We start from the raw sequence: 144,179 nt of genomic DNA on the forward strand, positions 1-144,179 counted from the left end.
ACATGATTGAACTTTTAAAATGTAGGTCCACCTTTATGCATATCCAAATATGCCTGTAATAATAGAAGTCTATGCAAACATTTACTATTTCCCCTCTAAATGCATTAACATCTTGTGACCCAATAACCATCATCACCTCTCCAAATGCCTTCACAGCAGCAAAGATACTTCACATTTTTATAGGACTTAAAATGAACTCGGGTATGCTAACTCAAGTCATCTGTCCTTCATAACTGCCCTTGGATGCAGGTATCATTCTCATTTCACAGATGAGGAAACATTTTTAAAAGGATGGCCTGCCAAGGCCACGGAGTGTGTAAATAGAAAAGTTGGGGCAGAAACATAGGCCTTCTCATTCTTTCCCACCACATGAGTCTGACAAAGCAGGAACTAAATACATGGTTGAATCTTCCTTTGACTCACATCTTCTCTTCCTGGTGCATTAACGTCACAGCCTCTGCAAACGTTGCCCAGAGCCTCACTGGGCTTTGGGAAGCACCCCTTTTCAGTGGACACCAATGTAGGAGGCGGTTGTTTGCTCTTCATCCTAATGTAGTTGTATCCCTTTTATTTCAACGGGGGAATCAGGCAGCTGAAACCCAGTATTTTCTAGAAAGGAAAACTGAGTCATTTGTTTTTCTGCTGATTTCCATTCTTACCGCCTACCGTGCTGATAGATGGCAAACAGGATCATCTTTTGGTGACTCAGCCACATATTGGCAGCTTGTCTGGGATTCCAATTCAACTTCAGGATACTAACTTCCTATTTCCTCCCCATTTCAGAAATCATCACAATAGACTTTAATTGCCACTGTGAGCATCCAGAGGGAGGAAAGGCGGGCTGGTTTTACACAGTTAGCTCTTTCAGTCTCGAAGAGGAGACCTTTGGCGGAGAGCCTGCAGGAACAGGCATCGCCCAGCCCTCTTTCTAAAAGGTCCAAGTGCCCCTTGGGAGGGCTCTGGGCCTCAGACTTCGCTTACACTTCAGAGAAAAATTAAGGAAAAACAAAAATGAGCAGCACTGGAGAGAGGAGGCAAAGGCTAGAAAAGTGAAGAGAGGTTCTCCCCTCAGGTCCATCTCACGTCAGGTTAGCCCACAGGCAGGAAGACCCAGTGGCACTGATGCAGTTGGAAAGAGTAGCTGGTATTCCTCTTCCTCTCGCCTCTCCTCCCCTGAAGGCCTCGCAGCCTCAGTCACCATTCCAACACCTTTGCAACATTAAGTATTTGCTAACTGCTCCCCACTATGGAGAACTGTTATTGCGTCAGATCACGTAGTAGTATTCTCTCTTAATTAGATTATGAATTATACTTGAAGTTGTTTTAGTGGAGTCCGTATTCTATTTTTATTCAGATTAAAGGGCAGGGTTTGTACAACACTCCCAACAGCTTTGGTAAAACACTTTAATTCACTGGGTTTGAATACATTGGCTCCAAGACTGAATTCAACCAGGAATAAATGTCTCCAAGGGCAATATAAGGTTCTTTGCTATACAAATACATTTGTGAAAAAACAGGTTTAATAAAAACTGTATAATACATGCCTAGCATGGGAGAATTCGCACGCGGCCTAGGTTGTTAATCCTTGCATAGTTTTCTTTTGGCTGCTGGTCATGCAAAAAACAAAGTACAGTCCATAGCATCTTTCTGTAGGTGTCATGCACACTGCACAGAATCAGCCTGGGATGGGCTTGGTGGCCAAGCTACTCAATCAGGATCTCTGGGGTTGAGGCCCAGGAATCCAGTGTTTTATTTTTTTATTGATTTCAGAGAAGAAGGGAGAGGGAGAGGGAGAGAGAGATAGAAACATCAATGATGAGAGATAATCATTGATCGACTGCCTCCTGCAACCCCCTACTGGGGACTGAGCCCGAAACCCAGGCATGTACCCTGACTGGGAATCGAACGGTGACCTCCTGGTTCATAGATCAACACTCAACCACTGAGCCATGCTGGCTGGGCAGGAATCAGTATTTTTAACAAGCTTCCCAGGTGACTATGATGGACCTTGCATTTGAGAAGCACCCCAGCGATTAGAAAGACAGGCCAGTATATTCCATGAGTGTGTGAGGGTTTGCCATTCAAGTTTAGTTAATTCTCACAGCTTTCAGATTACTACAAACCAGTTGCTGTTGTAGAAACCACCAGGAGTGGAATTGGTTTATATTAAGAAAATATAACCTTGACTTCCATTATGTCATCCACAAATCTTTGAGAATTTTAACTTACGGAGTCATAGAACTCAGGTCTGGGATCTTTTATGTGAAACTCTTATTTGAACGCACGGGTATTTATTCATTTTTAATTCAAGAAAAAGGACTCCATAAATAAATAAAAAGAATGGTTTATGACAACAAAGGCATATTCTTTGTGCAGACTTACATCATTAGCAACCAGAATCTCCTTACCAAGTGTGTGTGTGTGTGTGTGTGTGTGTGTGTGTGTGTGTGTGTGTGTTTTCTTTCTTTCTTTTTTATTACAAAAGAGGTTGGGCCTGTCCGGGTTAAATCAATAATTCGGTGGGCTCAAATGACACATCTGGAACAAGTGCAGCTATGGCTTTGTCAGCATTTTATTTACTTGGAATCATTGGACTTGATGTAATGACTGCCAATGACGCCTCCAGTGAAGCTCGATCTCAAGTCAGTTCACCACTTATGCGAACAGTTTTTGAGGGTTGTCTATTGCCAGGCAATTATGCTGGGTACTATTTTATAAAGAGTTCCTCTCAACACTCAGCTGTGCATCAGAATTCCCTGTAAAGCTTTTATAAAATATTGAGGTACGGGTCCATCCCACATCTACTGAATTGAAACCTTTAGGGGCAACATCCACATAACTGAATGCACAAACCTCCCCAGTTGGTCTTAGTTCAGAACCAAGGTTCAAAACCATGGTGTTAAAAATCCTACCTTCTGAGAATTTCTAGTGTATAATAGATAATATTGTTATAAATACATTTGTCATAGGACATGTAGTAAGAACATATTTTAGATAAAACACAATAGTAATAAATAACAACAAATCCAACACAGAAACAAATATATAGACAGAAGGGTAAATCCAAAATTGGCAGAGATTAGAAAAAGCACAGAGATATTTCTGGGCAGACTCTATGACATCTGGTTGATGGGAAGAAGAATAGACTGCATTTGTTTTTTGGGGAATTCAAATTAAAGGCTTATAGTCAGAAAAACTGGATCTAGTTTAAAAGGCAATGCTTCAACTTTTTCATAATTCTTATATATTTGAAGTTGTATAAAAATTATACAAAGAAAGTATCTACAGTGTATATAATTTGTAATAAAATTATGACCTCTAATTTTTATTTTAGGGCAAAGCTATAAACAACTAAATTCTACATAAGACTGTATATGTTATCAGGAAAAATAAAAGAACAAACCAATATGCTGTGACCATGTATGAACACATATTACATGTGTGTCCAAGTGAATTTCAGGCAGCTGTATATTAAGTGAAAAGAAACCAAGGGTGTGCAGTCCAGCTAATGAGAGGTTCTCTGAAGGGCATTCTGTGGAATGTATTTCTCTTGGCAGTTGCTCTAGTGGACTCGATTAAATTCTAAGCAGATTTCTTTAATCCTTAGCTCTAACTGGGTCAGCATCATCTGATTCTGAGTATTATTACTGGAGACATATGCACAGTGATTATTGAAATAGCTGTAATAAGCTTACCTAGAAAGTTGCTTTTTCTTTGAAAATTTTGCTTTTTCTTTCAGCTCGAAAGATCCAATTCACATAAACTGAAAAGTATCAAGTAGGACCACCATAATGTAGGAAGGGAACAAACTGAAGTGCCCTCAGAAGAGAAAAATTCCTTTGAGGATTTTTGTTTGTTTGTTTGTTTTTAGGCTGCTTAGTAAAAATGCTTAATTCGCCTACCATCTTCTCTATTTGGTTCAGAAAGATCCTGTTGGGTAATTTGAGGACATGAGCTTGAAGAGTCTTCAGAGTTGGGAAGAGAAACATATTGTTTTAAAATCAGGAAATCTAAACAAAAGAGTCAGCTCTGTGGCTACCCCTTACCAGAGACCATCACTAACAGGAGGAACAGTGATACCATTTCAAATTGGGTACCACTGATCAAGTTAGGGACCTTGTCCTGTACCCCGTCATCTCACCAAGTTTTCTTATTGTTCATAGTTTGTTAGGACCCTCTTTGAGGTTTATGTTTATAATTATATTCCATGTAATCATTTTATCTCATCCAGTTTTTTTTGTTTTTGTTTTTTTTTATCTCTACATTCTTTCTCTTGCTTTATTGTATTGGCCAGTATTCCTAGTACAGTGTTAACTAGTATTCAGATAGCAATAGTAATAGGTATTCTTGCTATGCTTCTCTGTATCAGAATGTCTCCGGTGTTATTCGTTCATTAAGTATGATGCAGACATTTTAGGTTGCCACCTCACGGCATCCCCAGATAAAATTACGTTAATAGATTTTTATGTTACAGAACCATCCATGCATACCTGGGAGAAACTCCAGAGTTTGAAAATGTAAAAGGCACTATAGTGGCTGGGCCTAAGGAAGATATAGTACCATCTGTCAATGATCTGTACTTGTACTACAGAAAGGGGATCTTAATTCTGTTTGCTTTTGAGATGTCTAGATTGAAAATTCATCACAGGAAACATACTTCATCCATCTCTGTATTCATAAATACTCATTGCCCCACTATGCACTATAGGAAACATTTAAAATGCCCTCCCATCTTTGTAACTGAGTCTTTGGGTCATAATGCCAGATCACCTAGATGAGTTCTCAACTCCTCATACGCTGTCTCTCACCTGCCCATGCAGTGCCCCAGCCACGGGGACTTCTGGTAGTCAGTGGGCTCATCCACTCCACACTATTGCCCGTTTGCACCAGTCAGATCTCTGCCCATCTGTGATTCCCACAATGGAAATAGCAGCATCTTTTCTTGTTTAATGATCTTCAGAAGCTGCCCTGTGTCTACAGGCTGAGGATCAGCAGTAGGATTAGAAGCCAGAGACCCTGAAGGCAGGATTTCCCAACTCACCTCTGAGCATGCAGGCTGGGGCCGGGGTGTTGGGGAATGGGAAAGGGAGACTAGGCAGGAAGGAAGAAATGACAGCAAGAACGACACTCCCATTGATGTTTACTAGTGACAGAAACAGATGTCAACTGACCAGGCAGTTCCATTATGTTCTCCAGTTTGGTTGTCTAAAACGACCTGTGAAGCTATTTTAAAGTGCATAAACACTAACACTTATCCTATATAATAAAAGCGTAGTATGCAAATTGTCCCCTTGACCGGGAGTTTGTCTGGGAGTTTGACCAGGGGGCGGGGCCGGCCGGGGGAAGGGAGGGAGGCCCCGGCTGGCAGCCGCCAGCTGCTAGGGACCCTATCAGTGCATGAGTTTCATGCACTGGGCCTCTAGTTATTTCATAGTAAGATGAAGAGTCCTGACTTTATAATCTGCCAGTTTTTTGTTTGTTTTTTAATATGTTTTATTGATTTTTCACAGAGAGGAAGGGAGAGAGTCAGAAACATTGATGAGAGAGAAACATCGATCAGCGGCATCCTGCACATCTCCCACTGGGGATATGCCTGCAACCCAGGCACATGCCCTCGACCCAAATTGAACCTGCGACCTTTCAGTCCGCAGGCCGACGCTCTATCCACTGAGCCAAACCGGTTTCGGCCATATAATCTGCCAGTTCTATGTGTGAGTCCTGCTTCTGTCAATTACTGGTTGTGTGAACTTGGACAAGTGTATTGATGAAGACTTAGTTTCCTGGTTTGTGAAACAGAGATGATACACTAACCTATTTCTTCAGCTTGTGTGGAAGAAATGAGAGAATGTATGCAAAGTATCTAGTAGTGGCTTGCACATAACAGAGGCTCATAAATGTTAGCTACCATGATTTTCTTTCTGGGTTCCCCAAAGTGATATGATTCTTTTACGTCTTACAGCATGAGGACTGAAACCAACGCTACAGGATAAACAGAGCTGGCTATTGATTTAACCTCGAATTCTTATGCCATTTAGAACTTCCCATGAAAAAATGTACTCATCTTACAGCCAAAGAAGTGATTAAAAATATTGAAACCTGACAGTATGGCCCACAGATCTGAATAAAGTCTAAGAGACCATGATTTTAGAGGAGCTATGAATCCTGAAAATAGGTTACAAAATTGAGTTTATATATACATTCAGCAGCTATAACAGAGTCATAGAAAACAGGTTCCACAGATAAATTTAAATGCAATGTGGACATTTAGATTATTTTGGCCTGTCTTATATTCTATTTTAGATGTATCAGTCAAAACCCAGAAGAGAGAATTCCTGTATGTAAAACAAACACTTATTGGAACAGCAAGGAAATATTTAGTTCACAGTCTGACCCATTCATCAGACCCAGGGCTCGGTAAACTTTTTTTTCTGTAAAGGGACAGATAGTAAATATTTTAGGCTTTGCAGGCTGTAGGGTCTCCGTCCCACCTATTCTACTCGGATGTTGTAGCAGGAAAGCAGGCACAGACGCTACATAAATGACGGGGCATGACTGTGCTCCAACACAACTTATTTACAAAAGCAGGTGGTGGGTCAATGTGATATGTGGGCCATAGCTTGCGGCCCCTGCTCTGAACCATATATCATACTCTCAATAATGTGACTCATTAGATTCAGAAACAGATTTAGTCCATTCTCTGTACTAGCTAGTTAATAATTTGTGCACTGTTCACATATGAAGATATAGAATTATATATTTAGATATATATTTGATATAAGTATATACAAATTTTAAATGTTTTACCTAATTATGAGAAAGCTTAAAACTGTATCATATTTATTTTATATGCATGTTTCAGTTGTTGACAGTTTTTGTAGTTGTTGTTTTGTTAATCCTCACCCGAGGATATTTCTCCATTGATTTTTAGAGAAAGTGGAACGGGGGGGGGGGGGGGGGGAGAGAGAGAGAGAGAAACGATGTGAGAGAGACACATCAATTGGTTGTCTCCCACACGCACCCCAATCAGCACTGGGGGTTGAGCCCACAACCCAGGCATGTGCCCTTGACTGAAATCAAACCCCAGGACCTATCAGTTGGCGGGTTAATGCTCTATCCACTGAGCAAAACTGGCTAGGACAGTTGTTGCAAATTTTATAATTTCATTATAATGAAAAAATACACTTAAGTTGGTCATTGAATTGTGAGTTTCAAAGAAGTCATATTTTTATAATATGGTTTGATGGCTTTAAAGCCTTAATAGTTCATCCCTCTTCCAATATTTCTGCTTTGCTGTATATACACTTTAATTTTTTAAAATTTAGTTTAAATTATAGTTGACTTACAATATTCTATTAGTTTTGGGTACATAACAGTGATTCAATATTTATATTCCTTACAAAGTGATCATCACAATAAGTCTAGTAACATCTGTCATAACACACAGTTATTATGATATTATTGACTCTATTCCTATGCTGTATTTTATTTTATTTTATTTACTTATTTTTTAAATATATTTTATTGATTTTTTACAGAGAGGAAGGGAGAGAGATAGTTAGAAATATCGATGAGAGAGAAACATCGATTAGCTGCCTCCTGCACATCTCCTACTGGGGATGTGCCCGCAACCCAGGTACATGCCCTTGACCGGAATCGAACCCGGGACCTTTCAGTCCGCAGGCCGACGCTCTATCCACTGAGCCAAACCGGTTTCGGCTCCTATGCTGTATTTTAATTCCTGTGACTTATAACTGGCAGCTTGAAGCTTTTATTCCTCTTCCCCTGTCCCCGGGCCCCTTCCCTACAGCAACCATCAGTTTGTTCTCTGTATCTATGAGTTTGTTTCTGTTTCATTTTGTTTGTTCATTTGTTTTGTTTTTTAGGGTCCACATATAAGTGAATACACTTTGAGTTTTTAATCTGTAATTTAGTTTTGAGCTTTTTTTCCCCACCATTATATAAAATATTTGAGTTTTCAGCACTGAATTTGATTGGAAATTTAAAATTTAAATATTTCTAAGACCAAGTGATGAAAGACAAACTATCAACATATTCTAAAATCCAAGTAATAAGATTTAACTAAACCACATGATTCAGAAACAGGATTAAGGGCATCTCTGTGAAGTCCAGATGATTGCCACTGGTAAAAACTAAAATGCTTTGGATGCTACAGAAAAATGCTAGAAAATGAAGCTCTACACTATCATTTGGAACATAAAAGCTTATGTTTAACAGGGGACAACTGTTAAAAAAAAATTCTGTCCTCTCTTTTACAACTACTTTATACTGGAGAGGTTTTTTTTAACCATTGCAGTCAGAAAATTATTTCTATAAGTAAGCACTTAGTTCCACCCTAAAAAGGAAAACTACTTCTTACTGAATTTATCAGTTTTACAACTGCATTTTATTGAAGATGGATTAAAAGAGCCCATTTTACAAGAGCAAAAAAATCAGTGGAACTTTACAATCAGCATGTCGTGTTTATAAGTTTCAAAACTCGAACGTATGATATGTATGTGCTCGGAAGTCAGCAGGAGGCTAATCGAACGCCACCGCATGTGTAGGCTGCAATGAACTGAGAGCAGTTCAAGAATTTGAAGCTGAGCAAGATCTAGATATTTGCTGATTATTTTAAAAGAAAATCTGGGTCCAAGGCGAAAACCCTGATGTGTGTTTTTTAAAAAAAAGGAATGAATGTTAATTTTTTACAAACTAAACTTGAAGGGCATTTAATTAATAGCCAAGTTTGACTGAGTTCATAGATGTATAACCTTATAAATCAATAGAGAGCTCACTAAAGTTTGTTGACTGAGAGATCCATGCAAAGTGCTTAGAAGAGTACCTGATGATGACCAGCATTTCTTGTCATATACACACATCATGGGATAGCAGAACCACCACAAGCTTAGGAGTCAGTCTGGCCTAGGTTCACATCCCAAAAAGGAAATTACTTAACCTCCCTTGCACAGTTTCACCAGGGGCAAGACGGTGATATTCCAGATTCTGTAGAACACGTCCAAACTTGTCTTCACTTACATTTCCCGTTTCTGCCACGTGAGGTAGGCTATCTCCAGGCGGAGTTGCAAGGCGAGCCAGGTTTCAGAGGGAGTGTAGTAGGAGGCTCCCGGACATGTTTCATTTTGAGAGAGGAATGATGTTTTGAGCTCTTGGTCTATAAGCAGGTATATAATGTCATAGGAAAACCAAACGTGATATAAATCAAACTTGTGTGGCACTTGATAAAAAAAGCCTGAGTTGACAGATTCACCCTCAGAAAAATAGGGAAATTACATGATTTCATTAAACAAGTTATTCTCACTCTAAAAGATACATAGGCATTAGTGAATACTTCTTCCTGCTTAGCAGACAAGAACTCTTACCTACTCAATAGAAATGGTTATCCCTAAATTATATTAAAGGATTAAAGGTACACTTTGAATAAAATCATATACTATATGTGTGTATTAAAATTAATATAATAAACAACTACAAACCACACTGTTAATGTAAACACTTGCTTCTGTAAATTTCCTTTTATGAGAATTTCAGCAAGTATTTCCGTAAGACAAATTCATAGAAGTGAAATTGCTGGGTCAAATTACATTGTCACATCGTAAATGTCACATTACCTTGGTAAATTAGCTTCTGAAAAGTTACACAATTTACAGGCCAACCAAATGTAGCTGTGCCCTGAATCCCAAAGCTTTTCCAACTCAATCTGCTTTTCAGTTACATTCAACGCACAGCGAGAGCATAGAATATGAACTGTCTTAGATGTCTCTCATATCTGATCAACTAATAAATGGACTATAGCATTCATCCTGTCCAACTAAATCTAACAGTTGGTAAATTCATTTGCATTTTTATGTACATAACTGTATCATTTGCAAACATATGACTTTTATTTCCTTTTCAAAAAATCCTCATGTCTTTTTTTTTTTTCTTGCCTTATTGTACGGCTAGAATCTCTAGCACAATGTTGAATAGAAGCAGTGATTTGTATGTATCCTTGTGTTGTTCCTGATCTCAGGGGCAAAACTTCAATATTTTACCAAAATCTGTCTGTACTACACTGCAACTCTATCAGTTTAGAGAAGCCCTACAAATAGTTTACTAAGCATTGGGTTTGCGTGTTTTTTTTTTGTTTTGTTTTTTTAATCAAAAATGGCTATTGAATTTCATCAAATCCTTCTTTTTTAACTTGCATCTTATTGAGATAACTATATTTTTCTCCTTTAAAAATGTGGCAAATGTGTTGCTTTTTCAAATATTAAATAAACCACGTTTGCATACATGGAGAACTAACTTCATGTGGTAGTGATACATTATCCTTTTTGATTATTACAAGTATCTTTTCAATATGTTGTGATGTCCTGGCCATGTTTTGATATCAAGGTTAGGATGAACGCAGATTGTTTGGAACTATTGCCTTTTCTGTATCCTGGAAGAATTTATATAAAGTTGGAGTAATTTCTCCATTAAATGTTTGAAAGAATTCACTGGTGAGGTCTTACTTTTCTTTGTGGGAAGGCTTTTAATAACTAATTTCATTTCCACTAATAGAAGAAGACTTTCCAGATTTCCTATTTATTTTGTCAATTTAATTTTTGAGGAGTTTGTCCTTATTCAAATTTTAAAATTGATATTCACTTATTATATCACTTTTTAAAAAATGTTTGTAGAGTCTGTAATATTCTTTTTCATTCAGATATTATTTTTCTTTTTTATTGACTTCTTACTGGAGGTTTATCAATTTTTATAATCTTTTCAAAGAACCAGCATTTAGCTTTATTGTTTTTCTTTAGCTTTGTTTTCTATATCACTGCTATCCACTGTTTTGTTTTCTTCTTCCTACATTTTTTGGTTTTGATTTACTATTTTTTTTTCTTGAAATGAAGCTTAATTGATTTTAACCTTTTGACTTTCATAGTAAATGTAGTTAAGGTTATAAATTTCTCTCTAAACATTGCTTTAGTGGCAACACAAAACTTTTGATATGGCATGTCTTCATTATCATTCAGTTTAAAATATTTTCTAATGCCTGTTATTTCATCTTTGATCCATGGATTATTTAGAAGTGTGTTCTGCTTAATTTCTAGGTACTTGAGGATTTTCTAGTTATCTTTTGTTACTGATTTCTAGCATTATTTCCCTGAAGCCAGAGAGCATATTTTGAATTATTTCAATCCTCTGAAATGTTTTGAGGCTTTCTTTATGGCCTGGTTATTGTCAGTTTTGGTCAACTTTAAATATGGGCTTAAATGAAATATGAATTCTGTCATCACTGACAAGTGTTCTCTGTATGTAAATTAGGTCATTTGTTAACTGTGTTCTTCAGATTTATATTTTTACTACAGTTTTGTCTATTCAGAGGTATGTTAAAGTAATGCTTCTAATTGTGATTTGCCCATTTTTCCTTTTAGTTGTATATTTTGCCTTGTACATTTGAAACATATTAGAATATCCCTCTCTCTACTAATGCTTCTTGACTTAAAATCTGTTTTCTCTGATATTGGTATAGCTACATAAGGTTTTTCATTAGTAGTTGCAGGGTTTATCTTTTTCCATCCTTGTAGTTTTTGTGACTTTAAGATGTGTCTCCTGAACACAGGATGTAAATACATTTTGTTTTCTTCCCCAGTCTGATAATTAGTTTATTGCTTGGAGTATTTAGTCCATTTTCACTTTATGTAATTATTGATTTAGGTAGTTTTATACCTACTATCCAACTATTTATTTTCTATTTGACCCATTGTTTCATTTTTTCCTTCTGCTTGTCTTTCAGTTTACTCAAATATTTCATTTCCCTTTCTTTTAACTTATCATTCTTTTTGATATTACAACACATATCTTAAATATAATACATTTACCTTGATAATGCTGTAACTTTATAATACTTCCATTCTTTTTGCGTTTTCCATTATTGTTGTCATGTATTTTAACTCTACATAAATTTCAGACTCCATATTACTAGTATTGCTTTATAATAGTCAATATTTATCTACACTCACCTTTCTGGAGGTCTTCATTCTTTTCTGCATTCCTATATTTCCATCAAGGGACATTTCCCTGTGCCTAATGACCCATCTATAGGCCTGCTAGTGACTAATTCACTTTTTTGTTTGTCAAAAGCATCTAGAGTTCACCATTTCTGAAGGATATTTTTACTCTTTATAGAACTTTGAGCTGATAATCCCCACCCCCCAGCACTTCAACAATGTTTTCTAGATGTGCTGACATTAATAACTGTGTCAAAATGAAAACACTGAAATTGCTTAATGAAATGCTTTTAGTATTTCTAGCACCTAGACACATTTCGGTCACTTTAAATTCAAGGTCACAGAATCAGGATCAAGAGCTTGAAAGACTTTACAGATTACCTAGCCCAATTTCCTTCCCAATAGTAATCCTTGTAGATAGGTATTTAGCTTTTGTCTTAAACACTTCTTTAGTTTTGGAAACTCACTAAATCACAAGACAATGCATGATATTGAAGAAAGTTCTAATCATAAATTGCTTCCTTAGAGAACCCTGACATGAAAACTGCCTCCATGCAACTCAGTCATGGCACTTCATTCTGCCTGAAGGAGCAGCAGGATGCTTATCCTTGGTTTTCACTTTGACATTAGAAGAAAGCTATTAAGTCCATGGCTTCCAGGCTAAGCATACCTTTCTCTACCCTTCCCAATTCCACCCTCAACCTTCACCACAGCCACACGGGTCACTAATCCCTGTCAATTATGTTTCTAAAAATAAACTGGAATGTAGGTCATCATCCCCACAGACAGTGGCTTCATTGAGGGCCCATTTATCACCTGGTTTGCTACCTCTTTTCCTGGTTAGGAGCAGAAGCCAAGAGAGCTCATGCAAACCCTATTCTCTCTCTACTTAAATCTTCAACCACTCTCCTGGACAGCATTGTTCTGAGACAGAGTGCGGAGGGGTAAACTTTATTCTGTTACCTTCTCTGTTGTTCTCTCATTATTAGCAAAGTTTATCCTACAAAACCAGCTGTAACCCAGAAAAACTTTGGCAATTTTAGATGCAACAGTTATAACTAAGTGAATAAGCTTTAATACACACACACTAAAAATGACCATTGAGTTGGGATTTGAGAACCCTAAACTTCAGTATCCTAGAAACTAGAAATAAAAAATTTCTAGCCTGAAAGTCTAGGATTTATGACAGCTCCTGTCTTAAAAAAAAATGAAGATGCAACAATTTAAAAAGACAGAATTTATAAACAGAATTTAAAGACAAAATTTATAATAAAGGCATGTGGGTTCAAGTCCCATCACCCTTTCTTATTAGCTACATAACTTACAGTAAATATTTAACTTTTTTGAAGTCTATTTGCTCATCTGAAAAGGACAGTTAAGAATACCCGATTTTGTGAAGATTAAACTCGATGGCAACCACAAAGCAAGTTTGTTTAAATAAAAAATGAAGGAAAGAAAAAGTAAAAACTAAGTTTTCAAAGCAGCATTATTCACAGTGAAAAAAACAACAACACAAAAACTGGAAGCAACCTAAATGTCTTATCAATAGTGGGATGAGTATATTTACCACAGGAATACTCTACTGTAGTTTTTTTTTTTTTTTTTTAAAGGCAAAAGGAAAAAGATGGTTTAATCTCGAAAATGTTGAATGTAAGAAGACATAAAAGAATCAAACAATTATTTCACTTGTAAAAGGTAAAAAACAACAACAACAGGCAAATAATACCTAGGTAGCAAATTAAAAAAAAAAAAAAGCCAGGGGATCCTATCTAATAAAAGACAAAAAGGGTAATTAACCGTACCTTCGCTACGCTTCCTATTGGCTAATCAGGGTGATATGCAAATTAATCGCCAACCAAGATGGCCGCCAGCAGCCACGCAGCTGAAGCGAGCAGGAGGCTTGCTTGCTCTAGTGATGGAGGAAGCCAAGGTTCCCTGCCTGCCGCGGCCCGGCTCTGAGCTCCAAAAGCAACAGCTCCGAAAGCAACAAAGTTTCAATTATAGAAGCTAAACAAACCCCAGATACCTGCTTTCAGCAGGCCGTGGCCTCAGAGCTGGAGTGAGCAGGATGGCAACAAAGTTTCAATTATAGAATAAAAAAGAAAAGAAAAAAAGGAGAGGCTGAGAGCTTCAGTCCAGGCCAGCCTGAAAAGGGCCCTCAGCCCCTCACCCAGACTGGCCAGGCACCCCAGTGGGGACCCCCACCCTGAAGGGGGTGTGGCCAGCCTGAAAACGGCCCTCAGCCCCTCACCCAGGCTGGCCAGGCACCCAAGCGGGACCCCCACCCTGATCCGGGACACCCTTTAGGGCAAACCAGCCGGCCCCCACCCATGCACCAGGCCTCTATCCTATATAGTAAAAGGGTAATATGCAAACTGACCCTAACAGTAGAAAGTATTTAGGGGTTAACGGAGTAGCATGTCTGCAGCTTACTTCCAAATGGCTCAAAAATTATATTGGATGGGACTACACTGAAATCTATAAATAAATGTAAGATAAATGAACATCTTTAGTGTTGAGTCTTCCAATCCATGTAAATCATGAAGCATTTCATTTAAGATCTCCTTAAATGCCTCTTGATATAGTCTAAAACTTTTTCCATGAAGATATTGTATATATTTTGTTAGACTTATTTTTAGGTATTTCAAATTTTTATGATTTTAAGAGATCTAAACACTTTCATTTTCTGTTAGCTGGTGATATAGACATATAACTGACTTTTGCATAGTTACTGTAAATGTAGCAACTTTGCTAAACTGTAGATTACACTAACCACAGATACTGAATTATCTACATTTATAATCATACCAACACACCAAAACAATTTTCTGCTTCTGAGAAAAAACCAGAGAATTATGTTGACTATAATTTGTCATAAAATATACTATGCAAAAAAATATATATATACACAATGCTTGCCATTTAAAGAGAGTTTTATACTTGTACAAATAAGTGTGTAAGTAACACAATGTTAGCTTGGGAAGTGTGCCCACAGTGCCATCTTCAAATTAAATCACCCAAGAAGTGAGGTATGATTCTATTTGATTCTGACATCTCCAGGCAACAAGTCTCTCATCTGTATCAAAAGAAATACATTGCCTAAGGTGCCCTCAAAGTAATTATAAGTACTCATAAATTCGAATTAAGTTCTCAGCATGTAAAACAAGCCTATCTGGGGAAATTATCATCAACCCTTCACAAACGACTTCTTGGAAATTTGAACAATATGCTTTCCACAAAGCTTTCTGGTGGTCTGGCAGCTCTAAAGGGACTCCCCACTAATGCCCTTTCCTCTGGCTCATTCTTTCCATGTGTCATAAAACAGCTTCCTGGTGAATGATTGCCACATAACTGGGTATCAGGGCACAGTGCACATTGTGGGTCTCTAGAAACAGCAACATCCTCTCAGGAGATACTTGTTTTAATACCCCATGAAAATAAAGAGCGTCTACAGATTAACAGCATAAACGGGACAAGATGCCAGAGCCCTAAAGGCAAGAAAAACCCAAAGTGAAACTCTCACTTGTGAGGTTTAACAGTAAGGAGAAACAAGAGGCAACTTGATTATATACCCTTCCACTGGACTGTCTCAATATAGTAAAAGAAAAATGAAGTAGTTTAAAAGTATTTTCTAAGTTTCAGTATGGGATGATGAGAAAGTTCCGGAGATGGATAGTGATCATGGTTACAGAACAATGTGAATGTACTCAACGCCACCAAAAGGTGAATTTTCTATTGTTAAACTCTGCCTGATATTATTACTTAGTAATTACACAGCCATTAAGAGCACTGACCCAATCAGAATCTGACAGCTCTGTATTTGAGACTTGATCCCAACTGTTACACCTGTGGCCCCTGGAGCACACCACTAAGCCTCAGTTTCCTTGTCTATATCTATACCAGAGGAATGATAAAATACTTTGCTACCCATTATAGGCTGCTGTGAACTTGAAATAATTTATGTAGGAACTTAGCAGAGTTCATGGCACATAGAGATGGCTCAGTAACCCTTGACTCTTATTTTCTTTTTAGATTTTCGTAGCAATAAAGTTCTTTTGCATTTTATACAATGAGGACTAAAAACAAGGCCCCAGCACAAAGGGATTGTTATATAAAACTATGTAACAACTTCCCATAAAATGCATTCCATGTTGTAATAAGTCAAGGGATGTATGAACCCAAGTGTTGATCACTAAGCCAATGGTTAAAAAACCTTAAAAGTTTCACTGCCTAAGAGGCAACAATTTCAGAGAAGTCACAAGAACTTGAAATAATTTAACAGGTTAATATATATGTATTTTTATCAAGTACAATATGGTCATACAAAAGCATTTACTACAAATTGAATTCACACATACAAAAAGAGGCTATTTTATTTTTTTTGTCCCTTTTATATCCTATTTTAGGCAAAATGATGAAACCAGAAAATAACACAACTGCACTAGTTCTAAAAACTCGGAATTTTATATATGAAATATATCCAATCATCTATACCTCCTCTCAAATTCCAAACAATGAGGCTTACTGAATTATACTTAGAATCAACTTAAATAAATCTGTGCACGGTTCAGATGAAACATACATTGTCAATGTTAAAAGTCCAGGTCAGGTAGAAAAAGTATATAAAATTATTCATAAGTAAAAACATTTCATACAAAAGAAATGTTTGTGTTTTTAAACCCAGACAATATCAAGAGGAAATGCATTAAATTTTAAAACATGTTTTGGACCATTATATAAAATACCAAAAGGTTCAGAGTGTTGAACAACAAAATTTTATGCCGAACAAAGCCAAAAGTAAAAATTATTAAGTGTATTATAAAGCCAAATAAGACATAACTGCACTATATAATTTAGAAACTGGTTTAAGTGCATTTTCTCTGGACAATTCAACTACCACTTGTAAATATGGCAATTAATTGAAATGCAATTATATGCAGATTTGCAAGCCTTTTGGCCATTACATAAATATTAAAAAGTAAATTGCCAATTGAAAAATAAAAGGTTGCATACATAACGTAAAAGCACAATGGTCAAAGATGCACTATAAAATTGTGTTTAAAAAAACAATCATACTAAACAAAGAGCTTTCAGGCACTTGCATTCAGAAACGTTTCTTTTATAAATAAGCACATAGTTTCATTTCAAAAAAATAAAGCTGATTCTTCCCAATTGCAGCTATTAGTTGGGAACTGTATCATATATTAGGGATGCATTTAAATGGACCATTTTATAGGGAAAATCAACTAAACTTCAAAAATACAGATAATTCCAGTGAGACACAGAGGTGGCCCTATCAAAACATTCTACCATTCCGTACAACCAACACAGGATAACACAATACAATGACAACAAGCGAAATCCACGATTTGGCAATCCTATACACAAGGGGCCCTGTCAAAAATTTTCACAAAACAAACACAATACCACAAAACAAAACAACTAAAAAAGATAACACTACACAAACTGTGGGGTTTCATCTTCAAGGTCTTCAAATTGTTGCATTCGTTTAAGCCTTGGCCTCTGACATGTTGGGTGCACGTCGGGCACGTCATGCTCCTGAGAGTTCTCTTTAGGCTTACTTGTCGTCGGCTGCATGGGACAAGCTGGTGTGTTTTCTGAGTCTGGAACTGATTTCAGCATATGCCCCTGAGGAGCGTGAGCTATGCCAGGAGACACTGCTGGGGAGGATGCTGCAGGCTTCTCCTCAACCCCTCTCACGCTAGCAGTGGGAGCACGTGGCTTATAAAAGGTTGTCCAGTGCTGGGGCTGCAGTGTTCTGGGGGCTCTGACAGGAGCGGGAGGGCAGGAGTCAGAGGACTGTCTCTCCAACACCTGTCTTGCTGTTTCAGTGGATGGCTTACTAGGCTGGGTGGCACTGCCTGGATGGTCCCCACCAATCCTGACGCTCGTCATCACTCCTTCTTGGAGTGCATTGGGCACAATCATTGCAGTCTTTGCATTTAGGTCTTTTTGTTCATATTGTTTCTCCCCTGTTTTTTGTAGAGTTTGCTGGTGAAAGCCATCAAATCTGAAACAAATGGGAGGGGTGTCTTTTCTATTAACTCCTTCAAAGGCAGGATTCTTGCAAGACTTGTCTGAATTTACATTTCCCATATTTCTGCCATTTCTCTCATGAGGAGGGCTTGCAAGAAGCAGAAGTCTCTCAACAGGCAAACTTACAGGTCTAATTTTGGTCCTTGGAGTATACCTCTCAACAACACTGTTTGCTTCCCTATTGGGCTTTAGAGAAAATGGCTTGGAGGTTTTACAAACATCTTCCATCTTTTGTGATGCTGATTCAAGCTCTTGGTCAACATGCAAACACACTTTGTTGTCTGAAAAAGGAACAGATTTATTTAAAAATCAAACTTCCAGGCTCTTGGTTAACAAGAGGAACATGCTCTCAAAACAACAAAAGTCTTACATATTTTTCCATTATTCTTAGTTATCTATGAAGAGGAGTTTAAAGGTGGACTCTGAATAAAAATGTTAGAATTTTATATTTACTTAAATCAATATAATAAACAGCTACAAAAATCCATTGTTGGTTAGTAAAAAACAAATAAAAAAAATACTTGAAGTACTTTTTATGCACCATGCATTGACAAACAAGCAATTGCTGGGTCAAAGGGTTGTCATGATTTCAACAGGCAGACATTGGTAAATTCACCTCAGAAAAGTTACACCAATTTACAGGCCAGCCAAATACAGGTGTGCCCTTGAATCCCAACACTTTTGCCAACTCCCTAAATCTGCTTTTCAGTTACAGTCAACCCACAGCGAGAGCATAGTATATGAAATGCCTTAGATGTCTTTTAATCTGATCAATTAATAAATGGATTATAATATTAACCCTGTCCAATTAAGGTTCAATAGGTTTAAGGAAAAAATGTCATTCACTCCATTTACTGTTTACTCCTAGACTTACTTTCTTTTCTTTCCTATCAAGTCTGAACTCATGGCCCATGTTTTCTCAACGAGAACCCCGACTTCTTTTAAGCACTTTTCCTTTATGCTGGGTCTTCCCTACAAAAATTTCCTTTCTGGACAATTTCAGTCCTCTGTTCATGCTCCTCTTTTGGGCAGCGATCTATTCTGACAGGTGCCCACCAGAATCACTGTCAGCTGACACCTCATCTGACCTTCCTCCTCAGCTGAGATTGACGACCTCTCTTCCCTGGGCTTCCAAGCAGCACTCCGTTGTTTCCCAGCCCCACATTTACTAGTACAGACCACTTTAAGGGACCTGACTCATTGCGGTGGGGCTGTAGACACCCATCAAAGTATATTCTTAAGTTCTGAAGGGAAAGCTCATAGCCTAATGCAGTGGTTCTCAACCTTCCTAATGCCGCGACCCTTTAATACAGTTCCTCATGTTGTGGTGACCCCCAATTGCATTGTTACAAATTGAACATAATCAAAGCATAGTGATTAATCACAAAAACAACATGTAATTATGTATGTGTTTTCCAATGGTCTTAGGCGACCCCTGTGAAAGGGTCGTTTGACCCCCAAAGGGGTCGCGACCCACAGGTTGAGAACCGCTGGCCTAATGGATAAAAGCGCACACTCCAAACCCCAGCTGCTGGGGTTAGCTCAGCTCTACCACTTCTGCACTGGGCAAGGCAATCTCACTGTCCCTCAGTGTCTTCATTTGTCAAGATACACATAACTGCATTTATGCTGCTGGGTGACCTGAATTATCTAATCATGAAAAGTGCTTAGAATTTTCTGGTATACAATACGCACTCACAAATTGCATTTATTATTGTAACTATTCTAATTGGGAGTCCTAGGTCGTGGGATAGTAAAATAAGTACAAACATAGATTCAAATACGGACTGAATGATTTATTAGGGACATGACCTTTGGTATAATTTCACTCTCTCGCACTTTTAAACTATGGTTGAATGGAGCTAATGTACCTACTTTATAGCACTGTCATGAAGATTAAGTCAGATAAATGAAACCAAACAAAAAGCATAGTGCCTAGCAGAGAGAGGAAGGTACCCAGTCAGGCTATGTCAATGCTATTTGATTATACATCCCAATTTAACACATATGGCTGAATTTTTAAGAGCTGGAATTTAGCTCTAGTGATGTACAGAATTACAGTAATAAATGAAAGCCTTTCCACAAGCTTGATAGTTACCAATCACTGCAAATAAAATTATCCCACACACAGTGAATAAAATGACTGTAGTCTAGGAAATAAAAAGACATAAACATTTATGTGCTTACTGTGCTAAAGGCAGGTGACAGGTAATACATTTGAAAAAAATTTAGGAGTTTTGGGAGTCTAAATTTTTTAAATTTTAGGAGTCTAGTTGACTCCTTATGAGCAGTTAGATCAATACAATGATCTTTAGTAATAGAGATGCTAATGAACTATCATACTATCAATACATTTCTGCTATGACTATAAATGATGGCAAAAAAAAATTGAGAAAGAGCAAAAAAACCCCCACAAACAAAAAACACCTATGAACTCCAAGATATCCTATCAAATAAAAGAGAAACATGGTAATTAGCATATGACCGCTACCCTTCCCATTGGCTAATCAGGGCGATATGCAAATTAACTGCCAGCCAAGATGGCAGCTGGCAGCCAGGCAGCTTGAAACTAACATGAGGCTTGCTTGCTTCAGTGACAGAGGAAACCAATGTTCCCCACCTGCCTTGCTGGCCTCTGAGCCTGCAGTTTGAAACATTGTAACAAATATAGAAGCTTAACAAAACCCCAGAAACCTGCTTTCAGCGAGCCGGGATCTCAGAGATGGAGTTATACATGTTTTGATTATAGAACTTCAGCAGCAGAAGCCTCAGAGCTGGAGCCAGAGCTAAAGCTGGCCCAGAAAAAAGAAAAAAAGGAGCAGTTGGGAGCTTCAGCCCTCAGCCCCTCACCCAGACTGGCCAGGCACCCCAGTGGGGACCCCCACCCTGAGCCAGGACACCCTTTGGGGCAAACCAGCCAGCCCCACCCATGCACCAGGCCTCTATCCTATATAGTAAAAGGGTAATATGCCTCCCAGAACCAGGATCAGTGGAGCCGAGAGGCCTCCCGGCACCGGGATCAGCGTGACAGGGGGCAGCGCCCAAACCCCCTGATCGCCCTGCAGCTCTGTGTGTGACAGGGGGCGGGGCCACAACCTCCCTATCTGCCCTGCTCTGTTCGTGACAGGGGAAGGCGCCCCAACCTCCTGATCAGCCCTGCTCTGTGCCTGATACGGGGGAGCTCCCCAACCCCCTGATCGCGCTGCAGCTCTGTGTGTGACAGGGTGCGGCGCCCCAACCCGCTCCCCCTCCCCCCCCACGGGCCCTGCTCTGTGTGTGATGGGGTAGAGCCATAACCTCCCCATTGGCTCTGCCCTGAGTGTGACAGTGGAGGCACCCCAACCCCCTGATCGGCCCTGCTCTGTGGGTGATAGAGGGTGGCGCCCTAACCCCCTGATCCGCCCTGCTCTATGTGTGACACGGGGCAGTGCCCCAACTCCCCTATTGGCCCTACTCTGTGAGTGACAGGGGGAGCTCCCCAACCCCCTGATCGACCCTACTCTGTGCGTGACAGGGTAAGGAGCCCCAACCCCCCTGATGGGCCCTGCTCTGTGCGTGACAGGGGGTGGCGCTGCTACCTCCCCATCGACCCTGCCTTGAGTATGACAGGGGGCAGTGCCACAACCCCCCAATCAGCCCTACCCTGAGTGTGACTGAGGGTGGCATCGCAACCTCCTGATCCGCCTTGCTCTGTGCATGAGAGCGGGCGGCGCCCCAACTCCCCAATCGGCCCTGCTCTGAGCCCAACCAGGGGCTGCACCTAGGGATTGGGCCTGCCCTCTGCCACCCGGGAGCAGTCCTAAGCCAGCAGGTCGTTATCTCCCGAGGGGTCCCAGACTGTGAGAGGGCACAGGCTGGGCTGAGGGACCCTCCCTTCCTCCCAAGTGCACAAATTTTTGTGCACTGGGCTTCTAGTCTTTTTATAAGAAAGACTATTATGAAGAATGGTATTCACTTAAAAGTGAGTCAAGATACCCATAACTGCATTTATGCTGCTGGCTAGCAAGATCCACTAACTGAAGAAGCTTCATTCTCTGACTTCTCTCACCTCCACTCACCTTGGCTTTTCTTTTAATTCATGGCTTATTGACATAGTTTTAAATCAGTAAACATGTATTTTACATGGCCACTCACCAATGAGACACACATCACATTTTTCTAATGCATTCTGCTTTTGTTCTGATTCCTCAATAGATGCAGATGTTTCAAGAATTTTGTTTTCACTATCTGCAGTACGGATGTCCTGTTAATGGGAGAGAATTTTTAAACGTGATAAAGCAAAACACACCTCACAATAAACAAACCGTTCAAAGATTTATAACAATATAAATACTATAAAGTTCTAACACAATTCCACAAAGGTCAAAACTCACTTCCTTTGAAGAGAAAAACAGTGACTTCATGAAATGTTCTGGGTCTCTTTCTTCTGGTGATAAGAGAGGCTTCAGAAGACAGCCTTGGTTTACTTGAGGTGCAACACCACCTGTACTACACACAACTACATCTTGTGGCTGTAGGGATCCATCAAAGATCTTCTGGGAATAAGCAATGAGGAACTCTACCAACCGTGCTTGATTTGAGTATTCAGCAAGAGAAGAGATGGTGATAGGAGCAGTTGTGGGCCTTGGCCTAATAAGACTTGGTCCAAAGATCACCCCCAAGTTTTTGGAATTCATCTTGTTTTCTTCTGCATGATCTACGACCCTGTGGAGTAGAACACATAAAGCTGTGTGAGATTTGCATACTAGACTTCCTCGATAGTAATTAACATCATGGAAGGTTTGGAAAAAACAGACTGTAGAAGTCTAAGAAAAAAAATTTATTTGATTAAATGTTGACCACACACTAAGTTGGGTTTCATAGAATCAGGATAAAATTTAAGTAAGTAGAAGGAACTACTAGAGTTTTACTAGAAGAAATGAAAGAAAAAAAAAATACCCCTAAAAGGTAGGTCCTCAGGCTGGAAACGTAAACATCATGGTCAAATTTGCTCGAACTGTCCACAGCTAGTCTTCAAGCCTAGCTCATTCTACTTCCTAAAGATCTCTCTGCTCTACTGTCATTCCCACTGCTCTGGCCTTACTTCAAGCTCTTATCACCTTCTTTCTCTGATGATTCAAGGAAATCTGAATTATAGTAAAAGGCCACCCCTCCAAACCATTCTCCATATTGCTTCCCGGAAGATCTAATAGGCAAATCTGAGCATGTCAAATTCCTGGCTCAAAATTCTTTAGTGAATACAGAAGGAAGATAGTCAACTCATCTGCCAGGTATGTAAGATTTTCTTTACCAGGCCTCTACCTAGCTCACTCCTGCTACTGCTTATTATATCCTAACCTGATCAAATTGTTTATACTTCCCAAATGCAGAATGATTTCGTATGTCTCTGTGTCTGTTACCCTCTGCCAGGAATGCTCTTCTACACATTCTCTGCCATCAAGCCACTATTTAGTTCCTCAAGTCTGGCTCAGGGCTTCCTTCTCTAATTCATGACCTACCCTCCGCCATCTTCCTCTGCATGCTGTGCATAGCTCCATAACATAAATGCTGCTGCACTGCACTTGTATGCCTCCCAAATTGAAAAGCACAACAGGTGGCAAAAACATTATGTTTTCATTCTTATTTCCCCAACCAGAGCCTGGCACGTAGGAGGCATCTGAGGAAAAGATGTTGGCTGTATGGATACATTCATTATCTCCTTTTCTCTAACACATATTAGAAATGAAATGTTCATTTAAAAAACAATAGCACAGCCCTGGCAGGGTAGCTCAGTTGGTTAGAAAAGCATCACAATACGACGCCAAGGTTGTGGGTTCAATCCCTGGTTAGGACATACTAGTATACAAGAATCAACCAAAGAATGCGTAAATAAGGAGTCACCAATTAATGTTTTTCTCTCTGTCTCTCTCTCTTGCTTTCTCTCTAAAATCAATAAATAAAAAGAAGAATAAATACAATAGCACAACAATGTGAATGTACTTAATAGTACTGAACTGTACAGTTAAATGATTAAGATGGTAAATTTACATTGTCGACTTTACCACATTTTTTTAAGGAACAAAAACAAAAACTCATCAATTATCTATCCACTACTGAATGCTCTTCTTATGCAAAGTTCTTACCGTTTAAGATGTACTATGAGGTAATGAAGACTGTTAAAATTTGATACTGGCAACTGTCTTAGAAGGTCCTTGCTTTTTAGAAGAATTCGGTTGATTTCTATACATGTAGTTGGCCATTTTTTGTCCTCAAGGCTATCCTTTTTTGTCTCTTGTTCTTCATTTACATGTTGGATCTCTTTTGCAAGGTCTATAAATTCCTTGTACAATCGGAATAAAACAAACGGTTCTGGGAGCTAAAGAAGTAAAATTACATTAGAAATACCATTGTCTCCCCCCGCCCCATTAATAATTTACTGACTAGCTACTAAATGGGTTAACATGAATAAGACTTAAGTTCTAAATGCTACAGATGTGATCTATAAAGTGAATATGACAATCACCATAAATCATATCTTTATTTAAAATGAGTTTACTGATAATCAATAAAAGTCTAAACTTTACATTCATTACTGCTCCAAAGTTAGCATGCATGTTCTTCAGCTGTTTTACTGAAACAAACCCAGGATGATATACAACACAAGTCAAGCTATTTAGGAAAAGCTTATACTCTTGAGTTTTACTGGTATGGGGACTCTTGAGTTTTACTGGTAGTCAGTGGGGTGTCATAGCAACTGGTCATTCCACCATAACGGTCACTAGGCTTTTATGCATAGATAGAAATTTAATGACTGTATGCATGCTGAATGCAGAGATCCTAGAGCCTTCTTATCCTAATTGGCTCCCAAAGCCTGGCACCATACCTCCAGGCAGTAAAAGACCCTTCTCTGGGGTATCACACCAGCACCAGAATAAAGACCTAGAGATACAGACATCAAGTGTCTCTCAGGAAAGCTCAAAATCTTCAAAGACTTCCTATATTCAAGAGCTTCCAAAGACATTTCAATTCCTACCTCTTTCATTTTAAGCAAACAACCATGGAAGACAAATCAAAATAGGTAAAAAAAATCAAACCCTAAAACTTGAAGGTCTAAAACTATACTTTTCTAAATGGTAGTAGCCACTAACAACATAAGAGTAGAGCACTGGAAATGTAGCTGGTCCAAACTGACATGTGCTTTTAATGAAAAATATACATCAGATTTTAAAGACTCTAACAACAACAACAACAAAGTAAAATATTTCATTAACAATTTAAAAATATTGATTAGATACAAATATATTCAATGTTAAAATAAAATATTAAAATTAAGTCTACCTGTTTTTTCTTTTTATATGGCTACTAGAAAATTTAACATTATATATGGATCTACATTATATTTATATTGGATAGGGCTAGAGACTATGCAGAGAACTCTTTATTTATTTATTTACTTTTTATTTTTTATTTTTTTTGAGAGATAGAGAGAGAGAGAAAGAGAGAGACATGAACCATCAACTTGCTGTTCCACCCATCCACATATTCATTGATTGATGCCTGCATATGCTCTCACCAGAGATTGAACCTTCAATCCTGGCACATTAGGACAATGCTCCAACTAACTGAGCTACCCAGCCAAGGCAAGAATGTTTTTTTAAAAAAGTTATGAATATCCTGAAGTGGGTAAGATACTGCATTCACTTAAAAAGAAAGAATCTAATAATAATAATAAAAAACAGAGAACCAGAGTTCTTAGAAATTAAAACATGACTTTAGAAATGAAATAGTTTACAGCAGGGCTGAATGAAAAGCTTCGGAAATATCGTAGAAAGTATTAAAAAAAAAAAAGAATAATAGAAAAAAGGAACTACAGAAGCAGTACATGTCCAAATATAAGTTCCAGAAAGAAAACAGAGGGGAGAAGTGGGCAATAATATAAAACTCCTAAGAATTAAAGGACAAATAACCAGAATAACATATTTCACAGAGTGCCTGAAACAGATGAAATACACTCTCATCCAGGCATACCATTGTGATATTTTAGAATAGGGAGAAAAAGAAAGCTCTACAACAGTGGTTCTCAACCTTCTGGCCCTTTAAATACAGTTCCTCATGTTGTGACCCAACCATAAAATTATTTTTGTTGCTACTTCATAACTGTCATGTTGCTACTGTTATGAATCGTAATGTAAATATCTGATATGCAGGATGGTCTTAGGCGACCCTGTGAAAGGGTTGTTTGACTACCAAAGGGGTCTGGACCCACAGGTTGAGAACCGCTGCTCTACAAGCTTTCAGAGAGAACAGGCCACACACACAAATATTCAGGAATGAGAAGGATCCGAGTCTCCAAACAGAACAAGAAAAATGCCTTCAAAATTCTGAAGAAAATAACTTCCAGCTTAGAATAAATATTATATCCTTCCACATCATCCACACTCTCCAATTCCCATCAAGAAAATAGAATAAAGACAGACAAATAAAGTTTCAAATATTTAATCTTATTGCTCAAGGGATGGGCATGACTAAAACAGAATAGATCAACACAAAGCACAGAAGACAGGTGCAACCTCACAAAAGAGAAGAGGGTGGAGACGAAAGGGTCCAGGATGACAGACAGACAGCAGAACTCTGAAGAGGGACATGTTCAGGACTGTGGTTACTATGCTCTCTGTAACTCTCTTCATTTTGACCAGAGGGCAGAGGGCTGCTGGGCTTGGCCCAGGTCATTTTTAATACTTGGCTTCTCATGACAATGTGCAGATTGTTCCAGCAACCCCTCCATGAGCTGCTCCTTGAAGCCACAAAGGCCACTTATTTCACCCCACATAAGTGCTTTCTTTGGATCTAATCCTGTAAACTGCAATAAGCACAGAAAGAGGAAATACAAAGTAGGCCACTTCTCAACCATCTTCCTGCTGAATTTCCAGAGAACCCAGCTTATAGGATAGCCCTGGCTGACACCCCAAGTGTGGTGAACTTCTAGGATACACTCATGATGGTGCCCACTGACCTCCCACACAGCTACATTGAAACACTGTGTCAATGAAGGTAAAGCTGGACTATGACCCAGACACTGTTGTTACTGAATCGACCCTTCTTATAACAATGTAATAGTCTTTCCTTACACAGCTAGATTTATGCTTTCTGCTTAGTTTTCTATAACTTAATGATATACTGTTTAGGAATTCACAACAGGTATTAAAACTTAAGAAAGGAGTTATTAACACGGCTAGGAAAAACCACTGGAGTGGGGTTACAGACTGCAATGGGGAGGGGCACAAAGAACCCTTTTAAAAGGTATAGTAGGTGTTCTATTTCCTTAAGCTAGGTAATGGGAAATGACTGTTTGTTTTTATTACTATTGGTCTGTAAACTGTACATACATTTTATATATACTTTAATGTATATATTAAGAAAGATATTAATATGGTCTATGTCAATGAACGTATGTGTAGCAAATGTAGTCATCAAAATACAAATCATATTTTTGCTCTTTTCCAGTTAATGTTAGGTTTTAAGGGTAGACTTTACCTGTCGAAGGTATAATTTCAAGACGTCACAGATGTCATGTGCACTAAATTCTGAAATGTCTACCAACTGCATTCCATTTTCCAAAGCCTGACACAGTTTTTCAGTTTTTATTTTGTTTCCACATACACGATAAATTCCCTTAAGAAGAAAGAGGGAAAATATTGCAAAATTCTGTTTAGAATAAAAGCTAAATGTGGACATTTAAATATCTTTGATGTGCCCACTTCAATTTTTATTAGTACTTCAGAAAAAAAAAACTTGTGTTAAATAAGGTAATATTTTCCAAATAAATCTGAATAAAATCAGTTCTTATTAAAAATTAAGAGCACTGTTTTCCTTTAAAGTGTTATCATTAGAATAAATCACACGGGCATTTGTTTAAAAATTTTCATTTCAAGAGTTACAACATACCTGTAGACACAAGGCTCTACTTTCAATCTCTGTGGCACATACTTTAAGTATAAAAGGAATGCCATCTGGTTCTTTTTTTGCAACTTGTGTGAATTCTGCTCCAAATAAATGTATTTTCCCCAAAAGTTTTTGATGACCACAAATGATGACTAAATTTTCCAAACACTTTCGGTGACAAACAAGGAGACACTAAGAAAATAATTTAAAACTGGTTAATTTATCTTAAAACTATTCACAACTGGACAAGCTAAAGGTAGAGTGGTAACACAAAAAAATGAGTCTAAAAGGTATTACTTACGTGTTTGGAATACATTTAATAGCAAAATGAAATATAAAATTGTAGAAGGTACATGTGGTTCAATTTAATTGCAATCCTAATCAGTAAAATTAATTTTTAAAAGTATAAAACAAAAAGCATTAAGGGGCTAATGTAATTCCAGAAAGATCTTACCTCTTCACATTCAACACCTTGGAATACTACAATGCTTTCACAATCCCTACATTTCGTGGGGGATCTCAACTTGCGAAACTTGTGAGTGAGAGCTGCCTTTGACATCAATGTTTTCTTATATGTTCCAAGTGAATTGGGTCCTTGCAATAGAAACAGATTATTATATAAAAATCGTAAGGTGACTTTTTTTCATAAGACAAAATATTTTGAAAAATTTGCAATCATTCAAAGGTTACAAAAAGCTATTAGTTTGAGTCTATAAAATAAAGGGTCTAATTTAGAAATCTCTTACGAGGCACACATTTATCAAACATTTTAACGATGAGTAAAAATCACCACCAAACCAGTAAGGTACTTCTAAAATAGTACAGCATAATGTTTGCAGAATCAGAAAGTTAACACTGTTATTAATATGCTCTTTATTAAGCTGGGAAGGGTTTTATATAGGTGGCATTTACATAGAGTTTTTATAAAATACCCCTTTTTTAAAAACTTCAAAGAAAACTAGCTGTATGAGGTAACTGTGTCATATTCCCATTACAGATAAAGCTATTCTTAAATCATCATAAAATTATTGCTAATACTAGCTAGTAATATATGAATATCCTGCTAGAGGTCAAATGTTCTGTACTGTTTTAGGAAATGATGCCAAAACAGGTATCTGGAGGTTTCAAATATATAAAATTAATTTATATGAGTCTAATTCAAGTCATTAAGGTAAGACTTATTTTTTTTTGGAAAAAAAAAAAGACTTTTCTTTTATATCCTTCAACATCCACAACTTTCCGTGTCCTCAAAAAGTATACTTATTTACCTTTCCTGCTTAACTCCTTGCTCTATTTCTACTGAAGTGGCTTTTTCAGAATTTCTCATGCATGGCAATACTTTTAACAGTTAAAGCACTATATTAGGTTTATGAAAGGTCAAAATATCTAGCCTATTTTAGCACCATGCTAATACATTCCAGATTGAGTAGTTTTGCTTTTTGTATTTGTAACATTGATTAATATATTATCAACCCATACTTGCACATAATTTGTTGGGATATATTTGATATATTTAAGTCTTTATAATGCCTTTTGTTTAATACACAGCAAAGTACAGTAGGTCCTCAGGTTACGTCAAAGATCCGTTCCTATGGCGCAATGTAACGCGATTTTCGCCGTAAGTCGGAACCCACCTACATAAGCACCTATGTCACTCACATGGAGCACATACACAGCGAAATAAAGTGAAACAGTAAAAAAAATAATTTAAAAGAAAGATAACAATTTCTGACCTTTACTTGTGGTAAATAAATAAAAAACATAAAGCATATATGTACATACGTTGAAATGATGGAACTTTTTTTTTAATAAATAAATGGGAGATGGCGACGTAACCACGAAACGACGTACGTCGAGTCCGACATGACCCGAGGACCATCTGTAATTCTTTACATTATAGTACTGTCCTAATATCATGCAGTGCTACTGATTTAATTGGTTTAGTGAGAGCTTGATTCAGTGATATTCAGAGTGTCAATACCAGCTTCTGAAGGGGAAGGTGGCTCTCTTTCATCTAGGTCATCTGCAGAAGACATGGTTCCACTGGATGGAGTTCGTGGAAGTTTTCGGTGAAAATCTCCTAAAAGGAATTATGAATACAATTACCTGGCCATGCACTGTAGAATTTTACAAATGGGTAATGACAACATCCTTTTTGTTGTTGTTCCACTTAACTGGTTGCTTCTTGTATGTGCCCTGATCGGAGCTCAAACCTGCAACCCTGGTTTATCAGGACAACACTCTAACCAACTGAGCTACCTGGCCAAGGCAAAATGACAATATCTTTTGAATAACACAGTCATAATATTTATTAGCTACAATGTAAAAAATGTGTTCCATTCTCAGACTTTGGATACAGGGAATTCTAATACTTATTCAAAAGAAAGTTGAACCAAAGAAAATTGAACCGAAACTGACATTTTCAGGTAAATGTAAAATTGAGAATCATTCATCCCAATGAGACCTTAATTATCAATTTCTGATAGTAAGTGTTAAACATTGTACGCTCTACAAGACAGGAAGTATTTTCTGTTCACATCATATCTAATACCTGACAGAGTAGTTGGCACAATAGCAAAGTTGTCATTAAATGCTTATTGAGTTAAGTGCTAAATAAATGTATACAATGTAACCTAAAGTTTGTAAAATACATAAAAATCTTTAAATTCAGCAATATAATAGTAATGTCATATTTATGTGAACAGTGTAACAAGAGACTAGGAATCAGGAAGAATGATTCCTGACAGGGAACTGAGATCCCAAGATGCAAGTTCTGTACGCAAAGGACACAGTTATGTGTATGAAAGCAGGTTCAGAAGCAGTCCAACTAGGCAATGGTGTTTATTTTTATTTGCTCCCTGCTATTAAAACAGGATTATAGTTAAGAATTAACTTAACTCACGGCCTTAACTATCTAAGGTTCAGAGTTAGAAAGGGCTTTATAAATTATTTAAAACAATACCTTCCCCAAAAGATTCCTCTGCATAATATGCTTAAAAGGTAGTCACCTAGTTTTTGCTTTGAATGTGTCCCTAATGATTGAGAAATCATGAGGTTGCATATTCCATTGTTAGAACTATTCTAACTGTAAAATGGCTCTCTTATATTACTGAGCAGAAATCTGCCTCTCTATAAACCCGTCTTAGGCCATATTTCTCCCTAAAGGAGCACACAAAAGCACTCCTCACCTTTACATGTCCAATATTTAAGGACAGCTGCCCTGTCCCCAAGTTTCCTCTTTCCTAGGCTCGGCATACTCAGGTCTTCACCCATTTACCTTGTGACCAAGTTTCCACAATTTTGTCTAATTTACATGAAATCTCATAGGATCCCAAATAATTTAGGGTTTTCTCTAAAACAGGTCTTAATTTCTGGGGATTGCTGAGGAACCACACTGTTTTTATAAAGCTAATTACAAATATTCGGTTAAATATTTAGGCTCATATCTCCAGAGTATCCCTCTGAACACAGCTAGTTTTAAAGGAAATAAAGCAAGCCTACAAATAACAGGGCTGCATGGAAATTATTTCTAACTTAAATTCAAAGATTTATTTACATGAATAAAATTTCTATAATATGCAGAACACTAAAAAATAATGCCTTGGACTCTGTGATTAAATCCTATAACATTATCTAATGCAGTGCTAAGATCCTAAAGGAAGGTAGGTTGCCAGGAAGAACAGAACTGGAACAGTCTCTGGTAGAGGAGTGGAGAAGAAAAAATGCCAAAGTAAAAATCTCCTGGGTTCAAGTGCTACCTTCTCCTGCTGGTTGTAGTATCACTTACAGCATGTTATCCTCTTTGAAGCCACAATAGGAGCTTTCAGACACTTTCTCTGCCTTTCTAAGGAGCATGAAATTATCAAAGTACTATAAAGTACATTTATAAAAAATTAATAAGAATAGCAATCACAGGCATAAGAATTAGTGTTAAATATAATGTCCATTACAGCAATTAACTATAAAACAATCCAAAAGATAGATAATAGTTATGTTCACAGAATAGAATACTATCCAGATTAGAGTACAAATTAAAGATGGGTACTTACACCGATATGGACATTAAAAAAAGACACATGGAAGTAAAAAAAGAACAGCATGATTCCATCTGTGTATCATTCTGAAGAGGGGAAGGCTCAACTAGATACACATACTAAAACATTTGATGCTTTATTCTGGTGGAATAGGGCAATGTTATCAAGGAGGTGTACATAGGTACCTAATTTACTGATAATGTTCTATTTTATTATTTTTCTTTTAACTGCATACACACAAACCTCTCTATAATTCATTATAAAAATAAGTAGTTGTAAAATATTTCTCAAAAGGAGTATTTTAATCTTTTACTGAGTTTTCACTGCTAGAGTTAAATACTCATATACCTGGACTTATAGATTCTGAATCCAAAGATCTAGACTCACTGCTTCCTCCAGTGCTCTCAGAGTCGCTGAACATCCCAAATGTCCACGACCTTATAAAAGAAGGACCTTTAAGAAAAGAATATTTAAAGTTAAACTTGGCTGCAGATAGTTCATAAGGCAAAATACTGACATATAAAATGAGATAAATCGAGTTTCTTTAATCATAATCAATAATAAATTTTAAAACAAGCCCAGTGTTTAAAACTGTGAATAAGGCTTCATAAAGTTACAATTCAAGGCCTGATTTTTAAATTCTAGGGTTGCAACCCTTTTAATAATCACATTTAAACAATTTTATATTTCATAAACTTAGTGCTGTCTTTAATGTGAATACCTACCTGTGATATCGGCACTGTTGGAGCATCTGTCCTCGTCAATCTTACTAGAACTGTCAGGAAGGCGCACAACGTCCTCTAAAGAGTCAGCAGGTCCATATCCAGAAGAGTGGGAACTATTTGTTAATTGCTTAATTACATTCCTAAGAAAAACCCAAATAAAATTCATCACTGAGGATGACTAATAATAAGCCTAGTTTATTTTGTTGTCAGAAAAATGTTAATTTAATGAATGTAGAATAATTTAACTAAATATTAAGAACAAATCATATTATATGGTTCGACTTCCTAAAGAAGGTATGAGTAAAACTTAATCATTTATATTATTATAACTGAAATATAGCAAAGAGTAGCAAAAGCAGGAGAACCAAGATGGCGGCATAGGTTAACGCCGGAGTTTGCTGCTCTGAACAACTACTTCAAAAGTGAAACCAAAAAACGGAAGGGACATCACCCAGAACCACAGGAACGCTGGCTGAGTGGAAGTCCTACAACTAGGAGGAAAGAGAAACGCATACGGACACTCAGAGGAGGCACAGTGCTGAAGTCAAATTCTGAGGTGCGGAGTGCGCGGAGCGGGCTGGCGGCGGAGGGCGCGGTTGGCGTTTTCAATCGGGAGGGAGTCCCAGACTCTGAGCTCCAGATCCGGGCGAGTCTTTAGGGACCCAGACTCAAACGGGAGCAGCGGGACTGTCTGGCTTCGGTCAGAGCGAGTGCAGCTTTCTCTCCGAGCTTTGCAGCGGGTGCTGGGACTCAGAGAGGCAGAGCCCCTGGGGACAGGACTGAGAGCCGCCATAACTGCTCTCTCAGGCCCACCCTGTTGATCCTGTGCGACCCGCCCCGCCCAAGCCCTGCACACAGGCATTTGCTGGATAGCCTCAGGCAAACGCCAGATTAGCACCTCCCTAGAGGACAGAAGTTCTCTCACTGCTGACACAGCTGATTCTCATAGCCACTTGGCCTGGAGGTCAAACCCTCCCTGGAATTAACTACAACAATCAAGATTTAACTATAAGACTGCGAACAAAGACCACTAGGGGGTGCACCAAGGAAGCATAACAAAATGCGGAGACAAAGAAACAGGACAAAATTGTCAATGGAAGATATAGAGTTCAGAACCACACTTTTAAGGTCTCTCAAGAACTGTTTAGAAGCCGCCGATAAACTTAATGAGATCTACAAGAAAACTAATAAGACCCTCGATCTTATATTGGGGAACCAACTAGAAATTAAGCATACACGGACTGAAATAACGAATATTATACAGACTCCCGACAGCAGACCAGAGGAGCGCAAGAATCAAGTCAATGATTTGAAATGCGAGGAAGCAAAAAACACCCAACCGGAAAAGCAAAATGAAAAAAGAATCCAAAAATGCGAGGATAGTGTAAGGAGCCTCTGGGACAGCTTCAAGCGTACCAACATCAGAATTATAGGGGTGCCAGAAGATGAGAGAGACCAAGATATTGAAAACCTATTTGAAGAAATAATGACAGAAAACTTCCCCCACCTGGTGAAAGAAATGGACTTACAGGTCCAAGAAGCGCGGAGAACCCCAAACAAAAGGAATCCAAAGAGGACCACACCAAGATACATCATCATTAAAATGCCAAGAGCAAAAGATAAAGAGAGAATCTTAAAAACAGCAAGAGAAAGAAACTCATTTACCTACAAGGGAATACCCATACGACTGTCAGCTGATTTCTCAACAGAAACTTTGCAGGCCAGAAGGGAGTGGCAAGAAATATTCAAAGTGATGAATACCAAGAACCTACAACCAAGATTACTTTATCCAGCAAAGCTATCATTCAGAACTGAAGGTCAGATAAAGGTCTTCACAGATAAGGAAAAGCTAAAGGAGTTCATCACCACCAAACCAGGATTATATGAAATGCTGAAAGGTATCCTTTAAGAAGAGGAAGAGGAAGAAAAAGGTAAAGATACAAATTATGAACAACAAATATGCATCTATCAACAAGTGAATCTAAGATCAAGTGAATAAATAATCTGATGAACAGAATGAACTGTTGATTACAAATAGAATCAGGGACATAGAAAGGGAATGGACTGACTATTCCTGGGGGGGAAAGGGGTGTGGGAGATGCGGGAAGAGACTGGACAAAAATCGTGCACCTATGGATGAGGACAGTGGGTGGGGAGTGAGGGCGGAGGGTGGGGTGGGAACTGGGAGGAGGGGAGTTATGGGGGGAAAAAAAGAGGAACAAATGTAATAATCTGAACAATAAAGATTTAATTAAAAAAAAATTGAAAAAAAAAAAAGAGTAGCAAAAGCAAAGTCAATTCATGTCATGGTTCAACTTTTCTAGTATAACCTCTGTGGAAAATGAAGGTTAAATCTGCATACTATTCATTCAAAATAGGTATAACCATGACTTGTCATTCTCAAAAGATTCCTAAATCTTAAAGATCTGAGCTCTGGGTCAAATAGAAAGCTTTTTTACTCTTAAATGAGTTACATCTTAAGTAATATTTAAAAATTCAGAAAAAAGTAAAGTCAATTCTGCCAATATTACTTTAATAAGATACCACTTTATACCAGAATAGGAACTTAGCAATAAATATTTTATCTCTTGAAAAAAATTTAGCTGTACATTCACACTTACCCATCAACTTTTTCTTCTTCAGTCGAATTCGTGGCCCTGACAAATTCACTATACTCTTGGCCTGGGTCATAAAGTTTGGCACTATCACAGAGAGACTGTAAACTGTTTGCGAGGGAGGCAGCCTGTAGTTGTTGCATTTGGAAGAGGTTAACTGTTACCTATGATCACAGATAAAGACAAAAGTCAAAATAACATGATATACAGAATGCTATGTAAAGATACATTTACTTCAAGTGACAACACCAAGGAAAAGGAATAAAGTGAAGTAAACAACATTGAATATCATCATAAGCATACTATGTTGCCTGACGTTATGCAAGGTCTAGATTCAGAAAATATAAGTTTTAATCCAATATCTAGGAGCAATCATTTCCAGTAAAATTGGCTTAAACCAAAAAGTTCAAAAACACAACTCCGTATCCCTTCTGGTTCACAGTTTTGGGAGGTAAATGTATTTTTGAGGATCCCCAGCTCTGTACTCAAATGATCTGTTCACAATTGTCTCAACTCTTACATGAAAATGTGGGGGGAAATTCTAATCAGAGCACTATTATTTTGATATTCATTTTTCAATCCTATAAAAATAGAAATGCTTTATATGTATAATGTATCCTAGAGTACTACATTTTTATAATTAGGTATTATTTTGAATGCACGCTACTCAAAATACATTATTCCACTGAGTTTCTGCAAATGTGTAAATATGTTATCAGTGCTACCACTTAACGTAACAATAACAACAACAATATAACAACTGACAGAGCTTCTAATATGCCAGATCCATTCTGAGAACTTCACTACTTTAATGCATGAATTAACTAATTTAATGTTCACAAAACCCTAGGCTTTGGGTATATTATAGCAAACAGATGAAACCCCACTCCTCACTGAGTTTAAGTTCTCCTCAGACTGGTGTCAAACAGAGAGAGCGGATTAAGTAAATAAGATAATTTCTGGTAGTGAAAACAACTAATAATATTATGTAAGACTGTCAAGTTATGGAATATGACCAGATACATGTTTATGGAAGGTTACTTCTGACATGGTAGGTTAGTACTGGCCTTTCTGAGGATATAGCATTTGAACTGAGAACGGACATAAGAATGAATGAAAAGCTTCAGGGAGAACATCAATCCAGACAAAAGACCCAAGGGCAAGAATTAGTGGGAAAGAGCTTGTTGCACTCAAGAAACAGATGAAAGGTCAATATGACTGAAGCATATTGAAAAGGTGGGGGCAAAAAGGAGGGCAGTCATCTAAAACACATTAAAAGAGTCTGGACAGCTGTTGGAGGGTTGGGGAGTGGTGGAGGGATTGAGCAAAAAAAGAAAAAAAGAGAAAAAACTCAGTGTGCTGACTGCTGGGAGTCGGGTGGAAGGAGGTAAAGGAGGGTATACGGGGGACAGTGACGGAAGGAGGCTGGGCTTGGGGTGGTGAACACACAATAGATGTTGTGCTGTGGAATTGTGCACCTGAAACCTGGATAATTTTACTAACCAGTGTCACCCCAATAAATTCAATAAAAAGGAAACAGCCCAGTGCCCATCAGTAGATGAATGGATAAAAAAAGGTGTAGTACATTTACACGATGGAATACTACGCAGCTGTAAAAAAGGGTCTCCTACCCTTTGAGACAGCCTGTGGGGACCTGGAGTGCATTATGCTAAGTAAAATAAGCCAGTCAAAGAAAGACAAGTATCATATGATCTCACTTATACGTAGAATCTAATGAAGAAAATAAACTCCAGAGGCATCGAAGCATGGCACAGACTAAGGATCTCAAAGGGGTAAGGGGGACAGGTAGAGATTAACCAAGAGTTTAACCAAAGAACTTATATGCATATACCCATAACCCATGGATACAGACAATAGGGTGGGGTAAAGGCCTGGAGTAGAGTAGAACTGGTGGAAGGGGGCATGGGGGGGGGGGGGCGGGGAATGGGGAACATTTATAATACTTTCAACAATAAAGACACTTTTTTAAAAAAAGGGGAACAAAAAAGAAAAATATAAATGCAACTGATATGACGTATTTTTAAATGCCACTCTGTCTCCTGAGTGGGGACTGTGAATGAATGCCAAATTTCATTGGCTTAATGTTATTTCAAAGACTGTCATGTTTCCTCTTCATGCTCTGGATATACCAAATGATATGTTGAACTTATGATTAGCCTCTAAGTCTTTTCCAAGGTAGACAGGCATTCCTCAAAGATAACTAAAACTCATCACAAATAGGATTTGAAAAGTGCACCTAACAGAACAGCTTATTTGTGCCCTAAATTTTTCAAAGAACAAAGGAAATTCAAACTACAAATGGAAAAGCTTAAGTTCAGCAACTAGCTATGATCAGGAAAATCTCCATTTAATGGTAAACTGGACTTACTTTCTTGATCCTAAAAGTAACTATACATTTTTAATACTTTTAATAAAATTCTATGAATCTAGTTAAAAACACCAATAATTTGAAAAGCCAAATGAATAGACTGGTATAACCAATTCACCTGCTGAATGTCTCTGAGAATCTACATATATAAAACCCTAATATGCAAATAGACCAAACAGTGGAACAACTGAACAACCGGTCGCTATGATGTGCGCTGACCACCAGCGGGCGCATGCAGAACATAGCAGGCAGCAGAGTGCGGAACATGGCAGGTATCGGCCGCGGTGGGATGATGGATCAGATGAGTGGGGGCACCAGACCAAGGAGGGCGCCAGTCGCTGTCATCGGGGTGAGCCTCTGGTGGTTACTGAAAATTCTTTGCTCCCACGCGCCACAGTCCCACCCAGCGCTCACACCTGCTGCCGGCACTGGAGCCTCCACTTGCACCTGGCACCAGTCCCGATCGCTTGGAGCTGTCAGCGGGTGCAAATGGTGGCTGCCGGCCCCAATCACCTCTGAGGACTTCTCTATCTCCCCCTGCTCCTGAGGGGTGATCGGGGCAGCAGCCACCACTCACACCTGCTGACAGTGCCAGCCCCGCTCGCACCCACTTCTGGCACCAGCCCCAATCGCTCCATGCCGTCAGTTGATGCGAGTGGAGCTGGCGTCGTCAGCGCGTGGGAGTGGTGGTGGCAGGAGCGGGGCTGCCAGCAGAGAGGGGACCAGGGGCTACAGCAGGAGGGACCGGGCAAGGGTGTGGAGGATGGGCCAAGACCCATCCCTGTGCCTACCGCAGCCTCGCGGGCCACAGTTCCTTTCAAGGTGCATGAATTCGTGCACTGGGCCCTAGTTAATAATAAAAGACTTAAGCAATAATATATATAGGTAGCCCAATCTTAAATATATCTTCCCTAAATTATTCAGCCTTCTCCCATACTTAACAGAAATGCTAAAGTGAGGTCTCCAGGTGGGAGTTCCTCCAGGACTTGATAGGCATCTTAACTGAAGTGGCCCACAGGCACCTAAAAAACCATCATGCCCCTTTAGACCTTTTTGTCCCTCACTGCGTTTTCTGATTCAGGGACTTAGTCCCTTTCTTCTAGGTTCCCAATAGTTAGCAGTGTCCACATTTGGGGAAATGAGCAAATAAAGAGTAATAGGAAGTGTTATTAGTCCAGGTCATATTGTAATTTTGTATGTTTTCTGGTATTGCTCACTCAAGCACACAGGACTTCCAATTCTATGCCCAGCTTTTGTCATCTACATCTAATTTTTATTACTACGTGGGCACAAGAATTACTGTAAATTTTTCTGACAGCTGATGAACTACAATTTTCCATAATTTCAAATCAATGGGACCTAATCAAATCAAGGGGAAAAATTTCTCCCACTTAAATGAGCAATAATATAAAAATTAATTTTTGTTCAATATATTTCATATCTACAATTTTTTTAAATGATAGTTTTCTTGAACGTTCTAAAAAAAAACCCAAAACACTCTTGTTCTAATTTTTCCCATTCTTCAAAGCCCAATGATTTGATTAGGTCTTTAGTGACTATCTTGCACACTTCTCCTTCCTCTCACTTAGAAACTAATTATGATCTACATCCCACATACTTCAATGCTTTAAAATTCAAGACAATTTTGAATATTCAAACATAATCCTTAATGACCATAATATAACCATTTTTCTGGGATATGAATCTGATTGTGTATGTTCCTTAATATAGTGAATGAACCTGATTGTCTATCATCTTTATATCTCAAATGATTTTGTTTTTTCTGCAATATATATGCAATGATATATCCTAGAATGGAAACATATATTTTTAAAAACAATTTGGGAGGTGGTGTTGAAAAATAAGTCACCAAAAATATCAATTTTTTTGATGGAAGAGAAGAAAACTTACATCGGAGAAAGTCACAGTTTTTACCTAGAAGATAATATCTATAATCAAGAAATGTTGTTGGATTTAGTATTTGCTTATATTTAAATGTGAATAATGCCTAAACAATAAAATTAAATAAATAAATGTGAATAATGCCATTCAGAACAAGTAACACTGATTGGTTAAATTGGTTTAAAAAACCTAAACAATAAGAAATTTTATTCACAAATACACATACAGAACCTCTATATAAACTGTCCTTATACATTACATATTGTAGTGATTTTCATGAGTTTGGGAATTTGTTCAAGTTTAGGGAACTTGAACTTTAAAGTTTACTTCATACATTGATATATATTGCTTTCCAATTTTTCAGTATATGTTAATTCTAAACTCCTTGAGAGCAGGTATCTGTTTTACCTTTCTTTTACATAACTAGTAGGCATTTATAAATACAGATGTATTACATACAAAATTAGTCAACCTCTTTCTTGTTCACATAACATCAAATTAAAGAAAATCATAATTGTATTACCAAGTAGCATCATTTTTAAGAGGAATGTAGACAAACAAGATTGCAGCTCATGGGAGAATTTAAAACCATATTATAGGGAAAAAAGTAATCATATTTTGGGATATTTAATATGAAAAAAAAAACAGAGAAGGAAGATAATTATCTTTAAATATTTAAAATGTTGTCTGTGGAAAAGGGTTACATTAGTATAGTATGACTTCAAAGTTCCACAGGAAACAGACTTTTTTTGGCTCAATATAAACATCATACTAATTTTGGAGTTGCTCAACCCAGACTAAATAATAATTCAGCAAGACAGCACAGGATTTAAGAGCATAGGCTCTGCAGTGGTTCTCAACCTTCTGGCCCTTTAAATACAGTTCTTCATGTTGTGACCCAACCATAAAATTATTTTCATTGCTACTTCATAACTGTAATGTTGCTACTGTTATGAATTGTAATGTAAATATCTGATATGCAGGATGGTCTTAGGCAACCCCTGTGAAAGGGTCGTTCCACCGCCAAAGGAGTCTCGGCCCACAGGTTGAGAACTGCTGTTGCAACTTGTGTGCTGGGTGACCTTGATCAAGTTATTTATAACCTCTCTAAACAAGTGCTTTAAAAAAGTTAATATGCATATGAATAACGTGGGAAATCTTTTTCAAAAGACAGATTCTGGTTACAAAAGGAATATACACACTACAGAGTGGGATAAAAGTACGTTTACAATTATTCATTTGGAAAATAATACAATAATTAATGAATAATAAGACAAGAATAAACTATGTGTTTTGTGTACTCACAACTATAAACCTACTTTTGCCCCACCCTGTATATCCTTTGTGCAACCATTAAAAAAAAACTATACAAAGAAATACAGTAAAAAAGAAACAACAAATAAATAAAATGCAGATAACAGATAAATTAAAAGGTGGATAAGAACATTAGATAGACCTAACCGGTTTGGCTCAGTGGATAGAGCGTCGGCCTGCGGACTCAAGGGTCCCAGGTTAGATTCTGGTCAAGGGCATGTACCTTGGTTGCGGGCACATCCCCAGTAGGGGGAGTGCGGGAGGCAGCTGATTGATGTTTCTCTCTCATCGATGTTTCTGACTCTCTATCCCTCTCCCTTCCTCTCTGTAAAAAATCAATAAAATATATTTAAAAAAAAGAATATTATATAAATTAAAATCCTATCTAATAAAAGAGAAACATGGTAATTAGCCGTACCTCCGTTACCCTTCCCAATGGCTAATCAGGGTGATATGCAAATTAACTGCCAGCCAAGATGGTGGCTGGCAGCCAGGCAGCTTGAAGCGAACAGGAGGATTGCTTGCTTCAGTGACTGAGGAAGCCAACGTTCCCCGCCTGCCGCTGCCGGCCTCTGAGCTTGCAGTTTGAAACATTGTTACAAATATAGAAGCTAAACAAAACCCCAGAAACCTGCTTTCAGCCAGCCGGGATCTCAGAGCTGGAGTTGAAACAGTGTTTCGATTATAGAACCCAAACAAACCAGATACCTGCTTTCAGCAACCGAGGCCTCAGAGCTGGAGCCAAGCCTCAGAGCTAAAGCTGGCCCAGAATAAAAAAAAAAAGAAAAAAGGAGCAGCTGGGAGCTTCAGTCACCCCCCAGCCTGAAAACAGCCCTTGCCTCTCACCCAGACTGGCCAGGCACCCCAGTGGGGACCCCCACCCTGAAGGGGGTGTGACCAGCTGCAAACAGCCATCAGCCCCTCATCCAGGCTGGCCAGGCACCGAAGCGGGACCCCCACCATGATCCAGGACACCCTTCAGGGCAAACCAGCCGGCCCCAACCCGTGCACCAGGCCTCTATCCTATATAGTAAAAGGGTAATATGCTTCCCAGCACTGGGATCAGCGGAGCCACGAGGCCTCCCGGCACCGGGATCAGCATGACAGGAGGCAGCGCCCAAACCCCCTGATCACCCTGCAGCTCTGTGTGTGACAGGGGGCGGGGCCACAACCTCCCTATCGGCCCTGCTCTGTTCGTGACAGGGGAAGGCACCCCAACCCCCTGCTCAGCCCTGCTCTGTGCCTGATAGGGGGGAGCTCCCCAACCCCCTGATCGCCCTGCGGCTCTCTGTGTGACAGGGTGCGGCGCCCCAACCCCCTGATCGGCCCTGCTCTGTGTGTGACAGGGTGCGGCGCCCCAACCCTCCCCGCAACGGGCCCTGCTCTGTGTGTGACGGGGTAGAGCCATAACCTCCCCATCGGCCCTGCCCTGAGTGTGACAGTGGCGGCGCCCCAACCCCCTGATCCGCCCTGCTCTGTGTGTGACAGGGGGCGGTGCCCCAACTCCCCTATCGGCCCTGCTCTGTGAGTGACAGGGGGGAGCTCCCCAACCCCCTGATGGACCCTGCTCTGTGCGTGACGGGGTGGTGCCGCAACCTCCCCATAGACCCTGCCTTGAGTGTGACAGGGGGCGGCGGCCCAACCCCCCAATCGGCCCTGCTCTGAGCCCGACCAGGGGCTGCACCTAGGGATTGGGCCTGCCCTCTGCCACCCGGGAGCAGGCCTAAGCCAGCAGGTCGTTATCTCCCGAGGGGTCCCAGACTGCGAGAGGGCACAGGCCGGGCTGAGGGACCCACCCCGCCCCCCCCCCGGTGCACAAATTTTTGTGCACCGGGCCTCTAGTATAATTATAATAGAGAATAAAATAGATTAAATCTATACAGGATTGGGCAAAAGTAGGTCTACATAGTACATATAAATCATACAATAATAAATAAATAAAATAAACTTACATATTCAAAACTGTAAACCTACTTTAGCTGATCCCTATATTAAGAAAATTAAATAGATAAAAATGTAAGTTAAGTAAATTAAAATAAGCAGCTAAAGGCAAATAAAGGGAAACATAAGATATACACAGAAGGAGATCCAGTGGCTCAATCGGTTAGCGCGCGGTACTTATAAGATATACACAGAAAACCAGTAATGACATAGACCTAAATCTTAAAATATAATTACAATTAAATATAAATTGTCTAAACACTCTCTTAAAAAGAGATTTGTCAAAATAGATTTTTAAAAAGTCAAGACAGCCCCAGCCAGTGTGGTTCAGTTGTTTGGGTGTTGTCCCATGTACCAAAAGATTACCAGTTTGATTCCAGGTCATAGCAGAAGCCCGGGTTTCGGAATCAATCTCTGGTAGGTGGCATGAGGAGGCAATCGATGGATGTTTCCCTCTCACATCGATATCACTCCCTCTCTCTTCCTCTCTCTCTAAAAATCAATAAACTATTCTTTAAAAATAAAATAGCCCTAACTGGTTTGGCTCAGTGGATAGAGCATCAGCCTGTGGACTGAAAGGTCCCAGGTTCGATTCAGGTCAAGGGCATGTAACTTGGTTGCGGGCACATCCCCAGTAGGAGATGTGCAGGAGGCAGCTGATCGATGTTTCTCTTTCATTGATGTTTCTAACTTTCTATCCCTCTCCCTTCCCCTCTATAAAAAAGTCAATAAAATATATAAAAAATAAATAAAATAAAATAAAAAAGTCAAGGCAACTATATGATATATGATATATAAGGAATTTACTTTAAATATAATGATCAAGTTAAAAATAAAAAAATGGAAAAAGATAAACCATGCTAAAAATAAGGCACGAGAAAACTGAAATAGCCATATCAATATTAAAATAAAGTACACTAAAATGGAAGGAAAATTACCAGGATAAAAAAATATTTCATAAGGTTAAAAGAATCAATTCACCAAGAATACTAGTATATAAGTTATTAATGTGTAAGTATCTAACAGAGTTTCAAAATATATAAAGCAAAAATGGGTAGAACTAAAAATATGCAATATTTCAAAAAACTTTAAAACTCCTTTCTCAGCAATTCATAGAAGTAAATCAAGGGCACAGAAGAAATAAATAACACAATAAACCGACAGGAATTTATTGACATTTATGGAACTCTCCAGCCAAAAACAGCAAAATAAACATTGTTTTCATCAAGTGCACACTTGGAACATTCACCAAGACAGAATCATAAAACAAACCATGACAAATTTAAAAGAACTGAACTCATACTCAGTATTCTTCCCACCATAACAGAATTAAACTAGAAATCAGTATCTGAAAGATAGCTAGGAAAGGAAATTAAACAATAAACTTCTATAGGTCAAAGATAAAGTCTCAAGGGAAATTAAAAAACATTCTTAACTGCACAAAAATAAAAACATATAATTCAAAATTTGTGAGATGTAGAAAAGCAGTGCTTAGAGGGAAATTTAAATCATTAAATACGTGTGTTTAAAAAGCAGGGAGGTCTAGATGAACAATCTAAGCTTCCACCTTTAAATAATTTTTTAAAAAAGCATCAGTGTGGTGATTGTAAGGGCAGGTAGGATAGTGGGTGGAGGTAGAGAAGGATATAGGGGGGATAAATGATGATGCAAAAAATAAAGTAAACTTTAGAAAAAAATTTAAAAAAATCAAAATAAACCCAAATCAAGCAGAAATACATTTAAAAAACAAAAAAAGAAAAACTAATGAAATCAAAAGCTGTTTCTTTGAAAAGAACATTTATAAACCTCTAGCCAGGCTAACCAAAGAGAGAGAAAGAAGGCGCAAATTACCAGGATTGAAAGAGAATATCACCACAAACATTAAAAGGGTAAGAGAATACTATGAACAACTCCATGCACACAAATTTGACAACTTAGATGAATGAGACCAGTTCCATGAAAGCTACAAACTACCAAAAATTCAACCAAAAATAAATAATTAAATCAATTAGGCATATACCAAAGAAACTGAATATACAGAAAAAATTGTCTGAAAATGAAAACGCAAAGCCCAAATGCTTTCACCAGGGAATGCCAAACATTTTTTTTTTGCCACCAAACATTTAAAGAAACACCAGTTCTACACAATCTCTTCCAGAAAACAGACGTCAAAGGCTCTTAAATGCTCAAAACAATTCTGAAAAAGAATAAAGTTGGATAACACACTACCTGATCTTAAGACTTGCTATGAAACAACAGTAATCAACACAGGAGGTTTTTGGCAAAAGGTCAGACACACTCATCCATGAAACAAAATAGAGACTCCAGAAGACCTACAAAAATGTGGTCAGCTGATTTCTGACAATGATGCAAAGTCAATTCAATGGAGATGACACAATGTTTTCAACAAATGGTATTAGAACAAGTTGACACCTGTATTAATCATGTTCTTTATTTTATGACATTATTTTGACATTTCAAAAAGCTTGCTGGCAGGGGAGTGACTGCTCCTCCAAGGGCTAGCCAATTCTTAGCCTGGGAGCACATCTTTCATATGCAATTCCAACTACCTCATCATCTCTCACTCACCAGAGCAGTATTTTCCCATGCCATATATCATCCCAGGGCCTGATATCAAACAACTGGAGACCATCCCTATACCTTAAAGCCCACTAGAATTATTCAAAATAGCCAATCCTATATTGCTTAACCTGCCTTATATTGCCTTTTCCTTGGAACCTTCAATTAAGGGTCTGTATTCAGCTTTCCCCTCACTCCCACCCTGCTTGACCATACCTGGTATTTCTCCTGCGGCCCTGTGTAGCATAGCATGTCCCCATCTTTCAACAACACTGACCACTACAAGTCAGCATTCAGTCACCTCCAATTAAAATCTGCTGGATATAATTTTAATAAAACATCCATATGCAAAAAAGCAAACCTCAACTTACACTTCACACCTTAGATAAAAAATTAACTAAAAATGGATCATATATCAAGCTTTTAGTAGAAAATACAGAAATCTTTGTGACCTTGGATGAGGTGATACCAAAGCATGACACATGAAAGAAGAAACTGATAAATTAGATTCCACCAATATTTTGCTCTATAAAAGATACTGCCAAAAGAATAAAGAGGAGACTTTAAGATACTATATGCAAGCTCAACATTAAGAAAACAACTTAATTTTTAAAACACAGTTAAAATACAGATTGCATATAAGCCCTTGAAAAGATGCTCAATATCATTAGTCATAATGGAAACACAAGTTAAAAAACAGCTACCTCTACACACTTATTAGAACAGCTGAAATATAAAAACAACTAATAAATGTAGTTACGGGTACAGAATAACTAAAACTCTCATACATTACTAGTTAGAATGAAAAATATTATGGCTTCCCTGGAAACCATTTTGGCAATTTCTTATAAAGTGAAACAGACATTTATCAGACCACTCAGTAATCTCACTCTTAGGTATTTACCCTAGAAATATGAAAACTTACATTAACACAAAAACCTATAAACAAATATTCATAGTAGCTCTATTCATAATCACTCCAAACTGGAAACAACACAAATGTCCAATTGGTGAATGGATACACATTCATATAATGGAATACTACTTTGAAATAAGAAGATATGAACTATTAATACATGCATAACATTGATGAATCTCAAAGGTATTATGTTGAGTACAAGAAGGTAGTCTCCAAAGGTAACATACTAATGATTCCATTTATACAAAACTCTGGAAAAGACCAAACTACAAAGATGGAGGACATATCAGTATTTGCCTAGGGTTAGGGGTGAGTGGAGAATTTGACTACAAAGAGGCAGTATGAGGAAATTTTCTAAAGTGGTGGAACTGTTCTGAATCCTAATTGTCACAGGGGGTGGTTATACAAATTTATGCATATGAGAAAATTTGTAAAATGTACAACCCCCCAAAAAAGGTGGGTTTTTTAACATTTTTTTTTTTACAAAAACAAGTTTAAAGAGGCAAACGAAAACACTTAAGGGCAGGATTATTTTGTTTTCAAATAAATCACTGGGCTCAATTTTAATATTTATTTTACTCAATTTTTGAAAAACACACCTCACAGTGTGATAGAAGTTTCAGGGGTCAAATCCATTTTGTCAACCAAGCTAAAATAAACAGTGGCATAAAGGCAATTTCAAAGTCTCAGACATCAGTTTTAATTAAACAAATCATCTACTCATGAGGTGAGGGTATGGGGAACCAGATTAAAAAATGTAACTCAAACCGCTATTAAAAACTTAGCCAATTTTAAAACTCTAAATGTTCCATTAATTGTAGACATTAAATCCCATAAGAATCATTGGATTTAATTTTATCATGACACATCAAGCATCTCTCTCTCCCTTCTGCAGGTAATTTTTCCCCCTCCTGCCGTCAAAGTACTGAAGAAATTACTTACAGCTTTAAGGGTAAGATCACACTGGAAAACAAGTTTCCGGAGTTGTGCCAAAATTTCTCTCTTAGTATTTTCTACATCATTTCGTCTTTCTTCAACATTTGTCATACAAACTTTATAGAGTTCATTTGCTTCTTCTACCTTCAGGAGTAACACAGAAAAAAAATAACACTAATCCTCAGAATCTATATTTTAAAACAAATACTACCGCAGGAAAGCTCAGTTTAAATAACAGATAATAGTATGGCGAAGGCTTGGGAGGGGCGGGTGCAGAGAAGAGAGGGTCAATGGGAAAAAAATAACAAAACAAAGGGAACATCTGTAATACATTCAACAACAAAGATAAATTTAAATTTAAATTTAAATTTAAATTTAAATAATAATAATAATAATAATTAAAAGCCTTTATGTATAAAATTCTGGTATTTTATGTTTTAAATAGCATCTTTTTAAAGATAATTTGTTTTGGTCAGTGATTCAAGGGAACTTAATATCAATGAATAGTCAAGTACAATTTACAATTAGTATATTGTTTGCCTATAAAATAAATGTCCAATTCTACTTAACAGCCTTTTCTACTTACATTTACCACTGTCTATATAATCTTCTTACAGAATTTATCAAATTATATTTCATAAAGACAAAGCTTCAGCCTAGCCTTATCAGGTATTGAGATTAATACACATATACATTCATAAAGAATCATGTTAAAAATATTAAACTACTGCTTTCTCTAAGATACTTCTTTCACAAACAAACCCCAAAATTCAAAAGATAAGCAAAAGTCTTTTAGCAGAGTGGTTTTCAAAGTGTGGATCCCACCAGTAGCAGCATCACCTGGACACTTTATTACAAATGCAAGTTGTCTGAGGCAAACTTGAGTCTAGACCCACTGAATCAGAAACTCTGGGAGTGAGGCCTAGCAGTCTTTTTAAGAAGTCTTTCAGGTGATCCTGATGCATGCTGAAGTTTGAAAACCAAAGCTTTAACAGATTATTGCTAATTCAACTTGCAAATAACAACAAAAATTATTACTTTTTGAAGAGCCTCCTCTTCTAGTCTTCGCTTTTTTTCTAGCTGCTTATTAAGATTTTTCACTAATCCACCGCTTGCACACTGATGCTCCTCTTCTGCACGAAACATGGAAGATTTTGCTTTTTCATACTCATCTTGACGTTGTATGCATAACAATTTTGCCTTTTTAAGAGCAGTTTCTGTTTCAAGCTATACAGAAAAAAAAGAGTATTAAATAGAGAATAAGCCGAAACCGGTTTGGCTCAGTGGATAGAGCGTCGGTCTGTGGACTGAGGGGTCCCAGGTTCGATTCCGGTCAAGGGCATGTACCTGGGTTGCGGGCACATCCCCAGTGGGAGATGTGCAGGAGGCAGCTGATCGATGTTTCTCTCTCATCGATGTTTCTAACTCTCTATCTCTCTCCCTTCCTCTCTGTAAAAAATCAATAAAATATAGTTTTAAAAAAATAAATAAAAATAAATAGAGAATAAGAAAGAAACCCGAAGTTATAGGTTTCTTTAGCATATTCAGCAAGACAGTTAATACAGAACTCAGAAAAACTATACAGTAAGATATGCACCTTCTCAGGGTGTTGCTTGTATACTGCAGATGATTTTTTAAATATGTTTTTATTTGATTTAAAAATACATATTTAAAAGGAAGAGATAGAAACATCAATGATGAGAATCATTGATTGGCTGCCTTCTGCACAACCCCTACTGGAGATCAAGCCCACAATTTGGGCAGGTGCCCTGACCAGGAATTGAACAGTGACCTCCTGGTTCATGGGTGGACACTCAACCACTGAGCCACACCAGGTGGGCTACTATAGATGATTTAAATATTCACAAATAGGTAGATAAAATGCCATTTAGTAAAATACTAACCATTTTATTTTGTTCCTGTTTCCAAAGTTCTTTCATTTCTTTCCTTTGTTTTTCCATTTCATTTTTTCTCCCAAGTAGAGGCTGTCAAGGTATTTTTTAAAAAGAAAGAAAAAAAGCTGTTTTCTAAAGGTATGCTGTTATTTTTAAATATGTGTATTGTAGATATAAATTTTTACCTGCACAAATTTGTTGGCTTGGAGAGCTGCAATTGTTTGCTGTAAAAGGTGACTGCTCTCTATATCATTAAGAAGAGCATTGGTAAACAGAGACTGCAGTGGCATAAACTCCTAGAATTTAAAAATGGAAAGTAATTTTTCCAATAGGAATTGCACTAGTGCTCCAGACCCTCCCCCACCCCACTATTCTTCAAAAAGAGAAATTTTAAGTGTAGACTTTATTTTAAAGAAAAATATCTAGTTGTAAATATGACTATGGGAAAAATATTGAAGAAAATTAATGATAATTAATTATAAAACTAGCAAAATTAGTAGCTAAGATAACATTCGTATAAAATTGTGAATTTCCTAGGTGTTTTTTTTTTTCATAATGAGTATCCAAGTCAATTTAAAAGGATTTTATTCTGTTAACAAAAAGTTTACCATTTAAGTTCTTTCCTATATGAACTATGACATTTTCTGATTTTGCAAGGCACTATCAGGAGGAGCTCATCTGAATAATCTCTTCTATATCAAGAGACTATGAGCTACCATAATCTCTTGGTATAGAACCCTAGTAGTTCACTGAAAACTTACCTGTAGTCCAAAGTTAGTTCTAGTTGCCTCTGCCAACTTAACAATATTTCTAGAGGACTCCAATTCTGAAAAGGTCAAAGAAAGCATCAGAAGATTTTTAAAAATTATTTATCCCCTCCCACACTCCAAAATTTTTGTGATTCCCCAATTAAAAAGTGATCAGAAATAATAGTTCACATCATGATATGATGCTGTGATTCTTCATCCGAAGTGTTTGTCAAAATTGACTGGGAAACCTTCAAACTCACTTGCTTAGACCTTAACTCTCTGGGGAATGGGACCTACACCTGTATATTGTCCTTTTATAAGACTAATCAGGTGATTCTGAAGGGCATTCTCACAGGTTTTGGGTAAATTCTAGCATACTATTCCAGTTACTATTACGTGATCTTAGGCAAATCTGCACTCTTAACTTTAAGCAAATTGCCTATCTTGTTTGTCTCAGCTGTAAAATGAGGATAACAATTCTTATACTGCCTATTTCACAGGGTTTTGGTAAGGACTAAATAAAATAATGGATGTAAAAGCATTTTGTCAACCATAAACACTGGGAAAATATTAGCTATTAAGGTGCTCCTTATATGTTTCCACTGCCTTCTGTTCATACATCTATTGTTGGTTTTATCTCCTTTTGCCATATTGTATTGATAATTGCATTTCTTTTACCCACAAAAGTATAAATTTCTTAAAGGCAAACACAGTATACTATTTGTCTTTTGTGTCCTGAGATGTAGTGGTTGCCCTGCAGTAATGTTTGGTAAGTACATTTATTGTAGGAAAAGTCTTTCTTATTTCAAGAAGAGAAAACTGACAATGATTTTATTTACTACAATGAAACAGCTACTAATTTGGAATCATATTACTCATAGTCTGTAGCAAATGAATTGCAAACAATTTAGTTCTTACACTCCAAATTTAATCAGATGCCCCAAAGGACCACTTACCCAAGTTAAGCTTTTTTTCAACCCATGACACTATGTTCTTGGTATATTTTGACCATGTTTTCGCATATGACAAAGCCAGTTCTACAGAGTCAGTGTTCTTTAACAGCATGCTGTCTAGTTCTGCAGGAGAAAAATGTACTGAAAACAAAAATATTAAGATAAGCACATATTAAATATGAGCCTGTAATTGTAAACAAAGAAACATTCAAATTCTAACGTGCTCTTCAATGAAAACAGGTTTAAAAAATACAAGTAACATGCCCTGGCTGGTTTGGCTCAGTGGATAGAGCATCGGCCTGCGGACTGAAGGGTCCCGGGTTGGATCCTGGTCAAGGCACATGCCAGGGTTGTGGGCTCGATCCCCAGTAGGGGGTGTGCAGGAGGCAGCCAATTGATGATTCTCTCTCTCATCATTGAAGTTTTTCTCTTTCTCTCCCTCTCCCTTCCTCTCTGAAATCAATAAAAATAAAAAAGTTTTAAAAAAATACAAGTAATCAATTTAGAATTAAAGTCACAGTTTAAACTTAAATTAAAATTTATTCTTGATCTTAATGTGTATTTCTATTATACATCAAGTTACCAGCCCAATAATTCTTTATTTTTTAGATATATTTTTATTGATTTTAGAGAGGAAGGGAGGGGTGAAAGAGAGATAGAAATATCAATGATGAGAATCGTAGATAGGCTGCCTCCTGCACAACCCCTACTGGGGGTCGAGCCTGCAACCCAGGGATGTGCCCTTGACTGGAATCAAACCCAGGACCCTTCAGTCTGCAGGCCGACGCTCTACCCACTGAGCCAAACCAGCTAGGGACAGCCCAGTAATTCTTGATCAGTATCTATCATCATAGTATCTACTCCAGCAGGTTTTTTTCCTTAAGTTTAATATGTAAAACTTTACATGTCAGTATACATATTAGGTTACTAAGCAGGAAGAGATCAAAAACATTTATTAAAATTCAAAACATTTATTGAATTTAACTGAAAACAGTTCAACAAAGGTTTAAAGTACCTTAAGCATTACCTTTTTCATTGGATGAGTCCACTGATTCCACAGAAACATTTTCAAAAGACTTACAACATGGAAGAAAACAAATTTAAGATTAGAGCAGAAGGTAACACATTTTTGCTTCAGAATTTTTTTACTCTAATTTGTTACTCTGACATAATTCCTGCTAAAGTATTTCAAGTATTTAGAACTCAAAGGTCCTGAGAACTCTGTTCAAATGTCAAAACATTTTATAAGAATTGTATAGCTTTTTACAACAGTAGTTCTCAAGGTCTAAGAATAAATAACCTTATTGTTTACTAACAGCATTAGTTAATGTTAATGAATCCATTTAAAACATTAAATTCTGCAGATCTCAAAAATATTAGTCAGGAAGTTATATAAGCAATTTAAGTAGACTGCTATCTAAACAGAAGACAAAGACCTATCTCTTCCAGCCCTTTTACCATTTTATTATATGACTAGAGGCCCAGTGCATAAAATTTGTGCACGGGAGGGTCCCTCAGCCTGGCTTGCACCCTCTCACAATCTGGGACCGCTGGCTCTTAACCTCTGGCTCTTAACTGCTGGCCTGCCTGCCTGATTGCCCCTAATCCCTCTGCCTGCCTGCCCAATTGCCCCTAACTGCTCACCTGCCTGCCTGATTGCCCCTAACCACTCTTCCTGCCTGCCTGCCTGATTGCCCCTAACTGCTCACCTGCCTGTCTGATTACCCCTAACCGCCTCTTGCCTCAGCCCCCGCTGCCATGGCTTCATCCAGAAGGACGTCCTGAATGACGACTGGAAGGTCGTTCGGCTGTCCGGTCTAATTAGCATATTACACTTTTATTATTATAGACAAGCATTTTCTCTAAATGTCTATTGGAAAGCACAGTGCAGAACTTTCTATAATAATGGAAATGTTCCATATCTGCACTAATAAGGCAGCTACTAGCTACATGTAGCTATTTGAGCATTTGAAAGTGGCTAATGTAAATGAGAAGTGAATTTTTAATTTTATTTAAAATTAAATAAAACATGTGGCAAGAGGCTACCTTATTGGACAGTGCAGGAAAACATTATCTACAAAAATTGTGAGATCACAAACAAACTGATCTATTTAGTTAGGCAATATAAAATATGCAAGGATTCAATGCAAAAGAGACCAAAGAGACCTGGGACTGAAATCCATCTCTATCACTTATTAGCTATATGTCACGGGGCTACATATTTAAGTTCACTTAATTTTAGTTTGCCCATCTGTAAAATGGGGATAAGAACACTACTTTCATAAAGCTATTTTAAAGACTGAGATGAAACAGGCTTCACACAGTACATAATACATAATAAGCACTATTAAATAAATGGCAGCTATTATTTTTAAATACATTTTCCAAACTCTTCATCAAAGTAATTTTTTAATTTTCAGTATTATATCATCATAGATTTTATTTCAATCTCTAGACATTAAAAACTGCAAAAAGGAAAACAATGAGCAAAAGGAAAAATGAAAGCATAAAGTATTTTCCTATTAAGAATTAGTATAATTTGTATACATAACAGAGTCCACAAAACAGGAAATAGGATTCACACCAAAAAGTTACAATGTTCAGAGCCTTGTGACACAGATATAATTTTTATTACGTCATCTGAACTAGCGGAATGTTTGAAAAGATAACAATGAAAAAAAGATAATGAACGATAGCAAAATATTCAAAGATCTTAAAATTCTTCACCATTCTAATATGCTTTATACACTATCCTCCTTAATCAATGTATGACTTCAGAAATAGTAAAGTATTTTTTTCTCAATATTGTAGCACATAACAAATGCCTCACATAGTCATTTATATTTTGTGTATCATTTTAAGAAAGACCTAGAACTTTTATATTATTTTGATTATACTACAAGTACTTGACACATTTCCAAATATTTGTTGAAATCCTTTTTGTATATGATCATTCTTAACAGCAAATGATCAACATATGTTTCTAATGCAGTTTGTTTAAATTTCTTGCATTTGGTGAAAACATGTATTTAAATAAAAATACTGCAGCTATAAACCTTTAAAGAAATATTCTACATAGATTCCTCTATGTTCTATTATTTCACAGCAATTTTTCTTCCAATTGGAAATCAGAACCCAATCCTCTGACATACTTATAGGGATGCTCTTAGGGAGACTTAAGACCTACTATGTCTGTTAATTAAGTATTTCATGGTAACAAACAAATTGTAGGATTTGTGAAAATATGAACACTTCTTTACTTCTTGCATTATTTTTTTAGGTTTCCAATAGTCTTTAAGATCTAAGACAATGCCAAGAGAGAAAAATGGTTAAGAAGTACTAAAATTTTGGACCATATGATATAGAAGATTCATTACATAAGACACTAAAATGATCAGCTATGTTCTTTTAAATGACAGTTCTACTTAAAAAGTACAATCACATTTTTGTTCCAGAAACTACCATAAATTATAATATTTAATAGAAATTAATGTTTTTCTTGCTAAGATAAAAACTATAAAAGAGTATGCTGAGATAAAGATTAGAAAATTATTGAAATATTAAGTTGTGTCTTTGCTTTCACACAAAGTTGCCCTACCTTACTTTCCCGAGAAACAGGCAGTCGAAATAATGAATCATTGCCTACATCTCCCATAAGGAAGTTTGTCAGACTATTGAGGGAGTTTAAAAAAAAAAAGAAATAAAAAAACAAGTCATTACATTGCTATATCACAGGATTTTACATTCAACATGTCATCCAGAATAATTTTTTTTCAATAATATCCTTAGAAATAAATTCCTAAGACTCTATTCACATAAACCACACAGTCACTTGCAAATGAATGCTGCCCCTAAATAGCTCTAAGACACCTTCAAATATAGTAATAAAACAACCCAGTACAAAGCTTTTCCAATGTGATCCTATTTTATATTGGTTAACACTTTACTTAACATGTATTTACTGAATTATGTGACATAACTCTCACTGAGATACCTAGGCCCAAAATTCTTTAAATGAGAGTCCTCTACTTACATATTCCCAAAGGTAAGGGCCAAGGTTTCAATGGAAGAAAACACTTCTCTGAAGAGGTCGTTTTTGTTTTCTTCATTAACATCTGTGAAGTTCACAGCTATAGGTAAAAGTTGGTTAAAATCAATGACAAAGAAAATATTTTAAACCAGATTTATATAAAGTCATTTAAGCCCTTACAAATCTACCATTACTTATAGAATCATCAGAAAATTCAGAAAATGAACAGCTTAATACACAAAAAGGACACGATGTTTAAGTTCTTCATTTTAAAAAATCATACCAAGAAATCAGCTTCCACAAAAGTAACTGGCATTCCAAACTGACTACTCCATGTATTATATAATTTGACACATCTAAGAAGTGACTCAATATGAAATCAATCAGTCTTGGAGTCCCAGAGTCCATGTCATACCAGAACTCTCTCATTAAGAGTGCTCTGTGCTTGCCGAACCGGTTTGGCTCAGTGGATGGAGCTTCGGCCTGCAGACTGAAGGGTCCCGGGTTTGATTCCGGTCAAGGGCATGTGCCTTGGTTGCGGGCACATCCCCAGGGGGGGATGTGCGGGAGGCAGCTGATCGATCTCTCTCGTCTATGTTTCTGGCTCTTTGTCCCTCTCCCTTCTTCTCTGTGGAAAATCAATAAAATATTTTTTTTTAAAAAAGTGCTCTGTGCTATTTTCTCTTGCTTATTGCTTTATGGCATTTTTTTAAAAAAGCTAAACACACACTGTGGCTTACTTAAGTCAACATGAAATACATTTTTCACTATGAATTACCAATAACTGAAGTCTTATATACATTTGACATAGCATAAAACCTATATACAAAGCATAGCACATGAAAAACACCCAAAGTTTTAGAAAATTTGAATTCCTACCTATTTATAGCCTTATTTTGTACAGGCCTTTGGGCGCTGAGGTACATGTTAGTTGATAGATAGCTGTCTAATGTTTATCAGAGGGATATTGTAACATTTTAAATTTTGCTAAAGCAAATGTGAAACAACTGAAAAAGGTTTCTTATTATAATTTCTATGTGCACTTTTGATAAAAATCTAGATACAATTTATCAGAACAAAACTGAAAGTGGAATTAGCAATTTTTAAAAAGTAACCACTCTAGTCAGGTTGAGTTTAAGAAGCAACTGGCTCCCTGTATCCTACCTTCCCTAGGATACTTGCCACCAATGGGAAGGTAGAGAAACCAAGTGGAGAGGAAGCCACTCCTTTGCCTTAAAACAGAGTTGTTCTTAAGTTTCGCTGCACATTAGAATTACCTACGGAGTTTTAAAACCAAAGTCTGGGTCCCACCACCAAAGGTTCAGATTTCATAGGTCAGGGTGAAGCACAGATAGTTATTAAAGTTCCCCAGACAGGTGATTCTAACATATAATTAGGGTTGAAAATACTTGCTGGAAAGCAAGGATCTCTAAGCAGGAATGAAATAAACCCTAAGCCTGCAAACCTCATGAAATTACAACCAAGATTTTACATGTATAAGCCTTTGTCAAAAAGTCCCTATCTTTCATCAGAGTCTTCTAAGTATCCCCAATACAAACAAAAAGAAAAATCTAAGAACCACCATAATTAATTTTAAAAATATTTTTTGACTTCTGCTCTGGCTAAGATGGAAAAATAGGCTTATACTTCTGCCTGAAAGAACTATAAGAAACCCGTAACAAAATATATGAGACAACAGTTTTTAAGACACTTGCTATCAGGCAACAAAGTTCTAAACGACAAGAAACAAATGTGGTGAGCTCTACAATTGCCCAGCTTACTGCCTAGTATCACACAAAGTAGATTTCTGAGCAAAGGAAACTTACCAGGGATAAAGAAGGTCATTTTATAATGATGAAGTCAATTTATCAAAAGGACATAATCCTATACATTCATGCACCTAATATAAACTTTAAAATGCCTGAAGCAAAAACTAATAGAACTATAATGAGAAATAGACAAATTCACAGTAATGCCAGCGATTTCAATAACCCTCTCAATAACTGACAGAAAACATAGATAGAAAATCAGTACGAATATGGAAGACTTCAACAATACTATCAGCCACCTTGACAGGATGGGATAATTATAGAACACTCCAACCAATAACAATAAAATACATTCTTTTCAAGTTCATGGTGAATATTTACCATATTATTGGCCATAAAACACATCTCAATGGGTTTTAAAGGATTCAAATCAGGCAAAATATGTTCTGTGACTAGATGGGATTAAATTAAAGATAACAAAGATTTCTGGGGAAATCCCCAAATATTAGAAAACTAAACAACACACTTCTAAATAACTCATGAATCAAAGAAAAGAAGAGATCAGAAAGTATTTTGCACAGAATGAAAATAAAACACAACTTACCAAATTGGTGAAAAGGAAGCTCAGGGAGGCACAGAGGGGAGGGATTACAAAGGAACATGCATTATCTGGACTGTGATGGTTTCAAAAGAATATGCATGTCAAACTGATCTAACTCTACCCTTTAAATATGTGCACTTTACTGTATGCCAATTATACCTCAATAAAGTTGTTTCTAAAATCTCATTGGAAAACAGACTTTCAATGGTAATTTATAATGTAATAGGAGCAAAAATGTAAAGTCTACTCATATTTCCAAACTTTAACCTGTTAGACTTTAAAGAAAAGAAATACTTTATAATACTATCCAAAATTCTATAATTTTTTTCCCTATAAGTATACTTTTTCAAAGCACTACTCTGATTGGGGGATTAAAAAAACAATTTTTAGTAGTGAAAAGGCAATTATTTGAAACATGTTCTTCCCTCATCTTCATCCCCACCCAAATGAGGTCACAGCCATCTAATGAAAATTCCTATTACTGTCCTTGCCTCCACTTCAAAACAGCCCTATATTTCTAATATCCTTTCTCTTTTTTGCTCCTCTTCAGTGTTCCAAAGAAAAGTCTTTGGCTCTTTTCCAATAATAAACTTTCCACTCTCTCCTGCATTCTCCAAAACCCTTTATCACTATCACTCTCCTCTCTTGGGCTTCACTTGACATGTTTTTGCAAATGCTACTGACATACACAAATCTTTCCTATGTGAAAAAAAAATCATTTTATCATATTTCTTCTTAAAGCTACGACCCAATCTAACATAACACTTCTTTACTACCAAACCTCTATAAATAGGTCATGACTGCATTCATCAGGATTTGGCTTTTCATCCAGTTTAATGATTATCAAGGGTAAGAAAACTTTTTCTGTAGAGAGCTAGATAATAAATAGTTTAGACTTTTCAGACCATACAGTCTGTTGTAACTATAAACTCTGCCTAAAGGAGTCAAACTTAAACAAACAAGATACAATGATACACAAACAAATAAGAGTGACTGTGTTCCAATAAAACTACTCAATAAAACTACTCAGTAAACAGGCAGCAGCCAGATTTAGCCCACTGGTATCAGTTTGCTGTCTGGGTACAGAATGGGTTCTGAAGCCAGTCCACCTAGGTTAAATCCTAACTCTGTCTCTTACTTGGTTAAGTAACTTAACTGCTGTGCCTCAGTTTCCTCATTTATAAAACATAATATGTATTTCGAGAACTGTTGTGAAGATCGAATGAACTTAGAACAGAGCCTGTTACACAGAAAATGCTCAATAAATGTTAGTTAATATTTTCACTCAATACCCCTGAATAACACTGTTAACAATAACCTCCTAGTAGTAGTCAAACTTAGAGGCCTTTTTTAATTCTAAAATTTTATCCCATCCTGCAATGCTCAACAACTCTGCCACTTAATACGTATACAACCTTGGACAAACTTCTCTATGTTTCAGCTTCATTAGCTGCAAAACAGGAGCTGATATAACAATAGTATTGACTTCAACCATTTCTGGCATACAGTAAGAACATCCTCAATAATGTAAGCTATTATTACTACAAATTTTAAACACTTCCTTCCCTCTTGAAGTAGTCTGCTCTCTTAAAGCAATGTGGTATAGTAATTAGAAGAAAGCTTCAGAGTTTCAGACCTGAGTTCAAATTTGACCTCTACTACTTCCTATGTCACCTACATTACCCAACTTCAATTCTTGGTATGTACAATGGCATATTCTTGAAATGAACAACAGAGAAAGTGTAAAGCACCTAGATAGAGTACAGTGCTTGGTAATTAGCAAACGTAAGTATCCTCATGTTCTATATCTATCTATAGACAATTTGTACTTCATACAGTCGTTCCCATTCAGCCTGCATTTCTCACCCTGGCTTTCTTCTCTATACTAATACATTATCCCCACAGAACCTCGTTAACTCTCATACCTTTAAGGGAGTGAATGCTTAAACTACCTGTCTAGTTTTAACCTCTGAGCTCCAGACCCGCCTTTCCAATAGTCTGTTTTATATATTCCTTCCCCTACTTCCCCGTTTTTACCCACCAGCATTACAATCTCAACATGAACTAAATCTTCCTTTCTATTCTGTCCCTCAAACCTACTCTTTTCCATACATTCCTTAGTTCATTAGCTTAGCTTTCAAAATGCCTCTAAAATAAATTTCTTCTCCTTTCCATTCCCATTATTACCGATTTAGTTAAAAAGGTCACACCGTACCCCGTCTGGATTATGTAACATCCTGATCATTGGTGTCTCTGTCTCTAATCTCACCCCACTATTAGTCCTTTTTCAAAATCTCATTAGCATTTTCATCCAAGTTCAAATACTTTTCTCCACTGGGTACTCTACTAAGTCTCAACAATAAGCACTAAGACACAATAAGTATATCTTTAAGAAATCACATAAATAGCTTTCATGGCCATAAGGGGGCCGCCCCGCGCCTCCTGCGGGATGTCCCTGCCTGCTCGCCGTCAGCACCGGGGTGGCTCACGAGGCTTCTTCACGACTAAGTCCTGACCTTATTACAAGACGACCCTTTCACAGAGGTCGTTCACGTCGAACTGTGGATGGTACCGACGCTGTTTGGTGAGTGAGCGCGGACCGCATGCCCTTGGAGGTCCTGCCAGGTGCATCCTACCCCTTCCCGTAGCTCAGTGCCCACTCCCCTGCACAGGCCCGAGGGCCCAAAGGCTGGCCGCGTACGAGAGGTGCTTGGGCATTTTAATCCTGATGAATACGGCCTCCAGACGCAGAGTCCTGCTCGTCGTTACCGAACAGCCCTTGAGCCGGCGCGGTGTGCCGGCCCTGATTGCGCGCATGGCTGTCCAGCTTCGGGCCCGCCGAAATCGAGAACTAAATTACCAGGAGGACCGACTCAACTTCCCGGTTACTTTGTCTGCATAGAAATACAGGCAGTGCCTACCTTCTGTCATGACATCTAATCTATTAAACTCCAAGCTCAAAAGAATGGGGTCGAGGAAAACCAAGATGGCGGCATAAGTAAACACCGGAGTTAGCTGCCTCGAACAACCACTTCACAAAAACAAAAAGACAGAACGGACATCGCCCAGAACCACAGGAAGACTGGCTGAGGGGAAATTATTCAACTAGAAGGAAAGAGAACAGCATACGAGACTCAGAGGAGGCGCAGTGCGGAAAATACAAAGGTGCAGAGGTACGCGCGGAGCGGGCTGGTAGCTGAGGGCGCGGTTGTCGTTTTCAATTGGGAGGGAGTCTCAGATTCTGAGCTCCAGTTCTGGGCGAGTCTCTAGGGACCCAGACTCAAACAGGAGAAGCGGGACTGTCTGGCATGGTCGGAACGCCAGGGCAGCTTTCTCTCCGAGGTTTGCAGCAGTTGCTGGGACTCTGAGAGGCAGAGCCTCTGGGGACGGGACTGAGAGCAGCCATAACTGCTCCCTCCACCCGCTCTGTTGATCCCGTGCAACCCGCCCCGCCCAAGCCCTGCACAGAGCCATTTGCCAGATAGCCTCAGGCAAAGGCTAGATTAGCACCTCCCTAGAGGACAGAAGTTTTCCCACTGCAGACACAGCTGATTCTCACAGCCAGTTGGCCTGGAGGTCAAATCCTCCTAGTATTAACTACAACAATCAAGGCTTAACTACAACAAGACTGCACACAAAGACCACTAGGGGGTGCACCAAGAAAGCATAAAAAATGCGGAGACAAAGAAACAGGACAAAACTGTCAATGGAGGATACTGAGTTCAGAACCACACTTTTTTTTTTTTTAAATATATTTTTTTATTGATTTTTTACAGAGAGGAAGGGAAAGAGACAGAGAGTTAGAAATATCGATGAGAGAGAAACATCGATCAGCTGCCTCCTGCACATCTCCCACTGGGGATATGCCTGCAACCCAGGTACATGCCCTTGACCGGAATCGAACCCGGGAACCCTCAGTCCACAGGCCGATGCTCTATCCACTGAGCCAAACCGGTTTCGGCAGAACCACACTTTTAAGGTCTCTCAAGAACTGTCTAGAAGCCGCCGATAAAGTTATTGAGATCCTCAAAAAATCTAATGAGACCCTCGATGTTGTGATAAAGAACCAACTAGAAATTAAGCATACACGGACTGAAATAACGAATATTATACAGACTCCCAACAGCAGACCAGAGGAGCGCAAGAATCAAGGCAAAGATTTGAAATGCGAAGAAGCAAAAAACACCCAACCAGAAAAGCAAAATGAAAAAAGAATTCGAAAATACGAAGATAGTGTAAGGAGCCTCTGGGACAGCTTCAAGCATACCAACATCAGAATTATAGGGGTGCCAAAAGATGAGAGAGAGCAAGATATTGAAAACCTATTTGAAGAAATAATGACAGAAAACTTCCCCTTCCTGGTGAAAGAAATAGACTTACAACTCCAGGAAGCGCAGGGAACCCCAAACAAAAGGAATCCAAAGAGGACCACACCAAGACACATCATAATTAAAATGCCAAGAGCAAAAGACAAAGAGAGAATCTTAAAAGCAGCAAGAGAAAGAAACTCAGTTACCTACAAGGGAATACCCATATGACTGTCAGCTGATTTCTCAACAGAAACTTAGCAGGCCAGAAGGGAGTGGCAAGAAATATTCAAAGTGATGAATGCCAAGAACCTACAACCAAGATTACTTTATCCAGCAAAGCTATCATTCAGAATTGAAGGTCAGATAAAGAGCTTCACAGATAAGAAAAAGCTAAAGGAGTTCATCACCACCAAACCAGTATTATATGAAATGCTGAAAGGTATCCTTTAAGAAGAGGAAGAAGAAGAAAAAGGTAAAGATACTAATTATGAACAACAAATATGCATCTATCAACAAGTGAATCTAAGAATCAAGTGAATAAATAATCTGATGAACAGAATGAACTGGTGATTATAATAGAATCAGGGACATAGAAAGGGAATGGATTTACTATTCTTGGTGGGGAAAGGGGTGTGGGAGATGCGGGAAGAGACTGGACAAAAATTGTGCACCTAGGGATGAGGACAGTGGGGGGGTAAGGGCAGAGGGTGGGGTGGGAACTGGGTGGAGGGGAGATATGGGGGGGGAAAAAGAGGAACATATATAATAATCTGAACAATAAAGATTTACTAAAATAAAAAAAATAGCTTTCATACTTAGACCTATTTGAATAGCAACTTTCAAACTTTTTTTTTTTACCAACACCTCAGTAAGGAAAACATTTTACATCATGCGAGTATATCATATTCACATAATACCTATTATATAAAGTTTTTGAAACAGCCTTAAGTCTTATTCAATGAGTGTTGCATTCTGATTTTCCTGTTCTATTCTCTTTCATACTTTAAAAATGATGGTCACAGTCCACTAACTTGATGTCATAAAACAGGTCTGAAGTTTGAAAACTACTGAATTAAAAGATATAATGGAAGAAAAACTTCACCATTTACAGAGGGGGGGAAATGCTGAGGCAAAAAGAACTACAAAATTTACAAAATGAAAATTTTTAAGGTGATTCTAAAACAACAAAAAATTGAAATGAAATGCATACTATATTCTCAGGCAGAAATGCTAAGTACATAAATTCTCTTTAACTTAATTTAACCCAAATCACTCTCAAAATACCAAGATATTTTTTGGAACTAGACAAGCCAATATCTTCATAGAAAAATAAATCCTCAACAAAAAGAATAATGGAAAGAGGAGCAACCCTTATCAGATAATAAAACATACTATAAAGCTACAACAGAGACAGTGTAGCATTAGCACATGACTAAACAAATCAATGGGACACAAAAAGGACCAGAAATAGATAATAATATGTGTGACAATTTAGTGTATTTATGATAAAGATGACATAAAAAATCAGTGGGAAAGATATATTATTTGATAAATTAGCTAGACATGGAGATACCCTAGAACAGTGGTTCTCAACTTTCCTAATGCCACAACCCTTTAATACAGTTCCTCATGTTGCGGTGACCCCCAACCATAAAATTATTTTTGTTGCTACTTTACAACTGTAATTTTGCTACTGTTATGAATTGTAATGTAAATATCTGATATGCAGGATGTACTTTCATTGTTATCAATTGAACATAATTAAAGGATAGTGATTAAACACAAAAACAATATGTAATTATATATGTGTTTTCCGATGGTCTTAGGCAAGCGACCCTTGTGAAAGGGTCGTTCGACCCCCAAAGGGGTCGCGGCCCACAGGTTGAGAACCACTGCTCTAGAACATATCAAAGACTTAATTAATAAATGACACCATAAAAACTTTAGAAGAAGAAATAGTGGAGAATGCTATTATAATTTCAGAGCAGAGAAGTCCTTCCTAATTCCTAAAGCCAAAAAATCATACAAGAGATTGATAAACTTAAGTGTAAAAATTAAAAAAAACCATGTAAATGAAAAGATAAAAAGCAAACTAAAGAAAATCTTCAATTTATATCAAAGATTAAGACTAATTCCACTTACACAGACTTTGTACAAATCAATATTTAAAAAAAAGACCAACAATCAGGGAAAAAATGGGTAAAGGGTCAATTGACATAAAAGGATGTACAAATGGTTCTGAAACATATAAAAAGATACCTGAATTCAAAATGCAAATCAAATCTATACCAATATACCAATTTTTACTGTAACTAGATATACAAAGATTGGGTAAGAAAGCTTTATAACCAACTCTGTTGGCAAAGGTACAGAAAATCAGCCTTTTCAGTACTGCTATCAGAAAGGGAAGCCTCTATGGAGGGCACTTTGACAATGTCCAAAATATAAATGCACACACATTCTCTGATCCAGTAATTACCTATCTAAGAATTAACACTGAAGCATTGTATGTAACAGAAAAAAATTGAAAACCATCCAAACATCTATTAGTAATAAATTGGTGAAATAAATTACAGTACATCAATATAATGGATTATCATGTAGCTTTGAAAAAATAAAACAAATAACAACAAAAGAGTAAAGAGACCCTTTATGTATAAATAACAGAATAATAAGCAAGGAGCAGAATGCTATGATTTGTGCAAAAAGGAGGATAAAAAAGAAAACCTATTGTATTTGCTTACATATGCATAATAAGATACACAAAAAACTAATAACTGTTGCTTATCTAGGGAAAAGAATGGGTGGCTAAGTATCTGAGGTAGAAAACTTCACCATTAAATACTCTTTTACAGTATTTCCATTATCAACTGTGTAAATCAGGGTGAGAAACATCCGGCCTGAGGGCCGCATAAGGCCTGAAAAATCGTTTGATTTGGCCCTGCCAAGGCATTAGGGCTGAATTAAATGTTTGACGAAATATAGCAGGTTAATTTTTAAGATGATAATTTTGTATGGCCCGGGAATGATGTTATTAATATCCAAATGGCCCTTGGCAGAAATAAGTTCCCCACTCCTGGTGTAAATAAATTGCCTATTAAAAATTAATTTTTCAAAACAGAAAGAAAACATGAGGCTTCTCTAATTTTAGATATGTTAGTAAAGCTTATTTTTCTTTTTCATTTGCCAAATTTTAAATATAGGCCAAGCACAGATCATGAAAAATTCATATTACAAATGAGTTTTAATTTACATTACAAATGAGACCAAAATAATTGTAAATACTAATGAAAATACAAATACATAAGTACATAATCAATTACTGCATGCTGAAGATGTCTTTACTTCAAAAATAAGCTGTGTCTATCTCTCTTATCATATTCCAAATATTTCATCAGACTGAACTTCCTGTTTGGAAACAGGAGGAGACACAGGAAATACAAATCACTACTAGAATGAATGGGGAAAAGCTAAGGATTTTTCTTTTAAAGTTAATAAGAGGTAAATTTCACATTTAATATACAAAATAAGAGGAGTCAGATTTAATTTTTCACTTATTATACTTAGAAGTGGAGGGATTTCATGCATTCAAACCTGCAGTAACACAAACAAGATTATACCTATCTTATTCTAAAGTGGTTCAGTATTTATATGTGATTTTTTTAATAGTTTGATATATTTGCAAAATGTACAATGGTACAGTTAACATCTCCAAAGCAAGGTAGGTCATAGTGGTTTTCTAAATGTAATCAGGGGGTTACGGCAAGATATGTTCCACATTCCTGACACTTTCTGATGCAATAGTTTTCCTTTCTGTTCTTCTTTTTAAAATAGAAATAAAAATGTGCCTTACATATTTTTTAAAATATTAAAGTAGAAAGCTTATGAAAAACACTTAGACTGACACAAAACAGACATTCAAAAATGGTTTCTATTTCCCCCATGACTGTCCAGGGTTGGAAAACTAAACCGTCATCAAAAGAAAGAATTAAATAGGTTCTGATTTGATCTCAATTTGTTTAGGTCATTGAATATTTTTCATTTGCGGTATCAAATATATTTTTAGATGACCTCAAGAATAAGAGTGTGTGTGTGTGGGGGGGGGGGGGGGCGTTATTTAAAAACAAATACCAAATACAACATAATTTTTAAAGTTTCCTAGTCTCTAGTTTCATGGAATCCTATTGAATCAGAATAAGTTTCCCAACAAAGTATTCTTTTAAATTTCATCAAACACAAAAGTAAAATCCTAACAATAATCCCAAGGGTAAAGACAGTCATAATGTGAAATAATATTCAAAAGACTGCTTTACCACCAAAAAAAAAAAAAAAAAGATCTTTAAGGCAGCTGAGAGGCCACTTTCTTCAAGTCTGTTTCTGCAATGTGGACACCAACCATGCACAAGCACACTCCTTCCCCAGGACATCCTGGCTGCACACAATAGCTACTGACAACAATTGAATGAACTGTGGTTGCTATTTCCAAGCATGGAAATTATACTATCTATAGACACAAATTTCCCTATCTAAGTTAAGTTAAATGGCACTTATAAACAGTCTATTTAAAAACAAATGTGGTTATTAAGCAAATTTTTAAAAGCCACAACAGAAGTTATCTATTTACTTTTTTCCCCCAGTACTTGAAATACAGAAAAAAGAGAACCACACAAACAGGACAGGTCTATGTCAAAAGTAGAGGAGGCAGTTCTTAAGTACTGTATAGACTGTTTTATTGAAAAGATTTTTTTGCTCTTCCTGCCTCATCCCTTGACACTTGCCATTTGCCCTCTCTAGATATTACGGTGTTCACCAGGTATATATCACATTCTTCAACATCCAGAGTTCTTGTACAAGAGCCTTCTATCAGTCTCCAACACCACCTTCTCGCCGAGTTAATGCCTACTTGGCCTTTGAGAGGCAGGACAGGTAATTCTGCTCCACAATAAAGCCTAGGCTTTCCTTTCCTTATTCAATCCACAGGGAGTCGCTTTTTATAGTTACTTTACTTGGATTCACATTACCTATCAGTGACACTTAACACTGAAGATCACTTCTTAGGACCTTGCACTTTTAAATTTCATGACACCTTTCTCCAGATCATCTCCTTACTTCTTAGGTGTTCCTCTGGTTCCTCTATCTTCTGTCTCTGGGATCTCATACTCAGTCCAATATTTATTCTACACACACTGAGCTGGTATAATCCTCTTCCATCACCACTTAAATATCAACAACTCCTCTCAAGTCCATATCTTCAACTCCAAATTCCAACTTAACCCCTAATATTCAACCTGTGGCATATTTCATCAAATCAACATCCATCCCCTCTTCTGTAACATCCATAATTGTGCTTTGCCACATTCCAGCTTTTGACGTAGATCAGACTGTTAATCCTCATCTAGCTCATTACTTCTAACAATCTCCTAAATTAACTCTGTGCCTCCAGCCTCATTTCTTCTCCAGTACTCCCTTCACCCTCAATCCTTCTTATGTACTTCAGCCCAAATTAACAAATTCTACTACTTTGGGGCAGCAAGTCATTTAATCAGAGGATAATATCCCAATTCTTGATTCTTTTAGCACATGCTTTTCTCACATACATACACACACACACACACACACACACACACACACACACACACCCCTTACACTTTACATAATGTCCAAATTAAGTCTTCTCTTTCCCCATTTGGTTCCCTAGTTTAAGTTTAGTCACTATAACTTTTCTAGCACCAATTGTCCTCACACAACAAGGATGTTTGGTATACTAATAGCCTACTTCAAAAGAATATGGACACTTTAAAAACTCAAACATTTTAAACATCATTTGTGTAGTTTATGTTAGTATTTTTAAAGTGCTTTCTGCCAAAAAAGTTTTTGTTTTAAGAGAAAGAGTTTTAGGTATGACAGTGGGAATATTAAATATAGAAGTACATAACATAATCCCTATTAATACACATCATACAATTGTCACGAGAGGAGATGGCTCTGTAGTGATTATGAATGAAAATGTATCCCTTGGATTTTTTTTTGCCCTCACTAACCCACTTTTAATAATCTTTCTTACCTTTTACTTTTGCAGTAAGCATTTCTGCAGCATTCTGAAGATCAACAGAATTGAGGTTCTGATGTTTATTCATTACAGACTTTAAAACTCGGAGAAGTTCATCCAGACGTATATGAATGACTTCTTTAAAACAGTCTTTAAAAAAAAAAAGAAAAAAATTAAATTTTATTCCAAAACCAAGTTTCAGGAATCTAAAGTATGAAAAATCATTCTGAAGCATATTTCAAGTAGAAGCATTGGTTCCACAATTTTTGCCTACAAATCTTTTCCTTCTTTCCTCATCATTGCAATTATATATAATTTATACATATAGCCTTCAAAAAATTTTAATCATTTTTTTCATTAAGGATTTCAAGGCTCTCACAGTTATGGTCAATTTTCAGTTTTCTCTGCCTAAAATATGCTCTCCAGATTTCCCTTAAGGAAACTTTATACGGTACCATTTTTCCTGTCTTTGTGTTTTTATTCTAATATAATTTTTAATATATATGGTACGAGAGTTTGTGAGATATTAACCAATATTTAAGAACATACAATTTATCATTCAAACCAGAATATTCTAGCCAGTGAAAACAGGGGTGCTACTCATAGTCATGACAGCACTTATAGGCATATTCCTAGGTCACCATTCCAGGCAAACCACAAAGTAAAATCACCCTGTAACACTTAAAACCCCTGAAATAATCCTCAAATGTTTCAAAAAGACAACCACCTTAAATACAATACTCTGAGGTAATTTTCCTTTCTGCAACCTTACAGAGCTCTAGTGTTTTATAATAGCACTTATTAAGTGCTTCGTAAGATCTCTATTATACAGATGAGAAAATTGAGGCACACTTAAGTTCACCATGTTACTAGACTGTAAAAACAGAATTTAAATCATCCTATCTAATAAAAGAGAAACATGGTAATTAGCCGTACGTCCGCTACCCTTCCCATTGGCTAATCAGGGCGATATGCAAAATAACTGCCAGCCAAGATGGCGGCCAGCAGCCAGGCAGCTTGAAGCGAACATGAGGCTTGCTTGCTTCAGTGACGGAGGACTCCAACGTTCCCCGCCTGCCGCTGCCGGCCTCTGAGCTTGCAGTTTGAAACACTGTTACAAATATAGAAGCTAAACAAAACCCCAGAAACCTGCTTTCAGCCAGCCGGGATCTCAGAGCTGGAGTTGAAACAGTGTTTCGATTATAGAACCCAAACAAACCAGATACCTGCTTTCAGCAGCGGAGGCCTAAGAGCTGGAGCCAAGCCTCAGAGCTAAAGCTGGCCCAGAATAAAAAACAAAAAAAAGAAAAACAGGAGCAGCTGGGAGCTTCAGTCACCCGCCAGCCTGAAAACAGCCCACAGCCCCTCACCCAGACTGGCCAGGCACCCCAGTGGGGACCCCCATCCTGAAGGGTGTGTGACCAGCTGCAAACAGCCATCATCCCGTCATGCCGGCAAACCAGCTGGCCCCCACCCATGCACCAGGCCTCTATCCTACATAGTAAAAGGGTAATATGCCTCCAAGCACCAGGATCAGCGGAGCCGAGAGGCCTCCCAGCACCGGGATCAGCGTTGACAGGGGGCAGCACCCAAACCCCCTGATCACCCTGCGGCTCTGTGTGTGACAGGGGGCAGGGCCAGAACCTCCCTATCAGCCCTGCTCTGTTCGTGACAGAGGAAGGCGCCCCAACCCCCTGATCAGCCCTGTTCTGTGCCTGATGGGGAGCTCCCCAACCCCCTGATCGCCCTGCGGCTCTGTGTGTGACAGGCTGCGGTGCCCCAACCCCCAGATCGGCCCTGCTCTGTGGGTGATAGAGGGCGACGCCCCAACCGCCCCCCACAGGCCCTGCTCTGTGTGTGACGGGGTAGAGCCATAACCTCCCCACCGGCCCTGCCCTGAGTGTGACAGGGTGCGGCGCCCCAACCCCTGATCCGCCCTGCTCTGTGTGTGGCAGGGCACGGTGCCCCAACTCCCCTATCGGCCCTACTCTGTGAGTGACAGGGGGGAGCTCCTCAACCCCCTGATCGGCCCTGCTCTGTGCGTGACGGGGGAGCTCCCCAACCCCCTGATCGGCCCTGCTCTGTGCATGACAGGGTACGGAGCCCCAACCCCCCTGATGGGCCCTGCTCTGTGAGTGACAGGGGGCAGCACCCCAACCCCCTGATTGGCCCTGCTTTGTGCGTGACAGGGTGGCGCCGCAACCTCCCCATCGACCCTGCCTTGAGTGTGACAGGGGGCGGTGCCCCAACCCCCCAATCAGCCCTACCCTGAGCATGACTGAGGGTGGCATCGCAACCTCCCAATTCGCCCTTCTCTGTGCATGACAGGGGGCGGCACCCCAACTCCCCTATCAGCCCTGCTCTGAGCCCGACCAGGGAATGCACCTAGGGATTGGGCCTGCCCTCTGCCACCCGGGAGCAGGCCTAAGCCAGCAGGTCGTTATCCCCTGAGGAGTCCCAGACTGCGAGAGGGCACAGGCCGGGCTGAGGGACCCTCCCCTTCCCCCCCAAGTGCACAAATTTTTGTGCTCCGGGCCTCTAATATGTATAATGGTTGAAGCCACAGTTTTTTAAAGGTCATTTTTTTAATTGATTTTTTAAGGAGAGGTAGAAACATCTATTAGTGCTTCCTGCAGGGGATAGAGCCCACAACCCTGGCATGTACCCTGACCAGAAGTCAAACCAGCAATCTTTCGTACATGGGATGATACCCAACCAAATGAGCCACACTCTTAATGTTATACTGCTTCCCTACTGAAATAGCTTAAAAAAACAAATAAAAAAATGTTTTTTTAAGTGTCATATTATAATTATACAATTAAATTTTTCCTGAAATGTTAAAAGATAATCACTAGAAAGAAAAACTGTATATAGGATAAAAAACAAGATATTCTAACATCATCCATCAAATATTCAATTCATTAATAATGCTTTATCAAGAGAGAGAAATATGGCCTGGCTGGTGTGTCTCAATGGTTAAAGTGCCAGTCTGAGCACCGAAGGGTCTCAGGTTCGATTCCCAGACAAGGGCATATACCTGAGTTGTAGGTTCGATCCCCCACCCTGGTCGGGGTGTGTGCAGGAGGTAACCAATTGATGTGCCTCTCTTACATCTCTCTCTCTCTCTCTCTCTCTCTCTCTCTCTCTCTCTCTCTCTCTCTTTCTCCCCCCCCCCCAATCCCCTCACTCTCTCTCTCTCCCTCCTCCTTCCCTCTGCCTTCCTCCCACTCTTTCTAAAAATCAATGGAAAAAATATCCTTGGACAAGGATTAACAACAAAGGAAAGAGAGAAAGAAATAGGTAGGATAAGAAGAGCAGACAAGGCTGGGAGCTGTGTATATTAAGGTGAAGAATATTCTAAGAGAAGGCACAGAAAAATAGTTCAGGTAATAATGGAAGCAGAGAGAACAATGTCTTCAAGAGAAAATCTGACTAATTCAACCAACACGTTTTGATAGAAAAAATAAAATACAGGGAATCAGATGCTGGCCTAAGTACTCTTGGAAATGAATAAAGTCTCTGAGACTAAAGGCATAGAAAAGCACATAAGTACTATATTCTGGCTGATAAAGTGTTTTCAATGAAGGTTCAGGTTAACAATTATGATAATGCTATACATGTATACTGGAAGTCAACAATTGAGTAAATGGATGATGGATGGTGGAAGCCAGGTATCTCACTGTTGGAGTGGAAATTTACAATTAAGCAGGGGGAGGAAGCTGTAATGATATGTGTGGTGATGGATTAGAGTTGGATATTTGAGTACAAATTCGTGTTTAGCTTAACACAGATATAGGTGGCTACTTAGAGAAATATTTTGAAATATGTATTAGTATGTAGGTTAGTATACACACATTTCTTTGCTGTCACCTGAGAGGACCTAAAAGAAGTGATACTACAGAAATAATGAATACACCTAGCACCCTGAGCTTAGTTTCTAATAACATTCTCCAATAACAGGAACCAGAGCTCCTTTGAGATACTGGCTGATTTTCAGTCTGGGGCAGCAAATACATAAGATAAGTTAGGAACATCTTGTAATACTAGAAAGTAAGAGCTTGAAAGAAACAGATCCTCATATTGAAGAGGTATGCACAGGAGCCAACTGAAAGAGCTACCAATGGCTAAAGGTGGAATAGTTTGAGCAACTAATGAATATAGTAGTACTAGATTATAATACCAGAGTCTAAAGTTCCATGAGTTCATACTGATACAAATAAATGACTGAATAAATGAAAGAGAAGAAATAGCCTCTCGTACAGAAAAAATTCCCAATAATTAATGTAGATGTTTTGTCCTCAAAAAGGTGAAGCATACGCATAGTGACTTCCTTTAAAGAGTAGAGTATGGAAAAAAGTAGAGTACTACTTAAGACGAGTGATCATGGTCAACATCAACAGTGATAAATCATGTTCATAGTAAGTACACTTGATATGTGATAAAAATGGCACTTTACATCTGTTATCTTCCTTCCTCCCAATATCTCATAACCCCAGACTAATCATGAGAAAACATCAGACAAATTCTAATCAAGGTGCATCCTACAAAATACCTAGTCCACATTCCTTAAACAGTCAAGATCATCAAAATGAAGATATTTGAGAAACTGTCATGACCAAGGAGGGCCCAACTATAATGTGAAAAGATACTGAAAGAGACAATAGGGAAAATTTATGGAAATTTGAATAAACTAAGGACTTTCACTGATAATGTAGCACTATACCAAATATTGGTTCATTAACAGATGTGCCATACTAATGTAAGATGTTAATAGGAGACACTGGGTATAAGAACATATGGAAACTCTATTATCTTCTCAATTTTTCTGTGCATCTAAAACTATTCTAAAAATAAAGTCTATTGAAAATGAAATGTAAATGGGCAAAGAAATAGACTTACAGGTCAAGGAAGCGCAGAGAACCCCAAACAAAAGGAATCCAAAGAGGACCACACCAAGACACATCATCATTAAAATGCCAAGAGCAAAAGACAAAGAGAGAATCCTAAAAGCAACAAGAGAAAGAAACTCAGTTACCTACAAGAGAATACCCATACGACTGTCAGCTGATTTCTCAACAGAAACTTTGCAGGCCAGAAGGGAATGGCAAGAAATATTCAAAGTGATGAATACCAAGAACCTACAACCAAGATTACTTTATCCAGCAAAGCTATCATTCAGAACTGAAGGTCAGATAAAGAGCTTCACAGATAAGGAAAAGCTAAAGGAGTTCATCACCACCAAACCAGTATTATATGAAATGCTGAAAGGTATCCTTTAAGAAGAGGAAGAAGAAAAAGGTAAAGATACAAATTATGAACAACAAACATGCATCTATCAACAAGTGAATCTAAGAATCAAGTGAATAAATAATCTGGTGATCATAACAGAATCAGGGACATAGAAAGGGAATGGACTGACTATTCTTGGCGGGGAAAAGGGTGTGGGAGATGCAGGAAGAGACTGGACAAAAATCGTGCACCTATGGATGAGGACAGTGGGTGGGGAGTGAGGGCGGAGGGTGGGGCGGGAACTGGGAGGAGGGGAGTTATGGGGGGGAAAAAGAAGAACAAATGTAATAATCTGAACAATAAAGATTTAATTAAAAAAAAAAGAAATTTTATGTACTATTAAAATTTTTCCATAAATATATATTATTTTATAACTAAAATTTTATTTGCATATTTTTTAATTTCTAGGGAAATGAGTATATGAAGCTAGCTGCATAATTAAGTTATTAACTATCTTCATTAAATAAATTATCAATATCTATTTTCTCTGTTTTATTATTGTGGGTGTTATTTCAGTTGGTTTACTTAGTTGAGGCAATATAGCTTAGTGGTTGGTTAAAAGCAGGTTGGAGGGAGGCAACCAATCAATGTTTCTTTCTCATATCAATGTTTATCTCTCTCAAAAAAAAAACAAAACAGCAACAAAAATAAACATATCCTTCGATGGGGGTTAAAAAAAGAAAAAAAAAGCATAGCCTCAAACCAGATAGCCTGAATCAGAATTCCAACTCTGTGACTGAGGGACCTTGATCTATTTACTTAGCCTCCTCTGTGCCTCAGTTTTCTCACCTATAAAAAGAAGATAATGGTAGCTACTTCATAGGGTTGGTTGAATTAAATCAGTTAAAACACATAAGTGGGTGGAACATAATAAGCTTCCATAAATGCTTACCATTATTCTTATTACTAGTTTATGCAGCAGTAGAAACAGGTTAGTAACACAGGTTAGGTCTGAAATTAAACCTAGTAGCTTTGAAATAAAAGAAGTCTGTGGAAAACAGTAATATTTGACTAGTTGTAAGAAATAACAATTACATTCTTTTCCCTATTTTGTGCTGCAAAATCTATTCTTTGTTTGGCCTATAACTAAATGAAACTCTAATTTATGGCAATAATTCTGCCTACTTATCAAAACCAGTATTTAGTGATTATCTAGTGTTATAAAGTTGTATTGGATTCCTTATGAAACCTGTTAGCTTAAAAAAGAAAGATGATCATTTCTATCCCCTACTCAGATGTTTCATAATAAAAGCTACAACTACCAATATACTTAGAAGATACTGTAAAAATACGTTGCCTTATTTTGGGGTCTCAGGCCAAAAAAGCTTGATATTTGAGTGTTATATAACCATCAATATTCAAAATTAGTGTTGGATATTAAACAAGAACTACAAAATACTAATGGTGTAAATGCTTAAATAAACCAAGGTAATAAATTCTGGTCTTTTCAGAGTCAAGGAAATTAAATGTTAAAATGAATATATTTCAAAAGTATTAAATGTTTTTCAATGTTCTTAGTTTTAATTTCTAACACAGTAAACAGTAATAGATACAAGCCACATCAACAAAAACTCTTTGGGATCGTCAACAATTTTTAACACTGAAATTCTATGCTATGATTCTTCTCAAAAGGCACTGCAAATATCCCAATAACTATCAGTTAAAGTTCCTTTATTCCTACAAGGAAGCCCTTATAAACACATATTGAAGTTGTTTCAAATTAAAATACTAAAAAACAGTAACTGAGTTATTTTCAGAAGTACTTCATATTACCCAATAAATAATTCCAATTTCCTATGATTGAATACACTTCTGAAGCCAAATAATCAACAAAAATGAACATGACAACCAGAGAAAATGTTAATTACAAGATTCATAAACTTTCCTATATTTTTTAGTAGAAGCATCAACTACTAGCACATCACTATATCCTGATAATACTTCAGCTGAGATTTGTTTATTTTTTAGCAAATGTTCTTTTCCCTTATAAAAGAATAAAGCTACCTCAAATTCTTTTTATGAGGCAAACGGCCTCTTAAGCTGAAAGTTAACTTTTACAAAAAGTTTTAAGGAGTTTAAGTAGTTCCTTCAGCAACACTAAATATTCCCGCACCCCACCAAGCCCAGACAATGGTAGCAATGAGCAAAGCACAAGGCAGTAACTATTCTTCCCCAGTACAGAAGAAAGGTTAAGTGACTAATTGGTATGGTAGAAAACAATAGATTTAGATCAAGAAATATGGGTTCCAATGCTTGATCTGCCACACACTTCCTTGAAATAACCTTATACAAAACTCTTCGCTTCTCTGATCTCAGATTAATCATCAGTAAAATGGAACTAGTAAGAACGTCTGCCCTAGTTGCCGTAAAAAAATTTTAAAAAGCTGTGAATATCAAATAAATTAGCAGAAACAAAACTGCTTTATAGTCTTAATATAAACATCTATTATTTCTATTAAATCTGTAAGCCATTCAAACTAAATACCTTTGAAAACAGATTTGCCTCACATAGAATTACATTCAATTACAAACTTATATACCAAGGTCCCACAGTAATTTGGCTAATAAAAATGAGACATTAAAGTTAAGTATTAATTTCATTTTGTATATAAAATCTAAATTAGTAAATTACTTAGAAATAAAATCAAATTAAAGATATACTTTATAAAAATATTTCTATGCCAATAAAATTAAATTATAGTATTTAATTTAATCCTATAAATAAATACAAATTAATTTTTAAATTTCATAGTGGCCACATTGTCAATGTAATGAAATTTAATTTATACTACACAAAGGTATTATATATGCAAATATAATAATGTTCAACCAAAATCTTAACACTAGTTATCCAGAATAGTAAAACTCCAGTATCCCAATGTTTGTTTGTTTACCTACCATCCCAGTAATATGGTAATCTGAATTTTAATTTGTCTCACTCATTTATGCCATTTATTTTCGGCTTCATTCAGCTTATCAAGTGAAAACAGATTAGCCAGCTCCACTTTTTTGGTTCTCATGTATTAACACAATACCACAGTGTTTATATTGCAAACACTTCATGGAAATACTTAAGTAAATATCCATGGTGTTTTCCTTGGTTTAAAAAAAAACCTGACAATTTTTAAAATCAGTCTTGTTAATTCAGCTTAACCTCTCTGGGAAAGCAATGAAAACAACAAGGAGGAAAAAATGTTTCAGAACTTATCACTAGGAAACTCCCTTTTTTGCTGTAATGACTTCTGAATTTACAGGATAAAAGTGAAGCATGAACAGCACCTTCTTTATCCAGCCTCTTGGGGATTGTAAAAATAACAGCTGACATTTTAAAACACTTATTCTAAGAGCTTTATTTTTGTGAAATCACTTAATCTTCACAACAACCCAATGAGAAAGGTACTATTAACTCCTTTGAACACATGTAGAAACTGAGGCACAGAGAAGATAAGTAATTTGCCCAGTGGCAGAATGAGGAGTCCACCTTAAGCATTCTAGCTCTAGAATTTGTGCTCTTAATCACTATAATATATATCAACATGGTTAAAGAAGTTATAGTTAATGATAATACTCTACAATCTGTAACTTAATAGGCTTTAACTTCTAATCAAATATGCCAGTTACTATTTTAAGTGGTGTTAAGTAAACCATTCTAGGCAAGTACAGAAGAGGACAGTAATTTCCTAAGAGCTGGCACATGTGTAATGAATGAGTTGCCTGTATTTCATACTTCATTCCTCAAAGATTCAATCCATATTTTTCTAGGCACTAAAATATAACCCATTACCATTCACATTAACCAATCCTAAATTATACCCATTAGAAATCACTTCTTGAGAGGTTTACTTCTAAAAGAACACAACAGAAGGGCATGTCTAAGACTTGCAACTTAATGTATCTAATATTTCACAAAATTTCTGGTACACAATAGGGGCCAAAAATTAAGTATCATCATCAATAGTCAAATGAACACTCATTGAAAGTTGTCTGAAATAAATTTACACATCCTCCCATATATTCACCATGGGGAAAATGGGTTAACCCATAAGACAGTATTTCAATTAAGATTTGGGAAATTTATGCAGAACTGCCCTCTTTCAACAAAACGTATTATTTAATGGCATTAAATTTGTTGTTTAATCTTTTTGTTCAATAAAATTTGCTCTAGAAAGTTAACATCTCTCTCTTCTAACTATACAGTAGTTCTGTCAAATTTAGGATCTAGAATTCATTAGAAGCTATCATTTATGAGATCAGTTATGTTTTTACAAAATAAAAGTGATACACTCTTAAATTAGAAAGCACTTTTTAAAAGTTAGAGAATTAGCCGAAACCGGTTTGGCTCAGTGGATAGAGCGCCGGCCTGCGGACTGAGGGGTCCCAGGTTCGATTCCGGTCAAGGGCATGTACCTGGGTTGCGGGCATATCCCCAGTGGGAGATGTGCAGGAGGCAGCTGATCGATGATTCTCTCTCATCGATGTTTCTAACTCTCTATCTCTCTCCCTTCCTCTCTGTAAAAAATCAATAAAATATATTAAAAAAATAAATAAATAAAATAAAATAAAATAAAAGTTAGAGAATTACTTTATCTGAAATTGATGATAGCTTTATCTCCCTTTCTAGCCTATTTAAAAACAAAACTGAAAAACAAGACACCATTTTCACAATACTAAACTTTTATTAAAATACATTTTACAAATAGTATCATATAATCAATATACTGTAAGAAATATTAAACTGCTGACCTTCAAATATCTATATATATATAAAAGCCTAAGTGACCTTTAGGATCGAACGACCAGAACGACTGGAACAACTGGTCGACCAGTTGCTATGATGCGCACTGACCACCAGGGAGCAGATGCTCAATGTAGAAGCTGACCCCGGTGGTCAGTGCGCGCCAAAGCCAACTCCCGTGGCCAGCTGGCGGCATTAGTTCCTTCTGTGCCTGGCCTGGTGACCGTCGCCTCCTCTCCTGATCCCACCGGGGCCTTTGGCCCTGGGCTGGGACGGGGAACTAGGGGTGGGTGGTGGCAGATGTGGCCCCTTTCCCATGGGGGTTGGGGGTGAGGGCCAGCTCCCTCCTTGGGGCCGGCAGCCAGCCTCCCGCGCCCCGTCCCTTCCCCCTGGCCGGCAAGCCCTGATCAGCCTGCCGCCTGCCCACCACGATGGTGGCACAGTGGTGACGGAAGGAGGAGGGGGAGAGGCGGGGAACCACACGGGGCGCCAGTGTCTGTTCCTTCTGTGCCCGGCCCACGACCGACGACCGTCGCCTCCTCTCCCGACCCTGCCAGGGCCTCAGGGCCCCGGACTAGGATGGGGAACCAGGGGTGAGTGGCAGCCGATGCGGTCCCTTTCACAGGGGGGCTGACATATGGCTCCCTCCTTGGGGCCAGTGCCAACCTCCCGCACCCCGTCTCTCCCCTCGGCAGGCAGGCCCCAACCAGCCCGCAGTTCCTCCCCCCGTCCAGCAGGCCTTGATCGGCCCCTGGCCCTGATCGGCCCTGATCAGCAGCCAGGCCTAGGGTCCCCACCCATGCACGAATTTGTGCACTGGGCCTCTAATATTTTATAATGACAATGGAAACTTCCAAGCACTGAGTACCAGAAAAATTATAAATCTGAACTATTCTTTCTAGCCCAATTAAAAAGCCTTGCACTTTCCAAATTCCCAAATTTTGTGTTCCACCTGGGAATGGAGAGATGTGTCACAAAGACAGTTTAAGATTACTGTATAAATTAGATTTATGAATCTGTTCTTTGGAATTCATAACACATTATTCCTCAGGGGCAACACCATAAACCTGAATTGGTGCTTACACTGTGCATGTGTGTGTTTGTGTGTGTGTGTGTGTGTGTGTGTGTGTGTGTGTGTGTATTTTAATCCTCACTCCTTTTCCATAGATTTTGAGAGAGAGAGTGGAGGAGACAGGGAAAGAGGGAAAGACAGAGAGAAATAGCGATGTGAGAGAAACACATCGACTGGTTGCCTCCTGCACATGCCCTGACCAGAGCCCAGGCCAGGAGGAACATGCAACCAAGTTATGTGCCTTTGACCAGAATTGAACCCAGGACCTTTCGGTCCACAGGCTGATGCTCTATACACTGAGCCAACCCGGCTAGGGCACACAGCACATATATTAATCTGTGATGTTATGTTTAAACACAGAGGATGTATGTTTATTTAATTCAGTGCCTTCAGCATTTAACATAAGATGCAAAATTTTCCCCTGTAATTACTCATAATGCACCTTAATAACACAGGATAGAGATCTAAACTTCGAATTCCACATCTGCTACTTGTATAAGACTACAGGGAAACCTCCTCCTGGAAATAAGTAGTGGACAGAAAGAATTAACAACTCTATCACTTACCCTATCAAAGAAAGTGTTTTCACAGTCCTCTGAACTCCCACATTAAGATCTCTATTTTTATTTGTAAATAAAAACAGTAGAGGCAAACTGCAAACATATTTTAACCCTGCTAAGGGACACAGGGCTCTTTGGTAAAAACCTATTTTCTTAATCATTTCTTCAACAACTACTGCAATATGAGCTTTACATTCACACTTGGAAAATTTTCATAAATATCACATTTAAAATAATTATCATAAAATTCACATTTTAAAAATCCTATAGAATAGTAGGATGTGGATGCCCTCTAAAATGCATTATATACTTTGAAAACAAATACTTAACTGTCTTCTTCAGCCATAAACTGTCAATATTCAAAACAATGTAGAATCTCCAACTCCAATCAAATTTTGAATCACAGAATTATAAAACTGATAGCATCTGTTATAAGCACTTCATTCTTAAAAAATCATTAAATGACTTAAGCCATATTCCAAAACTAGTCAGTAAAAAACCTAGGCCTAGAACCTAAATCATGTGTTTTCTTTCCAGAACTCTTTCTGTCATCTCGTACTACTTATTCAACCAAGTTGTATAACCTGGCTGGAAATTGAGGAGGGGCTCCCTCAGCCCAGCCTGCACCCTCTCCAATCCGGGACCCCTAGGGGGATGTCTGACTGCTGGTTTAGGCCTGATCCCTAAACCGGCAGTCGGACATCCCTCTCACAATCCGGGACCGCTGGCTCCTAACCACTCACCCTGCCTGCCTACCTGATTGCCCCTAACCACTCTGCTGCCTGCCTAATCACCCCTAACCCCTCTGCCTTCCTGATCGCCCCTAACCATCACTACCTGCCAGCCTGATCGCCCCTAACCACTCTCCCCTGCCAGCTTGATCGCCCCTAACCACCTCTGCCTCGGCCCCCACCACCGTGGCTTTGTCTGGAAGGACGTCCAGAAGACATCCAGTCTATCAAGTCTGGATTAGCATATTATGCTTTTATTAGTATAGGAACTCCCTTGTTTAAGGAAAACAGACAAAAAAGGTTCTATCAACTCAAATAAACTAAATAGTATGTTTCCAGATTTTGATAGTAATGATCCCAAGGCAGAAAAACACAAATTCTTGTCAAACCCAAGATTTATTCTGAAATGGCATATATATATCCTTTTAACTCTGATTGAAGAACCAAGCATTAAAATCAATCCAAAGGTAAATAATGAAAATTCTCTGACCATTGCTTACTAATGAGAGTTGGTTATCCAAAAGGTTGATTTTACATTTTTCAAGTAACTTACCAGCCATAAATGGCAAGCTTTTTTATTATCAGTAATATAATTGAGTATTTAAATTCTGAAGTACTAATTTTCTTATTAGAAGGATAATAACCTTATAGGTTAATATTAAATTTCCATGAAAAATATATTTTCACACACATACATTTATCTCAAGGGGTAGTCTCCTTTGGCTATCTTATACATATTACCATTTTTCTCTTTTTGCTGATCTCTTAGGATCAGCTTTTAATCCTCTTTCTTCCTAATCTCTCAACTGTCTACTAACAAATTAAAAGTAATAAAAATATATACACATATACACATACACACACATATAGTCTCAAAAGAATGACTTATGTAATTGTTATTTTAAAGAAAATTCAAATACTAAAATTTTGGGGTTATAATTCAAGTGCACTTATTTTGGGCATTTCAACCTGAAAAATTAGAGTTAGGATACACTCTTAAGGCAATATTTTAAAAAAGGTATGGCTTTAGTTTCTGTTTATCAGAAAATAAATATTTAACTTATATACACAGATAATATTTATTGGAATCTTACAAATGTCTGTGATATACCTGGAGGTCTCATATAAGTAACACTAGGTATCTTTATTTTCCACATCCAAACAAACCATTTACAAACATAGAAATTAGGTGCTACTTATCAAAGAAGAACAGAAGCTGTATCTTTATTATCGCTGCCATCAAATTTGTATACCAAAGAGGCACTAAAAGTTGAAAGATGCGTATAGCTCTTTTTCTCGGAAAAATCAAGTCTGGTGCTCTATTATTCATATCTAACTAGATAGAGAATAAATTTTTGATTCTCCCTTAATTGAAGAAGCAAACTGAAGAACAGCAAAACAGAATTAAGTTTGAGAAAAAAGTTTCACTCAAATGCAGTGATTTTTAGATCAGATTTTAGGAACAATATAGGAAACCAAACCTAGGCAGAAGTATCAACAATGTAAATGATAAACATAAGTCTGCTTATTAAAGACCAATCAATGTACTGTTACTATTAAGAAGGTTAAAAATCCAATGATCTAAAATTTCCTATGTCAAGTGGGCCCAACCATTAAGAACCCAAGACCTATTTTTGTTCTTTGTATTCTTATTCCCTCACAATTACCAAAATTCCTATAATGCAGTGCACTATATCTGATTATAAAATAGTTTACACTGTAAACATCAAACATTTAAGGAGGGGGGGGGGGCTATAATAATTATAGAAGAATACTCTATTTCTACCACTGTGTCCACACTTATCTGTAACTAGGCTGGCATTTAAAATTTTACAAACTATCCAGTAAGTATGCTAAGAGAAAATAGTTGACAAACCTGAAAGAATAGCTTCTTTCAAATACAATAGCATATGGGAGAACTTCCTGATATCATTCACCAACTCCTTGATGTAATCCGGATCAAAAACGGAGTTGGAACTTACAGACTTGAGCCCCATTTCAGAAGTTGTAACATCAGTAGAGAGCTGGCCTGATGACAAAACATGTTTTTTCTTTGTCTTTTTCTGTTTGTGAGCAATCATCCTTTCATATATCAGTCAGAAAAACTGAAATCCTTAAAGGGGTGAGAAAAAAGAGAGAAACACAAATACCACATCAACCAGGGGGAACATTCTTCTAGGTTTTCACAAATAGCCCATAGCCCACCTCAGTATTCCATTAAAACCAACCACCACAAACACTGCACTCTACAACTACTAATAGTAGTAGCTTCTATTTGTTAAGCGCCAGTAATCTTGACAACTATATGATATGCAAAATACTATCATCTTCATTTCACATGTTAAAGAACCTGAGGTTTGAAGATTAAATAATTTATCTTCGCTCTTAGGTGATAAATGATGAACTGGTATTTAAACCCAGATCTGCCTTCTCATCTAAAGCCATGCTCTTAACGCCTGGTATAGAATTTTTGTAATTTTTAAAAGTTATCCTGAAGTGTCATTTAGTAGGACACATTCTCCCTCCATGACATCACCTTCAAAAATAAAGATGAAATATGAGTTTTGAAAAAATAAACACCTGTTTTCAAAATCCCTCTATGTGTTGGATGGATGCTTCTATACCATTGTCTTTTAATTCTTATAATCTCATGAGGTAGGTATTGTCAGGATGTTATTCCCAAAGTAAAGAGATGATTACTAGCCTTTCTTTCTAAATGTGTTACCTGTACAATTTGCTTACAGGCTATGTGTTTTAGGACTAAAAGGAAACACAAAATTAAAAGACTTCATATAATGCCCTGGCCAGTGTGGCTCAGTTGGTTGGGCATCGTCCCATGCACCAAGGGGTTGCTGGTTCAATTCCTGGTTAGGACACATGCCCACATGCCCGGGTTGCATGCTCTATCCCAGGTAGGGGACACACAGGAGGCAGCGCCTGATTTTTCCTTTTATCTCTCCCTCTAAAAATCAATAAAAATATATTTTTTAAAAAAGACCTCATATGATAAAACACCTAATCCTAGCACATAATCGGAACTCAATAAAACTCTTTTTTTCTAATTCATGTTTTCATTTTACCTTTCCAGAAGAAAAAAGTCCTAATTTTGTTTGTATCTCTTGGAATCAAAAAGGAAATGACTTGTGGAATTAAATTATCTCAAGCATCATCATTAAAACATTTTTCAAATACTTTGGCTTGAATATTTGGATACTTTCAAAACGGAAAAACTACTAGGGACTTCTGTAAAATTTACACAACTTTTATATAATATTCATTTCCAGGTCACGTGTAAGATATATTATTGTATCGTTTACTCTTTCCTATACCTCATTTAACTATATTTTTCTTCCTAATCAATTTTTAAATTATCCACTTCTATCTCTACTACCACTCTAGGTGAATTACTATCATTTTTTTCTGAGCTACTGCCACTAATTTCCTAAGGATCTGTCTACATCATTCTTTTCCCACTCCAAAGTGTTGAGTATACTTTTCAAAACATGAATCTCATCATGTCATGTCTCTGCTCAAAACTCTTCCAAAGTGTGAGTAAGGAACTATCATGCACCACAAGACTCAGCATGAGATCCGTATGGGTCCGAAGCACCTCTGCAACGTCCTTTGGAGTCAAGGTTCCTAGTCAACACTCTCAACACTCCTGCCACACACACTGGCTTCTCATTCTTCCAACAGTGTTTGTTTACTGTGACCCACAGTAAAAAATAATTTTATATTACGGGCCAGTACACACATGAAGCATGTTATGTTTTTATGTGGTGCTATGTGTATACAGAAAGCAGGAGCCAGGCGATATACTCAGATGATCTCTATTCTACTCCATTCATTTTTTAAAATGCTGCTTGCAACCCACCAAATTGGTTTCACACTCATAATGGGTCCATGACCCTACAACTTTAAAAAACTCTAACTGTTCGACTCAGTATCCAATCTCTATACAGTTCCGTTTGCCGGACTATTCCTTACCCTTTGTCGGACTATTCCTTACCCTTTGTTTACTCATTCTAATCTCAGCTCAAAGATCACTTCCTCAAAGAAACCTTCCTGGACCACCCCTGCCCCCATAATCACCACCACCACCACCAAACTAGAGCAGAATCTCCTATAGAGACACTTTACAGTATCTTATACTTTTCATGAACTTTCCTATCTAGATGATAATCTCAAGGAAATCAAGACCACATCTGTTTGCTAATCATTTGTTTTCTGTTCACAGCACAGGATGTGGCATATGAGGGATGAAATATAACTATTTGCAGAATGAAAATAAGCTTATAATTTATAAAGTTTTAAATAATTTTTATAGATGCAAAAATGGTTAACTCCAGATTGCTGCAGTTTTAATTGGAAAATATCAATGGTTTTTAAAAATTTGTCTCTAAAGCGGTACCTTAAAAAAACAAACCCCAAAACAAAACAAACAAAAAAACTCCAAGCATATAAAATTGAATAAAGGCAAGATTATATACAACAGAAATCAAAGTTGGATTTCTATGACTGTTTCTCTACCTCCGATTATTAAAGGGTCCTAATATTTCTTTTATAGTTTTTAAAGTTCCTTTACTGAATAACCTTTTTAATCTCAAATTATTTCTGAGAATGTAATTTCTACACTTAAACTATTTTCAAACCTATCTAATATTAACCCTTAAGTGTGTAGATAATTTCTAAAATGAATGTAGGACAATTTTTAAAGCACTTTTATTAAGTCTTCCCAATAACAAGAAACCCTAAACACTCAAGTGCCTTATTTTGGCAGTTCTTTAAGACATCACTAATTGAGAAGACTATTAACCTAACATCACTTTTGCAGCTTATTTAATCAAGTCATTCTGATTAATTTTGACAGCTTTTAGTTTAATAAATTAGAGAACTGGTTGTTGTCATTGGTAAAAGGGTGGTTATAAAAATTAAAGACATATCAAAAGTTCTAAATAAAACAATTTACTTATCTCAACAATAACAAAATTTACTTTAAACAAGTGTCATATTAGTAACACAAAGTTGTAAAATGTTTTAAAACTGCTTAAACATTTTTAGTCAAGACTAAGAAATTCTATAAACAAAAAACAACCACGGGGAAAGGAAGATTAAAATGGTTATACCCTACCTCCAGTCAGCATTATGGTGAGTAATATACTAATTTTGTTATACATACTTTACTACTTTCCATATTTCAGACTGAAAAAAATTACAGGTGAAAAAATTTTAAATAACAAAGTTAATTCAAACTTTCATAAAATTGAACTATGATAATGAGAAAGTTTGGTGGATATACACTTTCCAAGATCATCCACACTACTTTCCAATGTCCCAAAATGAACACCCTCTAGTTGATATAACATAAAATGTAGTTGGTAAGTAATTGCAACTGGTAATTTAATTAAATGAGGTAATAAAATGGAAAACACTTAGCACAGTGTCTGTCTCATCATGAAGACTCAATAACTGTTAGCAGTGCTTTGTTGTGGGAGATAATTTTTTAACACAAGTAATAAACAAGATGTGCCTTCACTACAATATATCTGAAGACTGTGAGCAAGAAATATAGAACTAGGAACAATTCCAGAAACGTAACTGACTTCATGGAAACCTACTCAATCACTTCCAAGTGAAGTTGGACTGTGCAAATAGATTGCTGAGCAAAATATGTGAAACTCTCCTTAAATGCATCGCTTTAAACTCCAAACCATCAATATTAAAAACGTGTTATATCCACTTCTCAAAGAACTTTGTACCTAACAGAAAACTGTGCAAAATCACGTTCTTTATCATGTTCTAAATTCTAAGTAATTTGCATTAGAAATGTGAACGCTAACTTCCAGGACCCTGGAATGTGTTTTTTCCAAGACGTCAGTAGTCTGTGTTAATGTCAGATGCCCAATATACCCCCTCAACCCTTGCAGTGTATCATTATAGAAGTATTTTCATTTTAGGCAGTGGGCTGACTGAGGTATAAAATTGCCCCAAATATCTGTACTTAATAGTTCCCATCTTACTCTTTCTACCTCAGGGAAACACACACACACACACACACACACACACACACGGCCAGTTATTTCAGAAATCTGCTATTTCAGCACAACTTCTGATTTGGTAAGAATTTAACTTTAAAATTCTAAGTAAATCAGAAATATTCATTCTAGAGGTCTTTAATTCTATTTTTAAAAGGCACTCTCCACAAAAAGAAAATAGGGGTATGTCGAAAGTTTTAGCAATAATATGCAAATAACTGCAATTTTAAAGAAAGGCATGCAATGCAATGCACATACACTTCATTCCTGTGCAATTGGAACCCAGCACGTTTAAAAAAGAGGAAGCTACACAACCTCTCCCGCCTCCAGAATGTCTAGCATTCTTGGCAGGCAGGGCTCTGCCTTGACCAGCTCAAACTACCCAAAGCCAAAGAGCACGTTCTCCACCCCGGGATTTAAAAACAGAGTGGGAAATGGAGCAAAAAGGGCGGCGAACATTGATAGTGAGGGACACGAACTATCCTCACCAAGACAGCTGGAGCAGGGGAAGGGGCACGCAGCTCCCTCCTTTACCAGCGAACAGTCCTGCCCTTGGAAAAGGTATGAGGCCAATTTCTTCTTGAGAAAGACAGTTAAAAAAAAAAAAAAAGATTAACATGGGGACGCGAGGCTCCTTAGCACTAGGGCTCCAGCTGGAAAAGTCCCAGACTTGAGCTCATCCGTCAAAAAGAAATTTTAAAAAACAAAAACCAAAAATACCGTCAAGCCCCAAACACATCCACAACGGAATGGGGAAAAATCACGGAGACAGAACGAAACACCCCTCCTCGACCCAAAGACAGACGAGTTGAACAATGCCCCACGGAAATCCTAACCATCTCAGGAATGAGACCCCGTAGAAGTGAGGCTGCTGTCCGGGCAGGTGGGAGCTGGACGCGTTCAGGGAAAGCAAGACCAGAGGCCAGACTGCGTAACGGTCACGAGCACACATTCTGAAGCAAAACTGCCAAAACGAGGCTGAAATTCGCACTCCGCCAATGACGAGTTCGAATATTCCGGCAGTTTTTAACCCGTTTTCCGTGTGAAAAACGAGTGAAGTCATCTCGAACCTGCCGTGAGAATTAGGAACTTAATGCCGAGCGCCCTTAGAACAGGATGCGGACGTGGGACCTGCCGAGTTTACTTCCAGGAGCGTCGTCGCCATCCGCTCGGGGCCACCGCGCGCCCTCCGGCTCCAACGCCCAGGAGCCGCGCGCCCCTCCCCACGGCCCGACCCCTCCCCGAAGAGCCAGGAGCCCCGAGGACTCCGGCCCCGTCTCCAACGCAGACAGCAGGGCCTCCGCTCGGGGCCACCGCGTGGGCCGCCGGGACCCCGGACGGCAGCTCGCGGGCGGCCGCCGTGAGTGACCCCAGCCTCGAGAGGTAGCCACCGCCCAAAACTCACCGCGGCGCTCCATCCCGTGTCCCGGAGGCGGACGCCCGCCCAACACTCACGGCCGCCGGCGACGACGCCGGCGAGGGCTGGAGCTCGGCGTCCTCATCTCCCAAGACCCGCGGACCTCGGCCAAGTCACCGCCGCCCGTGCAGCCACCACCACCACCACCCACCGTGCTGGCCGCCGCCACCACCCCCCCGGCTTTGCTCCTCCCGCCGGACTCGCCCCGCCCTCTCGGGCGAATCCCATTGGTCAGTACCCCTGGGGGGCGGGGCTCGGCGCCCAGCTCTCGCGCACTGGACGCTGGCTGTCAGCACCCAAACCCGCAGACCGTCCCCAACGGCAGCGCACGTGTCGGACACTCCGTACTGGAGACACCGAGGGCTTACGGCACGCGAGGAGGAGCGACCCTTCGGAACCGGTCACCTGAGGCCTAGATCTGGCTAGTGGGAGTTTCTCAAGGGGAGCAGTCTACATTTCTTAGGAGGTACTTCTTTTGACCACCTTGTTTCTCCCCCTCCAACTCCTTTAAGAAAACAAAAACAAAAAGCAGGACGCCACACAAGTGAAGTGTAACACAGGTCTGGGGCTCAGCTCCTTTTCAGAAGAACGAACTTCCTCAAAACCACTGTGCCCTCTGTAGGGGAAATCTTTCCACTTGGAACAGTGATTTTCAACCTTTTTTTTTTTTTGTAATATCATGGCACACATAAACTACTAAAATTCTGTGGCACACCAAAAATATATATTTTTTGCCAATGTGCTTAAAAAATAGGTATAATTTTTATTCATTCGCACCAGATGGCTATTATTGTGTTGGCTGTTGTCATTATTTTATTTGACAACCTAAGGGAAAAGAGTTCAGTTCCTCTAAAATAGGTATTGCATGTTTTTAAAATTCTTGCAGCACACTAGTATGCCACAGCATACACTGGTTGAAAATCGCTGACTTTGAGCAATATTACTTTTTTCAACTGCACTCTCAAACTCACTCAAAATAAGAAAAATGTCTTTGAAAGATAAAGAAAGCAGCAGGGGCTGAACGCACATAAGCTTCCATATCATACTACTCACTGGAACAAGCAATGTCATTTACCATAGTGCTGGAACATTCAGAGAAATGGAGACACCAAGGGCATATGGGGAGGGTGGCTGGATAGTAGTGGAGGCAGAGAGAAAAATTATCACACATAGGAGAAAGCAGAAAAAGACAAGAGTGTGAGGAAGAGAAGTAGAAACAAATAGGGCTGCAGGCACAGGGAGAGGAAAAACCAAGTAAAGCAGAAACAGGTGAAGGCAGAAAAAGAAAATAAGAATGAGAAAGTAAAGACTACCTAGTTACAGAGACATCTGAAAAAGGAAGTGAGCATGATAGAGTGAACAAGTGAAGTAAAGAGAGAGGGAGAAAATACTCATTGACAAAGAGATGAGGAACATCTTTCATATCTTTGAACTCTTATACAACAAACAATGCTGGGGAAATAAAGCAAATTTGGTCCAGCAAGTGCTACTTGGGAAAGATATATATGAAAATGCTGAGCTCCTTGGTTGCTTTAGCTCCACACTAAATTTTTACTCAACCCACACAAATTTACCTCTGCAAACCCCAAACACAACAGTACCAAGGACATGTCACAGATACTCGGGAAACCTCAAAAACAACTATCTTTCTAACTACACTTAAAAAGAAAAAGGCACCATGGACTCTCACCATGGAAACTGATAATGCCCTGAACTGAAACTAACTCTTCAGAGGAGATATCAGGAGATCCCAGGCCAAAGGGAGAGTGGGGTGGGGGAGCAGTGAAACCCTGATTAAATGATAATTAAGATTTTCAGGAAGCAAAATGAGAAAGTCACTCAACTTGAAACACCCCCTTACATTTATTTTTAAATATATTATTTTGTGTTATCTATCCACTATTCCTCTCAATAGAGAGGACTGTTTTCCTTATTAATGTAGAACTGGCAATGTCACGGACAATGTCTTTAACAAGGTCCTGAAGGGGAGAAAAGGTATGTGGGATGGAGGTAGTGGTGTGACAAGAGAAAGGAACACACAGGTGGGAGGAAGAGAAAAATTAGTGAAAGAAAAAGAAAGATGTGAGAAGGCAAGAAACAGTTGTGGAGAGGTGAAAAAGACAGGGAAAGAAGACCAAGAAAGATGCAGAGACAAGTGGAGTCGGAGAAAGAGAAAATAAGATGGAGAAAGAACAAAAAGAGAGACAAAGAGAAATGATGCAGATAGAGACTGCCCAATGACAGGGAAATGGAAGAGGGACACTTCTCACACACAATTCTAGCGAAGTGAAGCCTATTAGGCCCCTAGGTTGTTATCTGAAAGAGATAAATATGAAAACCCAGGCTCCTTGATTACCTGGCCTCTACAATTATTTCATAGACTTAATTTTTTAAAACATACCCATTAAGCCTTTAACCTAGCCGTACCTAAGATCTAGAGCACTGGAGATACTGGAGATACCTAACATCCAAATGTTCCTGTTTGGAGGACAGGGATGCACCATGGACACTCACCATGGAAACCACTGATGACTAAACTGAAGGACACCAATGCGGAGAGAGGAAAGGATTCTGAAGGCCAAGGAAGGTAGTGGCAGGGCAACTCTCAGGGAGGTTATGCAGGAAAATCTGCCCCTCTGAGCTGCTCTGGGTTACTTTCAAAACCCTTCCCACTAAATCTACCTCTAAGCCATCTCAAAACAGACAACTATTGTGCATAGGATGTGACATAGAGTGGGTCTTCAATGAACACTAGGTGGTTAAATTATAAGTAAGGTTTCTCAATCCCAATCTTCCTCTTAAATGTTTTAAAAAATACTTTAATTTTCTGTCATCTCCATTCTTCTTCCTTAATAAGGAGGATAGTGACATTTGGAAACATTTGAAAAAAAATTATTAATCTCCCCACTTGCATTTTGTTTATAGTAATGTTATATCACACATACAAGTTACAAGTATGAAGAGCATGTTATTACAATGATACCTTTCTGCATGTCCACAATTCTTGGTTAATAATTAAACAGTAAAGTATTTTTTAAAAATAAAATCATCTGTACATATACTGTAGAAATTTGACATCTTAAAAAGTTACTCAACAAGTTGCAGAAAAAAATTACTGAAGAAACATATGGTTGAAAAGAAACTACTTGAGCTTTTTACCATTTTACATTATTACTGTCTCTAGTATTTCCTTCTCAAACAGACATTCTTATGCTCTATCATGTTGCTCTTGAGTCAACCATTCTGTGGAGTTTCAACTTATATATTGTTAAAATCTTCTTTCTCATGTGTTCTCTGCAGTTTTAACACGGTATTGTCATTTTTACTAGGTAGGTGTCTTCATATTCCTGAAACTCATTCTGTAGTTTAGGTAGCCTACTTTTCATTATAGAACATGGTCCTAAAAAACGACTTACAATGCCTGGAGACATTTTTGGTTGTCACAACTCAGGAGGAGGTTTTACTGACATCTAGTGGCTATACACCAGGGATGCTGCTAAATAGCCTACTTGCACAGAAGAGAAACCCTCCCAAAGAATTACCTAGCCCAAAATGGTCTATAGTCTCAAGGCTGAGAAACCCTGCTCTAGATCCAATCACCACTCTATAAGCAATGCTGAAGACAGAGGATGCACTGAATTACAGCACAGGATGCACTCAGCAAAATCTAAACTCAGCCATTTTATAGAGCAGACACAGTTTATTAAATAAATTGCAAGAAAAATATAGAAAGAAAATCTGTAGACTTTTTTAAAAGCCTTAAATTTTTATATATATCAAATGCAAGAATAAATGAGACCAGCCTTGCCCTTCTACTATGTTGTCTTCAGACACTGTACTACAGGTAGCACAAAACTGTGATCCTTGAGAGAAGGGATCACAAATAAATGAGGTAAACCCTACAATGGCCCCAACTTTCCACCTGGAGACACAGTCTAGTCCATGGCACAGGAAGGGGAAAGCCATGCAAAGTGCGGTACTCTTGTTGAGACAGAGATCATAGTCCAGGCTGACTGGGGCAGCTGAAATCTGTAGGGCAGAGTAACAGAGAGGAAGGAAGAAGATTCCAGAAATGTGCACAGGCAATTCCTTAATTCTCTTGCTGAATATAAAGCTGCACATGTGTAGGGAGAAATTCCACAAGAATGGGTTGCCATGGGAAATGTAGCAGGACATTTCCTATGGTTCCCACAGGGCTGAGAGACCTCTTGAGTTTTTATCAGCCAGACCAGGAGGGGAGACCTGTTGAACACTCGAAGAGATCCCAGAAAGGCATGTGTTAGTAGTACATCCAAACGAGCCCTAATAAAAATGGCATTCTAGACTCACCCCAATGAAGCTTCAAAACAAGTCTCATTTTGTAAATTTCCATACTGTGTTGTAGCACTTACAACATATACTGAAGTAAAATGCATGACAATACCACAAAGTAAGAGAGGAGGGAAATGAAAGTATATAATAAGATTCTTACATTATATGTGAAATAGCATAATATGTTTTAGGTAGCTATAATAATAAAAGCATAATATGCTAGTTAGACCAGACGTCCTTCCGGACATCCTTCCTTCCAGACAAAGCTGCAGCGGGCGGGGCCGAGGCAGAGGTGCCAGGGCCAAGGCCCTTGCATGAATTTCATGCATCGGGCCTCTAGTACTATAATAACTAGAAATATATAATAAAATATTCAAAGGTACAGTAAGCCAATAGAGGACATAAGTGGAATTTCAAAAAAATTAATCCAAAAGAAGAAAAAAAACAAAAAACAGATGAGACAAATTAAAAACAGCAAGATGAGATTTAAACCCAATCATATCAATAATTACATTAAATATACTCTAAACACACCTATGAAAAGTCAGAAATTGTCCAATTGTATAAAAAAGTAAGACCCAACTACATACTGACTGTAAGAAACAGACTTGGAATACAAAGATACAAATAGATTGAAAGTAAAACAACAGAAAAAGATATACCATGCAAATATGAATCAAAAAATTAGAAATAGTTCTATTATAACAGACAAGGGGTTTTGCCAAAGATAAAGAGTAACATTTCATAATTACAAATAAGTCAATTCATTATAAAGACTTAATCCTAAAAGTATATGCACCTAAAAATAGAGCTCCAAAAATATATGAGGCAAAAACTGACAGAACTGTCAGAGAAAAACAGATAAATCCAATATAGTTAAGATTTCAACAATCTTCTCTCAGTAACTGATAGAACAGAAAACAGAAAATTTGTAAGGATATATAGGATATAGAAGATTTAAATAATATTATCAGCCAACTGGTAGACATGTACAGAAAACTCTACGTAGCAACATCAGGATACACATTCTTTTCAAACAAACATAAAATATTCACTAAGACCATATATGGAACCATACATACAATAAGTCTCAATAAATTTAAGAGGATTGAAATCATACTGTATATGTTCTGACCCAAACAAAATTAAATTTGGAATAAATGACAATAAAATAATTGGGAAATCCCTAAATATTTATAAATTATAAAATATATTCTTAAATAACCCATGTGTCAAGTTTCCACAAGGGAAATCTGAAAATATTTTGAACTGAATGAAAATGAAAACACATTTCAAATGTATAAGTTACACAGTGAAAGCAGAGGTTAGAGAAATATACAGCTTTAGATGTTTTTGTTAAAAAGGGTCTAAAATCAGTGATCTAAGCTTCCACTTTAAGAAGCTAGAGAACAAAGAACAATTTAAACACAAAAGAAGTAAAAGAAAGGAAACAATGATAAGAGTGGAAATCAATGATATAGAAAACAAACAGAAAAATCGACATAACTAAAAGCTGGTTCTTTGAAAGAAGTCATTTAAAGACATACATATTTAGCTAGACTGATAAAAAAGTACGAAGAGAAAACAAATTACTAATATCATTAATGAAAAAAGGGACATCAGTACAGACCTTACAGATATTAAAAGAACAACAAGGCAATGTTATAAACAAGTTTGCCAATAAATTCAACAACTCAGATGAAATGGAAGAATTTCTTGAATGACATAAATGACCAAATCTAACACAAGAAATAGAAAATCTGAAAACCTTATATGTATTAAAGAAATTAAAAATGTCTCTGGCCCTGATCAGTTTGGCTCAGTGGATAGAGCATCGGCCTGCGGACTGAAGGGTCCCGGGTTCGATTCCGGTCAAGGGCATGTACCTTGGTTGCGGGCACATCCCCAGTGGGGGGTGTGCAGGAGGCAGCTGATCGATGTTTGTTTCTCTCTCATCGATGTTTCTAACTCTCTGTCCCTCTCCCTTCCTCTCTGTAAAAAATCAATAAAATGTATATATTTAAAAAAATGTCTCAGAAAGAAAACTGCAGACCAAGATGGCTTCACTGATGAAATCTATTGAATCAGATAAAATAATCCCACAAAAAGGCTCAAAAAATAAAGATAGGAACATTTTCCAACTCATTTTCTAAGGTCAACATTACCTTTATTCTGAAACTAGACAAAGATATTATCAGAAAAACATACCAAATTTCTTGACATAGTATTAGCAAGTCAAATCCAACAATATATAAAAAGGATAATACATTATGACCAAAAAGAGTTTGTCCCAGGAATGCAAGCTTCCTTTATTATTCAATAGGGGGGAAAAAAGGGGGGGGGGGAATCTTCTCAATAGATGCAGAAAAAAGATCTGACAAAATTCCACACCCATTCATGATTGAAGCAGTCAGCAAAGTAGTAGAAAAGAATTCCTTCAACCTGATAAATGGCATCTACCAAAAATCTACAGCTTACACCATAGTTAATGATGAAAGACAATGTTTTCCCCTTAAGATCAGGATCAATAATGTTACTGAAGGTCTTAGACAGTATAATAAAACAAGGGAAAAAAAATAAAACACATACAGATTGAAAGGGAAGAAGTAAAACACTTTATTCTAAGTTGACATGTTTGTATACCTAGAAAATCCTAAGACACCTATAAGTAAGTTTGTCAAAACTGGGGATGGGCTTGTACTGACATTTGAATGACATACAATGAACATAGCAAGGTCACAGACTACAAGCCCAATATACCACAATCAACTTTATTTCTATATAACAACAAACAATTAGACAATACAATTTTAGAAACTAATACTATTTACAATAACATCAAAAAATACTTTTAGAAATAAATTTAATAAAACATGTACAAAATTTAAAACTACAAAAAAAACTAGTGCAAGGTAAAGAACTGAATAAATCAACAAGTATACCATTTTCATGGATTGGAGGATTCAATACTGTTAAGACTTTAATTTCCCTCCAAATTCATTTATAATTTCAAGCAATTCCAAATAAATCTCTCCTGAATTTTTATAGAAATTGACAGGCCAAGTCGAAAATGTACATGAATATATAAAAGATATGGAACAGCCAAAACAATTTTGAAAAAGAACAAAATCATAGGACTTACACTGCCTGATTTCAAGATTTAGTACAGAGTTACAGTAATTAAGAACAGTGTGATATTGATATAAAGAGAAACACAAACCAACATAATAGATAGAGTCCCGAAATAGGCCCACATATATACTGTGAATTGATTTTCAAGAGGTACCAAAGTAATTCAATCAGAGAAAGGCAGTCAAATACTGCTAAATCACATTTGAGAAAAAAATGACCCTCAACTTACTTCACAGCATACCCTAAAATTGTATCATAGACATAAATATAAAACTTAAAACTATCAATTCTTTAAATTCAGGAGTCAGAGGGGGCAGATGCCCTTTTATTATTATTATTATTATTATTATTGTTGTTGTTGTTGTTGTTGACAGTATTACAATTGTCCCCCATTTTCCATCCCTTTGCCCCCTCCACCCAACCCCCTATGTTCTTCGGCTATTTTTATAAGTAAAAGCTTTGATGGAACACAACCATGTCCAATCACTTATGTATTGTCAATAACTGTTTTTGAGCTACAACAGTAGAGCTGAGTGATTGAATTGCTATAGCCTGTAAGCCTAAAATATTTACAATCTGGTCCATTTAAAAGGGTTTGAGGATACCTCTTCTAAAAGAAAACATGGGAGGAAATCTAGGGAACAATTTCTCAGACACAAAAAGTAAGAACCATAAGAAAACATTAGTAAACTGGACTTCATCAAAATTTAAAATTTCTCTTAGAAACACACTATTAAGAAATGAAATACAAGTCACAAATTGGGGGGAAATATCTGACAAAGGACCTGCATCCAAATGTATCAAGAACTCTTACAACTAGATAATAGGAAAACAACCCAATAAATTAATGAGTAAAAGATATAAGCAGACATTTAGCAAAAGAAGATACAAACTGGGCAATCAGCATATGAAATAGTGCTCAACATCACTAGTATCTAGGAAATGCAAATTTAAACTCAATGAGGTACCATTAAATTCTACTAAAATTCTTAATTTTAATTAAAAATAAATACTAAATTCGGGGCAGGATGCAGAGCAACTAAAATGCTCACACATTGCTGCTACACAAGCTACACAACCACTTTGGAGAACAGCCTGGCAGTTTCTTATACAGTTAAACATACATTCACCATACAACCCACCAATTCTACTATTTTGAACTGAAAAGATACATTCGTCCAAAAACTTGTACACTGGGTAGAAAATGTTTCAGTCCTCACATTGGCAAGAAATAGGCCTTTGGCAGTCAAATGGTGCTAAATAACTTGACATCATGCTATAGGTACAGTAGGAAATTATAAACAAGCAAACAAAATAGTCTTCAAAGCAGGATGTACATAGCAACTTTTTTCATGATAGAAAAAAACTGGAACAATTCAAATGTCCATCAACACATAAATGGGTAAACAAATTGTGATATAGCCTTACAATGGAATACTACTTAATAAATATTCACAATATATCAAAAACCATAGATGAATCTAAAACACATTATGCTACACAAAAGAAGCCAGACACAAAGAATATATACTGCATGATTTCACTTACATGAAATTCTAAAAAAGATGGAACGTAATCTTTAGTAACAAAAAACATCAATAGTTGCCTAGGGGCAGGGATTATGGGGGGCAAGGGGGAGAGCTCCATAATAAGCATGAGGGAACTTTTTGGAGTGATGGAAATGTTCTGTATCTCGATTTGGTGGTGATTACATGGGTGAATACATTTGTCAAAAGTCACTTTAAGTACATATGTAAAAATCTGTTGTCATGCTGGTGCTCAATGAATACTCCATAAACTATAAGTAAAAGTATAAGAGATTCCTTTTGAATAGTTCCTCTTTTTACGAAAAAGAAAAATTCTTATCTAAGGAGGCAGTATCATCAAATGGCTCTTTTGCTTATTAGAGCAATAATAAAGACAAAGAAGAGAAAAATCCTCATCATACCAAAATGAGTCCCTAACCTTCCTTTTAAACCTCCTTGTTTCATTACATGCGAATGTGTCTTTATGTGTTGTGGCTCATCATCATGCTATAGGTAAGGTAGGAAAGTATAAACAAAACAAACGAAATAGTCTTCAAAGCAGAATCATGGAAGCTGATCAGTGACATCCTGGTATGCATTAGATATAACTAGCAATTCTGGCCAGAAGGACTCTTCTACTTTCCATGCTTATTAAAGACATTTTCTTAACTTCAATCTCATACAAAACAACACCTCGTCTAAGAAGCCTTTTCATTCTCTCCACTGAAAAGAAATCATCCCCCTACTTTCCCAACAGACATTCAACATACATTTCTTGGGTAACCCAAGATATTATGTGTTAGGTCCTATTTATTCAGATTGTCTACTTCTACCCAAGAGACTGAAAGGTTCCGTAGGACCCTAACATAGAATGGGATCACACTCAATTGTCTCAGTGAATGCTGAAATGAATCACCAATACAAATCCTTCCAGGGTGCCTTCTGGGTATGAGTTTTGTTCAACATACTATGTAACCCGGGACCAACAGCAATGGTTGCAGAAGTCCAAATTCCTAGCTAAAGGGACTTTACAGAAGGCACTGATAAATAGGTGGATGTTCTATTTTAGAGAGGTGGGCAGAGTGAGAATGACCAGACATCACGGATTCCTGAACAGTGCTTTCCTCATCTCAGCCAAAGTTCTATTTCTTGCCAATGTGGAAACTGAAACATTTTCTACCCAGGCCTATCACTTTCCTTTGAGTTCACTCGTAAACTCTTCTCAGAATGAGAAGACTAGAGCTATTTGTACCATAAAAGCTAATGAAACATAAGCGTCAAGATTCCTCACTTGCACAGTTCCTACAATCAGGAAGCATTTCTAAGTACCCATTTCTGGCAAACTGCCTAAAGAAATCTCTGAAGAAAGAGATCTAAATCTCCAAGACCGTCGTAGTATTTGCTGTGATTTCTTTCTTCATTCTAAATATTCACTGTCATATCTCCTTTAAAATTATTTTTCGTGGAGAGGAAACCCCCTCACCAAATCTGAATAGGAGAAAAGGAAAGGGTACATGTGGAACCAAACGCTCCTTGGCTATTTCAGTTCCACTTAAGTCTTGGAACTTTCACAAAGCACCTCCTAACTTCCCCCAAAAGATCCACAGAAGATGAAAAAAACTCAGTGTGGAGGGGGACGGGGTGATGATAACGAAACGTCACTTCTGTCTCTAATGAGAGGTAGGGGTGAAAAAGCAAGATAGACTCTGGACATGTCAGAGGGTCTCAAAGACAAGGAGAGTCCCTGGCTACTCTGGGGCCAAAGAAAAGCCATCCAGAGAACGAGGTTTGGATCATGAGGTCCTGGGACGGTTAAGAAAACAAACTCGCAGGGATACTCTCTCCTGGTAGTAGCTGCAATCCTCCGCGGGTCAATTCCTATTCTGCAAAGCACAGGACTTGCTCTTGGGCCCAGGCTGGAAAATGATAGATACAGGCAGGGGGCGGGGGTGGTGAGGGGTGGGGAAGGGACAGCTACAGGGAGAAGAGAGAGAAGTGGGGGTAGAGGGGAGGGTATGGAGAAAGTGACATGGACGCCCCAGAGGGGGGCACTCGGATCGGAAGGGAATGAGAGTGATTTTCCACCTTTCCTGCGCCCCCCACCCCGCAAATGATAAACAGTCGAGAGGCCTAGGTGAGGTGAAGTGTGATTTTAAAAAAAAAGTAAATATGGAACAAGAAATGTTTGTTACTTTAAGTCTTTGCATTTTCAGAAAACGCCACCAAACTCCAAAAGTGAACCCATGTGAGGAAGGCGAATGTGAAGACCCAGCGGGGAAAGGGGGAAGGAGCCCGCATTCCGATGGAGGCGGAGGAAGGCGCGCGGCCAGGAAAGGGAGAGGGGCTGCAGGGAGCGCGGCGGGACCCGGAATGGGGTGGAAGTCCGCCAGCGAGTCTCTCCCGGCGGCCACGTCGCTTAACTCGGGTCGCCCGTCCGGGGTCCGCAGTGCCCGCGAGGCGACGGCTCGCGCCCCCCCGACTTCCCCGCTCCGGCCACTCCCGGCGCACCCAAGGCTCGGGTCGAACCCCTCCCCGAAGGACTAGGAGCCCCAAGGACGCCGGCCCGGCTCCCAGCGCAGACCGAAGCCGCACCGCTTCCGCTCAGAGCCACCGCGTGGGCCGCCCGGACCTTGGACCGCACCTCGCGGCCGGCCACCACGCGTGACCCCAGCCGCAGCCGCAGCCGCAGCCGCCGCCGCGGCCGAAGCGAGCGCCGCCGACCCACACTCACCGCAGCGCTCCATCCCGCGTCCCGGACGCGGACGCCGGCCGACACTCAGGGCCGCCGCCGCCGCCGCCGAGGGCTGGAGCTTGCAGACCCCATCCCCCCACGACCCGCGGACACTCGGCCAAGCCGCCGCCGCCCCTGCAGCCACCGCCACTACCGCGCTGTCCGCCGCCGCCCCGCCCCCTGGCCTCGCTCCTCCCGCCCTGCCTCGCCCCGCCCCTGGAGCCCAGCCCATTGGCCCACGCGCGGAGGGGGCGGGGCTTGGCGCCCAGCAGCAGGTGGGGCGGTTTCTGGCTCGGGCACCCAGGGAGGCCGGCTGTCAACAGCGCGGGAGCCCGCAGACTGTCCCCAACACCGGAGGTGTTGGCCAGACTGTGCGGTTTGCCGCAGGACCAGCGAAGCGAACCTTAGAAACAAGTCACCTTTTGCACCCTCCAGCAGGGAGCAGGTCTTCTGCCCTCGTTGTGTAAGTGGAGATTTCCCAGGTGGACACTTTGAATTCCTTCTAGTCAGGAATCTGGTCTTCAACTTTTGTCTGTCTTCTTCCTCCACCCTTATGGAACAAAAATATGTTTCGTGCTTAACTTTAAAACTGCCCCACTCTTTTCTGTCTTGTCATTTTCAGAAACTAAATTATACAACTATTATGGCTTATAGAAGTTGCTCAATAAATACTAGTTGAATTTCCCCCTAACTGTGCTACTTGCTATTTACCAGTAAATGCTCCCCTAAGTAATGGTACTCACCAACAACCAAAATTAAAGCATTTATCTAGAACTTGGATCATACAACATATATAAAAAAAAGTACAGCGTTTCTCTTGAATAATAGAGTATATATTGTAATACACCTACTCTGCCAAGAATACCCTTTCTGTCATCTAGGCTGAGACATAGCAGGCACTCCATAAGTTTTAGTTGAGTAAATGGGTAAGACTATGGGAAGGGAATTTAGAAAAATTCCTCCATCTCAACCCCCCCTTAACTTTTTTTCAAAATATATTAAACATCGGCCATATTCTCCATTCTTTTATATATATATATATATATGTATATATATACTTTTATTGATTTTAGAGAGAGGGAGGAAGGGAGAAGGAGAGAGAGAAACATCAATGAGAGAGAACCATCAGCTGTCTCCTGCCTGCCCCTACTGGGAATCAAGCCTGCAAGCCCGGCACGTGACCTAACCAAGAATCAAACCACAATCACTGGGTGCACAGGATGATGCCCAACCAACTGAGCCACACCAGCCAGAGTACCCACTCTTCTTTTTTTTTTTTTTTTACTCTGGAAGGATGTGATATTTGAAAACAGAGAAAGATGGCAATTTATTTTTGCAAAATAAATACAATTATTAACTGAGAAAGAATGACTATCAAACATATGTTATTTGAGACAAGTGGCTCATGTGTTTGGTAAAGAAAATAAAGAATTAAGGGAAATTCTGGCACTAAATTCTATTAACACATTAAGCTCCCAGCCTGTTTTGTCTTCTGGACGGAAAGTATAGTGTCAGTCACTGGTGACTGACAGGGTGCTTAACGTGTCCCAGCACATGCCCTTATGCACCAACTTGCTTTTTACATATAAATGTTTCTTGGTTAAAATGGCTCAAGAGCATGGCTTTGAAGGACAAAGAATCACAGACAAACAAACTAAAATCAGAGGCATAATGGATGCTGGATTGATAGTTAAACATTTAGGACAGGTGGTATAGTATTATTTTTGTCATTACAGTACTTACTGCTAACATATAACCACTCTGCCTATTGAAATGTTCCTTGATCTTTCCATGATAGAGGTAATACTGCCTCTGCTGAAGCCTTCCTCTTCTCACTGAAAATCAATCATCCCATTTGACATTATATGGTACATACAATCCTATTCTTGTGGCACTTGTGATTGTCAAAAGTATTTTATTTGTTAGCATTTATTTATGCTAATTAGATTGTGAAGTTCTACAGTATTATGTTGCATAGGTCCATGTCTGGTATAGAAGGGACTAAGTCAGCCGTGGGCAAACTATGGCCCGCGGGCCGGATCCGGACCATTTGAAATGAATAAAACTAAAAAAAAAAAAAGACCATACCCTTTTTATGTAATGATGTTTACTTTGAATTTATATTAGTTCACACAAACACTCCATCCATGCTTTTGTTCCGGCCCTCCGGTCCAGTTTAAGAACCCATTGTGGCCCTCGAGTCAAAAAGTTTGCCCACCCCTGGACTAAGTATTTTCTGGAGAAATTTTGAGGGAATGACCAGTGAGCCAAGAAATAAAAATCCTTCAAGATGTGTTGCTTTTGTTTGTTTTTACCATAAACTCTGCTCAACTTGTTTAACTGGTGAAACCAAATAGAATGGCTTCAAAACCACTTGCCTAAGGCAAACCCGGTCCCAAGTACCCTGTGCCCTGAGATGAAGGGATTGATAATGCAGGCAGGTGCTCCACAGGGACAGTAGGGATTGGAGCCAACCCCACAGGAGAGCACAGTGGATAGGTGCTCTTCCTCTCAGCCACACTTAAGTGATAGTCTGTTTCGGAGAGTGCAAAATCATCCACCAGGCCTATTTTACTCATTGTTCAAATATGTATTGAGTACCTCCAATGGGCCAGGCATTGTTCTAAGCACTGGGATTATACTAGTGAACTTTAAATGCCTTGGAGAGGAGTTGAAATAATGCAATCAGGTAAGGGTGGCCCAAAGGCAGGTAGGCTCCCCATCACTGTAGCTGCCTTTGACCCTTGCTGCTGGGGCATTTAAAAAGAATCACGGAGAGCCCGACAGGCCACACTGAGTACAAAGACACCAGATTCCAAACTGGACAAAACTCACCAAGCAGGTTATTAATCTTGATTCCATGATGCTAGTAATTGAGAAACAAGGAATCAATTCAGACCACATACTGGACATAAATGTGAAAGACATTGCAAACATTCAATAATTCTGTGTTGTCATGAGGAGGGAGGAAATGTAGGCTGAAGAAAAGAAAAACTCAATTGAGTGTATGGATATGATATCATACTAATTTTATGTTTGGATTAACATATTAAATTTCAAAACCCAGTTGTTTTGTTTTGTTGTTTTTTTTATCTTAAGCTCTCTGTAAGACATTTGATAATATCAATCTCTGTGCTTGAGTCACTATGTACCATGATCCTACTTAGTGTTTTAACAACATGTGTAGGTAAACTATCCCACTGGTTGGTGCAAAATAATACTATTAGCTTAAAATTTGAATTATTGATATTATTGTGAATGAAGAGATGATAATGATGATGATGATAGCAATAAAAATTAGCCTTCCATGGACAGCCATTGCAGTACATTGAGCTCTATAGAGAACAGGGCTGGGGCAAGTGCAAGCTGGACGGGCACTGGGCAATTACTGTGTGCTTACTGAGGAAAAATAATTAAATGTGGCCAAAGGAGATTCGTAAGAAGTCCGGAGGCAGAATGTCATCATATGCTTTCTTTGTGCAAATTTGCTGGGAGGAGCACAAGAAGTAGCATCCAGATGCTGCAGTCAACTTCTCAGAGTTTTCTAAGAAGTGCTCAGAGAGGTGGAAGACCATGTCTGCTAAGGAGAAAGGGAAATATGAACACGTGTCAAAGGCAGACAAAGCCCGTTATGAAAGAGAAATGAAAACATATCCCTCCTAAAGGGGAAACAAAAAAGAAATTAAAGGATACCAGTGCACCCAAGAGGCCTCCTTTGGCCTTTTTCTTGTTTTGTTTTGAGTATCCCCCCAAAATCAAAGGAGAGCATCCTGGCTTATCCATTGGTGATATTGCAAAGAAGCTGGGAGAGATGCGGAATAACACTGCTGCAGTTGACAAGCTTCACAAAAGGAAGGTTGGTGACCTGAAGGAAAAATACAGAAAGAATATTGCTACAAAAAAAGGTGAGTCGTCAAAGCTGAAAAAAAGCAAGAAAAAGAAGGAACAGGAGGAAGATGAAGAGGAGGAAGAGGAGGAGGAGGGAAAGGGGAAGGAGAGGGAGAAGGAGAAGGAGAAGGAGAAGGAGAAGGAGAAGGAGAAGGAGAAGGAGAAGGAGAAGGAGAAGGAGAAGGAGAAGGAGAAGTTGTTGGTTTTATGGAAGTTTTTTTTTTTCTTGTCTATAAAGCATTTAATCTTCCTGTACACAACTCATTCCTTTTAAGGAAAAAAAAAAATTGAAATTTAAGGATGTGTAAGATTTGTTTCAAACTGTACAGTGTCTTTTTTTTTAATTAAATCTTCATTGTTCAGACTATTACATTTGTTCCTCTTTTTTCCCCCCATAACTCCCCTCTTCCCAGTTCCCACCCCACCCTCCGCCCTCACTCCCCACCCCCACTGTCCTCATCCATAGGTGCACGATTTTTGTCCAGTCTCTTCCCGCATCTCCCACACCCCTTTCCCCCCCCAAGAATAGTCAGTCCATTCCCTTTCTATGTCCCGGATTCTATTATGATCACCAGATTATTTGTTCACTTGATTGATAGATGCATGTTTGTTGTTCATAATTTGTATCTTTACCTTTTTCTTCTTCTTCTTCCTCTTCTTAAAGGATACCTATTATGATCACCAGATTATTTGTTCACTTGATTGATAGATGCATGTTTGTTGTTCATAATTTGTATCTTTACCTTTTTCTTCTTCTTCCTCTTCTTAAAGGATACCTTTCAGCATTTCATATAATACTGGTTTGGTGGTGATGAACTCCTTTAGCTTTTCCTTATCTGTGAAGACCTTTATCTGACCTTCAGTTCTGAATGATAGCTTTGCTGGATAAAGTAATCTTGGTTGTAGGTTCTTGGTATTCATCACTTTGAATATTTCTTGCCATTCCCTTCTGGCCTGCAAAGTTTCTGTTGAGAAATCAGCTGACAGTCGTATGGGTATTCCCTTGTAGGTAACTGAGTTTCTTTCTCTTGCTGCTTTTAAGATTCTCTCTTTGTCTTTTGCTCTTGGCATTTTAATGATGATGTGTCTTGGTGTGGTCCTCTTTGGATTCCTTTTGTTTGGGGTTCCCTGCGCTTCCTGGACCTGTAAGTCTATTTCTTTCACCAGGAAGGGGAAGTTTTCTGTCATTATTTTTTCAAATAGGTTTTCAATATCTTGGTCTCTCTCATCTTCTGGCACCCCTATAATTCTGATGTTGGTACGTTTGAAGCTGTCCCAGAGGCTCCTTACACTATCTTCGTATTTTCGAATTCTTTTTTCATTTTGCTTTTCTGGTTGGGTGTTTTTTGCTTCTTCGCATTTCAAATCTTTGCCTTGATTCTTGCGCTCCTCTGGTCTGCTGTTGGGAGTCTGTATAGTATTCGTTATTTCAGTCCGTGTATGCTTGATTTCTAGTTGGTTCTTTATCACAACATCGAGGGTCTCATTAGATTTCTTGAGGATCTCACTACATTTATCGGCGGCTTCTAGACAGTTCTTAAGAGACCTTAAAAGTGTGGTTCTGAATTCAATATCCTCCATTGACAGTTTTGTCTTGTTTCTTTGTCTCCGCATTTTTTATGCTTTCTTGGTGCACCCCCTAGTGGTATTTGTGCGCAGTCTTGTTGTAGGTAAGCCTTGATTGTTGTCGGCAATACCGGGGGTGATTTGACCTCCAGGCTAACTGGCTATGAGAGTCCTACAGTGTCTTTTTTGTATAGTTAACACAACTACCCAATGTGTCTTTAGATAGCCCTGTCCTGGTGTTATTTTCAGTAGCCACTAACCTTGCCTGGTACAGTATAGGGGTGGTACATTGGCATGGAAATTTAAAGTAGGTTCTTGTTGGTGCACAGCACAAATTAGTTATATATGGGAGGGTCGTTTTTTCATCTTCAGTTGTGTCTGATATAGCTTATACAAAGTAATTGTTCTGTTAATTAAAGGAGACATATGTAATACTTTCAACAATAAGGATTTAAATTTTAAAAAAACACAAAAAAATAAATACCACTCTGTAATTGCAAAAAAAAAAAAAAAAGTTGCAGATGTTTTGTTGACATTCTGAATGCTTCTAAGTAAACACAATATTTTTATTTTAAAAAACTAGCCTTCCATGGTTTGCTCTGAGCTAGATACTATCTTAATTATTCTTTACATTTAGTGAGTCACAACAGCTCTATGAGGTACTAGTATCATCCCCATTATACAAATGAAAAACTTCAGCAGAGATCAAAAGTTCAATAGTTTCTGTTAGACTTAAAGAAAATTAGTGTTAAGATGAAGATAAGTTTGACCATACTTTTCTTAGGGAAACTTCCTGGAGAATCACTCCTCTTATTCTTCCGCTGCCTCTCTGGCCTTCTTGCTGTTCCCCATATGGGTCAGGGGCTCTCTTGCCTTGGGGGTTTTGCCTTTGTTATTCCATCTGCCTGGGATGGGCTCTTCTCCTATATCAGCGATTCTCAACCTGTGGGTCGCGACCCCTTTGGGGGTCGAATGACCCTTTCACAGGGGTCGCCTAAGACCATTGGAAAACACATATATAATTACATATTGTTTTTGTGATTAATCACTATGCTTTAATTATGTTCAATTTGTAACAATGAAATTGGGGGTCACCACAACATGAGGAACTGTATTAAAGGGTTGCGGCATTAGGAAGGTTGAGAACCACTGTCCTATATCTATGTGACTTGTTCTTTGCTCCCTTCTAGCCTCTCCTCAAATACTCCATACCACTGACATGTTCCACTCCATAAAAAACAGCATTTCGCTCGATGTTTCTCCCTATCTTCCTTCCCCTGCTTTAAATGTTGCCACCGCACTTACCATTCTATTGGCTTGGTATAGTTATTAGTGTATTTGTATATTTTTTATCTTTCCACACCAGTGTGAAAATGCTAGCTATGTGATAGAAAGGACTCTGCCTGTTTTGTTCACCATTGTACTTGGAAAAGAACTTGGCGTTAATCAATAAACAGAAAGGTTTAAAGAAAATAACAGTAAATATGCCTAAATACTAAATTTGTCTTTTAAAAAGATTAGTTTGTTAATATCTTTAAAGTTTTAATCAGATAAAAGGACCATATTGCTTTGTTTGACAAAGATTTTACATCAGCTGCTTGTAACCAACATAATACATGCCAAGTTTAATTACTTCACCCAGTCTTTACCTGCAAGAACCATAAATAACTCTAGGATCTTAAATTATTTCCTTCCTTCTCTTAAGTGAGGAGTAAACATTTTCTGCTATTGTTTTTCTTTCATTTATTCTATGAAATGCTAATTAGATAAGAAAGCAAATATAGCCACCCCTCAACTGTGTATTTTATTCAATGGATGACACTATGCTGGGGGTACATCTTTTCATTTGGTCCTCATGAAAACCTTAGGAGATGGGAAGATGAGATCGGTTTTTCACCAAGAAAATATCATAATTTTCAGAGACAGAGGGATGTGAGAGCTTATCTACTCCATGCTCCTTTGTTTTATAAGGAAAGTTCAGCCAGCTTTCCCAGAAATCACAGTTAGTGCTTGGCCTAATTAGATGGGAACCAAGACCAGGGGTCTTTCCACACTAATTGATAGATTAAGGTCTTCAAATGTCTGTGAGTTTATGAAGTTAGACCAGTGCACCTATCTGTGTCATTCTTAGTTTAATGTGTAAATAAGCTCTACTAACATCTTTAAATATGAAATTTGTACTGCAAATTTACTTTTATTATTTTGGAGTTCTGACATATTACGTTAGTAAAAAATGATGGCCCTTAAAAAAATGGGTGGCTTAACATGAAACCAAGACAAGCTAGTTTGCTTTTGAAGTAAAAAGTTGTCCTGAAGCATTCTGGAACACATGCCCAGAGTACAGCCTTTCTCTTAGGGAAAAAGCTGGCTGGCATTAGGAAGGAATAGAGCTCAATGGAAACATTGCTAATCTCTTTCTTTATCTACCCACTGAACAAATATTGCTGAACCCTGAGAAACAATGCTACCACTAGGGACTTTAATGAGTGTTTATCTTTCTAACTGCATATTTATATAGGGTTGGCTGCCTGTGGCATGCTTGCCAGAGGATTGGGAAGTGACTGCTTGTAAAAGTTGAAAAATATTTAGTTTTACAAACCTGTTTCAGCAAAGTTTCCTCTTAAGTTCATTCAAGAGGACATTACATTCCACAGTATCAGAAGAACTATTATTATCCATCATTGAGATACCTAGATTTAAATGATTGTATTCCAAAGTTATTCTAATACCTGACAAAGTAGGGCTAAACTAAAAGAATAAAATACAGGGAAAATAGCACTGTGAATTAATAATCCTATAAAATTGGTGCCTGAAAATGTCGATAAAACTTTGCTTCAAAGATCTTGAAAAATATTGATTATCACTGATGGATTGACATCCTTGGCCATGGTTGGATTTGACATCCTTATTATGCTTGATGACATATTCAGTTGAAGATGTTCATCAGTGTAATTAATTTCATCTGGGAGCTACATGGTACTAGATTATATGAGGTCACAAGCATAACTATGTATCCTTCTAGCCAAAAGACTGATGAAATACCTCTTATGTAACATCACTGAAACCATCAGCTTAGTACATGCAGGGTGGAGAACAGATGGACTGGCAAGCAAGACCTCAAGACAATAAGTAGCCCTGCTTAGAAGTTAAGCCTTAGTTGGGCTGCAAAATGAAATTGCTTTAGACCCCTTCGGTGAGTAGATTAAGACGATACTCTTAGTTGGAATGAACAAGATCAAGACAGCCTCTAATGACTTGCTTCTGGCTAATGAGTAAGAACCAAGAGGGGGGCGGAAAAAAAAGAGTTTCATGCTGGAAAAATGACTAAAAGATAAAACCAGCTTACCAAGAAAACAGAATTTAAGGAAATGAGTAGATCGGTAGATAAGAGGTCTAGATATACATCTTGGAGTTACAGACTGAAGAAAGTAGAAGCTTAGAATACGGGCCAAGGAACAGGGGATCCTAGAAGGACTCTTTGAAGATGTTTCACAGAAAAGTGGTATCTCAATCTATACAAACTTTTCTGAATACCAGCAAGTCTCTGGAATGGAGCTGCCAATGCCAACAGGAATGTTGTATTTGTGAATCAGTGTTTGAAATGCTCTGAAAACTGAAGGGGCTGCATGGTTTTGGTGGTGGGGGCAGGGAAGGACTATGGGGAGAAAGAAAATGTAAAGGAGATGGAGACCACTAAGAAATTTTCTTGAGAACAAGGTAGATCACTGATTAATCAGACAAGGTGTTCTGAGGTGAATTGTGTCCCCTCAAAATTAATATGTTAAAGGCCTAACCCCACTACCTCAGAATTTGACTGTATTTGGAGATAGCGTCTTCAAAGAGGTACTTAAATTAAACTGAGGTAATTAGTGTGGGCTCTAATCCAAAGTGACTGGTGTCCTTATAAGAAGAGAAGATTAGGACACAGATACACACAGACCCTGTGAAGGCACAGGGAGAAGACAGTTGTCTATCTACAAGCCAAGGGAGTCCTCAGAAGAAACCAACCATGCCAACTCCTTGATTTTAGACTTTTAGATTCCGGGATACTGAATTATTTTGAAAAAAAATAATTTCTGTTAAGCCACTCAATCTAGTATTTTGTTATGGTAGCAAACAAACACACAATACCAGTTAAGTTCTAGGCATAAAATAGTACCACTAATGGGTTCTAGTTGGACCCAAGACCATTTTCTTCACCCACCCCATGGGATTATTAATTAAATCCAAGTCTGGTTGAAAGTTGCCATTCTCCAAATCTTTAAGTGGGGCATTTTGTCTTCATAATATTCACAAGTTTCAATGAGTCAATATCACTCCTACTCTGGGGTGTGGGCCCGGATGTAGCATCATATCCATTGTAATATTGTCATTAAAATCAGAAGGCAGGGTGTTTACAAAACTGGTGTCATGTAAGTGTTTTCAGTGGGAGGCGGCTGATTGGTTTCTGCTCAGAGTAGAAGAGATGCTTTGGTCTCTTCATTTGTACCCAACACAGGAGGAATGAAATTGGCAATTTTAAGGATAGTAGTGCTGCTACTACCATTAGTATTGGTGGCTAGTTAATAACAATAACCCCATCACAATTCTTAGTTCATTAATAAGAGCTCAATAAGCATTAATTTACTTTTCTATTATTTTTGATTCTATAGCATTTCACAGGGTACTAAACTCTATCATATACATAAATTACTTCAATTTATCTTCAAGACAAATTGTGGAATATGAATTATTGTTATCATTCTCATTCAGATTTCTCACAAGAAACTGTATCTCAATAAGGGTAAGCTACTTACCCAAAGTTGCCCAACAAGTTAATAGCAGAGATTGAACTTAAAGTGAGGTCACCTGTCTCTTCAAGCAGGACTCTTTCCAATGCACTCGCCAGATCTAAGTAGTCCTATTCCACATTGTAGATTTCCAATAATCCACTTTGATCAAGGAATGACATTTTTTGTATTCATTAAATATTCTAGGTAACAAAGAGTTTTGATATTTATCATACCAATTGTACCTATCCTACAAACAATCCATGAATAAACATACAAATGGGCAGAAGAGGAGAATGTCCCCCAAACCCTTTTAGTAAGTTATTTCTCCTACTAATGGCCTTGGTTCAGAATTTCTAAAGAGTGAGGGCTTTAAAAAAAAAAACAACCCACAAAAAACACTTAGAACGTTCTCAAATAGAGTTCCAAATACGAATACCCAGGGATAGGTCAGTATCCAGTACTAATCTTTAGATATTTTGTAGTGTATTTATTTTGTATACATATAATACATTTTCTTTTGGATCTGTATATGTGTGTGGGGTGAGGAGGCAATAACGTTGTTCCTTTATGCTAGATCTACAAGCAAACTTTTGGAATACAATCCATTCTTTGGATAGGGACTCCTTAAAAATTAAGAATTTTCAAAAAATTTGTTTATGTTCCTCTCAAACAAATTGTTTTATGATTCAGAAAACTCTTCAAGAATTTTGCAATGTCTCTAAATTATTATTGTGACACATGTAACATAACCCAATGATATGTGCCCTATAGATGAAGAGAAGAATTCATTAATAAGAGACAGGAAGATGACAAAGTGTTAATGACATTACACAGGAATTGCTATGTTATTAGAAATTCTATCAGAATCCCTGATAGCACCGGAATGAGGTCTGGCATATGTACTGATTGATGGCTCACCCTAACTCCTCCTTAGAGAAAGAAGATGACAGAAGCCCCACTCAGAGATGTTGGCTTCTGGTGACAGAGAACCAATTATTAGGTGTGATATTCAAAGGTGTTAAAATAGATTGAAAATGCAAGACCCTAGAGGCGGGGGCAAACAGAGAGCTAGACTCCCAGCAGGAGGAAATTTTTTCTTACTTAGCTCCAGACCACTGAGGTAGGGTGACCAACCAGGTATCCCAATTTGCCTCAGGCGTTTGAGTTAATACCTGTTCAGGCATAATTATTAACAGAGCCTCCTCTCACTTTCAAAAGTGTGCCAATTTGAACAATACAGTGTAAAGGCACTTTAGTCATGGGAAAATTTAGGCATAGCATTGTCTGATTTATCTTTTTTTTAAACCAGAAATTTGGGCTTTATAAAACATCATTGGAATTTTAAATGTGGCCAACAAATTCCAAATTTTTTAAAAATTTGTCCAGGTCAAGAAAATTTCATAAGGAGCAGAATCTGGCCTGGGAGCTGCCAAGTCTGCAATCTCCAGGTTACAACCTCTAGCTTAGATGAGCATGCTGTTTGGTTTGGCTTTTTGGAGAACTTGACTCTCACATAGCTGGTGACAGAGGGTCTTAGAGTGCCACCCCACCCCCCACCCCCCGCGCGCACATGCGCGCACACACACACACACACACACACACACACACACACAGGGAAGGCCTTCTTGCTTTAGGAAATTCCAGTAGAAATCAGTGTGGGGGTCCAGAAGATGGTAGGCCTGATATGAACAGTTTAGACAGATTGTTCTAGACCTTGGTAATGATTATAGCTAGCACTTCCATATACTTAATGCACAACATAGATTTTCTCATTTACTCTTCCCAATAAGTGTGTGAGGAAGATATTACTATCTCCATTGTTATAATGAGGAAACTAAGCCTTAAAGAGACTAATTAGTTTGAACAAGGTCACCTACCAAGTAAGTGGTGAAACCAGAATCTGAACTCATGTCAAACTTGACTCCAAAACCCATGAATTTATTCTCTGTATCTGCTGCTTCCCAAGGTAGAGAGATCAACTTTCTCTTTCAGTTGGGACTTTTTTATTTATTTATTTGAGTGAATCTTTTTTGACCACTTGTCACTATGGAAAATTATAGTCCTGATTCTGGGTCATTTTCTTGCCTTTGTTCAGGGCATTAGACCAGAGGCCCAGTGGTTAAGCCCAAATCTTTAGGAATGGGGTTCTCCATGGGATTAAAAGCCAACGTCCCAGTTGATCATAAGCAGTGTTCATTTATCAGATGTCATTCTACCCAGATCCTTTGAGAATCTATAATGGTGTTGAGCAGCTGGTCAAAGACCTAAGGTTTCATGATTTCAGTCTTTTCTGTATCCTGTATCCATTTTAGAGATATAAGTAACCAATAGACCTCATCTAATGGAGCCTAAGAAAAACATAGGATTTTATTTCCATTATTAATTTGACCAAAGATTGGGAAAACATGTTGTACTGTGTTGACTACTGCCCCTCTCCTCCACCCCCCCGCCCCCATTCAGGTCTGCCTAGCACTTCAGAATGTGACCTTATTTGGAAATAGGGTCTCTGCAGATGTAATTAGTTAAATTAAGGTCATACTGGATGAGGGTGGGCCCTAATTTGAAGACTGAAATCCTTATAAGAAGAGAGACACAGAGACCTACATACACAGCGGGAAGATGGCCAGATAAAGATAAGTAGAAATTAGAGCAGTGCAGCTGTAGCCAAGGAACACCAAGGACTGCTGGCAACCACCAGAAGCTAGGAAGAAGCAAGGAAGGCTTCTTCTCAGCCTTCAGAGGGAGCATGGCCCTGTCAATGCCTTGATTTGGGGCTTTTTGCCTCCAGAACTGTGAAAGAATAAAACTTTTTAATACCATTCAAACTCATGGTAATTTGTTGCAGTAGCCACGGGAAACTAATACACATGTTATAGGGGAAAAAACCATGTAATGCTGTAATGCTCTTTTAGGATGGACTGGTTAAATCCATGTTGAATGTTTAAATTCAGAGTTCCCAAGTCAAAAGTTCAAGAAGTATTTCCTGGCCCAATGTTAGCTAAAGAGTAAACTCTTCAGAGAGGAAACGTTGCTTCCCTATATAATGCAAAGGCATCTGTGGAATTTCTACAGGGGACCAGAGGCTTCCAGTGTGTTGGTTCAATATGGCTCGTTCTGTGCTAATAACGACCAAGACGTATTATGATAGGAAGTCAGCCACCCATCTACCACCATTTGTTACACTGTCCCAAGCCTGGGTGAGCCACAAGCATTCGAATGTGCATTATATAGGAGCCTTTTCCCATGTGTGCCCTGTCTATCTGACTGCTATCTGACTCATGTTCCCTCACAAGACTATGATTCTGACAGCCTTATCAGCTTTTATTTCTCTAAGGGCAGATCTCCATTTTACTTTAACCTCTGCTGGGGTCTGCCTCAAATTGGATGAGGAAGAATCTCTATTGTCCCTGTCAGTAAGTGGCAAGAACAATAAAAACAACAACCAAGAATAGCTGCATCCTTGTAAAAATGGCATTAGAGTTAGGCTGATGGGTGCCCAGGGGCTCCCAGGGTAATCCACTATGCATTGCACTCTACTAAAGTAACTTCTAGTCCTTAAATGATGTTCTGGTCTCTGCAGCTGTTAAGAGTATTCCCTGACTTACATCCTACATCCCTACAATACCATCTTCTTAGTTTCTTCATCTCACCATTAACTAAGCTAAATGTGTCTCTCTTCTTGAAACATTTAAAAACCAGCTCATGAAACCACCATCTGCCACTGCTGAATTCCATCAGATTAGATTTAGATGAGCATCCCAGTGATTTGAGTACCCAGTCCCTTATTGGACATTGACTCCTGGACTGCTCATTACTGTAGCTTGGCTAGTCCTTCTTATCTCCAGCTCTGCTGCTTCCTGTTTTCCGATTTACTTGCTGCAGAAGCTCTGGCACACCTTATAATCCAGGCACATGCGCTATGATAACACTGGTCCCACTGAATAATGCAGTAATAAATATCTGTGCTTGTTTCAACACGGTTAGGTCTCATTTGGCTTTACTGTGTTATTCATATAGGTTAAGTGTAGCTACATCTCAACAGAATTCAAGATTTCAATAATTTAGAAGTAAAAAATTTAGAGTGTTGTGTGTCTATAATGTTGTGTGTTTGTAATGAGAAACAGCAGTGCTCTAAATATAGTAGAAGCTTTGCACACTGTCGTAAGTGTTTCCCTCCACGTCCTGCGTGGTTCAGGGATCGGGTCTGGAAGAGGAGCTGCACAACAAATGAAAAAGAAAAGACACAAGAAAATTTGGGAATATTGGGGGACCAGGCGGCAAGTCCAACTCAAGAGGAAGGACTTCCACTGTGCTCAGGCCTCACCAAGCTTTTTATAGTGAGTGGTAAACAAGGTAGTGGTTACCAAAGTTACACTTTTCTTGTGAGTTTCACTTGTTTACACCATGGTTATACTTCCTGCACTTCCTCAGCCCCTTAGTTTCCCAGATAAGATCTAGGGAGTGTTATAAGGTCAAGCCTAATTATGCTAAGAGGACTGTGCCCTCTAAGCTGGGAATTGTTTGTGACTTTGCCAGCAGGTCAGTCCGAGGCTTAACCCTATATCAGTTTCCCACAGCACACCATGTGCAGCACGTGTGTAATTTTGAGGCCAATTATGAAGTGTCACATAAGGAGGCAGAGCACCTCAATGAAATAAATCTCACCCCTAATTCCCTTTGGATGTACACAGTATGTTTATGTTTATAATAATACAGGCTCATTTTTAAAATTTGGTAGAAGAAGAGAACCAAGATGGCGGCATAGGTTAACGCCGGAGTTTGCTGCCTTGAACAACTACTTCAAAAGTGAAACTAAAAAACAGAATGGACATCACCCAGAACCACAGGAACGCTGGCTGAGTGGAAGTCCTACAACTAGGAGGAAAGAGAAACGCATACGGACACTCAGAGGAGGCGCAGTGCTGAAGTCAAATTCTGAGGTGCGGAGTGCACGGAGCGGGTTGGTGCGCGGAGCGGGCTGGCGCGCGGAGGGCGCGGTTGGCGTTTTCAATCGGGAGGGAGTCGCAGACTCTGAGCTCCAGATACAGGCGAGTCTTTAGGGACCCAGACTCAAACGGGAGAAGCGGGACTGTCTGGCTTCGGTCAGAGCAAGTGCAGCTTTCTCTCCGAGGTTTGCAGCGGGTGCTGGGACTCGGAGAGGCAGAGCCCCTGGGGACGGGACTGAGAGCCGCCATAACTGCTCTCTCCAGCCCACCCTGTTGATCCTGTGCGACCCGCCCCGCCCAAGCCCTGCACACAGGCATTTGCCGGATAGCCTCAGGCAAAGGCTAGATTAGCACCTCCCTAGAGGACAGAAGTTCTCTCATTGCAGACACAGCTGATTCTCATAGACACTTGGCCTGGAGGTCAACCCCTCCCTGGTATTAGCTACAACAATCAAGGTTTAACTATAAGACTGCGAACAAAGACCACTAGGGGGTGCACCAAGGAAGCATAACAAAATGCAGAGACAAAGAAACAGGACAAAATTGTCAATGGAAGATATAGAGTTCAGAACCACACTTTTAAGGTCTCTCAACAACTGTTTAGAAGCCGCCGATAAACTTAATGAGATCTACAAGAAAACTAATGAGACCCTCGATGTTATATTGGGGAACCAACTAGAAATTAAGCATACACGGACTGAAATAAAGAATATTATACAGACTCCCGACAGCAGACCAGAGGAGCGCAAGAATCAAGTCAATGATTTGAAATGCGAGGAAGCAAAAAACACCCAACCAGAAAAGCAAAATGAAAAAAGAATCCAAAAATGTGAGGATAGTGTAAGGAGCCTCTGGGACAGCTTCAAGCGTACCAACATCAGAATTATAGGGGTGCCAGAAGATGAGAGAGACCAAGATATTGAAAACCTATTTGAAGAAATAATGACAGAAAACTTCCCCTTCCTGGTGAAAGAAATGGACTTACAGGTCCAAGAAGCGCGGAGAACCCCAAACAAAAGGAATCCAAAGAGGACCACACCAAGACACATCATCATTAAAATGCCAAGAGCAAAAGACAAAGAGAGAATCTTAAAAGCAGCAAGAGAAAGAAACTCAGTTACCTACAAGGGAATACCCATACGACTGTCAGCTGATTTCTCAACAGAAACTTTGCAGGCCAGAAGGGAATGGCAAGAAATATTCAAAGTGATGAATACCAAGAACCTACAACCAAGATTACTTTATCCAGCAAAGCTATCATTCAGAATTGAATGTCAGATAAAGAGCTTCACAGATAAGGAAAATCTAAAGGAGTTCATCACCACCAAACCAGTATTATATGAAATGCTGAAAGGTATCCTTTAAGAAGAGGAAGAAGAAGAAAAAGGTAAAGATACAAATTATGAACAACAAATATGCATCTATCAACAAGTAAATCTAAGAATCAAGTGAATAAATAATCTGATGAACAGAATGAACTGGTGATTATAATAGAATCAGGGACATAGAAAGGGAATGGACTGACTATTCTTGGGGGGGAAAGGGGTGTGGGAGATTCGGGAAGAGACTGGACAAAAATCGTGCACCTATGGATGAGGACAGTGGGTGGGGAGTGAGGGCGGAGGGTGGGGCGGGAACTGGGAGGAGGGGAGTTATGGGGGGAAAAAAGAGGAACAAATGTAATAATCTGAACAATAAAGATTTAAAAAAAAATAAAAAAATAAAAGAAAGTAAAAAAAAATAAAATAAATAAAATTTGGTAGAATTTTTAAATAACCTATGATATCACTATCCAAGATAATAATTATTAATGTCTTAGTATTCCTCCTTTCCATTTTTTTTCTGTGTGTAGATATATTCCCAAAATTATTCTATATATGCCACTCTCTACTTCTGTTTTTTGGGGGGGGTTTTTTTGGTTTTTTTTTTTTTTCTTTTTCCATGTAGCATTTTATAGCATGAGGATTTTTCCATGCCATATAGGATTCCTCAACAGTATGATCTAGTGTGACCCTATACTAGCTTATTTTCTGGAAGTTTCTTACTTTAACCAGTTCATTTCTCTACCATCGAATGTTTATATTGCTTCCAATTTTCTTGGGTATGAATAACATGATAGTGAGCTTCCTGTACATAAAGGTAAATTCATACTAATCCTCATTTCCTTAGATTACATCCCCAAAAGTAGCACATCTTGATCAAAGGCTGGGCATATTTTTATGGATATTTCTACACATTACTACTTGGTCTCCAGAAAGAATACAACTATTCACAGTCTCTACAGTGGCATGCTAACATGGCCATCTCACCAAAACAGTCCTTGATTTCTTTCTCCCATGAGTTGGCACAAGTCCCATTGAGCCTCGGGTGTTCTTGCTGGCTCCCATCCGAATCTTTCTTTGTTAGGTTCTAATCTATACTGATCCTCATCTCATCTCACTGTGCATAATTGGTACCCAGACATCCAAAGCCTACCCTTTTCATCCCAAGCCTAAGAAGTTTCTGGTTGGGAAGAACATCAATAGCCCTTGCCTTACTAGTCAATGTAGGTCTGGGAATGGTTTTTGGTTCTCAGGCTGAAATGAGACCCAAGGGCTTCAGTGTCTTTGGGCAATGGTTCTCTTTGAATGCCCCTGAGTGCCCCTCTATGGCTCCCTCCCACTTGCTTCTTTTGGGCTTTTGAGTTCATTCAGGGGAATCCCACCCTGTAACCCACCATCAAGTATCTGCATCCCCTGCAGCACACTTGCCTATCCATTACCTGGCATTGGACTATCTCTTGCTCTTCTGCATTTCCTATTGGATAGACTTTCCTGGAAGATTTAGCTTTACATCTCACAATCCTCCATCCCTACAATCTTTCATCCTATCCCACTCCTGGTGTCTGCCAGAGGCCATCGAGGCCATTCTCATAAGCTGTTCTTCTGTGTTAGCTGTCCCTTTGATCTTGACAGGTATGAAATGGGACAGTATTTTCTAAACCTTCTCTTGCTCTTTGTCATGGTCTTTTATTGCCAGGCTCTCGTCTGGGTTGCCCCTGTCTCTGGTAAGCCCCTCTCACTTTGGCTCAGGGCTTCTTCTCTGTTCCCAGCGTGCCCTGGCCCGTGCACTGCAAGTCCAATGAGAAACTGACACTTCAAGGCCTTGCTTCAGGATATTAAGGGAGTGTACTAACTGCGCACTGAAGGACTGTGGCAGTTTGCCAGTTTCATCTTAATAAACTCGATTCCACTCCCCAGCCTTATCCCATCCCTGTTCAACTCCCATTTGGTCTTTCCTGTGTCCCATTTGTTTTAAGTTCCATCTCTGGTATCAACACTTCGGTTGATCTTCCCTCTGACCTCTGACCCACCGTATGCTATCCCTATTCCCCACTTGGCTCTCCTTCCTGCCTTGGCATGACTGACCTGGTCTGGCTTCCCTGTGAGCTAAAGCCATAGCTGCCCTGGCAGGGATGACCTGGCATTCCTGAGGGCCCTGCCTCCTGCCTGGCTCTGGCCCTGCTCCAGAGCTATGTGGGCAGGATATTTTTAACCCCTCCAGTTTCAGTTTTCTCCTGAGAAGGTAACGCCTACCACCTGAATAGGCAGCTCAGGCTCAGACCATCTCTTTCTCTTGAGCCCCTTCCACGGGCATGCTTTGGGAAGGAATGTTGAAAATAGGGGCAGCCACTCAGATCTGAAGAAACTCTAAGAAACCAAGTATCAATTATTGCTTAGAATGCCCTGATTTCCCTCTGGGGTATTATTTCCCAATTCCATCAATTTATTGGGAACTACAGTTCCCAATTTCATCCCACAGTTGGGATCTCCCCTCCTTGTTACTGCCTGCTCCTCAAGCCCCAGTGACTTTTCCTTAACCTGATCCTGACTGTCTGAAACCCCTGCCTTGAGGGTGGGGGTGGCTTGTTGCCTTAGTGAGTTCTACAAGAGATAATGGGGGACCCTAAAATCAAGAGGGTGAGGAGATGTCTCTTGGTGTGAGAAGGTAAAGTCTACAAACCCAGGAGGAAAGCCTGGTACCCCTCCACTTTAGCAGCTGTTGCAGACTTGGCACAGAACCAGGAATGTGGATGTGGGGAGACTGGGGAGAAACGCTGCTCTTGTTTCTGGCCTATTTTATGAGCCGCAGGAAGGCACATGGTGGTATTCTCTCTGGTCAAGCTGCTTTTGATTAAAAGAAACTGAAACCTACCCCGAGTTGAGGCAATTGGAATGAGAGAAAGGGCTGGCCCTCTAAGGTAAAGCTAGCAGGAAAGTAGGGAATGACAGGCAAACTGGCCGACATGGCCAGGGCAGTGGGTCAGCCAAGCAATAAATGAACACTGCTAACTGTCATTAGATTCCTTCTGTGGTGTGTTCACTCCTGGACCACAAAGTCCAGGAACTCCCAAAGCCCTTGCTACTCCAGAAACTACCCTCGGCAAAGTCAATATGCTCTCACCTCCAAAATATGTTGGGGAATTTTCGGAGCTTTGAGTGGGTGTCTGAGTCTCTCTCCCTTCCTGATGGAGAGGGGCTAACTTTTCCAGAATATTGTGCTTACTGCACCAATCTAAGGGCTAACAGTATCTCCTTGCCATATGTCTTTTTTTCCCCTCCACTCTTCTCTCCTCCCTGATTTCATGCCCTGAGCCCCCTAGAGTTGTGGCCTTTGCTTCTTTTCATTTGCATTGCAGTGGGGCTCAGGGGGCAGAACACACAGAAGCTGGGAGAACCAACTCATTTCTGTAACTCTGGTTCTAAAGAGGACTCTTTGGGTTCGATGGAGTACCTGTTAGCCGTTCCTTACTAAATTCATAATAACTTACCTCTCAGTGTTCATGGCCTCCCCAGCACTGGAGTTTCCCATTCTATGCTTTCTGAGTCAAATTTTCTGGTTCTGGAAACACATATACAAATAAACTATTGGTGCTTGGCTGGCATGGCTCAGTGGTTGACCGTTGACCTGTGAACTGGGAGATTGCTGTTCAATTCCCAGTTGGGGCACATGCTGGGGTTGTGAGCTCAATCTCCAGTGTGGGGCACGCAGAAGGCAGCCAATTGATGATTCTCTCTCATCATTGATGTTTCTATCTCTCTCTCTCCCTCTCCCTCCCTCTCTGAAATCAATAAAAATATGTTTTAAAAAATAAACAAATAAATAATTTGTGACAACCAATCATTAGTCCCTGGAGGAAGTACATTCATTGCCCTTTAAGCTTTAAGGCATTGGGCATCATATATATGAGGAAACCAAGCTCACAGAGGTGAAGCAACTTGACTGAGGCCACATGAGTTAATGGCAGAGCCAGGGCAAGAACTCAGATCTTCTATTCTCAGTTCAGGAATCTTTCCACTGCCCGATACCTCCCCCAGGGCTTTGCTCATGTTTGGTTTATGTAACACTGTATCTTGAGTCAAAATTACTTCTGTAGTTTACAAATAGGCCAGTTGCCTGTTCGGCATTTTCTTTCTGACATTCTGCAATGGAGCCTGAAAATAATACGTGCTGCTACATAGGACTGGGACTATCTTAGATCTTCAACAGGTGTGTTAGGGATCCCAAATCCTGGAAAGTGCTTGTTGGTGTGTTCTCACTTAAGATGTAGTTGTACATACAGCCTTGGTTCCCAAAGACTATAGTGTCACAAGGCTTGCATGTGGATTACAGCCTTAATGTCCTTGAGCACCTTTCTTAAATTCTGGGATGAGATAAAAGTGCAATGTGATTGTCAAATCTCATTTACATTTCTCCTCTGCTCTTGTGAAAATTTAACTCACATTTTATCTCCTACCACATGCACAGGAGATCAATAGTACAATGTAATAGTACAATGTAATGGAGAGGCAATAGAAATGAAAAAAATGAGATGATGGGTTCTGATATCAAATAATCTGAGATTGTATCCAGAATTGGCCACTTGCTAACTATGTGACTTTGGGTAAATAACATAACCTTTCCAAGACTCAGTTTTATCATTTATAACATGAGTGTTATTTTAAGTAATTATATGAAATAATCCACTTAACCCTGGGTGTGGCCAATAGCAAATGCCCCCAAATCATGATTTGTCATTGTTGCATTGCTGTGAACTACCTCAGTCTTCACTATATAATAGGAGATCTTAAGTACTCAAGCTACTAGATGATATAATTGCATTTCTCTGGCAGTTCTAATATTTGTTTTGTTACGTTTTCCCCCTTTCTATAGCTCTCAATTATTTTTACACTGTATAAACTTCAGTTAAACGTAGGTTACTTCGTGACCAACAGAAAATAATTAGTAAATTTTATTAACTATAGTTGTTCAATATTTTGATTTTTAATATTAGTTAGGTCTGTATTAATTCTGATATTCATTTTTAATATAACAATTGAAACTCTTAGTTAAATTAAAATATTTATCTTATATGGCAAGAACTATAGATAATATTTGATATGTTAATTTCAAAGATAATCAGTTTACTAATTCCATGGTGTTTAAGTTTTTGTTCAAGTCTCACCTTCTTTCCTTTTCTTTTTCTTTTCTTTCTTCCTTTCTTTCTTTCTTTCTTTCTTTCTTTCTTTCTTTCTTTCTTTCTTTCTTTCCTTCTTTCTTTCCTTTTTGTTGATAGTACTACAGATATCTTCCATTTTCTCCCTTTTTGCCCCCCTCCATCCAGTCTCTGCTCCATCCCAGGCCTTCCCTACCCGATTGTGCCCATGGATTATACATATATGTTCCTTCATTAATTTTTTCCTGCCGCCCCCTTCCTCACTGAGATCTGTTATTCTGTTTCATGCATCCATACCTCTGGACCTATTGTATTCATCCGTTTATTTTGTTCATTAGATTCCACATTTAAGTGAAATTATGATATTTGTCTTTCTCTAGTGAGCTTATTTTGCTTAGCATAATAGTCTCCAGATACATCCATGCTATTTCAAAGTGTAAGAGCTCCTCTTTTTTTTTTTTACAGCCTCATAGTAGTCCATTGCATAAATGTACCAGAGCTTTTTTGTCCACTCATCTACTGATGGGCACTTGGGCTGTTTCCAGAATTTAGCTATTGTATAAATAACACTGCTATGAACATAGGGGTGCATACATTCTTTCTGCTTGGTGTTTCAGGATTCTTAGAATATATTCCCAGAAGTGGGATCACTGGGTCAAAAGGCAAAATGCAAAAAAGACTTAAATTTAAGTCATAAAACCATAAAAACTCTAGAAGAAAACATAGGCAATAAAATCTCAAGCATCTCACACACCAGTATTTTTACCAATAGATTGCCTATTAGAGCAAGGGAATTAAAGGGAAAAAACCCACAAATCTCACCTTAATAGGCTTACTCTGATCATCAGCTTAATTTCACCTTCCCTAACTCCTGCCACTCCCTCTCTCCCCAGACATACATACTGGCACACTTCTGAACTACCTTATCTGCTCATTTTTTCCCCCATAGCACTTATCACTATCTAACAAACTATGTAATTGTATTATGCTTACTTTATGTTTCCCATGGACAGGATCTCTCTCTCCTTAATATATCCCAAGTGCCTAGAATAACACTTGAGACATAGTATGTGTGCAGTAAATATTTTATGAATTAATTGAATATTTGTAAAAAGAATACACTGGCATATTTAATTAAAGTCTACTTAAACTACCAAATGATTATCTTCCATAGGAGAAATATAGACAAATCCCTGAGCCATAATGTCAATTTGTCTTTTTGTATTTTCCTCCTAAGCCTAACTAGCCTTTAATAACAACTCTTTAGAGATGTATGCATGTGTATATATGTGCACACATATGTACTTATATAATATGAATATAAATAGAGATACATGCACACATGTCAGAAGATTATATATATTTTTTTATAGAGCAATGACTTTTAAGTCTGTCAACAGAATATAATCTTTCCCTGCTTTTTTCTATCTTGAGGCAATGTTTATTTCTAAAGACACAGAAATTTCACCACATATCCCACAGAGCAATGAATGCCCTGGGGTGAAAGTCCAGAAAAAGTTCCTTTTCAAAACTCTCAGAGTTAAGTCCAGATCTGGCCCAGATCCAGTGAGACAGCTGAATCATTCACATGCTGGTGCTTGAATATGGAGTATTACTTTAGAGCAGTGATTTTCAACTGGTGTGCCACAAGAATTTTTAAAACATACAGGGATACTGACCTCTTTCCCTTAGATTGTCAAATTAAAAAAAAAAAAAATGACAACAGGCAACACAACAATAGGTGTCCAGTGTGAATGAAGTAAAATTATACCTATTTTTTGTCAGATTTGTAAAAAATATATTTTTGGTGTGCCACAGAATTTTAGTAATTACTTTGTGTGCCATGAGGTGAAAAAGGTTGAAAATTGCTGCTTTAGAGTGAAGCTCAGAAGGAATCTGTTTTTATCTAAATTAAAATTGTTATTTGCTGCTTAGCCCTGGCAGACTGACTTGACTCATTTATTCATGAGCATTCTTTTAATTTCCCACTCTTTGTCAGGCATTGTGTTAGGTCCTGGCTGTATGTGATGAAAGGCAGACGTTCCTTCTTTTAAGGGATCTAATCTAGGGGAAGTAATAGACAAGTAAAATGGCAATTATAATACAGTGTAAGTGTCCCTTTACAGCTGACGACAGGATGCTGAAGGAACACAAGAGGTTAGAATATAATTATGGTCTCTCAATAACCCAGACCATTGCCAAGTTCCCCCTAAACAATTAGATTTTCAAGATTGGATCAGCCCTTTTGTCTGCTCCTAGATGTCAATCACTCATGTCCAGGAACAGAAGGAGCGAAATTTGTTATTATCATTATACTATTACTATACTTTTAATGACAATGATGACAGTGAGGAAAAGGCAGTTTACAAAACAAGAAATACAATCTTAGTCATAATTAAAGTCATTCAAATTAAAATGATGATGCAAGTGAGTTACTCAATCATTGGGCACCTACTGTGTGCCAAGTGCTGTGAAGGTGCTGGAGATACAGTAGGGACTAAAGCCCATAAAGTTATGGCTCTCCAAGAGCTTATATTCTAGTTGAGGAGACATTAGATACACAAATGAATAAATAATAGTAGGTGCGTGAGCATATAAAGTTCTGGCTGAAGCCCAGCTTACAGTGGGTCCACTGGGCCCATGGATCCAAATGGGGGTCATTTCCCTCATCCTCGAGTGTAAAATTGAAATCAACAAACATTGAAGTTGGAGATGGAGGAAGTCAAGAGGATGAACAACAAACTACAGTTTTGCTCCAGGGCTGTGTTAACTATCCCACTTATCATAATACAGTCTGAAAAAGAGACCTAGACTGTCCTCAGGACATTATTACATTGATGACATCGAGCTGATCAGGCAAAAAAAAATAAACAAGAGGTAGTTAGCATGCTAGAGACTTGATAAGATACGTGTATTTCAGAGGGTGAAAATAAGCCCTCGGAAGATTCAGGGATCTCCCACATTTATAAAGTTTCCAGGATCTGGCAGTCAGGGGTATGCTGGGATATGCCTCCAAGGTAAGAGACTCATCATTACTGCATCTTACATTACTTCCTCCGCTACAAAGAAGGAAGCATCATGCCTGATATGCCTTTGAGGTTCAGGAAGCAAGAAATTCTATACCCCAAAATATTTTGCCAGTCCATATACCAGTGTCATTTAAAGACTTCCAGCTTTAAATGGGGCCCAGAGCAGAAAAGGGTTCTGCAACAGGTTTCATACAAGTAGCTGGGCTGCCTGGGCCGCAAGTTCCAGCAGACCTATGCCAGTCAAGTTGTCAGTGCTGGGAAAGTAGAGTTTATGGTAAGTCCCAGGGGGAGAATCACAATGCAGGCCCCTGGAGTTCTGAGCATGGTCATGCCATCTGCAGCTAAACGTTATGCACCTTTTGAAAAATAGCTTTTGATGTGTTACTGAGCCCTGGTAGACATGAAGTGCTTGATCAGAGGCACCAAGTGCCCGGAACTACCCAATTTATGAAGTGGATTATTTTAGGCCCACCAAGTTATAAAGCAGCGGTTCTCAACCTGTGGGTCGCGACCCCGTTGGCGGTCGAATGACCCTTTCACAGGGGTCACCTAAGACCATCCTGCATATTTACATTACGATTCATAACAGTAGCAACATTACAGTTATGAAGTAGCAACGAAAATAATTTTATGGTTGGGTCACAACATGAGGAATTGTATTTAAAGGGCCAGAAGGTTGAGAACCCCTGTAATATAAAGTAAGACAGATCCAGCAGTAGTCCATAAAAAAATGGAGCTGGTACACTCAGGTAAAGCCCATTAAGAACCAGCTTAGAAACTGCCTTCCACAACAGATTCCTTGGCAATGGCCAGTGGCAGTGGCTCATTAGAGCATTAGACTGGCCTCCTGAGGGTAACAGCTGAAGTGCTAAATGGTGGCAAGACCCTGCAGGATGAAGTGCCATCCTTTGAGACACAGAACCTTTGAGAGAACTCATTATCCCCCCATCTAAGAAGTATACAAAGGGTGGAAACAGGAGTCTGTCTCACTGTTACTCCCAATGACTCATCCTGGTAATTCTGGGCTTTGCAGGGTTACAAGCCCTGTTCCTCAAAGGAAGTACCCTCTTGCCAGGGACAGAGCAAGCCATCCCGTTGAATTACAAGGTACAGCCCCCACGTGGACACTTTGAAACTCTGTGTCCAGAGACTAGCAGACAAAAAGTAAAATCAGAAATGATTGACCCTGGTCAGCAAGAGAGCTACTTTTACAAAATGGGGCCAGGGATGAGCACATGTATAATTCAGATTATCTACTTGGGCACCTCTTGGTAATCTGGTACCTGACTGTAACTGTGAACAGGCACATAGCAACCCTGGTGCTGGGAGGATAGAAACACCCCTCTGGGATGAGGGTTTGGGTTCAACCAGCAGGAAAGCCACCAATATCTGTCGAAGTAAAGGTTGAAAATAAGATAAATTTAGAATGGACAGTAGAGGAGAGAGAGTGAGTGCCAGTCTTGATTCTAAGACTAACTGCAGAGCTGGGACTAGAGTTTGTTCCACTACCCTCCTTCTCCTAAGTTTCTCCCCAGGAAGAGAGAACTATGGGAACCAGAGAGGAGCTGCTCTTTGAATTTGTGTGGAGAAGTGGATCTGTGAGATGCAAGTGGTGTCAGTGGTAACCATGGAAGTGTGTTTCTCAGATCTCCTTTCAAGAGAACCAGACACTGGAAGTGTAGCGCATCCTCCAATGACTGCACCTTCAAATACACCTCAGCTTTCACTTTGAGTCCACAGCCTCCCTAGTCTGGTTTCAGCCAGTGACTGAGATGGTGGGGTACTAGAGCTGGGTCGTTTCTGCCCCATATAAGATGCCTGTGATGGACAGTCTTAGCTCTGGGACTCCTCACCGGCCTGGCTGAGAGTTCCACAGAGATGTGCTGCAGTGTGAGGTTCCTTCTACCCAATTCTTCTTAGCCTTCTCTCCTTTCACTTATATTAGCCCTACTTTACAATCTGAAGGTTCTCCCTGCCTACCCCCAATCTTGTGCCTCTTTAAGGGGGTTTATGCCAATAAATTTCAGGCATGTCTAATTCTTTCTTGGTGACTGCTTCTCAAAGAACCCAAACTACACAAGAGCAGACTGAGCTTATTCCTTAGGGTTCAGGGTAAAATCCCAAAAGGAATTTCTTAAATCCAAATCCAATGTGTGAATATCCCCACTGTACATATCCACACTGCAGTCGGACTTTTAGAGCACAGACTTGTACATTAGAAAACACTGTAAATTTCCATTCCTATGGGCAACTAGACCCAGTGCCCCAGCAAGTAAGTCCTCAGGTGGGTTAGATGAGTCCTGAAAGCAAAGTAGGAGTTGCCTCTGCTGCAAATGCCCATAAGACAGCGTCTTGGTCAATGCCAAGACTTTGGAAATCTTGAATACTAAAGGAAAACTGAAATTTCATTTAAGCTCCATGATCAGAGAGAGAAACTAACAAGTAAGATGTTAGATGAGTCAGCGAGCTGTCCTCCTCGGCATCAGCTACAATCCTCTCTGCAGGACATCTGTCTGATTAAAGGACTTAAGCAATTTATTTTAACAAGAATGGTCAGCAGGCTTTCCAGAAATGAGGGTTACAAGTTAAGTAAAAGATGGCTTTGGAGATTCTTGGCTTGGTTTCTTATTTCTCATTCAGACCTTTCTTGTAAGAAAAAAAAAAAGAAGAAGAAAGAAAGAAGAAAAAAGCATTTGAAATATTTAGTGCTCCACCCCCGCCTCCACATTTTTTAAAAGAAATTTAATAGAAGTGCTGTGGGTGTTTGATTTTAGAGGCAATGGATAACATGTAAGACAGATCCCACATTAGGGGATAAATGTATGTGACGTCATTATGACGTCATAATAGACTTCTGTCTATTATGATTGAGGCTCGTGCAAAACAAACATCTCATATCAAAGCATGTTTATTAAACACCTGAAGTTCTTGCCTTGGATTTTTGATAGAATTAAAGAATTTTTTAGAGTCTTTGTTCTGAGGAGCCAAACAGTTTATCATCAAAAAGAGGTTGAACCTACAGTTCTTTCAAATGGCAATGCCCCACCATTAAAACTAGAGAATGTTCTGGCTTTATTAATTTAAAAAACAACAACACAAAGACAGTTGAGGAATACAGAAAACGGACAAGAGGGAATATCGGCACATTTTTTAAACTAACAGTTAATATTTACTGAACACCTACTTCATGCAGGTCTATAAAGATTATCCCATTTATTCCAAACAAGAACCCTGTAAAATAGAATGCCATTACTGTCCCCACTATCCAGATGAGAAATTTAGAGAGGCTAAGCAATGTGTCCAACGTCACAAGGTCAGGTCTATATGATTTTAGGGCAGGAGCTGGCAAACACTTCTGTAAAGGGCCAGATTGCTAATACCTTGGGCTTTGTGAGCCATACAATCTGTCTCTCTGTTGCAGCTACTCAGCTCTGACATTTTATCATGAAAGCAGCTATAAATAATAACTTAAACGAGCAGGCGTGACTGTGTTCCAGTAAGACTTTATTTACAAAAACAGGTCATCTGGATTTGGCAGGTGGACCTCGCCTTTGTGACTGTTGTTTCCTATTCCCAGATGGGACAATGTTCTTCCAAAATAAATGTATTTGGAATCCTGCAGAAAAAACTCCTAACCAAGTTAGAATTATCTAAAATACAAACTCATTCACTCAGCAAATACTGAGTGCTTACAGCTGGGTGTTGGTAACACACAGATACCTTTTAGGGAAAGTGATATATAGTGAAAACAGACACGTTACATGGAGTTTACAGTGGGGGAGAAAGACATGTAAATAGACAATTATTGACTTAATGTACTGTGACAGGTGCCATATGATAGGGGCATTGATTAGGGTCGCAAGGGAAGTAGTGGAAGGATAACTAACCTGGCCTGGAGAGTCATGGGGATTCTGGCAGAAAGGCCTAATGATCCAGAGACAACACTGTGCTCCTGCCACTGAGCTCCATTCTCCATGAGCAAAAGATTATTTGAATGACAATAGCTGGAGCATGGCTTCGGCTTGCTGTGTAGTGTAAAGGTCTCATGCACCAGGGTCTGCCAATGTCACCTGGAGGACCGTTCAAAGACATCACCAGTTTATTTTCAAGGACCTTAGTTTTTCTCACTTTGCCTTCAATTCTGTCGCTCTCCAGAAGCCACTGTGCTCACTCTCCAAGGTCATCTGCTCCCCCAAAGACTTCCATGAAGAGCAAGTGAGGAACTGTGGGTTGGCCTAACAGAGGTTCTGAAACCCAACTGTCAAGGAGGTACTTACATGAAATAGCAAGCGAGGGTCCTGATTCTAGAGATTGTGATGCGGAAGGCTGTGGGTTTCGTGCCTGAGAATCCTACTTTTTACAAAGCACCGCAAGTGATTCTGATGTGCGTGAACTATGTTTGGAAATTGCGGCTGTGGAGGATTTCTAAAGTTGTTTTTAACCTTTCCAGCCAGCCATTCTGTGTTTATTGCCATGACTACATTGACAAACATCCTACAAAGAAGGGAGGAAAAATCAAACTGGCTTTAGGGGTGTTTACCAGGGTTTCTACCTTCCCATCACTACCATTTAGGGGCAATGATTTGTGGGATAGACTGTTGTTCAGGAGTCAACTTTGTTGCCCTAATATGCCAAAGAATGGTCAGGAGCTCCTCCTTGTTAGGCAATAACAAAAATGTGAATCTTGGATGGGTCTTGCCAGCATGCTTACTTCAGGCGTGTTTTACATAGCAAAAGCGCAGCACCTGCATATAAATCAAGTCTAGCTAAGCACAAGCAAGATTCTTCCTGCCTCCAGGTTCTGGACAGGCTGGGGTTGGCAGGCTTCTTAGCGCCTGTGTTGTTTTAAACTGATGCCCAGTAGGGTCATTGAGTGCCAGTTGGCAAAAGTTATAAAGAGGAGAAGGAAAAGGGTAAAGAAGAAGAAACATTCAAGAGAAGGACTGTTTGAAGGCAACGAGAAAGAAAAGAAATGTTGGAGCATCAGAAAATCTCCTATATCCTGATTCTGCTTTAAAAATTAGTACAGTTATTGGGTTTGGGATTCTCTGACTCCAAAACCTGGATTCTCAGTTTCTATTCCAAAGTAGGCCATTTGGGTAGAAACAAAGTTGCAAGTCCAGCAGGAGGGTTTTCAATCTAAAAAAAAAAAAAAGTTTTGAAAGCCATCCTGGAATATTAAATTATTGCATGTGTCTCTTCAGAGGGTATAGGGTAGGAGAGCATCTTGTTAGATTGCAGAAATGTAGGAACAGTCCTATAAAGGTATCCAATGATCACATTAAGCCATGATTATTCAAACATAGAGTTTATTTTTAGAGAATTTGTAATATGGATATTGAAATTCCTAATCAAATCCCAATTTTCCATTGCCATTGTAGTTCCTAATATTGACATGTAGGAAAAAATGATCATCCTGTATGTTTCTTAGTTTCTTTTTTATAACATTTGTCACCTTGTGCTGAGCACGGTAAAGGGCCAGCTAACCTCAGTGAACAATTATAACTTAACAGTCTTAGCATTAACTGGCCAATGGTTTAAATACCATAGTTATGACCCCAAAATTGTTACTGCGGCCTTTATAAATAGTAAAAATGAAAACAGGCGTGCTTTCAATAAATTCTGACACTGCAGGCACTTTCCAAGCAGTCAAGTCCTAATTTTCCATGCTTTGGAGCAGATTGCACTTCTTCCTCTTATTTTGTAATATGTTTCTATTCTAACATATAAATATGGATGCTTCTAGAATTCTGGGAATTCAATGGACTTTAAATAAAATAATGTTGCCATATGGGAGAGATCCAGCTCTGAAGAAACTGGAGAGCAGGCCAACTTCTCATTCTTAAAGATGATTTAAATATGCAGGGAGAGGGAGTAGTGTTGCAAAGAAAGCGAAAGGCAGATTTGTCATGGATTTGGATCATCAGTGTCTGGTTATCCTGAATGAGACAGCACAGACCACGTTTTTCCTCAGATAATGAATGCTCCCTCGAATTACTGCTCAAGGTAAAAGCAAACGCTCATTTTGATAGGATTTTTAACAAATTATAAAGTAGTAGTGTGTGTGTTTTTAAAGTACCAAAGTTTTTGTGGGCACTAAGAGGATCAGATTCATCATTTTTTTCTACAGTGTGTGTGTGTGTGTGTGTGTGTGTGTGTGTGTGTGTGTGTGTGTGTTGTCTTATTATAGAAGAGGAAAAAGTAAGGGATTCTAGTCCCCAAGTCTATCTGGGAAGAAGAACCATTCTATTGTAGCAATGGAATAGTTAATATCTTAATTATTTTCTTTCCCTGTCTCTGAAATGCCCTCATCCTTCCCCAGTCGAGGTAAATTTCCCTCGGTGTGCTGTGCCTGCCGTGGTGCTAGGAGAAAGGCAGGGGAAGGACGGGCTGGTGATTTCTCTCCCTAAGATCTCTCCTGGTTGGAACTGACCATATTCACCAATTGCCAGCAGGTCCTCCAAGGTACAGCTCCTGCGGGAAACAATTCAGCCCTTAGAGCAAAGGGGTTATCTAGTTTGGGGAAAATAAGCACATCTTGATAACTGTCTCCAAATTGTATTTGTACATCAGCCAGTTGATAACATATACAAAGGAATCTTTCTGCACACTGGTAACATGCTCAATTTTAATTTGCTACATATACACAGCCACCAGATTGTCTGAGATTCATTTAAGCGCGCGCGCGCGCACACACACACACACACACACACACACACACAATGTATTTTGTATAGCTTTGTACCCTCTCCTCCCTAAAGGGGAAGTATTGACAACATTCATCCATTGCTGTAATAAAACGTAAGAACTGAAAACATTGTCTAGATTTTTCCTTTAATAGATAAGAAAAAACAGCCTAGAGAGGTTCAGTGATTTATCCCAAGTGCATAGCTAGTACCTGGCAAATCAAAGATTAAAATTCACACCTGGTGCGTGTGTGTGCATGTGTGGTTTCTCCCCACATCCAGGGAAAAACGTCCCGAGAGGCATTCTGAAACTCATTAAAAAATTAACCTAATGGAGGTTGAAATTGAAGGTGTCTTAATTAGTAATTAAATTTATTAAACCAAACCCTTTGCTGAGGACCCTCGGGGCATCATCACATTAAAATATTTTAAGTCATATTAAAGCCTCAGTTTAATTACTAAGTAGGCATGCCGGCCTGGAAAGACGGGCTTGGGACCAACCTGTTAGTAAATAGGAGCAAATGCTGACAGCTCTGCAGCATCGGGCTGCCCTCCTGGTAGAATTCCTGGTGCCGCTTCATTTATCTCAGGCCTCAGAGGAAGCGGAGTGATGAGGACTACATTCATGCTTATTGGGTAAATGGCCATCAGGAAAAATGCTAACTTCCGTTGAGTAGAAGAATAAGGTGGTAATAATAGTGGTCAATTTATATTTGCAGGGAGTCAAAGTAGACTAATTACAATGTACATTTTTAAGGAATCAAGTTGACTAACAACTTGTTATGAATCCAGCTAAGATTCATATGAGTGTTGGACAACAGTGTCCTAGTTTCTAGCTCCTTTGATCGTTTTGGCCAGGTTTGCTCTTTCTCGTGGTTTCCTTTTGTCCGTTAACACAGTGGTTCTCAAAGAGCAGCTGTGAGGGTCCTCCAGATGGTTAATCCCCAGCAGTTTTAGTATTTCTGCGTAGATTAGTGGGCAGCTGCTTAGGGTATGAAGCAATGCTTCACTTGCCATGAAATTTCATGCTCCTTTTCTTCGGTGCTGCAGCTTCTGCCTGGAGAAAGCCCCTCCCCTCTTCTCTGACTGGCAAGATTCTACATTATACTTCAAAGACTAGATTTCAATGTCATCTGTTCCTGGCCCCAGGACAATCCACTAACCAATCCCTCCTTCCACTATGTCATTCCATTTAGCACATAACCTCTATTATAGCACTTTTCAGAGCGTATCAAGATCACGTTTACCTTTCTATCTTTCAAAATAGAACAGAGGCCACCAATACAGTGACTGTCCTATGCAACTCTCTGGCCACAGGGACAGCCTGAGTAGGCCTTTAGTCCATGCTTATCGAATGCTTGGCATTGCTTCATTGTTTTACGACTCACTAAATAAGTGTGTTTATAGAATCCCTTTTCTGGTCTAAATTTCTGTCTTAATTCTTGGGCCTCACCTCCACCTTCATTCATTCCCACCTCAGTGTCCTGAGGGCCCTCTTAAATTGGGATTGACTTGACTTTCACTGTATCTATAGCCTTTACCTCATGGTCTTTCTTTCCACTCATTCTAATGCGAATTTGATGAGACTTGTTCTATTAGGCCAAAGTTTCCCTAATCTGGTTCTAATTTTGTCTCTATCATCTTGATAGTACCTTCCACCATACATCTTGACCACATCCAGCTATTACACACCATTCATCAAAGTTCCCTTACACTTCCATAGTTTTTGGCCTTGCTCAGATTTGGCCCTCATTTATTCACTCATTCCATAAATAATTATTGAACACTTACTACATATCAAGCACTGTTCTTTACTCTGTGCTACCAGGACCACTTTTTTCCTCCTTTACACATTCTATTCATCTCCTGATATCCTTTAGTTAGACTTCATTCTTCCTCCTCCTTTTACCTTTTAATACTTTATTTTTCAATTGCATTTTTAGGATAATTAGTTTTTGGTCTGGCTTTCTTCTCTAGCAGATGAGGAGCTTTTAGAGAACTGGAAATGGTCTGCAATGCTGTATCTCCAACCCAACTTGGCATAGCCTTACAGGTAACCTTCCCACAGTAAAAGCTCCTTGACTTGAAAAGTGAGTAAACCATTAAGAAACCTGTAGAGGAAGACGGACGGTCCGAAGCCTCCAGAGTTCTCACACGTACTCTCTTACTAATCTCTCCCACAAGCCATACAAGCGAGCCACAATGAGCATGGTGAACTCATGGAATTCGCCATTACGTACAAAATTTAAGGCCACCGAATTGTTTGCAGCTGACCTTTGAACAACAACATAGATTAAAACTGTGCAGATCATGACCTAACCGGTTTGGCTCAGTGGATAGAGTGTTGGCCTGTGGACTGGAAGGTCCCAGGTTTGATTCCGACTAAGGGCATGTACGTTGGTTGAGGGCACATTCCCAGTAGGAGGTGTGCAGGAGGCAGCTGATCGATGTTTCTCTCTCATTGAAGTTTCCAACTCTCTATCCCTCTCCCTTCCTCTCTGTAAAAAATTAATAAAATATAATTTTTAAAAAACTGTGCAGATCTACTTATTAGTATATGCAGATTTTTTTCGATAAATACTATAAATGTGCTTTCTCTTCCTTATGGTTTCCTTAATAACATTTTCTTTTAATAAAAAATTTTCTCTAGTTTACTTCATTGTGAGGTTACAGTGTTTAGTACATATAACATACAAAATATATTTTAATCAATTGTTTATGTTATCAGTGCAGCTTCTGGTCAACAGTAGACTATTAGCAGTTAAAATTTGGGGAGTGAAAAGTTGTATGAGGATTTTCAACTGCTCAGGGGGTCAGTTCCTCTAATCTTCACGTTGTTCAGGATCAATTATACTTACAAATGATTACAATGATAAATATTATGTTATTTATATTTTAATATAAAATGCATTTTAAAAAAAAGTTTAAAGAAATGTTTTGCCCTGGAGTTAGGGAAATAAAAATTAAAAGACAACAAACAATTGGGGGCACCAGCAGGAAGGAGAGAAAGAATATATAGCATTTATCCTGATTCTTTTCTGCAAACTCCAATCCAATTCTCTATCTCACAACTCATTCCTCTTCCATAACTGGGAGGTTGTGACAGATCTGTCAATTTACCTAATAGACAGAATCATGATAGGATAAACAGAGAAGACTGATGTCCTCCATTCTATTCTTATGTGCCACCTCTTCCATCAATTCCGAATTTTTAGACATCATTTCCTGACTTTGAATAATGACTTTCAATGACAGAAACATTAAAATTAATTCTAAAGTTAATTATATTTCCACAAGTGATAACTATGCTTTACTAGGATTACTAGAAATAGAAATGGCCATAATATTGCTCTTTGAGATACAAAAAATAGTAAGAAATTGGTGTCTTATAACATATTGGTGTATACATGCACTATAATAGTACACATACACACATATCCATTCATATGCATTTATAAAATATTCATATAGACATAAATGAATACACATTTAAGCTCACTTTCTAAAACAAGATCTGTAATTGTCTAAAATTACACTAAATCCTTGTGTTTGCCAAACATGACAGCATGATAGGGGAGGAATTGGAGCCCTCATGCTATCATATCTCCCTGGGCAAGCACAAGGCAGGAGGTATGCGAGAGGCTGCTCTTTCTGGAAACAGACCAGCACTTAAAGCTAACCCTGGGATCAACACCATCAGTGAGACACGTTACAGGACTTCATGGCAGCGCATCACAGAAATTCAGGAACGTATCAAAGCATTCGTCACTTTGATGGCAAGAAATAAGCTGGAAGAATTTAGAGAATTGCAATCATACATAATAGCGTTATCACTGAAAACTAGAATTTGAATTATGTGCACACAGGCTTCTACTTTTAATTAAAAGAGTTCCTCTGTCAGATACTGCTTACAAGCACTCAAGAAAGACAGGGTTCTATCAACTGGAGATCAGTTAGACGAATGCTAGACAGGATAAGCCGTGAGAAGGGAAGCAGCTAAGGTGGGTAAAAATCAATTCTGAGCAATAAATGCAGCCTGGCAGCACTGCTGGGGAATTCATTTCCCTGGGGATGTGATGGCTTAGGACTCCCATGTTAATGGATATGCAGTCACTGAGGTGCCTGCATTGAATATTCCCTGGTTCATAGGTTTGCACTCTTGTATGAAAAACACGGTGAGTGGGTGGAGTGGGACAGTGCAGAGAAGAGGTGGGGAGGGCTATGGTACTGACCAGAGCTCTCTAATTGCCAAAATGATTCAAGTCCCAGGAATAGCTCTTTTACCAAGAGACAAAGGTAGCACACAGTCTAGCAATCCTCTCAATACTCCCCAAAGTTGTCAGGCAATCAAAATCACCAAGGAACTCTTAAAAAACACAGATTTTGCAGCCCTAGGACCCAAAGGGTCTGATTCAGAAAATCTGGGCTGGAGCCCATACCCCTTAAGAGATTAAATTGGAAGATATATAATGTATTTCAAAATCTTACTTTGGAATGCTCCCAAATACATAATTATTTTTAAATCACATTTGATAGATCACATGGCTATCAAATATTTAAAAGAACTAGAATTAATAATTTCATGGAAAGAATTTTCAACTCTCTACATATTTAGAGTTTCTTTTAGTCATTCTAGGAAAAGAAAGAAAAGGTGGTAAATTATTTTTCTACTTAGTTTTCAATGGGTGCATCCAGAAGACATCTAACCCACATTCGTATAACTCTACCTATGTGCCAATTCAGACAACTTGCTCTTTGCTCTGACATTATTTTGTAGAAAATAATGCATAAATTTGACAAATAAATAAGATGCTTTAAAAAATAAATATCTCTAAAACTTAGGAAATCAGTGGATACAGTGAAATAACAACAAAAAGTCCCAATTTCATTTCCAAACAGCTTTGTCAGCACCAAGAAATCCCCTGGGTAAGGAATCGTGCTAGCTTCTAGGGATGCAAAAAGTATGAGATATGGCCCCATGTAAGTTGCTGATAATCCTGCCTAGAAAACAGACCTTGAACATGAAGGGACGAATAATAAATCATAAAATTTTTATCCAGCCTATTTCTTTACAGATCACCCTGATTCTGGCAAAAATCATCTTGATGGAAAAATTCAAAGTAAGAGAGAACTAATTTATTTTATTCTGAAGTGTTTAGAGAGCTTTACTTACAGTAATTTCTTAAGCTGACTATCATGATTTTGAAACACACCTCAGTTTTCAATGCAGGAATTATTATTATTATATTACAAATGACAAAACAGGGACTTAAACAGGCCAGGACACATAGTATGGTAGACTATATTGCTGTTCACCCCTATTTGTCCCTCTCTGTGTCAGTCCAGATGTGGTCATATGACTTGCTTCAGTTAATAAAATATGTGCAGAAATCATGTGTGTTACTTCTGGTAGAAGCTTTAAGAGTCAGTGCGCGGTTCACCATGCTTCCTCTCTGCCATGAAAGCAGCAATGCTGTACATGGAGGCAGCCTGGGTCCTGTAGTGAAGACCATGCCGAGTAGAGCCACAGTCAGTCTGTGAGGGACATGCAGTATAAAAGAGAAACAAAATTGAGATGTGGTAAGCCTCTAACATTTTGGGATTGTTTGTTTCTGCAGTAAAACCTGTCCTATCCTGACCAATTACATAGTAAGTGCCAAAACTAGGATTCAAACCTAAGTCTATTTAATATCCAATCCCTGGGTATAGAAGAAATATGCTTGGCACAAAGTAGGCACCCCATAAATATTTGTTGAAGGAAGGAATGCATAGTTGTTGCCCAGAACAGAACACGCTACTTTAGATGTGAGCTGATACACATAAGAATCATTAGGAGTACAAAACACTCTTTTTTCACTGCATATCTGTTAATGAAGCTTAAAGTTCATTAGCTTATTTATTTATGTATGTATTTATTTTTGGTAAAACATACTTAATTATTTAACAAAATGTGTATTGTCTCTCTAACATGTACAAAATACAAAGTGAGATGTTGTCATAGGTGATACAAAAATAAAAGGTAAACAAATTTTCTTCTAGCTCTCCATAATTGTGTGAATGAGAGTCATACATTCACAACCAGCTGTGTCACAAGGCAATGCATAGAGGGTTGGAGGTAATGAGTTATTGAATGCAGACTGAGTGTGGAACTGGGCAGCTATGAGTTTCAGTCATTCGTTCTACAAATATATATTGAGTATCGACAATAAATTGGATACTGTTTGCCTCTGTAGATACAGAATAAAAAAATACCAGCACCTAATCTCAAAGAGCTCAAAGGTAGGGGGAGAGGCAGCTATATTAATAGGCAATTATAATAAGAGCTGTGATAGAGTTAAGCTCAGGAAGCTATGGATATGGAGGAGAAATGTGAATTTCGCCTGGAAGAATCAAGGAAAGGTACCTGAAGGAAGTGATCTTTAAGTTGATTCCTAACTTATGAGTGTTTGCTAGATAAAGATGGGGAGAGGATGTACGGTGGGTCAAAAGCCAGGCAAGTTGCCCTAGCTCAGTGGTTGGCAAACCGTGGCTGGCGAGCCACATGCAGCTCTGCCGGAAGCCGGTCCATCCTTGCTGCTTGACACAGTCGCTGCAGGAAAGAAACATCTGCACAGCATATGTTTCAAGAGACTTGGCGTATATAGCATACTGTTCTTAATATGTTTGCTCTCCTTAGCACTATGTGTTTTAACCAAGGTCACCTCTCCAAGAAAGGTTGTTTCCCCAGGTAGGGATTTTTCCCTGAAGTTAGGGAGGAGATAAAACCCCTTAACTAAGTGCCAGGCAGGTAGTTAATCACTTTAACTACAAACAATCAAGCTTAAGCTACATAATCTTTACCCCCTGGAATGGAGATAAGAAATGCCCTAACCTTTGCAATAGAAATTGACAGGATTAAAATCAACTGGTATAAATACAGATGTAACAAGACAATAAAAGACAGAACTTGGCTGGAGAACCTAGACAGAACTTGGCTGGAGATCCTGGCTAAAGATCCTGGCTAGGCTGCTGATCAACTGAACGCTGTCTCCGTGTCATTCCTTCATCACTGACTCCGTCCACACCTTTGGGGACCCCTGGACCTGCTGGGGTTGGACCCCAGCATAGCTCTTTGGCCCCTTGAGTGTAGCTCTTCCACAAAATACATGTGCGGACGCGCACGTAAAGTGCGAAGTTGACTTAAAACTGTAAGTAAAGATGGTGGCGTAAGGTACAGACCTGTGCGTGCTGCCTCCCACAACAGTATCGAGACTACCAACTATAAAACAAACAGTTATCATTCAGAACCATGGGAAAGCTGGCCCAGTGGAAGCTCTACAGCTGGAAGGAAAGAAAGAAGAGCATTGAGACTGAGTAGGTTGTGCAGAGGCTCCAAGAACAGAGGTACGGAGTCACGCGCCAGGCGGACTGCAACTGGATGCGCGGCTTATTTCAATCAGAAGGGGCTGCAGATTCTTGAGTCCACTGAGCTTGTTTGGGGCAGGATCCTGAGGTCCCAGGTCCCTATGGGGAGAGACGGGATGGCCTTGCAACCGGCGGGAGAGCGAGAGTGGCTGTCTCACGGAGCTGCTCGCTGGAACTCAGGGACGTGAGACGTGGAGTCGCGGAGAGGCAAGGAGTCGTGGAGATGCCATTGCCCTTTGCTCTACCCTGGTGATTCCTGGGGACCCCGCCCTACTCAATTTACATCCCCACCCAAGCTGTGCCAGTGGCACAAAGAGAACCACTGGTGCTTTTGCAGCCCAGCCAAGCAGAATGCAGATTTCAACTCGCATACATAAGGGACACACTCAAGAAGCAGAATCAGGTTCGGAGGAAGCCGGAGCCAGACCCAGCTGGGCCAGCGACGTGGAACTGCTGTACCAGCAAACGCACAGGCAGGTCCACCAGATCCAGTCTCACATGGGACGTTGGGAGACGGCAGACAGGCAGTCTGTGCACTTGGTAGAAAACGAAATCCAAGCAAGCATACCAGATATTCAGCCTGGAGATTTTGTCCAGCAAGGAGCCGCCCAACAAAGGACAGAATGACAAACTTCGTGTTGCTGAGATGGCCCCCGTGAGGCCAAGGTGGCCCCCGGTGAGACTGGGACAGCCCCAGTGGGGTTGAGACGGCCCCGGTGAGGTTGAAACAGCCCCAGTGAGGTTGAAATTGGCCCCGGTGAGATTGAATCGGCCCTGGTGAGGTTGAATTGGCCCTGGTGAGGTTGAAATGGCCCCTGTGAGGCTGGGATGGCCCCTGTGAGGCTGAGACGGCCCCTGTGAGGCTGAGACTGCCTCTGGGAAGCTGAGAAAAATACCACATGAACTCATTCATTTATGGATAATAAGGACCATTATAGACTGATGAACAAAAATAGATATAGAGGCAGAGCAGCATTGAGCAGAATGTCAAACTACAGTGGGAACCCTGGGGAAGGTTGGGGGGGGGGGTAGGAGATCAACTGAAGGACTTATATGCATGCATATGAGAATAACTAATGGACACAAGACACTGGGGGGTGGGGGGAGCCGGGGGAATGTCAAGGGGAGGAAAAAAGGAGACATGTATAATACTCTTTGTAATACTTTAAGAAATAATAAAAAAAAACTTTAAGTAAAGTTTATTAAGTTAATTTTAGGGAACGTTGTGGAATGAAAGAAGATGTAGTGTCGAGGATTGAGAAAGGTATGTTGAGATGGTTTGGACATATAGAGAGGATGAAGGAAAGGAGATAGACGAAACAAGTATACAAGACTAATGTGGATGGGAGACTTGGAAGGGGTCGACCTCAGCGAACGTACCTCAATCAGATTAAGGATGTTTTTAGCAAAGGCCAGCTTAGGAATACCTTGCGGAAGCCAGTCCATTCTTGCTGCTTGACACAGTCGCTGCAGGAAAGAAACATCTGCACAGCATATGTTTCAAGAGACTTGGCGTATATAGCATACTGTTCTTAATATGTTTGCTCTCCTTAGCACTATGTGTTTTAACCAAGGTCACCTCTCCGAGAAAGGTTGTTTCCCCAGGTAGGGATTTTCCCGTGAAGTTAGGGAGGGAATAAAACCCCTTAACTAAATGCTAGGTGGGTAGTTAATCACTTTAACTACAAACAATCAAGCTTAAGCTACATAATCTTTACCCCCTGGAATGGAGATAAGAAATGCCCTAACCTTTGCAATAGAAATTGACAGGATTAAAATCAACTGGTATAAATACAGATGTAACAAGACAATAAAAGACAGAACTTGGCTGGAGAACCTAGACAGAACTTGGCTGGAGATCCTGGCTAGAGATCCTGGCTAGGCTGCTGATCAACTGAACGCTGTCTCCGTGTCATTCCTTCATCACCGACTCCGTCCACACCTTTGGGGACCCCTGGACCTGCTGGGGTTGGACCCCAACAAATACCCTAATTAGGTTAATAACAATATACCTACCTATATAGTTTAAGTTTAAAAAATTTGGCTCTCAAAAGAAATTTCAATCATTGTACTGTTGATATTTGGCTTTGTTGACTAATGAGTTTGCCGACCACTGCCCTAGCTGGTTTGGCTCAGTGGATAGAGCTTCGGCCTGTGGACCAAAGGATCTCAGGTTCGATTCCAGTCAAGGGCACATGTCCAGGGTTGTGGGCTGGATCCCCAGTAGGGGGCGTGCAGGAGGTAGCCAATCAATGATTCTCTTTCATCATTGATGTTTCTAGCTCTCTTTTCCTCTCTGAAATCAATAAAATAATAATAATAATAATAATAATAATAATAATAATAATAAAATTTTAAAAAGCCAGACAAGTCACAAAGACAAGACAGTCTGAAAGACCATGACCTGTTTCAGGTGACAGCAAGTAGCACACTGTCTTCATCAGTTCAAACTGCCATAACAAAATAGCATAGCCTAGGTGGCTTAAACAATAGTAATTTATTTTCTCATAGTCACGTTGGGGGATAGGGCTTTAACATATTATTTCTGAGGGGACACAAACATTCAGTCCATAACATGCACCACTGTTGGAAAATAATATACAATTTGAGGAATAATGGAGAAAGAAAATTGAGAAGTAAAGTGTACAGCCTGTACCCCTTAGATATACTCTCAGCTCACAGTGATGCCCAGTTCTCTGAAAATGTCCTACACACAGATGGGAATCCCCAGTGGTCACACATGTATCATGTGCTCCTCCCATATGTCTAAGGATTAATTGATTTATCCAAGTTAGGTTAATCAGAATATTATTTTCTGGGAAATTTGAAACTAGAACTGAGGAACTAAGAACCTGAGAATCTTTAAGTTGAGTCACATAATGAGTCACATTATGCATCACATTAATGAAACCTGACAATCTTTAAGTCACACTATGAGTCACATTAATGAGAGAAGGGCTACCACCAACAAAGAACAATCAGCACAATTTTGAGTGGCAGTCCTGGTTAAGATTTTCTGATTTCTGCTGCATCTTCAGAGTTGCTCTGGCTCAGGTTCTTCCGGGCATTTAGTTGTTCAATTCCTCCAATTCCATAAGCTTCTCCAATGTGTTTCCAATTAACTACTTTTGTTTCCTTGAGTAGTCAGCTCTATTTTTTGTTTCTTGCAATCAAAGGGATTTCCACGATTAGAGCTTATTATATCGTGCTAGTGTGTATGGATTTTGCCATTTAGGCAGTGGAGAGTCACTAAAGGGTTTCAAGAAGGGAAGTAATATGATAAGACTTTTGTTTTGAAATGATTATTGTTTTGGTGATATTGGATATGGGTAGATTAAAATTATAAAGATTGGTTAGAAAGTTCTTGTAATATCGTAAGCAAAAAATAATGAGGTCAGAGGAAATAGAGAGAATGAATAGATTTCAGAACTGCTGAGAAAGAAATAGAATCAACAAGGGCTTGGTGAACAAATGAGTAAGAATTGGTGTGTTGGCAGTCAGGGATGTCTGCAAAAAGCTGAGTTCCAGTGACTGGGAAAATGGGAAATGATGCCATTCGATAAAGAAAGAGGACTTGGGCAGATTATAATGTGAAGAGAAATAGTAATAATTTAATTTGTAACAGCTGAGTTCAGACACACAGTCAAAAGTTTCAGCAATTCAAAATGCTGATTTAGAATTTAGGAACACAATTTGACATTTAGACTTAGGGACCATCAGTGTATAGGTTGTTCATGCTAGTGACCATTTGCAGTGTATAAGAATGGAGGAGGGAAAAGAGCTTTAAATGAGAAAAGGGAGAAAAATTGAACCCTGAAGAAATATCAACATTGCAGAGATAAGATGAAGATACTATTTTTTTTGTCCTAGAATGCAAGAGAGGAGACAATTTTAAGAAGGAAATTGGCCACAAATTAAGGTAAGAAAGGTAAAATGGCAAGTGCAGATTTCTCCTTTCAGCTTAAGGTTTGAAATTATATTGATGGAGGAAAGAGAGAAGATGTCGACTACAGACACCTAGAAGGGTTGGAGGTGAGGTTGGAAATATTAAAAGAAAAGTGACACAAATATGTATAAATATTTGTTCCTCTCCATCAGTGCCAGGTATATGGTCAAGAAGAGGGATAGTTGGGTTGACCCTGCATTGGGATTTTCCCAGGTAGGTATTTAGAAGAATGAAGATAAAAGGAATTGAGAGTATTAAGCAAGGGAGCAATTGAAAAGTTCTATCTTTGTTTTTAAACTTCCTGGAGAAGGAAAGGAGAGCAAGATGAGACTATGAAGATGGAATGGCAGAGTCAAGGGGCCTAGTGCTTTTGATGCAATTACAAAATATGCATGCATAAGGTTAAGAGATGGTGCTCAGAGTTTGGAGTTTAAGATTTCAGAAAATGAACAATTCCAATTGATAAGATCTGGGATAGAAAAAATACATAACAGGTAAAGACTAAGGACCTGTGAGACTAGGATACTTAAGCATGTTTATATGTTGATAATAAGAATCCATTAGAGAATGAGAGTGTCAGTCAGTAGGAAACAGATGAAATACTTAGATTAGAATAATGTCTGTTGTTACAGATATAGGGAATTGACAAGAGATTGTAGAGTACCCTGGGGTAAGAAACAGTGGGACAGTTACCTTCGATTTAAAGGAATGAGGAAAGGAAGCAATTACCAGAACCACCAAGGAGAAGGTTGTTTTGAAAGGACAATGACTTTAATCAAAAGAAACAGCTAACCCAAGAAGACTGTCAGGGGAAGGAGTCAGAGAAATAAATAATCCTATCACATACTCCTCCCTCTCCCAGATCTTCTTCGGGGGCTTTTCCTTGGCCAGATAGTTCATACAGACTCCAGCCTCCCCCAGCAGGAGCAAGGCAGAGAATAAAAAGTTGCTCAGAGAGGCAAACAGAGCTATCCTGTGGAGGTTAGAGAAAGAGGCTAGAGAAGGGCAAATTGACAATATACATTTCTGACAAGATGGGTGAGGGGTAAGTGGGGGAGAGATAAGATCCAAGTCTCACAGAAATGAATGGGACTTAAATAGGAAGCATAACTCCTTTATGATGAGAAAAGTGGACTAATAGAGGATAGATTATATTGGCAAATTATTTTATTATTTTATGGTTTCCATTTTGTCTATGAAGCAGATCATCAGCTGTGGTGGAGTCAGGAGAGAGTTGAGAGTGATGAAAGGTTTGGTGTTATCATTAGGGAACATAAGAGAACGCCAACTAGAGCATTGTAGCAGGATTGCTAGATCATGCCAAGGGCCCATCTGAGGTATGATCATGAACTTAGGCTAAAGTCAATCTGCCCTTTGTGTGAATTTTCTCTACTGTTATTTAATTACTCATGTTCAGGTATGGAGAAAGCAGGTACTTAGGCTCTATGGATTGAATTTTTGCCACATGAAGGCAAGGGAGTTTTTGAGATGATGAACCATAAATCTAAGTTGCAAAGGGAGGGAGCTGAAGGCAGGAGGAAGCTAATGCGTATGGGAAAAGTGGAGGAGTTGACAGAGGACTGGGTGTCCTGAAAAGGCTTGAACAAACAAGCTAGAAAGATGACAACTTGTGGGAACGCGCAGGATCCTTGAACTTGTGATTAGAAGGTCATATTAGCCTGCACCCTTTCACTTACATGTAATAGAAACTAAACTCAAACTAGCTGAAAACAAAAGGAATCTGGAGGAAGGAGGGGATACAAGGATTGAGCAAAAAAGAAAAAGAAGAGAATTCACGGACATAGACAACACTGTGGTGATTGTGGAGGTGGGGGAGGGGATTAGTGGAGGTAGAAGAAGGCATAGAGGAGCTAGATATATGGTGATGAAAAAAATAAAAATTTTAAAAAAGGAATTTACTGGCTCATCTAACTGGGAGGTCCAAGGGAAGAGATGACTTCAGACATGACTGGGTTCATGCTTTGGAAGACACTACTAGAGTTCTCTTTCTTCATTTCTTAAGGTTTCTTAGAGTTCTATTCCTTATTGCCCCTTGCCATAGACAGACTTTCTCCACATGGCTTCATATGGAAAAATGGCGACTGGTAATTCTGAGCTTACTTACAGGCATCTCATGATCCTTTAGGAAGAGAGACTCTTCCGGTGTCCATAGACCAAATTTTCTGGAAGGACTGAGACTGACTTTTCAATTGGGTCTCAGCCCATCCTTTCAGTACTTA

General features: G+C 38.8%; 1 protein-coding gene and 1 pseudogene across 13 annotated transcripts; one reads left to right on the forward strand and one right to left on the reverse strand.

Annotated features, from left to right (window-relative positions):
* Window positions 1–16,270: 16,270 nt before the first annotated feature.
* ARHGAP29 (Rho GTPase activating protein 29) lies at window positions 16,271–99,380 on the reverse strand. Of its 13 annotated transcripts, none has more exons than XM_036347941.1 (23): window positions 99,228–99,375; window positions 81,952–82,188; window positions 67,704–67,838; window positions 54,963–55,059; window positions 54,528–54,600; window positions 51,957–52,005; window positions 50,933–51,070; window positions 49,989–50,053; window positions 49,413–49,523; window positions 49,237–49,317; window positions 48,371–48,559; window positions 47,339–47,476; window positions 35,358–35,515; window positions 32,737–32,876; window positions 32,360–32,464; window positions 29,959–30,057; window positions 28,432–28,571; window positions 27,981–28,169; window positions 27,570–27,707; window positions 24,179–24,411; window positions 22,430–22,760; window positions 22,191–22,299; window positions 16,271–18,337 (listed from the first exon to the last, which is right to left on the reverse strand). In XM_036347941.1, exons 2-23 carry the CDS (start codon window positions 82,154–82,156, stop codon window positions 17,457–17,459), a joined length of 3,804 nt encoding a protein of 1,267 aa, XP_036203834.1. In that variant the 5' UTR covers window positions 82,157–82,188; window positions 99,228–99,375; the 3' UTR covers window positions 16,271–17,456. The 13 variants fall into 13 exon arrangements, with proteins under 13 accessions (XP_036203834.1, XP_036203836.1, XP_036203835.1 ...); XM_036347943.1 differs by having other exon boundaries at window positions 81,952–82,180; window positions 99,228–99,365; XM_036347942.1 differs by lacking the exon at window positions 99,228–99,375 and adding an exon at window positions 87,516–87,653 and having other exon boundaries at window positions 81,952–82,180.
* A 1,964-nt stretch (window positions 99,381–101,344) lies between these two features.
* On the forward strand, window positions 101,345–103,266 carry LOC118676504 (annotated as a pseudogene).
* Window positions 103,267–144,179: the final 40,913 nt, after the last annotated feature.

Source organism: Myotis myotis, unplaced genomic scaffold (genome assembly GCF_014108235.1).
Source record: "Myotis myotis isolate mMyoMyo1 unplaced genomic scaffold, mMyoMyo1.p scaffold_m19_p_2, whole genome shotgun sequence".
NCBI classification, from domain to species: Eukaryota; Metazoa; Chordata; class Mammalia; order Chiroptera; family Vespertilionidae; genus Myotis; species Myotis myotis.

Excerpts from the sequence above, each read along its gene's own strand:
- ARHGAP29 (XM_036347941.1), bottom strand. The coding sequence starts at position 82,156 with ATGATTGCTCACAAACAGAAAAAGACAAAGAAAAAACATGTTTTGTCA. Across the intron at positions 35,516-47,338 it reads GTGATCTTACCCTTAAAGCT|GTAACAGTTAACCTCTTCCA; the intron begins GTAAGTAATTTC and ends CTGTGATCATAG. Across the intron at positions 28,572-29,958 it reads ACCTTCCCCTTCAGAAGCTG|GACCCAATTCACTTGGAACA; the intron begins GTATTGACACTC and ends TTCTATTGCAAG.